We start from the raw sequence: 144,179 nt of genomic DNA on the forward strand, positions 1-144,179 counted from the left end.
AGTCTCCTCTTCAGGAAGTGAAATGCATGCTCAATTGAGTTGATTGACTTGGCCAGTCTAAAACTTTCCACTTTTTCCCCTGATAAAGTCATTTCTCCCAATTAGATTGGATGCATTTCTCTGTAAATTGACAGACAAAATGTTCCTGCAAACTTCTGAATTCATTCTGCTGCTGCCATCATGAGTTACATCATCTATAAACATTAGTGAACCTGTTTCACTAGCCCAAGCCATGACACTACCTCCACCATGCTTGACCATGCAATGAGCTTGTATGTTTTGGATCATGAGCAGATCCTTTCTTTCTCCACACTTTGGCCTTTCCATCACTTTGTTAGAGGTTCATCTTGGTTCCAGAACTTTTGTGGTTCATCTCTGTATTTCTTTGTGAATTCCAATCTGGTTTCTGATTCTTACTGCTGATGAGTGGTTTGTGTCTTGTGGTATGGCCTCTACATTTCTGCTCTTAAAGTCTTAAATGGTAGATTATTATACCTTCACCCTTGCCCCATGGAAGATGTTGGTGATGTCATTGATTGTTCTTTTTGGATGGAGATGTTTGGATGTTTTGTTTGGATCTCTCACAAAGTTTCTGTCATCAACTGCTGTCGTTTCTCTTGGCTGACCTGTTCCATGTCTGGTTGTTAGTACACCAGTGGTTTCTTTCTTGTGTAGGACATTCCGGGGGGGGGTTCTTGCCAGTAAAAACTGCCTTAATATGCTTATGCTTCTTGCCAGTAAAAACTGCCTTATGTATGTTCCCTTTCGCTTACTCATGACATCACCAGTGTTAAATGAAATCTGAGTGCAAAAAAAATCCTGTTATTTATATGTGAAAAGGTCACTGCATTAAGTTTAAATTTATTACCAACCCAAACTATACACTGATAAAACAGACATTTGTGAGCCGTGATTCAAAGGCTGCTTCTTACACAATGGTATGGTATTGGTACTGAACAATTTAGAAACGAAGAACAAAAACAATATGTTTAGAAACATCACAGTTTTTGTATGAAACACCATCTCAGTATATCAAAATTGTATTAAAGTGATTCCTAACCATTCCTACCCATGAATGAATGATCATGAGTGAACGAGCACGTGCACATAGCTTACTGTTACTATAGTAAAGGATGTAACTTCCATGTGCGAGAATAAGCACCGTTAAAATACACGTTGTGTAACGTATATGTCTAATTTACATTTATGTGATCGTAAGTTATTTGGTCAAATTCAAAGTCGTATGCTATTTTAATTAACAGTATTTTATCAGCTTGCTTCATTCACACTCAAGCCTTAAAGTGACTTAAAAACCACAGGTAAACTCTTAATCTTAATCATTTCACCATAAACATTTCATTTTGATGAACTGTGTGGTAAAAATTTATGCTTGAGATACAACTATATTTAGATTACGACATTTATTTGACAAGAAAAGATGTCTTTCAAACACTTATGGCATCTCCCATGCTATCTTCATTGCATTCGGTTGATTGAGTGCACGACTACGTGGTATTTCCTGCATTTAGCATACTGTGCGCTTATGCATTGATAATAGCATGACCCATTTTAGGGGTGGTCAAATTTATATTGACATTTTCTTTTCAGATAGACTGAGCAATGCAAATTATTTTTCACTATTAAAACTTAGCAGTATGTGAAAATTTCAAGACCAACCCTATGTCTTGTTTTGACTTCCTTCAGTGGGGATCAAGCCTTATATAGGGGGGTCAACCACCCCCAAACCCCCCTGGTAATTTGCGCCCTGCTTGCTCCCATACACAGTTCTCTGATCTTCATGGTGGTTTATCCTTTTAAACAACAAATGCAGTCTTCACATGTGAATCCCAGGGCTCAAACTAAGAGTCGACATCCAGAGCTGTTAATTATTTAAACAATCAATCTAAGAGTGCACACCTGTGCAGCAAGAAACAGCTGTCTGTCACATGTTTCAATATTTTTGATCACTTGAAAAATGGATGGGTTCAAACAAAAGGTGCCAAGAGATTCCAATATTTTTAGAGGGGACTGTATACATTCATGTGAAAAAATAAGTACACCCGAGGGAAATTGTTGGCTTTTTGGGCATATTTGGACAAGCAAACATTTGAACATATTTGAAACAGTGCCTATTAATGAAGTTAATATACTTGAACAAAACCACAAAGAAAATTAGCTTTTTCAATCAGTTATTCAACAGAAATATGAATAGATGTGATGTTCTTCTGTAAAAAAAAAAAGTAAGTGCACCCTTGGTCTTAGAAGCTAGCATTGCCCCCTTTAGCAGAAATAATTTCCTGTAGGCGTTTTGTATAATTGTCCACCAGTCTCTGACATCGGTTTGCTAGAATTTTTGACAACACGCCTAAGCAATATTCTTTCAGTTGCAAGATGTTTGGGGTTTTTCTTGCATGTACTTCCCGTTTCAAATCACCCCGCAACGTTCCAATGGGATACAAATCCAGGCTTTGACTAGCCCATTCCATAACCCTCCATTTCTTCTTCTTGAGCCATTCCTTGGTGGATTTGCCAGTGTGCTTAGGATCATTATCCTGCTGAAAGGTTCACTTTCAGTTCAACTTAAACTTTTAGACAGATGGCCTCACATGATATTCAAGTACTCTTTGATATGATGCAGAACTCATAGTTGAATCAATGGATGCAAGCTCTCCAGTCCCTGAGGAACCCCAAACCATAACATTTCCACCACCGTGCTTCACAGTTGGTATGAGGTGCTTCTCCTGAAAAGCTGTCTTTGGCCTACGCCAAACATGTCTGCTGTTACTATGGCCGAACAACTCTTTCTTTGATTCGTCTGTCCAGAGCACATTATTTCAAAAGGCCTGGTCTTTAAATCACATTGTGATTTATTTTTTGATCTTAATTATTACAAATTATTTATATACAGTGACAATAAATATAACATACATTCTTTTCAAATATACAATGCAGTGTTCTTTAATTATTTAAAAAAAAACTGTAATTGTTTTCAAATTGGTATCATGTAAGAGGAATAAAACATTACATGATGTGCTGTTTTTAGAAAATATGGATTTTGAGGTGGTAATGGTAACTCCGCTTCGTGTCAGGCCACATCAAATCACCCCATAACTGATTATTTTCTATAACAGTACACTCTGTTTTTTTTCTTCTTCTTCTTCATTATACAATACATTATAGCTTTTGCTCTTTGTGTAAATTTATTGCAGCGTATCTACGACTCCTCAAAGGTCAGCTCTCATCCTACTGTAAGATTATGTTCTTTGCGTGCTTCATTTTTGTGTGGGTTTGTTTCCACTCTCTTCTAAGGTGGATAAAATGTGTGTTGGAGAAATATATACATCTTGCTGTTCTGACACCAGCAAAGATCTATACTTGAGCTCACATGTGCCGGATTACTTTACTCTAGCTTTAATGATGGATTTGCTAAAAGTTGACAGGGATTCAAGTGCTAAGTTTCCCTGTTTGTGTATCAGGAAATATAAATTCTGACCCATTATACTCATTCAAACAGCTCAAATGACTCCTCACTTTATGAGCTCTATGATATGTGATACCAGTTCACTTCAAATCAATTTGTTTCTGACAGTACAGTTGCAATAATTCTTTTATTTCTATAAATCATTCAGATTCATGCTATCATTCTTCAGTCTAATGCACCCAGAGGTCTAAGTATTTGATTTATCTCACAGTGTTAATGCTGTAATAAACTGAAAACAGTTTATTTGTGGGATAGTGCTGCTATTAGTTCTAAGTTGCTATAAGTGTTAAATGTAAATTGTATGTTATTAGCACTGCTTATGGTAACATGATACAGATTAGGTAAAACATGTGACTGTGCATAGACATACTAGTTGAGCAAGAAGGCACAAATGGAGTAAGATTACTGGGAAAGGAACATTATGTCTTTAATATTATGCTTGATATGATGTGCTGCAAAAGTTTAAAGAGTACCTAAATATCCAGTGGTAGGATTCTTTAAGGAGCTTTAGTTACTAATGACATTTAGACATTGAAGAAAATCTAGTTCCATGAAGCTCAGTGTACAATAAAGTTAGAGGCATACATATAAAATATATATTATTATTATTTTAATCAAATAACATTATTTGATTTAATACTATATGAGGAATTCTGAAGTGTATAACATGGAGGATATTGATGGGTATTTGTCCCAAGATATGGTCACTGAAAACAAAATTAAAACATAATACTTTAATACTTTAAGTACTATACTTTGTCTCCAATCCTCACACATATACTAGCGCATGCTATAAACACAGTTCAATGCAATGAGAAAGAGTGAATAAATATACAAGTACTGTATAGTACTTGAAGAAAAGTATAATATTACTGCGGGGCGCATGGTGGCTTAGTGGTTAGCATGTTCGCCTCACACCTCCAGGGTCCGGGGTTCGATTCCTGCCGGGATGTGTGTGTGGAGTTTGCATGTTCTCCCTGTGCTGTGGGGGTTTCCTCTGGGTACTCCGGTTTCCTCCCCCAGTCCAAAGACATGCATGGTAGGCTGATTGGTGTGTCTAAATTGTCCATAGTGTGTGAATGGGTGTGTGAATGTGGACGTGATTGTGCCCTGCGATGGACTGTCACCCTGTCCAGGGTGTACCCTGCCTAGTGCCTGATGCTCCCTGGGATAGGCTCCAGATTCCCTGTGACCCTGAAAAGGAGTAAGTGGAAATATATTACTGCAGCATCACTACCATTTGTAAAGGAGCAGAAAGAAAAAAGATAAGTAGAATAAAAATAAATAAATTAAGGAGAGAAAACAGAAAGAATATATTAAGTTTAAATTATATATTTTTAAAAATAATAATACATAACAATAATAATATTGTTATTGTTAATAATATTGTTATAATGGATGTAATTTCCATCCATCCATCCATTTTCTTTACCGCTAATCCTACACAGGGTCGTGGGGAGCCTGTCCCAGGAGACCCAGGGCATGAGGCAGTGGACACACTGGATGGGGAAATGCCAATCAGCCTAAAGCGCATGTCTTTGGACGGGGTGAGGAAACACCAGAAACACGAGGAGAACATGCAAACTCCACACACACACAGGGAGGAGACGTGAATCAAACCCCCAAACCCGGAGGTGCGAGGCAAACTTGCTAACCACTAAGTCTATAACTATAAGTAACTATAATGAGTAACTATTAGGAAATTGTGCCACCACGAGAGTGGGGATTGTAGATCTGGACCTATTTATGAGTCCTGGAGTATAAGGGGTTAAGATTTTAAAAAATACAATATAACATTTAAAAGTATCAGAACAGAGAGAGCCACAGTTAAACGTGGGTGTTGGAAAAAGTGCTACAGCGGGATTTTTGTGAACATCAGTCAGAAAGAGTCAGTGAAACAATAATGTGAGTGAAAGAAAGCTAACATGCAATAATCATAGCATTGTACGCTACTAGGTGGGGGATTGTATTTCTGGTTATGGGGGTTTGATTCCCGCCTCCTCCCTGTGTGCGTGGAGTTTGCATGTTCTCCCCATGCTTCGGGGGTTTCCTCTGGTACTCCAGTTTCCTCCCCTGTCCAAAAACCTGTGTTGTAGGCTGACTGACATTTCCAAATTGTCCGTAGTGTGTGAATGTGTGTGTGATTGTGTGTGTGATTGTGCCCTGCCATCCGGGTTGTTCTTGTGCCCGAGTTCTCTGATAGGTTCCAGGCTTCCCTGGGCCTGTGTAGGATAAGCGGTACAGAAAATGGATGGTGGATCGGTGTAAAATAATACAAATAAAATGTACATGGTAAAAGGAAAAAAGACATGTAGCATATTACTTAATAGTATTTATATAAGGTTTTGCACTATACACTGAAACATAAGTAGAAAAAAGTAACAAAGTAGTTAAGCAGGCTTGTCAGTATTGTACAGTAAGTAAGTAAGTAAGAGACAAATGTAAGTGCAGATTAGATTTAATATGAATACAAACAAAACACAAAACATAAAACCAAGACCCTAACCGAGCAACAGAAACAACAGCAAAGTGAGACAAACATAAGACACCAGTGCAGTGCAAACTGTGGCTGTATGCACATAGTGTGCTCATTAACAAGAAATAGATTCAGGTGCAGGTGGTCATGTGACAGTGATGCAGTGTGGTGCAGTAGCTGCTGGGAACTGTAGTCCGGAGTTACTTTCGGCATATCCTTGACAGCCAGCTAAAGCCTAATTTATGCTTAGAGGGCTATGAACAGCTGGATTAACTAAGCCTATTAATTGTCTGTAAAAGATAAGCCATTCTAATTGCATCTTATAATAAAAGCAGCCTAGATTTCTGCAGCTGGCTCACACGTTCACATAACAAAACTATTCAACTAGTAAATTTTTTACTGATTATCAACTGGGTAGTTGCTTTTATACAGTCAGCTAGGTGCGCCCATTGTTTGTTGTATTAGTTGGTTTACACAGTTATTATTATGGAATGACTTCAATAAAAGTATGCATGCATAAGCAACAGCATACATAAGAGCAAAAGTAGGTCAAACAACTTTTCAAGTAATTACGAGGAGAAAGTACTCATGTGGCTTTACTCCTACAAACACTAGCACTGCAGCACACCTATAATTGGTCTGCAGTGGGTTGGCAGAAACAGAATCAGTTTACATTTCATTTATATCCAAGGTTAAGACACATACAGAAGCCTTGACCTAAGTAGAGGAAATTTGATCCTTTGTTACTTCTGTCAATTAAATGAATGCCTAGCCCGCAAACATAAATGTTTCTCAGTTTACTTAAAGCATAGTATGCATTGTTTAATCTCTAATTGTGCTTCGTCTTTATTCTATAATATTGCAATAAATTTAGTCATAGCTAAATCACAGAGTAGTACAGTACATGATTACATGAGTCACAGAATGAAGGAAGTCTATGCTAAAACACTTTTACAATCTATAAATGATACAATTATACAAACAATATAGACTTCTTTGTTGAAGAATGTTACATTTTCATTCAATTCAATAAAATTGTATTGTACAGTGCTATTATCAATGGGCATTGTCACAACGCAGATTTACATCTGCTTACATCTGAAATATGTCAATTCTGCCTATATATTCTAAGTTTATTAATGGATGGTGGTGACAGTGGCAAGTACAAACTCCCTGAGAGGACATGAGGAAGACACCTTGACAGGAACCAGACTCATCTGGGTGACACTGGACACCAAATTGTGATGGCTGGACGTTGTGTCAGAGCATGTGGGGTGTTCACAGTATGCAGTGGTTGGTACCTACCAAAGGTGGTCCAAAAAGGGACTTTTGATGCATGTGGGGAGTGAAGGCTAGCCTGTATCACCCGATTCCACAGAAGAGCTCCTATAACACAAGTTGCTAAAAAAAAAAGTTAATGCTGGCTGTGATAGAAAGGTGTCAGAACACACAGTTTATTGCAGCTTGCTGTGTAAGGGGCTGAGTAATGCCACACCAGTCAAAGTGCCCATGCTGACCCCTGTCCATCGCTGAAAGCACCTACAATGGACACGTGAGTATCAGAACTGGACCATGAAGCAGTGGAAGAAGGGGACCTGGTCTGATGAATCACATTTTCTTTTTACATCGTGTGGACGGCAAAGTGTGTGTACGTCGCTTACCTGGGGAAATGATGGCACCAGGATGCACTATGGGAAGAAGGCAAGCCGGGGGAGGCAGTGTGATGCTCTGTGCAGTGTTCTGCTGGGAAACTTTGGGTCCTGGCATTCATGTGGATGTTTCTTTGACACATATCACTTACCTATTGTAAACATTGCTGCAGACCAAATACACCTGTTCATGGTAGTTGTATTCCCTAATGGCAGTGGCCTCTTTCAGCAGGATAATGTGCCCTGCCACACTGCAAAAATTGTTCAGGAGTGGTTTGAGGAACATGACAAGTTGAGCTTAAGTTGTTGATTTGGCCTCCAAATTCCCCAGATCTCAATCTGACCAAGCATCTGTGGAATGTGCTGAACAAATAAATCCGATCTACGGAAGCCCCACCTCGCAACTTTCAGGACTTAGAGGATCTGCTGCTAACGTCTTGGTGCCAGATACCACAGCACACCTTCAGAAGTCTTGTGGAGTGCGTGCCTCGACGGGTTAGAGCTGTTTTTTTGGGGCCACAATGGGGACCTACACAATATTAGGCAGGTGGTTTAAATGTTATGGCTGATCAGTGTAGTTTTGGGTCTGTGTATGTCATATTTATTATTTCATAGTGCTTTTGTCATTATTACTATTCTAAAATAGTACAAAATAGTAAGAAAATGACTCTACTATAACTAAGTGCGTCCACAATGTTTTAATGGTAGTGTAGCTCAAATTCTATTCACTGTATAAAAACAAAATCAACATAACACTAGAGTTTACTCTGTTATCAGTGACAACCCTCGACATTCCTGCTGATTAAATATTGCATGCTGTCTGACATTGTGCATGTACTGTAACTCTGTGTGGCTTTGACATGGGGGAAAGGACATTTCAAGCTGAATTAAGATGTGCTGAGATAAGTGGGAAAGGCAGCTTTTCTATGAATTATGAAGGGCCTGCCATGCCATTGACATAAAGCTGGTTTAAGGACATTTTCACTGTGGCAGTTGGTGTAAAGGTTGCCTGTCTGAAGTAGGTCACAGAGTTATAATACAATATAACAATATATAAAAATATAACAAGGTATTCACACCCACCCAACACCAATATTTTGTGATAAACCTGTGAATCTTCATATGTGTGGCTATTAACACCTATGGAGTACCCCTATGTGTGGAGGTATTTTGTTGTTTGTAATAGAGTGTAATAGAAATGATTTATACATCTGCAAAACATTTATTCGCTTGGTTACTCTGCTTCCTTTTGTGGGTGATTTTTAACATTTATTCTAAAAACAAACAAACAAACAAACAAACAAAAAAAAACATGCATTTAACCATTCAAAAATGTGTTAAATTTCAACAACAAAGTTCTTTTGGCTGGCTGGCTGGATGGCTACATTCTTCTGTGAAATAATTAATAATAATCATCATACTACCGGCATGAAGACATTACAATAAGGACTTTCTAATGATTTGCTTAGAACTGCATGGTTTATTCATTTATTTTTTAAAAATAATTTACTTATAATTTGGGTAAAAGGTGTGACCTTCAAAACGAAGGTCACTTTGAAGGTCAGTGAAGGTCAGTTAATACAGTAATATCACTGCAAATAAAGAAAAAAGGAATTAGGAAGCTTGGAGGAAAGGAAATTGAAGAAGTATTTAATGCATTCATGTAACAGGGTTGAGTGAATGCTGTGGTACACAGTTAAAATCTACATTTTCAGGGGTGGTATACCCCCATCGATCACAGTGACACAAGCTAATCATAGGCATCTGTGAGCTCATGCATGCATAAGAGGGTGGATAGGGTTTTCCTCTGAGTGTGTTACACTGCCTTGATGCTGCATGAGCAGCAGTTTGAAAAGATACGGTTGGCTGGCTTCATGTGTCTCGGAGAAAGCACAAGACAGTCTTCACCCTCCCCAGTTGGTTGGTGTCATTAGATTGGGGAGACCTTGATTGAAAGATGGAATTGGTCAGTAAATCAAGGAAAAGAGACTCCCCCCCCCCCCCCCCCCAAAAAAAAAAAAAAAAAAAAAACAAACAAACAAAAAAAAAAAAAACAGTAAATTTCTATGATCCATAATCGATGAGCATGCTATGGATTCACACATTAATACTAAGATATTAAGATAATAAGCAGAACTAACAAAATTTTAAAAATATTTTTAAGATTATATTTCAATGTACTGTAGTTATAGTGGACTGGGACAGTTTTCTAAGTTTTCTAAGTTTCCTGTTTTCTAAGCACTGTAGATTAATGTTCATGTTAAATTTTTATGTTTAATTTATCTAAAACATTTACCTAAGTGCAATTTTTATTTTTTTTTTACCTGTACTTTAAATGTCTATTTGTAAACGTAATATTAGTGGGACACGAATGGCACAGCATTTGTGCAATCACCCTTATATCATCCTGTTGAAGCATGGGTCTGAACAACCACACAAGGGGGCAGTATTGAAACGTTTAAGAAATGTGAGGCGACACATCCAATGTTACAGTTTGACAAATGACATGTTGCTGCTGGTGTAGAATAACATACTCCCTTTATAGATGAAGGAGTTGTAGGAAAAACTGATTGTGTCAGAGGACTCGTAGAAGTAAAAGAGTTTACATCTTGAATTGACATTTTCTGGTTCTGGAACAGTAGAAGACATTCAATATCTAAATCCACAATTGCTAACTGCTTGGATGCCAGAAACTATTTTTCATGCAATTATACTTGAGATTTGTATTCATTTGCCTATGAGACATGAGCTCTCCTTGAAGTGTGTTTCTGATGTTATTGTATCCTGCCCCAGTGACTTATTACGTTAATGTCTCTGGCAAGCCATAATTACAGGAACGGAGGGTGGAAAGCAGTGCCAGAACTCTATTGTAGCTCTGGTGAGGCCATCCCTCTGATGTTTAGTGGGGGGGAAAATTCCACTTTGCCATAGCCATACAATCTTTGCAACAGATGTATATTGTACCAAACCACAATGACACATAATGGCACACAAATAATATGCAGCTGAAGTAACACCAGTGCTACTTAGCAGACAGTGTTGTTTATCTGAACTCTTGTATTAACAGGCCATCTACATCTTTTACCATGCAGCTCCCTTTTTATTCACTGAATTCACTGAGTTATTTTGTCTATTCGCAGGACTTTGGATCGCATTGACATCCTGGCTGTTTGCCAACTCCTACAATGTGTGATGCAATTTCTTTTGTTTTAACTGACGTGACTGTCGATTTTTAGGGTTGTTTTTTCTTTCTTTCACCAACATATCTGGTCGATACATGCCCACACAGAGTGGTTCTTTATACCTCATGCCTTTGACTGTAAGATGGTTGATTAAGATGATTTTTCAGTCTCAATTGGTGTAATAGTCAGAAATAGGTTACTGTGCTATGAAACATGTTTATGATTGATGTTAAATATTACAGTGCATCCACAACCACCTATATATAATAATACAGTCTTGTACAGGAAACTACACCTGCAACCAAACAAGTATGCCTTTTATTGTAAAACCTTGATGGTCTTTATATATTTTGTTATATAATTTACTAATATGACATACATGATGTATTTTGTTGTTAAACAAAATACATCATGTATGATGTAAAAAACAAATGAAAGAGAAATGACGTTGGCTTGGACAGAGTTCCTAAACATACCTTGTATCAACAGTGCTGTGACTGTGAGAACCCTAAAATCTGCATAAGCAGTCAGCATGTCACATCCTGGGGCTATGGGAACAATACAGCCGCAAAGGAAAGGGACTGGCAGCACCAGGATATCCCATCCCAGTTACTGCACCCTCTTCCTGATGAGTTTTCCAGCAGCATCCAGTTAGAGGACAAGGAGGTCAGGCTACCATGTCCTTCCAAACTCTTCTATCACCTGTGGTAGAGCACTTTATACGTGACAGTTTAAGCATTGGCACCAACCACAAATCAGTGCAACATAATGTTTTAATAATAATAATATATTAGACAAAACAAAATCAAATCAATGAAAGCAATTTATATACTATACACTGATATGGAAACTGCCACCCCGTCCAGGGTGTACCCTGCCCTGCCGATGCTCCCTGGGATAGGCTCCATGTTCCCAGTGACCCTGTAGGATAAGCGGTATAGAACATCGATGGATGGATGGAAGCTGGCCTCTTAAGGGCTCTTCGGAGAGTTAAGTGTACCTGAAAGGGTTCTGCTTAGAACCCTCTCTAAAAGTTAAACCTTTTGTGGGGTTTTTATGCTGTACCCTCAAGAGACAATACCTAGGTTTAAGATCTTTATCCAACTCAACCATCCTCCCATCTGCTCTTAAAGTTTATTCAAAATTCTACCTTCTAACCTTGTGACTGGTTTTGATTTTATGAGAATAATTTTCCATTTAAATTAGTTTTAAATCTCTCCTTTGCATTGAGTGTGGCTCTTTGTGGCTTGTGTGAACTACCATATAAACTGGTCAAATCCTCTTATTGCCCCAGTTTTCCTGTCCCATGACAAGTCTGATGAACAGCTTTAATAAGAAAAGGTGAATATTTATGACACAATTTTAGACTAACAATTTGTGGCTGCAGTCAACTATGTAACAATTGCGTACTGTACTATATGGCAGTGGCAACTCAGCATGTATCGTTCTGTGTTTGAGACTGCAAGGATGAGAGTTCATATCGCAGGACCAGAGAGAGGCTGCTGAGCAAGTTCTTGAACCTTTGATGCCTTTGCTGTAAACTTGGATTGTACTCTTGAAGAAGCCAGATTTTGCTTCAGTGCAAATTAGAACATCAGTACAAATCAGTTTTGCATCAGTACAAATTAGAAAATTTGTTTTTTTTAAAAAAAAAAAAAACATTTGAAACTATCTAGAATTTTGTTTTGCCATACAACCTGGTGATGCACTGGATTCCCTAAATGTGTTCTCCACGTTATACCTTTGAAATGCTAAAATTATTTTGATTAAATCAACTAATTTAGCACAGCACAGATTTATAGCTAAGAGCATAACTCAGCTTATAGTTGGTTAGATTATGTTCATCAAATAATGGTGATATATTGATCCTCTGACTCATAAATTAAATTAAATCGCTGTAGTATTAACTGCTTTCTGTAGAATTTATAGCCTGTCAGCTTATTTCTAGAGTGTTCTAAATTGCTTTTACCTGACACATAGGCCAAAGTGTGATTGAGTAGCCTGTAATGGACAAGAAGAAACAAGAAGTTTCTGACCAGAGGAGTAACAGGGGGAAAAACATAAATTTGCCAAGACAATAAATTTCATATCATGACTATCTAGGAAGAGGAAGGACACATGTTCAGTCTTGTACCTTTGCCAGTCACCTAGCTGAACAAATCACTTTTACGCACTCTGTAAGGATTTCCTTGGGAAGTTTGTGCTCTGATTCTGTCCTCTACAGTGTCATAGGGCATATATTTCCCATGCAAAAAACATGTGCCTTTTTAATTAATCAATAAGTTCATACAGTGTGTATGTTATTGCCAGCTGGTTCTGCTAACAAACATTCTTGGCCAACTTAGTGAGCTGTGTCGCTTCTATATTTTCATAGATTAGCACTTAAACACTTTCTTAGCGTCATTAAAGTCATTTAGATATATGAGGAGACATACATATGCTGTTAAAAGAACAAGCTCAGAGTTTTAATTTCTTTAGCCTGCCCTTGTAGTCAGGTGTAACTACTTTTTTTTAAGTGTATTGTAAATAATTGAGTGGCAATGTGTGGGACATACATAATCACTGATGTAGCAAGACCTTCTTTATGTTATCATGGTATAGATGTTTTCCAAGGAACATTAGAAACATATGACACATTTGGAACCATTGAGGAGAAAGTGCTTATATTCATAATTGCAAAATGCAGCATTGCCTCCTCAAAGCTCCAGGGTCCACAGTACATTTCTGAGTCCAGGTTACTGTCTGTGTGGGTTTCCTCTGGGTCCTCCAAAAACATGCAGGTGGATTGGCAACACTAAATTGCCCTGTAGATATGAATGAATGTGTGTGTGTGTGCACATGGTGCCCAAAGATGGTCCCACACCCAGTGTTAAGATCCTGGCAGCGAATTCACACGGCCCTGACCAAGAAAAGTGGTAAGTGAGGATGAATGAATGAATATCCATAATTATCTTGGTGAAAAGATTTTAATCAGTGATCCTCCGTCATAGCTTATAGTATATTCTGTTAAAGTGACATCTTACCATTTCCTTTCCTGAAATAAACTGTGCACTGATTTGAAATCAACAAGCAGTCAGCAAGTCGCCTCAGACAGAGAAGCTCAGTGGGAGAGGATGAATGACTCAACCATGCTGCTGGAAGCATGAAAAATGGAAGCTTTGAATAGGTAAATAATGCTTCACATGCACATAGGCTACTCCTGCACTTTTAGAAGGAGTAACTAAAATGAACAAGCTGAAAAATTCATGAGTCCTATCATATGTGTGTGCAGGCAAAATGATTTATTCAACAGGGACTGTGTATTGCTGCTGCTAAAAGTTGACCTGTGCCTAACCATTTCATGTAAGGGAAACAGAAGGCTCTACAACATCTCGCATTGCATCTGTGCCTTGTTACACATCAGATATTTTTGACTGATTTTAAATCAATTCCTAAAGATGTTTTCAGTGACATGCTCTCTAGCTGTCACTGTCTGTTAACGTCTCTCAGACAAAAGTCTCTGACTTATTCATTGCGTCCCTTGATTCACACACCTAACTTGAGTTCACATCTTCAGACTAATCCAGCCTGGTCTGCTGTATTTCATTATAGGTGAATAGCACTTTGTAGCTAATGCGTTTGAAATACCTCAATGTACCATTATAATGTCATTATTTATAGTAGTCTGGTAATGAACTGCACTAATAAGGACAATAACAGAAATGATTAATTAGAATTAATAAAGAATTAAATAAATCGAAATGATAGTGTGTGCCCTTAATATACATATTAGTTGTTGTAGTAGTTTAAATGCATACAACAATCAGTCCATACAGGATTTCGGGATACAGGATTGCTGTGGCCAAAAAATGCTTGATTTTGCTCCTTTTTTGAGGGTTTTTTTTTCTTTTTTTGCGGAAAACTACTTGAATTGGCGAAATTTCAATTGCAAATAACTTTTTTGCACGGTCTGTGGCAGTGATGTTTGTTGGTAGATGAGACCTTTTAGCTGTACTCATGTTCGACACGCGTGAATCGAAGAGGGCTGAATGCACGTTGTGGTGATGTCATATGAGGCGTCTTGGCTGCGGTAATTTAGAAAAATTGCACGGTTGACTGAACTGAACAATGGGACAAATCTAAGTTTTTCCAACTGAAATGTTGCCGAGATGAATCCTGTATTTATATATTTTGCTCATTTAATATTCTCAAAGGGGGTACACAGTGGCTTAGTGGTTAGCACATTCGCCTCACACCTCCAGGGTTGGGGGTTCGATTCCCACCGTGGCCCTGTGTGTGCGGAGTTTGCATGTTCTCCCTGTGCTGCGGGGGTTTCCTCCGGGTACTCCAGTTTCCTCCCCCAGTCCAAAGACATGCATGGTAGGCTGATTAGCAGTCCAAAGTGTCCATAGTGTATGATTGGATGTGTGAATGTGCCCTGCGATGGATTGGCATCCTGTCCAAGGTGTACCCCGCCTTGTGCCCGATGCTCCCTGGGATAGGCTCCAGGTCTCCCCATGAGCCTGAAGGAAGGATAAGCGGTATAGAAGATGGATGGATGGAATATTCTCAAAGGGTGACAAAAGAGAGGGAGAGAACAATGTGGGGGGAAAGCCTTAAACTAACGAATAGCAGGAAATCAGAACGTAGAACCAACAGGACCGGTTGGCATTATTAGTAGTAATCACTAAATAAATAGTGTAAATAGTGGCAGTTTTTGCCCTTCACATCTCACTAAGTAATGGAAGCAGTATGCCAGTCAAACCATATTTAGAACACAACTACTTACAATAATAATAGCACCTTTTATGAACTGAACACAACTTAGTGTAGACCACAACAGAATACACTACACTTTAATCCGATATATTTAATCAAATAGGTCTATTTTGCCAGTGGACTCCCTGGGGCGCCAACCTGTCCAGAGCCATGACAACTTCCCAAGCTTCTGCTTGTGAAGGTGGGGCTTCTTTTTTTTAAAAATCCGCTTCTCTTTTTTTTTCATCCCACAGCTACCAACCAGGGTGGGTGAAGGCGTTAAGGATGTTAGCATGTGCTCCCTCCGAAACATGCTAAGCCAGTCACCCCATCTTTTCAAACTGCTGCTCATGCTACATCACAAAATAGTTGAACACACTTGAAGAAATTCATGAGCTCACAGGCACCCAAGATACTGGCTACAGTGTTGGACTGATTGACAGGGTGAGGGTTATACCATCCATCCCATTCAGAGAACATGGCCAATTCTGCTCTCTTGGAATCTGGAATGGCTGCAGCAGCCCTGATCTCCTGACAATCTCCCGAATGCTTTTCTGTCACACCACTAAGAGCCATGGGGTTGCTGCTGTTTTTATTATTATTATTATTATTATTATTATTATTATTACAATACATTTTATCTCAAAGCAGTTTTACAGACATAAGTGGCTTGCTAATCTTTGGAAGGTATATGTAGCGCTGCACTGAAGAAAACTATAGCTTTGTTGCTAGGCCACACTAATGCGCCTTTAAATAAGTTCTTTTCTGGAGGGTTGAAATAAAGTGAGCCCCACATATGGTTAAGGGACGTCTTTAATCACCACAGAGGGACTGTTACAGATGAATTAGCCGAGCCCTGAAAGAACGAAAAGAAAATGGCAATAAGCGTGCAATTTGCGCTGTAGTAAATGTAATAACATATAATAACAGTGTAACGCATGATAAGTTCCAGGTGGGAACTACAACTGCTGTTTAAACTGACGGATTGTTAACAGGAAAATCCCCCCCCCCCCTCCCCCCCAACTGTGGAGCACGTGAGAACCGCATCCCTTGAAAGCCGTCGGTTTGGGTGAAGATGAGTGTGAATGGCGATTAGAGAACAAGTGTCGGGAGATGACGAGACCACCGGAGTGGGTTTTTCTTTCTCAGTTTTATGAGACAAAGACAGAGAGGCCTCGGTTTTCGTCTCCGTCTCGGTGGGGTCATCTGGACAGCCTTTTTTCATTCAGGACACCGCCTCTATTGTCGCGCGCGCTCACCCATCTTTGCCCCCCCCCCCCCCCCCCCCCCCCCCAACAACAACAACAACAACAACAACACACTTTAGATACGCGTGACAAGTGACGGCTACATTTTTCAGCTACACGTCGAACGAGTAGCTACACGACTTGACGTCGAGAGGAACAGTTTATCAGGCGTACTAAATAAAACAAAAGCTCCTGTTCCATGTAGCGGCTCCAGTTAGCAGCTTAGCGCCTCCCTATGTGTGGAGAGAGTGACAGCTGCGAGTGTGTTTGAGCGCGCGTGTGTGCGTGCGTGTGTGTGAGTGTGTGCGCGCGCTAGAGAAGGAGGCTTCATCTCCCAAATAGGATGAGCAGCCGATTTGCTGGAGGCACCGTGGATGGTCCGGACCGATTCGCTGTTAGTTTTTGTTTTTTTTTGTGTGTGGCGCTTTTCTTTTGTTCAGTTTCGGCTGGTGTTCGCGGACTGTTTCCACACTAGACGGATTTCCAATGGATATTCCCGTGTGAAGACGGAGCGCGCGCGTTAACACGGTACTGTAACCTTATGTTTATATATTTAAAAAAAAAAACAGAGACGGACTGGGAAAAGTAGCGCACGTTATTCGGGGTAATCATGTGCTGTGTGAATTCGTGCTTGAGGAATCGGATCGGAACCGTGGCCATCATCAGTGGGGTGGTGCGTTCTACCGAGCGAGTCGTTCAATTTAATGAAAACTTGCTCTGGTATTAAGTTGGCTTTGTGTGTGTGGCAGATTAGACACAAGTGCGCGTCTGTCGTGAGCTATAGCCTCAGCTGACGTCACTCCTGTAAAACTTCTATGCTGATTATTTTTTATCTTGTTTGTTTGTTTGTTTGTTTCATTTTCGTAATAAGTGAATTTAGTGCAGTTGTCACTTAGTAGTGTGATTCCTCTCATTTAACACCTCGTGTGTGTGTGTGTGTGTGTGTGTGTGTGTGTGTAGGGGGTGTTATAAGGCTGGAATCACAACACTGTCTGATTCGGACGTCAGTGCACATATGGACATATTTCCCTTATGTCCTTTATGAGCCCCATGTCTCACTGAATCAACCTGTAAAGATTGTCAATCCGTGGCCCCAAATATTGGCCCCAAATATCTACTAGACAGCATGAACGATTTTACTTGATGGATGATTATGAATGAGTGTGCAAGTTGTTATTATAGTAACCTGGCATGTCTTTGTTTCTCAAATGAATGGCACTTGTTAATAAACCAGCGGAAGGCCATGAGTTTTATTAATCAATATGAGAATTAAGTAATGCCCGGATATAGCCTAAACCAGTCTCATAATCTCTTAAGTGTTTTACATTACCTTCATCAATGTTGATTATCGTAGCCTATCGGCAAAATGCTCTTTTTATTCAGCCTACTGTGTGTATATATATATATATATATATATATATATATATATATATATATATATATATATATATGTGTGTGTGTGTGTGTGTGTGTGTGTATATATATATATATATATATATATATATATATATATATATATATAGCTACACTACAGTAACGAGGCTCTTGAATAATGACAGTTCCGTGGAGATGAATGTTGCTTCCCATTTCAGTATTTCTGCTCAAAACAAAGGGTTTAGACAAACCCCAAAGTGCTGAATTACACATACGGTAGGCATATAAGTCGAGGACACACATGAACACTGTGAGGTGATTAAGTGTTAATTATGCATTGTTGAATCAATCGACAGCAGAGATCTGACCACGCTGATTTCATGAGATATTAGTCCTAGGAATTTGATCGAACGATGACAGTGTGGTTAAGGTAAAGGTATGACCGCTAACCCCGCCTCCAACCTCATGCTTTTTGTATCTTTCCGTGCGACTTGATAGTTACCAGTTTGTGAGTTTGAGACCATTTTTGTTTCATCCACGTATGTGAGCTTCTGTGCTATAAAAGCGCAAGAATGCAGCTATGTGGCCTGGAACAAATCTGGAAACCCCACCACTTTAGACCCCTTGCTCTTGACCCCTAAGGTCAAGTAGGGTGTGACTGTGTCAGCTGTGTCTCTACGTGCTTGTCACCACACACAACAATACAGAGCATCTGTTTCTAGACAGTGGACAGACTGACAAAGCCGATCCAGACCGTTCAATCTCTCATGATTCTCCATGTCTCAGTGCTCTCTTATGACATGAATGGTTCTTGTTAAGACCACTGTCGACTGTTCCTCTGATGAAAAACGCACCCTTGGACCATACTAATATTCTAAGACTACTTTATATTCATATGACTTCAAGGAGACTTCATTATTTTTCTGATTGGCTCTAATTTCTCACACATTAGATTTGTTCCTAGGTAAGTTGCTCTTGGTAAGACTCCTGTGTCTGTTCGATCATAAATAAGAGAAGCTCATACAGTAGCTCGCTGAGATTAGCCTACATGTACGGCTCATCAGTGCTGATGGGGGCAGTTTATTGTGATATATATGTATTGTTTTCTACCTATTTATAAAGATCCAGTTGAATGTTTATTTTTTACTACACCACAATGGCTGTTTTGAGAGGCTTTAATTGCAGATATTAGATTGAGTGGTTTATGTTTCATCCCTGCATTTGTTATTGCTGTTGAGTGTGTATTCATTGCGGCACAGCATTTCACAATCTGTGATATTGATTTGTTTGGGGGACTGGAATCAATTTTTTGGGGAAAAAAAGTGGGTTCTTGGTCATAACCTGCAGTGATGATGCATCCCACCTATCAGCTTGCCAGATGGCTTTCAGCATCGCCACCTACCAACGTGGTTATGCTGCAAGTATGAAAAGGGCGTACTGTGTGAGCTCAGAATCTTATGATGCTCTGTGAACATGCGGTACATGTGACCAGGCTGTGTGTTTCAAATAGCTTGAAAAAGGGTGGGTTGCGAGGGACAATAATCTGTAAAACAGTGGAATTATATATATATTTATAAGTGATTTTTTTTATATTGATCTGAAACAAACAAAAAAAAAACATGAAAGATTTAAATAGACAAAATCTAGTCAATTTCAATACATTCCAAAAAGCACAAGAATAAAGCACTCTAATTTATGTACGCTTCCTTTTTTCTTATCTTTAGCAGCATTGGGGTTTTTTTTGTGCTTCTAAATTTCAGCTTTTCCAATTGACCCAATACTCCAGCAAATCTCACAAGGCAGTAATAAAAAAAATGTATTTTTACAAGCCGCAACACACTGGGAGGCATTTGGTCTTCCCACCCCTACAATGGCAGTAAAGGCTCCATTGTGTGTGACTGATGTGGATTTGTCACACCGGTGGGCTTGAATCGCTTGTGGTGTAGTGTGTTTAGATTTTCATTGTCAAGAACAGGTAGATTTGCTCAGCTTGAATAATTGATGTAGGTTTATGATTTGTGCTCAATCACAATACACTATGGATGTGTCGCATGGACGGCGGACTTCGTGTGCTTTCCATGATCATGTATTATTCATGAACACATGAAGGGTGTGATAGTAGGGCTCAGTTGCCTTATAACTGGGGCAGATTCAGATAATTTTATATACTGCCTAAGCAAAATTACTGATGTTTTTGAGTATAAAATATCGGTTCAGATTTTTGATGCCGATATTTGGTCACTGTGTGTCTACACTGCTAATAATGATGATATGAGCAGAAATAATTATTTGTCTGTCTCCGTACTCTCAATACTTGACTTCTTAATATGATTATACCGTAACATGATTATGTCGTACTAACCCCCTCGCTATAAGTCTGCCTATGGACTCTTCTGGACCTGGTGATTTTCTAGCTCATTAATGTTAATGCTAATATTGCTTTTGAAATAGAGCTGGCCCAAATGAAGGAGCTAAAACCATGTCCAAAGACATTTTCAAAATTGAGGCGCATTCTTGATCCTCAGTATCCTCAAAGGTTTCATTCAAGGTGTGTGTCCAGGTCCTTGTCCTTAATGTTTTCTTCGTAACTTCCTAATGTATATTTCAATCGATATTTTCTCTATGCCACTGGTTCTGCACTGGCGTCATATGGCTATCTGATGTTTATTAGTTTATTGCCCTTTTTATTGGTTTGTGTGCTTCTGAACGATTGCTACTTCTATAAAACTGAAAGTATCTTTCCCTCCCTCAACACCTACATGTTGTAAACATCATTTACAAGGTAGGGACTGATTTATTACAGCTCAATTTACTTGTTTCCTTGGCAAGATGTCAGTTGGTAAGAAAATATGCTTGTATTAAATCACTGAGGCACTGAGGTAAAACACAGCCACGGATAACTGATAGCATCAGGCTTTGTTTTTATTTTCTTGTTTGTACTGGATGTTTTGCCGGGATTGATTAGAAGCCGTTGCTTATGCAAGAGTGTGTGGCATTTTTCCCCCGAGATCTTCACTGGTGATCAGTGGTTGCGCGTTCCACCAGGTTTTCACATGCCGTGGTGGTGTGTGACGCCGAGGACAGCATGTACATCTGTCCCGTCCCCAGACCCAGCGTGACTGGCACGGCTTTGCTCATCTATTAATCATGGAGAGCGCCTTCTTATTCCGTTGCCATAGTTTCAGGGCCTGAGACGGCGCCGGGGCTGGAGGGGAGATGGCAGGGGCCAGCAATTTCAAACAGCCTCTCAAGGAAAGAGTATGCTTAAAGGGGCCACTATGGCCTGTGCTGGCACTGAGCAGAGACTTATTGTGTATGCATACCACAGATGGGCTGAATGAAATATTGGGGATGTGACAGTGAAGACACCGAAAGGGTGCTCGTTTTTTTTAATCACACTAAGGCCCTTTGGGTGGAAGATGACCCAAAGGTGTTGATATGTGCAAATGAAACTGCTTTCCAGAAATCACATAGGAGAATGATTATACCATTGGTTGAGATGATAGTGGTATATTGAGAAGCTCCATCTCAGAGTGTGACACAAATGCACAGCATTCGCTGGTAAGATTGGCTCATTGTCTGGGACATTTTAGCTAAGTAGTTTATTCTATGGTGGAGAGATAATGAAACTACTCCAACGGAGCCGATAGGCTTCTTTTTAAAATCTCATTGATGGGGTGATGAGGCTTATATTTCCTTTTCTGAATGCACAGTGTGCGTAACTTTACAGAGAACTGAGCCTGCTGATTAGACACCAGAGCCTGAAGTGTAAATAGTAAATAATTAAAGCTATACAGTGCAACATCTGGAGCTGAGCATGCACCATTTTTTTCAGTGGATAAGGTTGTCATAGATAGTCATAGTCATTGTTTATACACTGTATGATGCACTCTTTTCAGCCAAATACCTACGTCAGTTTACGATTCTCAAATTCAAAAGCAAATTGAATAGCTAATTATGGCACATATGCATTGGTTGTAATCTTGCCGTGTTCTTGCCATGTTTTAACGGTCATGCCACCACTGTAACTCCTCATCATGTTGCTTTTCCAGCGAGTATTTTAGGGCACAGAACAAGCAGAGACAGAAGCACTGTAATCATGAGTCTTTCTCCTGTGCCTTTCATGTGGCTTTAGTTCTGAGTAAAGAACCTTGTCATTGTCAGGACCGTTGGGCTGCAGTCCAAGCCAGCATGATTTCCACTCTGCTTCTCATATCTATGACCTTTCTTGGATGGGCCACCCATAACAGTTACAAAATAAGGGCTGTGGTGTTTTTTTTTCTTTCCCTTGGGCTGTTGGAGATTTCCTGGTGGTTTTGAAGTTCTACAGTTGTGTTACATCACCATCTGCCTTCAGCAGGTGGTGTTGGAAAGAACGATGTGGCTCTTGGAGGATTGTCAGGTTTTTTAAGGTATTGCATCACATTAAAGGACATCTGCTGTAACTGTTCAAGCAGACTTGGTCACCACCTTTAATATCTATCTTTGCATATCATTCTCCTCAACTTTCAGCAAACTTACAAATGAGTTGGTTTTGTCTGCGGGATCACTGTACGTAAATCACACGAGCAATAACCTTCGGAATTACTAGATGTTCATTTTGGGTGTTTGCTTTAAAGTTTTACTCTTCAGGTATTCCAGATTTTCCTGGAGCTGGCTGACTGAGAGCAGGGGAGGTTTTAACTTTCTGAGCCTCGTCAGAGAAAGTTTAACAATAAAGGTCCTTTGTGTACATTTATTACATATCTAATGAACAAATTGCAGCCATGTGGCGTCGTGTGCCTGGTAACATAAGCACGACCACAAGGCCTCCAGTGTTCAGCCCCTGCACGTCCATCAGCCCGGCGTTGAGAAACGAGACAGGCACACTTATCATCACTCTCAGAGGACCTGCTCAACAACCCCAACATTGTTTCCTTCCTCTGCCGCAACAGGAACCACACGTGAAAAATCAGGAGTAGATCTAAAACAAGCTGAGCTTTGTTGAACATTTTCGTGTTTATTTTTCTTTACTTTTATTTAATAATCTTGGGGGTCTGTCTTGCGTATAAGGATCCCTGTATAAACACTGTTTACGATGAATGACAGCCAGAGCAAATATACATAGTTTTTCTTTCAAACGTACCAAAGGGAAAGATGTTTGAGGTCTAATTGGATTTGTTGGGCACAGTGTATGGAAATAATTTGTCACCACTACTGAATTAAACATAGAGCGATATTATTTGGATAGCTGGTGCCTTATTTGCTTTGTGTAAATTAATATGTTATTTGGAGGATTCTGCTTGCCTCATACCATTCATAACATTCAAACTGTTTGGCCAAGCAGACAATTTGGAACACTCGTCTTCTTTTCAGCGGCATTGCTGATAGGAGAAGCACGAACAACTCCTTCGTCTTAAGTTTCTCTAGGCTTGTTTCGACTGCAGGATAGCATATATCAGCTAATGCAAGGTAACTGGATAGAGACGAATGAAACGCTATCCAGATGCATTGCTCCTGTGTAACAACTGACCTATATAAGAGAGCGTGAGCGATCCAGGTGTATTATCGCCGGAGCATTTCCTCCTCGTCTCACTTTGATCTTTGTAGCTCGGGGCCGTATGGATTTTTACCCCTCCCACGTACGGAGGTGCACTTGTCCAGGGCTTGTTTCATGTTCAGATGACCAAGAGCTTATCTAAAACAAACATTGTATCCTGTGCTCAAGCTAGTAAGATGGTTCATTTGAGTTGAAAGTTGGCGCCATGGGGCAGACCCGTCTCCTTGACATCATCTATAATCTTTGCCAAGTTAGTTGCAAACTGTGAACGCGAGGTGCTTTAGTGTGGCAAAGGCACAATTTTTGGCGTGTAACATCAGTATCTGCGAAGGCTTTACAGTGTTTCTTTATTATGTGAAACGTCTTTGATTGGCACAACAGCTACTTTAACTTGTTAGCTTTCCACATGTCATATTTTCATTACAATGCTTGTCAAAAACACAGGCATAAATATGAGTTCTATTATGTGCCTTCATTCAAATGAGGAGGATGATGCACAGCACCCGATTAGATTGAATTGATGTCACACCAGGAGAGATTTTATTGCTAGTTTGACAGTGTAGTGTGAGGGAAATTAGGCATGAAGCTCCTCTACTTTATTACTCATGTCTGATCTGTCAGGCTTCATTGACGGTTGTAGCCATGTCTTTACCTACATAACGGCCATGGCTATTCACTAATATGTTGTATTTTCTCTCCATAGTTCGTAATACACCCTCTTATTAGTAGGCTTTTACCCTGTGCTGCTTTTTTGTCTTCATTCCTGACTACATGTGCTGAAGCTGAAGGAGACTCTGTGGCTTGGCAGTATTGATCTTCTGCAGCTGACTATGAAGGGTTTTTATATAGCCATTGGTGATGGTTATTTATTCACACAGATGCATTGTATTACGTTTTGGAGGTTATTGAGTGTGAACTGCGATTCAAATCAATGAAACCATTAATACTTTGTTTGTCCTGTTTTGTTTCCATTTAATAGCTCATTTCTCATTGAAATGTCCAGAAAGGTTATTTTGGAAAATGGCCACCATAAGCAAAGAGAATACATTATTCTAATACTTTAAAACAGACTGCAGTTTGGACACTGACCCAGCAGAGTATTTCAGTAGACAGAACTGAATACATAATAAACATTTAGGGGGAAAAAAACTGGCTGTTGTTCAGTGATACTAGTCTTCAAACCATGAACTATAATGACTTCTTTAACAGATTGTATGTTATGCAAATTATTTCACTGAAGAAAGCTCATAGGACGAGAGACTAGCTACAGGGTTAGAGCCGAAGCTCAGCAAGGGGAGAGTTTTCGTAGACGTCCTTACAGTTTTCATTTTGTTTGCCATCTCTGGTAATCATGATATGGCTTGTTTAAAGTAGATGACAAAAACATAATTTCCACAGAAGTATGTGCATCAAATTCAAAACACATGTCTGTTGAGTCTGTGCTACTACTTAAAAGTGGTAATGTAAAGCGACACGGCAAAGCAAAACATAACCACTTAAAAACTTATGGACATAGATTAATCCGTAATGGTTAAGCTTAAAAGGTAATTGTTGTTGCCATTCAGTAATGTTACAAAAAATTGACCTTTAAAATATTTTTGTTGAATACCTCTACTTTAGAGCTTGGACTTTGTCTTTACATAGCAATGATACAATGCATTCGAGATGTCAGGGTGGTAGAAGCCTAAGGCACACACAATAGCTGGACAGCTGCTTGACTTTACTTGCATGCCATGCTGGGTGGGACGTGGCATCAGTTGCAAGTCTGGCATCTTAATGCTGCTTTAACAGATCATATGACGCTTGAGCATGTGTGAAAGGTCCAGTGTCTCCTTGAACCAGTGGGTGTCTGATTCAGGGACCTTGGGCTGATCAGATTTCTTGGGTTTTTCTGGTCAGGTGTTGCGGTAGGGACGTAATGAGCACTTTTAGAGGTTTTATGGCATACTGGAAGTCTAAAAATACCAAAGGCTGTGAGCATTTGGAAAAAAAAAACATTCAAACCAACTAACTGAATATTTATATTGCCATTGAAATGTTAAACATCATTTTAGTGTTATCCTGGATATAACAGATACTGTATGGAAAACTGACATTAGGTTCTACTGTGAATTCTTCATACTGATTAATTTGTATGTGCTTTCCAATGGTCACACTGAACTGTAATCATTATTCTGTTTATTCAGGAGTTTTGATTTTAGATGCACTACTGTGAATCACATGAACAAGATGAGTCAGAGGAAAGAGCTCTAAACCCTTCTCAATCCTGAGTAAGAAGGACGTTCAATAGATTTGCCTCAAAAGAACTGAACTACTGAATGCAGTAACTCAAGCGAGCAACCATGAAACATCCCGTATCTGTGTAATAGAGATTGCACTGCCGTATTTTGTTCTCTGTATGGAATTTTAAAAGCAGGCTTTTGAATAAGATACATCACACAATCCCAAACCCCCGTATTAACGAAGCTGAGAATGTAGCAGCATTTTAAAAAGTCAGGAGAAAAGGATTTTCATTCTGCCAGTGGGACCAAGCCACAGTTGCCTTAGCATAAAAAAGAGCGACAGAGTCCTCTGACACTGTGATCCTGAGGCCCTGTACTCTGCTTACTGGCTATGAGTAAAGAGTTTACTGTACTTTTCAGACTAATAGGGGCTGAATGAAGGCCGCCAGAGTCCAGGGAAGGCCTGTCGAGTTTGTTAAACATTCAGTGGTTTTCATATGGTAATTGTTCCTGAACTCTGTTTCTTCTAGTTGCTTTAATGAAAGTAGTCATTCAATGCGTGGTCCCCCCACCTCATATGGAATGTGACAGGGTGTAGTATTTAGCTGGCTTAATTGACCCTGCAAAGAAAGAGTATAGAAGAGAGAAAGAGGAGCGAGGAGGGCTTTTTATAGTGAGAGACTGTCCGCTTTGCTGCCATATCTAGTTAATATAAAAGCCATTGTCTAATGGTTAGGCAGATAACAAGAGGTAGATTCATTTTGAACGGCTCTTTTTCTATTTAATGGATGACATGTCAAGAACAATTATTACTTTGCAATGAAATATTGTCAATAAGAAAAGAGGAAAAACAGTCCAAATGCTTCTGCTAGGGAAATATGCAAGCGAAACGCAGCTCTTAATGGATTTTTCATTGATGTGTTTAGATTGTGTTAATCTAGATTAATTAAGTGAGTTGAAAGAAATGGCCTCGGTGGAGAAAAAGCATGAGAATGTTTGCCCATGCTCCAGAGTTTCCAGAATACTACTAGGCTTTTGTACAATGATGAATTAGTGGCTTAATTTGTTAGTTTGTTAGCTGGCTAGTTGGTTTGTGTTTTTTTTTTTTTTTTTTTTTTTTTTTTTTTAAACAGTTTTCATAGCTATTTGACTGGTTCCTTTAATTGAATGAGTTTAATCCAGACCCCAAGAACTAAAAAATAAGCAGGCCAGTAAATAATGTCAACATGTATCTATTGTGTTCTGTACGTGAAAAATTCAGATATAGAAAACTCTTTGGTTCTAATATCTACACACACATATATATTGTATACATTTCAATAATGTTCATGAAATAAACTTTGAGCACATGAAAAAAAGTTTCAGAACACCTGAGCTAGACAACATCTAATTTGTTGAAGTCATATAAGATGTGTGTATATGTTAAAGCCGGGGGGGGGGGGGGGGGGGGGGGGGGGGGGTTCACAGGAAACAGAGAAGACTGGTGTCGTCAGAACAACAGTTTAATCAGTATCAAGACCTTCAGGGACCTTGCTTCCTGTTATTTGGACTACAAAGTCTCGCTGTCTTAAGCTCCCTTCATTCTGCTAACTTGGAGTCATTAATCTCTCTCAAGCAAGTTGAAGACCAAACATATTGTGACTGTGATTTGGATAACAGTGTGTTTGAACTTTCCTACAGCTTAAGTGAGTCATATTGGATGTTCTCTGCATCCTTCATTTTGCAGGACCTGCAAATTCTACATTGAAGCTCCACTGTACAGCTCAATTACTCAACCAGCTGAGCCAAAACTGCCTTCTTCGTAAGTGCATAGCCAGAAGGAAAAAAAAAAACTTGGACCATAAACCATCATATGTTTTTCATTATTGTATATACACATAGGATTGACTTGTCTTTAAAGGGATTGACTTGTCTTTTAAAGGATTTTATCCTGACATTCACTTTTCAGTGAAACCCAGTAACATTCATCCACTTAGTACTTCGTCTTAATTGCTGTCTTCATCATATAATGGACTTGCAGTCTGTTTTCCTGTCTCATACACAAGGACAAGATCAACCAAGAGACCTGTTCAGACTTTGAGGCAGTAACCTCATGTTAAGCTTCATTCCGGTTCAGCTCACATTTAAAAATGAACAAGCAGTTGAAAGGGCAGAAAGATCCAAGTCAGTATGCAACAGTGTCCATACTGAGCTTTCTGCCCTTTCAACTGCTCCTTCTTGACAATGTGATTTAATAAACATGTGTGCTAAGATCCCCTTCTTCTTTATTATAAAAATGCAGGATAAAGTGAGATTAACACTGTTTCAGGATGTGTGAAACATTTGCTTGTAAGGTGTAAGCTATTGCTGATGCCTGAAAGGAAAGCTGTATGCAGTGTGTTTGTGAAAATGTGAATCGCAGGTTCATATGAATGATACCAAATCTGGTAGAATCATTTAAGATATGTGTGTAATATTGGCCAAAATGCCACCAGTTTTCTTACACATCCGAGTCAGGGGTGGACTGAGAACAAAAAAAGATCAGCCTGGGAATTTACTTTAACGTGGCCCAGTACATTTGTTCAATATTACGTAAATGAAAGTGCATCAACTGCTATAATGACATCAGATACATTAGACCTACAAACTACTGTATAATGCCTAATAAAGAGCATATTTTGTAATCATTGCAGTGCACACAAGTATTCACCAATATTCCCGAACCGGAACATAATTACACATTGCTATTCTATAACGCTGCTTAAAGTAATGCATTGTCTTTTTGTGCTGAACTCTGCAGAGTCTTCTTCCATCGTTCAGCCGTTTTAAGTATCTGCGTAACAGCAATAAACAGCAAACAAACAATATGCTAAAGCTGAAGCCAGATCTATTCAGCTCATTTGTGCGAAGGTGAAGTGTTACAAATGTAGCCTAGTTGACTAATATTTAAGCTTGATTTTTCACTGTTGTATCAAAGGACTTCTGTACCAGGCTATATAGCTTGTACATAGCCTTGCATTTTTTCTACTACTTGAGCTTCTGCTATTCAATAATACTGTGTGTAAAAGTACGTGCTGCTTGTGTCATACAATGCTCATACGCTTTTATTGTTGTTGTTGTTGTTGTTGTCGATGATGATGAGCAAATCCAACCGCAAATCTCTCATGCTCCAGATGACAGAAACAGTCGTGTAAAACTGTGACATGTGGGTCAGCTGAACTTATTTCCTCTTTGTGTTTGCAGTTCCTGTTTTGTTAGTGTTCATTCAGAGATTAAGCATCTCATGAAGCCGAAACCAGGTCTAAAATTTGTCTTATGGTGTACTGCTTAGCAAGCTGTTGATGGATGCTGTCTGCTGGTGCTTTCATTCAGTTGGTTTAGCAGCACTGGCTCTTGACCATGACAGATAACTTGGAGCTGGTTGTGCAAATCCTGGAGGATGTTGTAGGTGCAGGTCCGTTGTGGCCGTTCTATTCATGTGGCTTACCACCCGATGGGGATCGGCTAATTGGTGGCCCTGGCTAGGGCCCTTTTTCTAAGGCTTTCTCACAAAAGATCACATGGTGGTGGTAGCAGAAGGGGAGGGGGGGATTCGAAGAGGAGAGGTTTCCCCTCAAAGAATGTCTCTGTGGAAAGAGTCCTATTGCTGTCTGCGGGAGCGAATCGTCCCTCAACAAGTTATCTGTGACCCACTTGCCCATCCGTGTGTGAAGGCCTCCTTTTATTTTCTCTTTTCTCTGGATTGCAACACTTCTTGTTGCTTTTCGCATTGGGGAACTGTTGTTCATGGCAGAACACAAAGTGAGGCTTGTCATGTAGGTCCCGTGTCCTGTCTCTTACATTCTCACATCCATACAAGGACAGTGACATTGTCTGAACTGCTCCAGGAGCTTGATATTGATTCTTGGAGTGTGAGTTTCTATTGCTCAGAAACAGTGAAGAGAGAGGTCATTATTTCGCTTTAATCTTGTACTCTTGAATTGTAGAGGATCTTTAACATACTGCCTGTTGATTTTTCTTCCCCTGATTTAAATGTTTTAGCTAAGGACTAATGTTTTTGAAATAATTAACATTTGCCATTCAGAGTCACATCCAGGATTAAACAGGCAGCCTACAGTAAAGAGGTGAGAAGGAGAAGGGATTTGAAGCAGGTTCATTTTCAGCCAACTCTTTCACTTTGTGTGTGGTTGAGAGCCAAAGCAGCTTTGAGTGGGCCTGGTTGAAAAGGTGTTATGACTTCTAATGATCACAATCTGCCAATCAGCCTGGTCTGCACTTGTATAGTGCTTTTTAACCCTAATGGTTCTACAAAGCATTTTTTCTCATTCACCCATTCACACACCAATGGTAGCAGAGTTGTCATGCAAGGCGCTAACTTGCCATCGGGAGCAACTTGGGGTTCAGTGTCTTGTCCAAGGACACTTCGGCATGTGGAGTCATGTGGGCCAGGAATCGAACTGCCAACCCTGCGATTAGTGAACAACCCGCTCTACCACCTGAGCCACAGCCGCCCAAACATAATATGGTCATGTAATGGTTCAAATACTACATTTTTAAAGAAATGATCACTTCACATAAAATACATGGTTTAATTTCTACAATTTATGATGCATTTATAAGAATTAAACTGCCCCAGCAAGCGCTATAACCGAAACTGATATAGATTCAGTTTATTAAAAATTCCCTCGTGTCTACTCTTGAGATATTAATGCCGTCAGTGCAGCACACCGTCCTCTTTTTTTATTGTTTTATTTAACGAACAGTAATATCTCCTACAAATTGTTCCCTACAGAGTCATAAGTTGCCTAGAATCCTATTATAAGTGGCATCTGGTTTAGAGAAAGTTCCCCACCGATGTGTTTTACTATGTCGAAGGCAACCCAATACACACACAGGCTATGAGAGACCACTTTAGTTAGATGTTGGTGAGTCATTACTTCAACAGAGATCAATGCTTTTGTGGATCAGAAGTACACATGCAAATTTTCATGATCAGAGGGAAACCCAGGAGAGGGATATAATATCTTGCCAGCTCAAGAACAGTGTAGTTCTGAGAGTGCTCTATTTTCAAAGCTGACAGTCTGACACAAATAGCCAAATCAGCGGCACTGTAACTGAGCTTAATCAATTTGGAGCATACCTGCTCAAGATACACAATATGCTTGACTCTTTTGACTTGTCCCCTAATTAGAAAGGGCAACTCGATGAGTCCTTTTTCTGTAAAGCATTACACTGAGTAGTTAAAGGGAATATCGAGTAGCATTTACGTAAGTGGTATTCATAAGTCAGCAGTTAAAAATATTCACTCATTCTCAGGTGTACTTGCCTCAGTGCAATTCCAAAGATTTAGTCATATTCGGTGTGGGCATTTTCATGCTATGTAAAACAATCCAGCACAGATGGAAATAGGGTATGATTTACGTCATGTCTTGTGCAGTCAGCATTAATGAAAATCAGTTGTAACTCGTGATTAAAAAAAGTAGATGTTCAAATGTTGTCACTACATTTCCTGAAGCTGTGTAACATACAATACGCCATGCTGTGTGTCATTAGGTAGCTAACTTTATCATAAGACTTGCTGTGATTATTTTTGGCCACAGAAATGATTGTATCACCTGACTGGTTTGTGGAAGCCTGCTACACTGGTATTGGTCTGTGTGGGGGGTTGAAAGGGATGCCTTGTAAAGCTCAATAGGGTTTTCCCTCTGGACCTGCTACTGAGTAGTACGGCTCCAGTGACAAACCCAGGAGAGCCATAAACCCAATGAGGGCCTCCCCTTCAATACTTCCCTGTTTTATAGCAGAGTCAAGTAGGATGTCAGCCATTTCACAGGGATCATGTCAGTTCAACAAAAGATTTCCTTTGAACATAAGACAATCATGACAACACACACGACAACAGCTGTTGAACTGGCGATTTCTTTCAGTTTAAAGCAGGTCTTTAACTGCCTGCTTTCTACGTCTTGATTTCAATGTGTTCTCTCAGATTATTCATTGTCTCAGGCCGTGCACATGGGGATTCGATGGAAATGTGGTATCAAAGCATTAAATCCAGTGTGTCCCCTGCCCTCTTAGTCATTATATGGAATGGCGTAATGAGTCTTAATCAGTGGCAGGGCTGCTGCTGGTGTTGTGTTACAGTTTGGCTCATGCGTAGCGAGTGGTTTGATTGTGCTGCGGAACAGCCCTCAGTGAGTTTGAAGGTGGCCTTGATTAGAGCCGGAGCTCTTTCAGGGAGCAGGCCATGTCACCTCATTTTGAAACGGTTTAATCTGGCACTGAGGACAATGATGCCTTTAACTTTGCACACACACTCACGCAAACACACACTTACACACACACACACACACACTCGACTGGCTTTGCTCAGCCACAGACTTCTGTCTCCCATCAGGATCAGTTGCTAAAACCACTATTCCTTTGATTTACCCTCTGGATGCCAACCGAAATTGCGTGGTTTCAACTTGAAAAGATTTGACTTCCTCCACCCCATGGACTCAATTATTTCTCCTTGCTTGAGTCGGAAAAATGTCAAGATGTGTACGATCTTCTCACATGTGGTGCTGCTACATGGTAGCTGGCTTCTGTATGGACAGAACACAAGAAACCTCCAAAGTAGAGCGCAATCTGGCTACGGTCACAACAGAGGTGGCCCTAATCGCGTCGGAGGAGTAAAGAAAAGGCACTGGGATTTGCAGTGTTGGCTGGAGGGAGGCTCTGTTCTCAACAGATAAAGCTGTTTTTGAAGGGCCCCCCGAGCGCAAAAGCCGTTTTAAATCCTTAACGAGTCACTCAAATGAGTATTTACCTGAAATATTCCCTAATCTACCCTACAGTCATTTCTAGTTTGGCACTGTACTCCCCGATTTTAATTATTATTATTATTTTTAATTCTTCCTCTGTGATTTACTGGCAGCTCTGTTTTTACTGATGATTGATGTACTAACTGTGTTCTATGGTCACGCCCTGGGGGGAGAAAAAGAGTTCTCTGGAAAAAGAAAAATGATTATATTTTAAATTATATTTACATATATACACACTGATGAAAATCTACTCCTGTTTCCACTGGATTTTTCCCTGACAGATACTTGAAGTGGTCTTCAGCTTCACTTTAAATATTGCATATTATTTATATTGAAATGGGCAATATGCTGTCAGAACAGTTGTCCGTCCAGTACAGTCTGATGTCCATGGTTGCATTCATTGTTCTTGTACTTTTTTCATCATTTGATTAAAAAAAAAAATTGAGACGTTCATTTCCTCCTCGCAACCATCCTCATCTTAAAACATGTTTGGATATTTAGGTACACTTTTCAAAGTTTAAGTTTAATTAGTTTTAAAACAATAAAAGGTTATAAAAAATAAAAGGTTATAAAAAAAATAAAACACAGAAAAGACTCATTATTACCCTTTTATCAGCGATCATGGGAAAGAAACAACTGTTAGAGTTTGCCTCGGCCAACTTTTTTGTACATAAAATGTAGCTTTATGAAAAACGCTGTCTGGATAACTGCTTTAAGTTAAGACGAAGTAGGAAATGAATAAGACAGGCAGCATTAATCTTTTCCTGACTTGAGTTTACTGCTGGTTGCCATGATTTCACTATTCAGTTAAAACCTTCAGTGTTTTTCAGTCAAAATATTCTGCCCCAAAATAATTATTTTAATGAATAATTCCCAGTACTGGTGTTCACATGGATAGTTAAATGAACTAGTTTTCATAACCTTACAAACCAAAAAGCTCACCTGGGATCTCCGCAGTGTTTCTTTAGACATACTTTCTAAAATAATAATAATAATAATAATAATAATAATAAAAGATTGCATAATTACATGCTGATACTATGTATACTATGTATAATATAGATAATGGCCTGAAACACTGGATTGACATGAGATTGTATTTGACATATTATATGATTCGTTGCCACTGGCAGATTTTATGATGTGAATGCATGTGATGTTGGCTCCCATGACATGGATTATATGAGAACAAAGGGCCGAAATTGTGTTAAAGCACATCAAGTGGCTTGTGGACAGTTGGAAGTCAGTATCAGATCAGTATCAGCTCTCAGTCAGTAAAAGAGCTCGGATGTTGGCATTTGAATTGAAGAAAAAAAGTGAGATTGGTGCATTCATACATACATTTGAAGCAAAAATATCCGATAAAAAACTCCCAAAAATGACTCATTTTGGGAAAAATAAACCATTATAAAGTCCACTGTATTCATTACTATTAGTACTGGCCACACTGTGTTGTCTTATTTGCATAAAGCTAAACTTCGCTCAACTTTATTGGATCACCCAACCCTCTAACTTCACTGTGCCAACAGCTGCTTCACCTCCTGTTGCTGTTAATTGCCAACTCTCAATGAAAATTAATGACTTCTAGCTGCTTTGTCACATCGCATTGGTGCCAGGGTGAAGGCAGGATAAGGGTCTGACACCAGTAACAACACAGATTCAGCTTTAACTGTTGCATTAAGAGGTTGCTAACTGCCAGTCAGAAGAAGTTCAATTCTTTTTCCTGCGTTAAAAGCTTGGTGGCAGTGTAAGTTTTATGGGTGGGATATTCATTACGCTAGAGAACAGAAATTGGAAGGCAAAGGAAAAAGGAGAGAGTCTCTTTCTTACCTAGGCCAGTATGGCAGGAGAGAGCAGCTGATGCTCTCCGGCTGGACTCATTAGTTGAGTGGATATTTGAACCTAAGTACTCTCTAAGAGACAGTCGCTCTTCAATTCCATTAAGGCACTGTACATTATTCACCTGTTTCATTAATCAAATTTCCTCCTAAATTTACAGCACTTGAGATCCTAAAACAAACAGAAAAAGAGACGAAAATTAGCGGAGGGAAAGCTTTCGATTCAGCCTTTGTGAAAATGACAGAGGGCACTACAGTTCATTGCAGCTGAGCTCATCTTTGAGGACATTGTGTCTGCTCGAGCTGTTTCAAAGACAGTCTGCTTATCTGAAGGCTGAGATAGGGAATGAAGTCACTGATGACAAATTGCCTTGACAGAACGAATAGAAACAAAATGTTTTGGGGGGAGTCACTTATAGCTGTGGATCATTCGGGGCCTACTGTGGTGGCGTTTGTTTAGGAAGATACATTTTTAGCTGCATGTTGTCTCATACACTGTCACATAAACTATAAAATTGGGTTGGAAAGTGAGAGTGACCCAGGTGACTTAACAGAAACTAGTTTTCATGGTGTTTTTATTCAGAAGTGTTGATCGTTGTAATGTTTCTCTCTTTTTTCTTTCTTTTTTTTTTAACTTTAGGTACGTATGCCGTATTATATTGTGAAATATCTGCAAAGCTGAGCTATCCAACCTCTTATATAGCGATAGTAGTTGTTCTGAATTTTCTGTTCTGTGCTACTGTAATACACGCTTAAGCATGTTAATGCTTAAATAATTATAGCAACTTAAACCTCTGGCTCATGTGTCTTATAGCATATTGCTCTGTAACTACAATCAGACCAGGTAATGATATTTAGTTATGGATTCTGGGAGGATTAGAAATCCTAATGGAGAAACTGAAATCATTTCAGACATTTAAACCGTAGGAAATGAGTCTATCTGAGGCAGAATTATTGGCGAGTTCTTTAAAAGAGACAAAGACGGTTTAGGAACTCTCCCAATCCCTTCAAAGTGAAAACTTCCACTTTGCAAATATCAGGATATAGCTGGTGGTGTCTGCAGTATAAGCTCTTTTACTAGTGTTGTTTATTTTGCACCCGTGAAGTTTTTAGTCGAAAGGATCCCGTAATCCGCATGCCACGCAATCTACACTGAGTTGTTGCTGACAGTTCTGAGTTTCCTTTGTGCGTGAGGAGTTGTGCCTGGGAGAGATAGGTTCCTCGTCAGGGCATAGCTGCCGGTTTATACCATACTCTATTTCTCCCACATAACCTCAGTCAGCTTTGTTTTCATCCATACAGGCTTTTTTCTTTTTTTTCTTTCTTTTTTGGTGAGCCTCAAGGAACCGACTGCCATTAGCACCCTGAAAATGTTTGCATGACCGAAAGCTAATAACACAACCACTGATTTGCACGTTGGCACATCGGAAATATCCGGAGCATGTGACTGAGCAGCATGAGGCACATAGTTTAGTGTTACTCACTTCCTAACTTGAATTTATAGAGAACAATCATTAACACTCTTTTATTTGCAATGAATTCTTTTGGAGAGAAGAATATAAATGAGCCTGCTCGTATCATGTATTTACTATTCTCTTCAATGAGCACAAGGCTTTCAAATTAGTGCCAATTACTCAAAGGCTAAAATTGAATTACAGGGTCTAATAAATGGGCTGCGGCGGCTTCCTTTAACTTTGGCTTTCTGCTCACGTAATCCCCTACTGATTCAATTTACATGCTTGTTTCTACTTTGTGTTTTTCCTTGCAGTGAGACAATAACTTTACCCCTAACCTTTGAAAGGAATAGAGACCAGTGATCTATAGCTCCCCCAACTAAATTAATGAGCAATTTCCATTAGAAAAATTACACGACACAACTAATCTAAGGATTGGGGAATCAAAAATGTCCTCTGACGCAGCGCTGAAAATTAGATATTGAAGAAACGTCATGTGTCCTTAGGTGGAGTTACTCCAGGGAGAAAGAGATATATTGAGACTCCCAAGCTCCCAATGGGATGTTGTGAAGCAAGATTTCATGTGGATACCAAATCATCTTCCTGCTAGCAAGCTTAAAATGAGCCTTTGTGTTCTTCAATTGCGGTTGAAGATCTTGGTTTTATGTTGCATGCATGTGATTTGGTGATAGCATGTGTAATTAGTGTTCTGGGTTCTGTAGTTACAGCCAGAGTGTGTACAGTTATTGTGTGTAATAGGTTCTTAGAGTGCGGTCAAGCATGCACATGTGCAGTACAGAAAACCCTGGTGTACACTAACAGCCAAAGGTTTGGACACAGTGGATTAAATATGTTTCATATATGTTTCATAATGTATGTTTAATTGTCTTAAGGACATTTTAATAAAGGCCTATGTTTGAAATGGAAATAGTGAAGGACGTTTATGTATACATTTAGTTCTGAAAATGTCATTTTTAATAAGTAGTTGTTTTTTTTACACTTAAAACTAGTTTTATGTAAGTACTTTTCATTTAGAACATAGGAGAAGCAGCGGGGAGCTCAGCCTATTTGAGATGTTTAAGAAAATACTCCTTAGTGAAGCTCCTCATGAAGCTAATTGAGAAGAGTGTGCAAAGCTTCATCAGGAATACTGTGTCAGAATTTTAAATATAAAATAGCGAGATGTCTTTATTATTATTATTATTATTATTATTATTATTATTATAAAATAGTATAAAATAGTAGAAATTGGTAAAAATGAAAAACAACTTTCTATGAGCATCTGTGTCCAAAATCTTTGACGGTTATTAACATTTGGGCATCTTCAGTGCTAAGATGTTTGTATAAAAGATTATCAGCAGCCATTCCCAACTGTATTATGGTTTAGAACTCTCACCAGGAAACCCGAACGTAATTTGTGTAGGTTTGGGATTTGGCTGTGGAATTTATCGATTGACTCAGACTTAATCAGTTGATGGGCAGTAGTAGAGATCTTACAGGACTCTATCCTATTAGGCGAAGCTCTGTCTAGGCCACGTTTCTGCTGTTGTCTTTACAGGATCAAGAAAACTACAGCACTACGCATGTGCTAGATTCATCTGTATGAATACATTGCCAAGAGCAAATTTCTGAAAGGATTCAGCAATTTGACTTGAGGCTTTGCAGAAGGCCATTAACTATTTGAACATTGTCCCACATACAGGAGTAGTGGATTGAATGTTTATTGGAGGATCAGGAACCGTTTGGATTCCAATTACCATTCAGCTGAGAGGAGTGACACAAGAACTCACTCACAGCCCATCAGAGGATTAGCATTCGCCTTGGATTTGGCTAGCATGCAACCTAGCAGTTCATTTGAGCGGGCTACTCACCAAAGAACAAAGCCAAGAAACAGATGTAAAGCCAAAAAACACAAGCAGTCGAAACGCCAACAAATCAAAAACAATGATGCTTTTTGAAAAGAAGAAGCTTGGAGTTCATTCATACATGCTGTACAGCTCATCTATACATCTGTAATCTATTGTTGTTCTTACATGCACCGATATCGAAGAAGATTGTTCCTTGTAGCATTGCTCTTTTGGCAATATCCACTCCCAGAATGTGAAGTGTTAGAAATGCGTGGGGTGTTTTTTTGTACAAAGATAGTAGTGCCATTAGACTAGAGGAAGTTGCAGAGGGGCTCTAGCGCTGCCGGGTTTGTATGATGGTGTTTTATTTATACACTCTTTTGTCTGTTCCACTAAAATACAGCTAAATACAGCATCTCTGTTCTGTTGAATGGGCTTCATGTTTTTGGTAGCCATAAACGGTTGAAAATATGACAAACAATACAATCCTTAGTCATTATCATAGTCACTTTGACATGTTGATGACATATTGCCCTGCACCATGATATTGCAAGCATGTGCAATTTACTTAGTAAGCAATTATATATGACAGTAATTATATAGCTGAAATTATATTTCAGTGATTTCATTGTAAAAAAATAATTTTTTTTTAATGCCTGTCACAGGTATTAAAGCTGAACGAAGTTAATCAGTAGATTTCACAACATTCATTCTCAAAAAGATTTTTGCTGTAGTTAAATTGCATGAACGTAATATTTATTGATTCTTAGTCAAAAGATTTGCTCTGTCACCTACTGTGGAATCTACTGATCATCTGTGGTCAGCTGCAATAATTGTGTGGCTTAAAATTTTGTATAATAATAATAATAATAATAATAATAATAATAATAATAATAATTGTTATTATTATTATTATTATTATTATTATTATTATTAGTATTTCTTTTTAAAAAATATTTATTTATTTATTTATTTATTTTTACAAATCTTGTTATCCCTGCACATTACAAAATTATTAAAGTATAGTAAATGATTTATTTACATATTTGCGTATTTTTTTGCTGTAGTAAATAGTGCAGAAACAGAAATTTAGTGTACTGAAAATAGTTCAGTGCTGCATAGACGCCATTGCACTACTGTAGTGCTTATTTTAGAAATGTGCCAAAAAGTCAGAAATATAGAAATCAGAAATATAACAGGCCTAGTGCCAACAAGAATTTGCTTAAAGTGGCTTAAAAGTATTCTACAATTGAGATACAGCCCACATTTTGCAGCTGCTATATTTTTATACCTTCTTTGTGTGTGTATGTATGGAAATGAGAGCTGATATAAAGGAGCTCCCGTCTCCTTTCTCAGCTCATGTTAACAGGAAATTGAACGGACAAGCCACTCGGCCAGCTGCATTTGCATGCGTGTTATAATATTTGATTTTGTCGTCCATTACTTCGTGCTGAACTATCGAAAGCAGATGAATAGCGGTAGCATGAATGGAGTATGAGATATGATAAACGGATCAAAGTGAGGCAGGATATGATTGCCAGCCTCCTTCTTATCTTTAATAAATTTCTGTTCTGCTCAGTCTGTCAGTGGCACTTGGCTCAGTTTTGGGTTGTCTCCATCTGGCCCCTGCTTGATTAACAGAAATGAAAAAGGTTCCAACGTATGACTTTATTCTTTTCTCCGACTGCTATTGGAAGCAGCAGTTGGGGGTCTTCACGTATATTCTGCGCACAAAAGCTCAGTAGTGGCTGGTTTTTGGCATGCTGAAATCGCTGCTTGGCTTAGTTTTTGTGCTTCAGTGAAAGCTGCTTCACCTTAATTAAGAGCGTGGGTAGTGTGAGCTACATTTTATTTTACATATCATTTCCTTCACTGCACCGGTATCGCCTTAAGGCATTATTATCAAGCGTGGCCTCTTGGGAAAGGGGCAGAAAACTTCAATTATATTGCATTTCACTTACAGGTTATGTTGTCAAGAGTTGGTTTAATTCATTCTGGCCATTGTAACGTCTCACGTTGGTGAAGGTCTGATTAAAATCATTAGGCTGCTTTGACATTTGTTTCAAGATATACCGCTACTAGGTTGATGTGAAGCTCGTGTCACACTGAAGAGTGCTAAATTACTCCTCTGACACTCAGAAAAAGGCTATTTATCCAGGTTGGCCCTCAACATGCTGTGTTAAGGAGCATACCGTGTTGTCTCGCTGTATGGCTGTAGCTTGATTGCGGGTTGTGCCTCTTTAATTCAGTGTTTGGCGATCATTGCGATGTTTGCTGTGTCTGATAGCGATCATTCCACCACTGTGCGAGTGTAAACCTGCATCGGCATGTGGTCTCCAGTGGATGAACAGGCAGCTGGAGGTGCGAAAGCACTGCACCCGACTACGTTGCAGACGCAGACTCATTTCCGCTAAGCTTTATTGCCTGCCACAAATTTCCTTTCAGCATCTGGGGTAATAAAGGTGTTGGCTTAATTTCTTACCGAAACACTGAGGTTCCTGTCTCAAGCTGCTTATTCAGTGTGCTGAATGAAAAAAAACCTGACATTAATTTAATCTTTGGTTCATGCATTTGAAATAACATTTAAAAAAAAAAAAAAAAACATTTAAAAACTGCTTTAGGAGAAAATCCATGCTCTTTTTTTTTACATCCTAAACCCCCAACCCCCCACCACAACACACCCATGCTTATGCTTACACGTAGGAGCTGTGCTGATTCAGACATTCAGAGAGCTATCACGGTTTAATCGTTAATCTTTTGAGCAAATAGTAAGCAACAGAATGGCATTACATCCAAGGCATTTTACACACATTGGAGCTGTTTGCACCCACAATGCTAGCTTTTTAGTAAAACGTATCTAATTTACATAATTACTGTGTTTTGTGGCTGAAAATCATAGCTAGGTTAGCTAAGACTAATTACTTTGCGTAAGTGTGAAATATTTTCTAAAACTCACTACTGTGTACGCCTCATAGTTATAAACTCATGTCATTAGTTGATGAAAAAACCAACCAGCATTTTGTCTAGGGATTTGGTGTATATGGTTAAATGAGCATAACCCATGGCGTAGGAAATAGTAAGTCTCTGATTAAATAAACAGCCATGAAGGGTGCAATTGCTTAAAGAACATGGCTGTATTCTCAGTGACAGGCTGTCATGTCAGATTGAGACCATATTAGTCATGTCAGCCTACGCTGACGACGCTGATTTTATTTACAGTGGACAGTCTTGCCTGAGGTCTTGGATTTCGTTCAGGTCATCCATCAAGCAGTCAGCAGACGCGAAACGATCCCAGCCACCGTGCTTTTTGCTCAACGGTGTATAAAGTGCTGCGATCAGCCCGGGTTAATCACGGAGCACAGTTTGACAACCCTTTTGAGTGTATATAGTCGAGATGCACACACTCGGGGATGGAGGTCATAGAGAGCATGTTTAGGAGAGCCAGCGCCTCTTCCATCAAGGTTGTTTCCTAGGATTTCAGTTGCATGCCCTATGCTATTAAGGGAATCTGAGTGGAGAATAGTGTTTTCACAGTGCTCTGAATGCTCTGTCGCTTACCCTCCCTCCATCCCTCTGGCACCACTGTGTCGGAGAGATGGCTAGCAAGCGTGGCGGGGAGTTAGGAGTTGCATCGAAGACCTTAAAAGTCTTACTAAAAACGCTTACTTAAACCCCGCAGTGCGATTCCGTTTAAGATAATTAACCAGTCACTTCTGATTGCACTCCCGACCTTGCAGCCATGATTTGAGTCGGAGGGGTGATTTGTTGCTACAATTCACTAGCATAAACAGAGGAATAAAAACGCCAGTAGGGCTGTAGGTTGTCGTAAATCTCCTCTGTACGAAAGAGAGCAGGTTTCAGTCCAAGTAAGTAATGGAAGGCAGAGCAATTGGGGAATAATTTCTTCCATCGATCTAATCATATGAGCTTCTCCAATTAATGAATCATATTGAATGGGATGTACGCTGGTAAAAAAAAAAAAAGAAAAAGAAAAGGGTCCACCTCAGGCTCAGCCATCGATCTGTGACGCATATTACTGAGCTAATCCAATTAATTTGTTTCGCTGGCAAGGCAAGATTGTAAAATCATGGCCTGCCCTGCATATCTGTACCGTGTTTGTGCAGGTGCCTATGATGCAACTAGTGAAGGAACTAAAGGACAAAACGGCTGTCTTCCTCTTTCTTGCAGGCTGAAGTGAAGACATAGTGAGGAGCCAGTGCAAAAATGAGGTCAGAGGCCTTGTTGCTGTATTTCACCCTGCTGCAGATGGCTGGGGCCGCCTTCCCAGAGGACTCGGAGCCAATCACTATTTCACATGGCAACTGTGAGTAACCAGGAGCTTCTGAGAGCAACGTCTACACCTCTTTGTTCTTCACTCCTCTTTCTTCTTTTTCTTCACTGTCCATCTTTCATACACATTCCTCATTCCCTCAGTCTCTCACATTTACTTCCCGCTCTGTCGCCCTCTCTTTTTCTTTTTCTTTTTTCTTGTCTTTCGCTCATTCTCATGCACATTCCACCCTCACTTTTTTCTCTTCCTCTCATTTCAGTCATTTTGCCAGAAATGCTTCTCTCTCATGCTAAGAAGACAGCGATTTATTCATAACCTTTCTCTTCTCTTTCATTTCTTTCACAACTTTCTTTCTTTTCTTTCGCTAATATCCTTTGCCTTTGTCTACTTCTCACCCATTCTCACTGATTCATTCTCCTGTCTTGCACTCTCACCTTTTATCTCTCTCCTCTCTTCAGCCCTTTATTTGTTCTTTCTCTCTCTCTCTCTCTCTCTCTCTCTCTTTCTTGCACTTTGAAACATGACTCGATGGCGAAGGAAGCACACAAGAAAATGTGAACTTTAAATGCTATTTGAAATGGAGTCTTTCTAACATCAAAGGATAATCCTTTATTTTCCCCCGTCAAAGCTTAAAGCCTTATGTTGAGGTCTAACTGCTATGTGGGGGCCCAGAGATTTAGGGTGAATTTTATCTCCTTTTTTCTTTCGCTCTGTCAGAGAAAGCAACTAGCCTACAATATTATTCGTTTATGTGCTTGGAATGATTTTGCCTGTATTTAATTTCCACCTCGTTGCAGATACAAAACATTATCCAGTGTTTGTTGGACACAGACCAGGAAGGAACAACACACAACGGCACAAATTGGATATTCAGCTGATCGTCATAACGAATCGGACTCTTTATATAGCCGCAAGGTCAGTTTGCTTACTGTCTACATGCATTGGGGCAAAGGATTTGTGTTGGAATGCAAACCACAAGACTTTAAGAGTGCCTCATTCTCACGCGACCATAGCGGCTTCTGCCATTCACCGAAATACACATCATCTCCGGCATTTCGAGGGAGTAGCATTTCCATATAAGTGGCATATACGCACACAACATAACCATAATGGCTCAAGCAGACTAACATGATTCATATGGTCTGTTGTCGACTCACAAAGTTCTTAAGAAGGGCACGAACTTTTCTCATGATATCTAGTTTTTCTAGTAGAGCAAATGATTTCTTATTAAATATTATATAATTGTTGCCAATATGCAGTAATATTATGGTAAACATAATATTTAGGAAATAACAGAGGTATGAAATGGTAATCGATTTTAAAAAAAACCCTGAGACCACAGAAACTGCTACCTTAACTGGAAGAGTTCATCATTTTCATGTGTGAAACCAACTATTGACGTGAAGCAGTTTGCTGGAAAAACAAAAAAATACACAAAGTTCATCAACAAAAAAAAATCAACATAGTTAATCTCCTAGAAATAATTACATGGTAGGATCACACAAATAGCTTGCAACTTATTAGAAAAACAATGAAAAGCAATAAAGAAATCCAAACTGAAGGGATGGATGGCACTACTGGCAGTTGTGAGAGTGAACAACGCTGGTGTGTGGTAGATATCTGGTGTGCGCAGAATTGGAAATAAATCATCTTTCCCCCTTTTTTGTGCTTCATGGGGCTTGTGCAAATGAAACTCTAGCCAGCAGTGCCAGTATCACCTTTGGAATATATGAGCGAACTGGAGACTGATGAGAGCGGTACTATGCACACAGCACACACTCCAATTCGCATTTCCTGAGCCAGCTAGGTAGGAGATAAGGGTCCTGTGGACTGGCGAGCCTTCACAAACTGCCTGGATGTTGTTTGGTGTATGTCCAGGCATTGCGGCTCTGCGGCTGTCATGCGTAAACGTTGTAAATACTCTTCTACCTAGTGTGCGAGAATAGTTATTGTAAGCTGTGCTAGTGTTTTGGATTTCTATTTTAAAATGCTAATTAGTCATGTAGTGTGCGGTTTTAGACACGGCTCTGCTGAGGCACGTGAGATTTCATTCAGTTTGGTTTCATTCAGTTTGATGTATCTTGGCCCACAGATGGCCGACAGAGATGCGGTCCAAAAGCTGATGTTACTTGTGAATGGCTTCACATCATTTGGCTCATCATGAGGTCCAGTGATTAAAAGGTTAGCCAGCTCGATAGTGTAGCACACAGCACAGTTTTAGAAAAGTGGATTTGGATTTTTTTTTATCATTATTGGCAGTCTGGATGCACCAGCAGATGCTGTAAATAGCATGTAGTGGGAGGGCGGAAATATTTACCCACAAAGAATTAAATGAGGTTGTGATTACATAATTGTGGAAGTGTTTATATAAATTTTTCATGTATTCCATGAGTTGGTTTGAAATACCTCAAGGTATTGTTCTCTTTTTAGCTAGCCCTCAGGTAGTCCTTGAACCAGAACATACTATTTGGTTTTTAAAGCAAAAATTCCATAAGGATTTAAATGATTTTGGGCTTTGTATTTGGGCTTAGAAGCACCCCCAAATCATCTGAGCTGTAGGTTGCCTTTCTAAAAGCAATATATGAATCAGTTTGCTGTGATGGCTAGCAGGGAGTGATCACTGAATGGTGGTAAAACCCTATGGCAACGGTTATCATGCTTTTTTTAGTCTAAGCCCTATTTCGTGAATAGTAAGTAAATAAGTAAGTGTGTCACTGTAGCCATCCCAGAACTCCACAGCTATTGTTGGCTTGCACATTCAAGAGACGTAGTGCTTTTCTGATGACATTACAGATAACTGTGTAGAATGGTCATGGATTGTAATTGGTTAGCACGTATTTTATTTGAACAATGTTTCATAATGTGCTATTATTAAACACATACCACACTTTGCTAGGAAGCTAGTTAACATTAGACAAACTATTGTGGCATTAAAAACATAAGTCAGGTGGGAACTGGATGCAAATCATGAATTTTTCTTTCTTTCTTCTTCTTTTTTTTAATGTTTAGGGGTAAATGTTTCCCTGCTGAAAAATCTAGTCTGTCCAGCTACCAGCTGCCAAGCTGGTCAAGCTTGTAGATCATCTTTGTTAGCTCGTCAGTGCTGGTAGAAAAGAAACAGTTCCTGAATGATTTTTTAAGACAAGAACACAACGGGAAGGCAATTCATACATCTCATTTCTTGATCAATTCGATCACGTAATAAAGAAGCTGGAAAATAACTTTCCAGCAGACACAGATGGTCTACCAGCTTAATCAGCTTGATCTGTGTTCTGAGAGCTGAAAATAAAAATAAACACTGAAATATTCACTAGACTCACAAGCAAGCACTGAGGTAAACCTGCTTTACATTATGACCTGTAGACCATTATCCAGGACAGCTTAAACGGAGGTGGTCTAATTGATAAATTAGTGCTAAATTAGCCTTAAATTCTTTATAATTGACCTAACTGATTAGTAGAATTGGCTGGAAGTAGCATCTTTCTCAGTCTAGAAGGAATCTAGGGAGAAGCAGCAATTTTGTGACCCTTAATGCTGCTGAGAAGTTTGTGCAGATTCATTGTTCACATTCCCTGTTCCCTGTCTGCTGTTTGCCAGGGCAACTGTTCTCATTATTCTTTTGGGAGCCCCTTTGGCATGCTATGGGAATGGTCTAGTGGTCCATGAGGTATTCAGGTTCATCCCTTTCAAAACAGGTCAGCAAATGAGGTCCAGGAGTCTTGGATTCATCCAGTGTTTTCAAATCCCATTAAAGGTCCACTAATGATGAGGATTGGGCTTTCTCCTGTGTGCTTTTTCAGCTGGACTTAGAGACCCCAAACATACAATTCACACCGCCCACCACCACCCCCATCGGTGAATACAACGATACGGATATATCCAGTGGAACTGTGCTTGAGCCGTCTTCGCTTTATCTACGCCACTTGGTTCCTGGTGTTGTTGTGCATTTGTGAATGTCATATCTAAGGTCGAACCAGACAATATACAATGTTGCCCCAGCCATCTACGATGTGGTTATGAAGGAGGCGGGTTGTAACTGGGGGTACGTTACTAGGTGTGGGGTGCATACTAACGAAGCCACCCATCCCTCCTGTCAGAGAGTGAGATTGTTTTACAAAAGGCCACCAGATGGACCACAGTGGCCCTCAGTCACCCCTGAAAAAAAACTGGGGTGTTATGAAAACGACATTCCTCAGCACAAAGACTCTCTGTTCTCCTGGTGGGCGGCCAAGTCCCCCCCCACCCCGTGCCCAAGCACAACACACCCCGATATCAGATCTTTAAGAAAACGGATACACTTGCAGTTTTGTGACACCTCAGGCACTGCGAATAAAAGAAGGCGCCCGACTCATGAAGCCAAATGTTGGGTTTTGTTTGTTTACTTGTGGTGAGCTCCAGAGGTCTTTGTTTGCTTGGCTAGCCCAGCACTTGCACAGCATGAAAGGAACTCAGCACTTGTTACACTCACTTCTTTTGCAGCTGGATGAAGAGCCGAATTGTTCAAAAGCTCTTCGGCTGTCATAATAGGAAGCCTGGGGAGCTTCATCCAGCAGGTAGCAAGTGTGGAGTCAGTGATGTGTCCACAGGTGCAGCTGGAGTTTGAACTGGTCATGTTTGCACAGTGACCGCTGCAGTATTCAGCTGGCAGGATGCATGCCTACCTCATTATCTATTGACTTATCTATTGCTTTGTGGCTGTAATAAACATAGAATGTGCTGTTAAGTGTTGAAGAATGTGGAAAGGTTGGGTTTCGAAAGCAGATCAGGATCAAGCCATGTTATGTTCTTGGAAAAGTGTTCCATTTAGTTGATTTGGGGGAAACCCTTAATTTTTTTATTTAATTCTACAAGAGAGGCCCCTCCCATACTGAATGGCTTCTAAGTAGAAACCTAGTGTTGGAACTCATAATTATCCTTTTTTTTTATCTACGACATTAGCTAAATGGCATGTGTATTGAACTTTGTTTTCATCATGCATTGTAATATACTGTAAGAATACAGAATATGTGCCCAATAATGTTTAATGGCCCACTGTGTAGATTTTAATGTTGAACTTTACGATGTAACGACATACGTTTCATTCAGTTAATGATCCTCAGTAGTTGTAATTATTCGGTAGAATAGAGTTTCATTAACGGAGTGTGTGACAGTCAGTTGAGATGACACCTTACCCATGCTAATTGAAATGCGTTAGGAGTGGAGCTCAATTACTCCTCAGAAGTAATGGTATAGGATCACCTAGGGTTTAGCTTTCTGTAATCTAGAAGTGTGTCAGTGATCTTGAAGCTAAGAAGTACAGACTTTGAAACCAATAGAGATATTGGGAGTTTGTAGTTTGTTTGTAAGCACAGGTATGATTCTTCTTCATAAGCTTTAGACTTGGTGGTGCACAGAGAATAAGCAACTATTAGGAGCTGCAGAGAAAACACTGACCGTCATAGCTGTATCGGCGTCAGCAGCCCAAATCATTTTGAGCACCGTGTAATGAAGCTGTTTCAAACTAGATCATTTCTTGGCTCAGAATCATGCAGGACTCGCCATTTATCCAAGGCAACTAAGAGTGAGAATATCTTACCTTTTTTCAAACAAAAGCTGCTACCCCATTCAATAGAGTCTGAGGACTGTGAACTATTTGAAATTCGACACAAGTATGATTAATTACCAGCTTCTGACGGAGACTTTGGATAACATAATTGGAAAGAAGTTTATCCAGCTGGAGATTGCCAAGCCCCAGGAAACTTGTATAAGTGGATTCATTTCAGAAATGGCTTCTCTTCCAGACTTTATTAAATTTGTATAATGAGAACGCAAGCCACTGTGCAGGTTGTTAGATATAATTAAACTGAACTCGGCGGATGTTGACGAGGCACTCTGATTAAACACACATTTACAAGTAGTCTCAAACAAATTAAATAGTTTACCGCCCAGCCAGTCCCACCTATCCAAAATGGACACTACAGTATATTCTGCAAATTTTTTACATACAAATTGTGTGGGCTTTCGAATGGGTTATTTAACCTGAGTTTATCAGCACCACATGCCAGTGGAGATTTTGTTATAACCAGTCGAAACACATAACTTCTGTCTCGTATTTTAATGGGTGTTGGTATCGATTTCCTGTGGTTGAGTACTGAACTTAATTGACCTGAACAGCGCAGAATGACTTGGCACTCTCCCAACGAGCAGCCTTGCACCAGAACAAAGGCAGCTTTGTGGGTGCCGAAGCACTTTAAAACCTTTGTTACTTGTGCCTATTCCCTGAAGTGGTGTTCGTTTTTAAATGGAAAGCACACTGGACATTGACAGTAATGACGGTCTCTAATTCCACGTCCAAATGAATTCTTCTTGTCATGTTTCCAGGGATCACATATATACAGTGGACATTGACACAGCCAACACAGAGGAGATCTTTTTCAACAAGGTAAGCGCTTTGTATCAGTCTGTCTTCACTCGTCACTCGGTCTACTCCATCGTAATTTCCTGGCAGCACTGAAAACCAAGCATGAGACACTCCAGCACTGTGACGCTGCTAAGCACATTATCCTATCAAGAGTCGTCGCTATGCGTCATCTATCCTAAAAAGAGGGACCCGGGAGGCTGGAGATTTATGCGTATATGTAACTGCTCCCGATTATGCCAATGCTCTGAGCTGTGCAGTGGAATACCAACGCAACATGATTGATCCTGGGTCTGAGAGCGCGAGAGAGGTTGATTAATGAAAGGGTGTAATTTAGCATCAGTGATTTAATCAATTAGCAGTTTGTAAATGCTTCTTAGAGCTTACATCGTATGTTAGAATGACTGCTGATTTGACCTCAAGGGGAATAAGAGGCAGACATAATCTAGTCTAATGTGTTGCATCCGTTGCACAAGCCTGTCTTCAGTGTAAAGCCTAAGCAGATCAGCACTGATTCACCATTGATTTTCTCTCCCCAGAAACTCACATGGAAGTCCAGACAACCTGATGTGGATACCTGTAGAATGAAAGGAAAGCACAAAGTATATGGATCATTTCTTTATATTTTTTTTATCATGTCATCATAACACAGGGAATGTTTCTACTCATCTAGATAATGTAATATTTTTGAAATCTAATAAATGCTTTTAGGACCAGACTAACATCATTTTGTAACAGGAGACATCATTATGTATTTGAAAATGGCATAATTGGCAACCTAATGGACCGAAATAAAAGTTGATAAAGTGGCATGATGGGCACGTTTGACTTTTTAGCAACACAGTAAACATGTAGACTAGTAATTTAATACGGTTACACAAGTCATGCTTAATTTTTTTTTTGTACACCTGTTCTCATCTCCAGGACGAATGCCACAATTTTATCAAGGTCCTTCTCCAGCAAAATGAAGACACCTTGTTTGTGTGTGGGACCAACGCGTTCAACCCTTCTTGTCAAACCTACAAGGTATCACTATCTTCCCTATGGCGTCTCTTCACACAACAGGATATGCTGTAGATTTGGCATGCAGACAGCGCAATAAGAGATGACATACTATAGCAGGAAAGCCAAGGAGCTATGCACAGTGATGGATTATGTCTGCATGAGTGATTTGCAGGTGTGCGCTCACAGTGTTGATAAAAAGCAGGGGTAACCAGCTGTGCATGGATGGTTTGCTTTAGTCCCATGTGAATGCAACAAGTAGTTAGATGTAAGCAGGTTGACTTTATGCTGTGACATATTTATCAGTGAGTAATGACTCTGGCTAGATAAGTGTGAGAGCCCGCACTGTCTTGTGCAAGAACGTTTCAAATGTCTTTAAAAGGGCACACCGTATTGAGAAATAGACCCAGTGTAGAATAGACCAGTGTACAAGAGGATTCCTTGGGTGTTTTTTTTTCTTTCTACCTGGTTTCTGAGGTATTAGTTACTGATGACATTTAATTAGTTATAGTTAACTGACATAATATGCTACATGGCCAAAAGTTTGTGGACACCTGACCATCACAACCATATGTGCCTTTTGAACATCCCTTTTCAGATTTAGTCTGCCCTTTGCTGTTATAATAGCGTCCACTCATATGGGAAGCTTTCCACTAGATTTTGGAGCTTGTTTGTGAGGATTTGTACTCATTCAGCCAGTGAGGTCAAGCACTGATTTCGGATAAGGAGGTACTGTGTGGGGCTCAGTCAGCATTCCAGTTCATCGCAAAGCTGTTCAGTGGGGTTGAGGTGAAGGCCATTGGATTCTTTCACACCAACTTTGGCAAACCATGTCATCACGGAGCTTGCTTTGTGCACCGGGGCATTGTCATGCTGGAAGAGTTTTGGGGCCCTTAGTTGCAGTGAAGCGAAATCCTATAAGACATCTTATACAATTGTGTGCTTCTACCCTTTGTGGCAAGTTTGGGGAAGACTCACATGTGGGTGTGATATTCAGGTGTCCACAAAATGTTCATATAATGTACCTCCATTTGTTAGGCTCTTAAGCAAATGGTTTATCAAAGATAATACACTTTGAGATGTTTCTCTTAATGAATCATATTAATTGACATGTTTTAAATAATTCAGCATTAATTAATTCTGTGTAATAACTGGCACAACAAAAAGTCCCAGTCTTTTAAAAAAAGAGACTGAATTCCTTTTGCCAAGAACTGTAGTATGTGCTCACAGATTTCCCACCCCGAGGGATATTTGGCCCTCGCTGGGTTGTGTGACTGCGGAGTCAGACGGTGCATGTGTGCGTCCACCTTGGCCACTTTTTCACCTTTCCATCCTCGCAGCCTGAGGACTCTGAAAAAGGGGCCACTGTTTCAAGTCCAAACTCAGCCCACATTAATCAGAGAGAGCAAAGAGAGAAAGAGAGAGAATCGAGGAGGGGGGTGGGCACTGTACAAATGTTCAACTGAAAGAACGACAGCTCTGCTCCGTGCACTCACACACACGCCTCTCACTCCCAAGGGCCCATCTGTAGCCCACTCAGCACTTGTGCACCCTGGGATCACTCAGACACATACCTCGAACTCGGACAAGCAAGTAGTTCTTTGTGTATTGATACCTCCCTCAGCCTTCTGATATACAGGTGGTGTGGATTATGTCATCTGTTGCTGGATGGAGCTGTAGGGAAATAAGGGGTGGTGAGGTGATGCCCCTTACCATGTAATTACCAACGACGTACAAAAAAACTTCCCATAACCATTTCAAAGAGGGGCCCTGCCTAGTGCCTTACGGAAACCATAAGTCCATATGTGAATGATGGGTCTCTTGGGTGTAATGTGATACACCTCCTACTGTTGACTACTGAATTGTCAGTGGCTGCGCTCGGATTCCTGGCAAAAGTTGAACCTTTGATGGAATTAATGAAAATATCCATCAAAGTCATTCTTAAAGGGAACTCTACAGGATGTTCTAGAGAAACAAATCTGTCAGGACCTTTTTATGATTCGTCTGGTCTATAAGATAGGGGTTGACCTCATATACCAGACTACTGTTTAGGAGTCTCTTCCTCCCATTGAAAAGCAGGAAAAGCTTTTCATATACACACATATATATATATATATATATATACACACACACACACACACATATATATATATATATATATATATATATATATATATATATATGTTTTTGAAGTATTATGTCCAGATTAATGAGGTTTACTATCTAATATTACTAATTCCAGTGGTGTTCTTCTTTGGTGTAACACATTTTGTAGGAAATGTTCATTAGGCTTCTGGTGTTGGCTTCTGATATTTCATATCCTCCAGCAGAAATTCTAAATGCGCCGAGACTTCAGCGTGACCTTTTTCACTCGGTAGATAATAGCTCTTTCCGCCAAGAAAAAATAGAATATGAAATAACCTGTTTGGAAGCTAGACAGGGTGGCGTAAGCAGTTAAATTTTTTGGCAAGCTCCGTCTATTGTCAAGAGTAAGAAAGGCTGTTAAAAATAACTCCTTGAGAGAATATCTCTGTATGTACTCTGAATCATATCTCTAGATATGATTTTAACACAATATTTAATACGTTTTTTGTTGTTGTTGTCACATTATATTTTCCCCCTCACATTCCTTATATTTATTTTGTTTGCATTAGAGCTTTTGGAACTGAACAGAACAGCATTGTTGTACAGAGTTTAGGGGCTCCCTTACTGCTCCCTTGAGTGTAGTTGACCTCTGACCTTTGGCTTCCTTTCTCTAGACGGACACACTGGATGCGCTTGGGGAGGAGATTAGTGGAATGGCCCGGTGCCCATATGATGCCAAGCATGCCAACGTTGCCCTGTTTGCTGGTGAGGCATCTAATGAACTGTTTTTATACGAACACTCCTAAAACACTTGCTAATTTGCTCATTATAGAAGATTGGTTTTACTTGGATCATTTTATTTCTAGACTGTTGATACTCAGTAATAGCTGCAAGACATGCCCTAGCTTTAAAATAGTGACGCAGATCGTCATCATTAGATGGCCTATAAAAAGACATGTGAGGAATACAGGGAACTCCGAGGCAGGCTGAGCTGGTGGCAGCCATTCTGCGACAGTTGTTCTCTGTTTCTGGGAAGAGCATGTTGCTTGGCAAGATTTTGCCTGTGGTCAGTTTGGAAACACATGAAACTATTGTGGTACTAGAGGGAAAAAATGCAGAGTCTTCCCTGAAATATGGGGATTAAAAATAACTCCCAATACGGAAAACCCAGATGAGTCATCTCTTCATTAGTGGCTTGAAAAAGCTGTCCAATTTGAGGTCTGCTAAAGTGATTCATGTGATTGTCATAGTTACACTAATTACATTATTGCCATCATATTTTATTTGTTTTGCCAATGAAGAGCAAACTTTTGACTATGAGTCATTAACCTTTACTTGCATTGCAAGCCTCATCTCTGGTGATGATGTCTTGGGTTTTGGTTTGGGTTTCTCTGGGCTGGTCTCTATGCATGCTTGTGTAGCAAATTTCACAGAGTGGAACCTTATTGCATGATGTTTGTTTTGTAGATGGAAAGTTGTACTCTGCTACAGTCACTGACTTCCTGGCCATCGATGCCGTTATTTATCGTAGCCTGGGAGACAGTCCGACTCTGCGCACAGTTAAACACGATTCAAAATGGCTGAAAGGTGAGTAAACAGAGAAACTGTGTGGGATTTGGGTTTCATACACAAAGAGCATGTCTCTAAATGCAATTAAGCCAGGTTAAATAACATTTCCCTTTCATTTTCTGCCTTGCTGAGGTAAACTTCAAATTCAATTCAATTTTGTATAGCACTTTTAAAAACTTTCACTGTCCCAAAGCAGTTTTACAGAAATATATAAATTCAGGATATAGATTTTAAATGTATGAATTTATCCCTAATGTGCAAGCCAGAGGTGACGGTGGCAAGGAAAAACTCCCTGAGATGATATGAGGAAGAAACCTTGAGAGGAACCAGACTCAAAAGGGAACCCATCCTCATCTGGGTGACAACGTATAGTATAATTATAAATAAATCCCTTCTATAAATGCGCTAATACTAAATGTTCAAATAGTGCCGTTGTGCAACCAGGAAAATTCATTACAGTTTTACATGAAGTCTATTTTGTTGAACTTCTCCACTGTTTACTGACGGAGACTTGAGCGCAAAACTGTTTGTGGCAATTGCAGTGCTAAGCCTATAATAGCAATTTGTAGTCCTGGCCATCATAGCATAACTGTTCACATGAGTTGGGCTCGAAAGCCATCCCCATGGTCTTCAAATGGCACCATCCTCGGCAATCTCAATGATCTTTAGGCTGCACCATGTGGGGCCATCCTCAGCAGCAGCATGTAACCTCCAATTGATGAAAACTCCAACCAGAAGTAGGGCATCAGGATGGATCAGGCAGGTCTGGAGTGCAGAAGGGGTCAGGATCACTGACATCTCAGGAGTGTCATTTGTAGCTCCACAGAAAGAGAGAGGGAACGAGAGGGAGAGATTATTAGGTATGCTTATTGTCCTGTAATGGTTAAGGACAATGTACTTTGTGTGAGTGCAACCAGTGACTCCGGCAAGACCAGCTATGACAGCAGGGTGAAGAGACCAGGGTGAACACATGAAAGCTATGCCTTACTTAAGAAAAAAACTATTCACAAAAAGCTTGACTAAACAAATATGTTTTCAGCCTGGACTTAAACACTGAGACTGTGTCTGAGTCCTGAACACTAATTGGAAGGCTGTGGGGCTTTGTAGGAGAAAGCTCTTTGCCCTGCTGCAGCCTTCACTATTCGAGGTACCAACAAATAGCCTGCACCTTTTGATCCCAGTAGGCTTGGCGGATCATAAAAGACCAAAATTTCGCACAGGTACTGTGGTGTGTGACCATTCAGTGCTTTATAGGTCAGTAGTAGTATTTTATAATGAATGCGAAATTTTACTGGGAGCCAATGCAGTGTGGATAAGATAGGGGTGATGTGGACATATCTTCTGGTTCTAGTAAGGACTCTTTCAGCTGCATTCTGAACTAACTGGATCTTGTTTATGCACCTACTGGAACATCCAGACAGTAAGGCATTACAATAATCCAGCCTAGAGATGCGTGGCAAGGTGCTTATATTATGATCAATACGCAATTTAAACGAGATGAGATAATGGACTGAGATAGCTTCTAACTGCGGAAGTCTTACTATATTTCCTATATTACATATGTTAATATCAGGTCAAGAGTGTGACCACCATTATGAGTGGGTCCTATTACATTTTGATTGAAGCCTACTGAATCTAGAATAGACACAACCGCTGTTCTCAAAGGGTCTTCCGGGTTACCAAATGAATTTTAAAGTCACCTACAATTAAAGATTTGTCTAGAGAAGCAACCAAGTTTGAGATGAAATTTTGCAAATTCACCAAGGAATTCAGAATATGGCCCTGGGGGTCTGTAAATGATAATTAGCAGAACTGACTTGGTAGAATTACTGTATTTTTGTGGCTACATATGTTAAACTAGTATAAAGAACTTCAAAAGAGTTGAATTCATGACTTGGCTTTTGTGTGACGCCTAGGTTATGATTATAAATACGTGCGACACCTCCTCCTCTCCCAGTTAGACGGGGCTGATGTGTATAACTGTATCCAGGAGGACTGATTTCATTTAGTGCTATGTACTCATTTGGTTTAATCCATATTTTTATTTAAACACATTATATTAAACTCCTGATCAGTAATGGTTTCGTTAACAATAAGTGCTTTTGACATAAGAGATCTAATATTTAACAGTCCTAGCTTCAAAGGTGCTGGCTGTGCATTCAGGATGATCTAATTTTATGTTAAGTAGGTTACTAAAACACACTTTCTGAAAATGTCTACGTTTCTGTTTAGCAGAAGAGTTCGGGGAGCAGACACAGTCTCTATAGGATGGACTTCAAATGATGTATTATTATTTAAGTGTTTTGAACATTGACTATCATAACTGTTATTGACGTTTGTACGTGCTTGTAGTTTAGTTTTATTCTTTAGTATAGCCTTTTACTATAGTATTATAATACTGTGATGTACAGTCTTATTCTAATATTGTGTCACTGTTCAGTAACTGTTGGTTGAATGTAGGGATGAGCCCTGACAAAGTGTGTATGTGCTGTGTGTGTGTGTGTGTGTGTGTGTGTGTGGCTTCTCTTATTTTGCAGAGCCCTACTTTGTTCAGGCAGTGGATTATGGGGACTTCATTTACTTTTTCTTTCGAGAAATCGCTATGGAATACAACAGCATGGGAAAGGTGAGAGCCCCATTCATGAAATGGCTTTTGATTGAAAAAAAAACTCGTCATGTGCAGCTTTTCCTCCTTGAGCGCCACTGGCAAAAATCAAAGGTCTTAGGAAGCAAACAGGAAGCGGGGTGGGTCTCTGATATTGGAGAGGGTTTTCAGGAAGGGTCAGCCATTTTCAAAATAGGAAAACGCACTCAGGATGGAGGAACTAAGAATAAACGAAAGCGCCCCAGACATTGTTTGAATTGTTTGAAGTCCTAAAATAGTTTGCTATTTCTGCCTTAGCATCTGCTGCATATTGAACCCTAAGTCAAGAACTCAAGAGTTAAAATGGATTCATTTAATTCATCCTTTGTCATTCTTTGTTCAGGGCATTTTACATGGTGCTGTTTGCATGCACAGTGCTCTGTGGCTGATAGTTGGTTGTAGTGCGAGCACCATCTGTGAATGAAGCGCTCTGTGTTTACAGTATGAATGCATTTGAAAGAGTACTCTAATTACACTTGCTGGTAGTGCGGAGCCTATTGCTGCCAGCCTCAAAATCACTGACAGGTGGTAAAATTATATCTACGAATAATTTCGTTTTCATTCACTGTATATTTCTATATAAGATGAGGTTTAAAACTCAAAATGGGAAGCCCTTGTTTGTACAGCTATAGACATAGCCCCCAGAGGCTCAAACGAGAATACGCTCAGAGGTGCTAGATGAAGACTTTTTTGCTAAAATTGTATTAAACATTGTTATTGGAATAGTAATTGATATATCAATAATAATAAAGATTTAAAATAGGATGTGGTGCTCACAGGCACAAGATCACGAAAAAGCCTGAACTCAATCTTTATATATTATTCTATGGCAATACATAGTACATTGGTATATATTTAGATTTTCAGAGGTACTAGGTACTTAGAAGTTCAGTAACAACGCTATTAAATACTACTGTATTATAAATGTGAATGATATATCCTAAAAAAACACAATTCATTAGTTATGTGCTCAAAAATAACCGGACTGTCTGAGGCTTCATCAACCCACATGACCCATTTTTTCCCCAGGTGGTCTTCCCACGAGTAGCCCGCGTGTGTAAGAACGACCGCGGCGGCTCACAGCGCGTACTGGAGAAACAGTGGACATCGTTCCTGAAGGCTCGCCTCAACTGTTCCATCCCAGGAGATTCGCACTTCTACTTCAACATCCTGCAGGCTGTCACTGACGTCATCCGCATCAACGGCCGTGATGTTGTCATGGCCACCTTCTCCACGCCGTTTAACAGGTATGTGCGTTTTTTACTCAGAGGTAAATCTAATCGAGTGCGAAAGTTTGATCCGTCAGTAACGAATAGAAAATAGACTTGGCATCTAATGTCTTTATCTAAATTAGAATCACAGAGCTGGCATAGTGCTCATAGTATTTGACAATTCCCATGTTGTGGCAGTTTTTGTGGCAGGGCAATTGAACTTGCGTAACTGGCCAAGCAACTACAAAATTTCAATAAGGGTTTCAGTAAGAACCATATTCAAAGTTAAACCAAGCATGGAGAATGAACTGCTATTGACTGGAAGTTCCAGCCATACAGAGGGGACGCATTAGTCATTGTTTCTGGGCAACTGCTTCGACAATGTGCCAGTTCATATTTTGGATTTATTGCTCAGATTTACAGTTTCGGCCACAGAGGTTAACAGAATCCCATCTCTGTAATTATCACAATTCTGTCCTTGTGTGCTCTGTATTCCGCTGAAACGGACTCGCTGAACAGACAAACGAGGAGGAATGATTCAGAGTTTTGTTATGTACACAGTAGCGGGTATCCGCAGGCGAATTACTGCATGTCTCTTGGCTCCTCTGTAGCATTCCCGGCTCAGCCGTGTGCGCCTACGACATGGCGGACATCGCCACAGCTTTCACTGGCCGTTTCAAGGAGCAGAAGTCGCCAGAGTCGACCTGGACACCCGTACCCGAAGAGAAAGTTCCCAAGCCCAGGTAATCACCAGTGTTTCTTCTGTTATTGTTTGTTCTGCCTCTCTCAAACTTCCCAAAAACATGTGGGAAGCTCCTCGCTTTCAGCAAGTAGATAACGGTGCATTGAACAACAATGCCAGTGTGCTCTTTCATCAGAGAAGATGTTTGGGATTCTGTGATATGGTGCCAAGTGTAGTCATGAATATTTACAATTTACTTAGGGAGATATTATGTAGGTCTTATAAATAAATCAGGGCCGCACTGGGCAATTCTCTTTGAATAACATTGCTACCATAAAAAAAAAATGTCAAAGAAAAAAAAGAGAAGCGCATATCAACAAATGAGCCATGAGCTCATTTTCCAGATGGCTGACTAATTTTCCAAAACACCAGCCAGCCTGGTCAATCTTTGTTCTCCATCCCTCTAATTATCACACCAAGCGCGAGCTGCATTTCCCCTGAAATAGCATTCTACAAGAAGTTAAGATCTGGGGAACACAATTGAGAGCTTCTTCTAGCATCCATATGGTGTGTCGCCATGTCAAGTGCAACAGGCGTACGGCTGACGCTGATTAGCATCAAATTATGTGTTTGTGGGAAACAAGGTCAGGTGTTAATGAGCACGAAAGCACTTACACTTCTTTATGTCATTCTCATTTTATCATTACATGGTGCAAGGGTGCTAACAGATGTGGGTTTTTTTCTCTCTTGCGTTTCATGTGGTGTTAGCGTATTTAAAGCTACACTTACACCAATGATTTGACTCATACAATGTATTTACATTTAACCAGAGAGAAGTGGTTTATTAGATCTAAACTTTAGCAGTTGCTTTTGTAAACTGATATATGACTTTCTCATGTTTCCTTCAGGCCGGGTTGCTGTGCCACAACACCATCAGCAGAGAAGTACAAGGTGTCCAACGAGTTTCCAGACGACACACTGAACTTCATTAAGATGCACCCGTTGATGGATGAGGCCGTACCATCCATCGCCAACCGGCCCTGGTTTCTCAAGACAATGGTTCGGTGAGCACTCCCATCGGCTCAGCCTCCGTGTGCTAATGAAGCCTAGTTGTTGTTTTCTAGCACACATGTATCTTTAATAGCACACTCAGTACCACAGCGGCAGATAAGGAAGGCTTATGAGAAAGGATTTAGACGAAGCTCACAGTCCTGTTGCCTGAAATCCCATTCCATAATGGTGCTTCTTTAATGATATGTGTGAATTAATGGTTTGGAATGGGCATGGTAATTGTTTCTCAATTGACCATTTGATCTAGGCATTTGCAATGCAGAACGATGGCCAGGTCAAATTCAGACTCTAATAGATTAATTCTAGTATCTAGAGCAGGGGGTTGGAATATCTACTTCAGCTGCAGGAAGTGAGCTAGAAACTCAATCCAGAATAAGATTCTATCTCCTCTCTAGCCTGAAGGAAATACATTTGAATTCATGTGGGTTTTTTTTTTTTTTCCAACAAATTAGAACAGTCGGGGTCATTTTGAAACAGCAAAAGAGGATGTTCCTGTTAGGCAGGATTCTCTCAGGTCAGGAATCACAGTTTGGCATGGAGTTGATGACCAATTCAGTTTATTTAGACAAGTTAAAGAGTCTCACATTTGCAATCTTTTACATTAACACTGTTTTTTAAGGGCTGTATACGTTTGTATAAATAACGCTGCACTCGGGCAGCACCGTGGCACAGTGGGTCATGTCGCTGCCTCACTGCTCCAGGGTGCCCAGTTCAATCCCGGGCTCAGGTTACTATATGCACAGAGTTTAGACATGTTCTCCCTGTGTCCACCTGGGTTTACTCCTGGTTTTCCGGTTTCCTCCCAAAAACATTCCAGGAGGTGGATTGGTGACTCTAAATTGCCCTTAGGTGTAAATGAGTGTGTGAATGTGTGTGTGTTGTGCGATGGACTCGGCATCACATTCAGGGTGCATTCCAATGTTGTACCAAGTGCTGCTGGGATAAGCTCTGGATCCACTGTGACCCTAACAAGAATCAAATAGTTACTGAATAAATACGGTAATGCTGCACTATTGAAAACTCAATCCTGTAGTCTCTAATCATTTCCTTCCACACCCTACCCCTTTAGGACTCTAGACTTGAAAATATGACAGAAAATTCCATGATAATTTATTTGTCTTAACATTTCCATCTCACCAGCCATAATTACCTTGAAATTGTATTTGCATACTGATTTGAATATTAACATGGAGGTCAGCAGAGTAATTGGAGCAGCAGACAACAGTCTCATTTTTATATCAAGAACAGAACCGAATGTTATTAAGGCAGAGAATCATGGAGCGATTTCATTATCTCAACCCTGCAACGTCACACATTTCTCTCTCTCTCTCTCTCTGTCTCTCTCTCATTTTTTCACTCGTCCAGATATCGGCTCACTCGCATTGCAGTGGATAACGCCGCCGGGCCCTATCGCAACTACACCATTGTTTTCCTGGGCTCCGAGAGGGGCATCATCCTTAAGTTCCTGGCTAAAGTAAGCAGCGGCTTTCTGAACGACAGCTTATTTCTGGAGGAGCTGAGCATCTACAGCCCGGAGAAGTACGTATTCCATTAGAAACTCACCACTACCCTGCAGATCATTTCAAACTGATCTATCGAGTTACAGCCCCTTCGAATGTGGTGAGCAAAATTAAAGGGAGCAGAGTGGAACTTTTGCAGCTGGGCCATTGCCGCGAAGCCCTGCTGAACATATGGCAAATGATTAAAGAATTCAGAGCGGTTTAAAAAAGGGGGAATTGGATGAATGTCTCAAAGCATAACTGAGATCTCCTCCCTTTCTAAGATGTGATAGAGGTTTGGATCATACTTCTGTGGAATAAACAGAGAAACATAGGCCAAAGCAAATTTTCTGATGAAAACTGGAGTTAGTTACTGGTGATGAGAGATTACAAAGGACTACTGAGCTGTGTCATGTGACTAAGTGGGGATTGTGGAGAGCGAGCAACGCAACCTCCCAACATACAATATGGCACCATGCATTCTCTGGCCGAGAGCCATGTGGCTTAGGTTTAGCAGTTAACGTAATGGACTTTACAAGGAAAGATCAGAGTAAAGAGCCTCACTGCAGATTGCATAAGGAATATAGACTGCTTGCCTTAATTGACGAAACCTGTGCATAAAGCCCAGCTGTCATAAGGTTGCATTCAAATGTCGCCTTTAGATATAGGGAACTGGGGATTAGTCTTAGGTCTATGTTCATCTAGGCAACCATACAGTGCTCTTCACGGCTAATTGCTAAATGATGTATTATTGTTACGGTATGCACATATACTAAAGTAGTCTGCTTGGTTGTACCAGATTGCCACATTGACATGGCACAGCCTATAAGAACTGAATATACAGTGGGTTCCAAAAGTCTGAGACCACTAGTGAAAATGCTTCTGTTTGCCATTCTTGTTCAACTGATCACAAAGGTTTTCATTATAAATGATATTATCAGCGATAACCTGAGTGAAAAGTAGAATCTTAGAAATATTTACATGAATTTCAGCGTTTCTTAATATTTGGCATGTTGCTTTAATGACAGTATGCACTCAACCTGACACAGACTACACATGTTTGTGTAAAACCTGATGATCCATATCAGATCAAATCCCTCAGGGCTTCATCTGACCACGTGCTTCAACAGAAGGGTTAAGACTCACAGAACATCTGATCTTTTATATACAACAAAGTTAACATGGTGACTATCACAAATTTGTTTAAATTGCAGTAGTGATCTTGAAATTTTGCAAAATCTTGAAAACTGAAAAGTCACGATCTTGCACATTTGCTTTTTCTTTGGTTTTAGTATTTCTAAAACTTTGTTTATTTCCAAAAAAAAAAAAAAATCCCAGATTTCCATTATGGTCTCAAACCTTTACACCCCACTGTATGTGAAGAAAGAGTGTTGAGCCCTTTTTTGCATTCTTTCAGGTGCAGTATTGATGGCGTGGATGACAAGCGCATTATCAGCATGCAGATCGACAGCAAGAGTCACTCACTCTTCGTGGCATTCACATCTTGTGTGGTTAAGGTGCCACTGTCGCGCTGTGAGCGACATGGGAAGTGCAAAAAGTGAGTCTTGCATGATAAGGTTATCAGCATTAAGAACAATAGGGTTTTATATGTGGGGAAAGAGAGATGTGAGGTGTGAAGAGTATGAGAAGAGGTTAGAGAGCATGTTACTGAGCTCACTAATCCTGGTTAAAGACATCAGAATAGAGCAGTTGTGTGTTCCCCTCTCACAGGTCCTGTATCGCCTCCAGGGATCCGTACTGCGGCTGGGTGTCAGAAGGCACGTGCCGGGAAATCACAAGCACAAAGTATGTTATTCTTAACGATACACCAACTTTATGAGCTGATATTGTGTTCGCCTGAGTCCTCCCACCTCTTTCTTAAGTATACAAGTACCACTTTTTATATTTTTCTAACTATTTCTAAATATTGTGGACTTGGGAATATCTGTATAGAAAAAGAGATGGAGGGTGAGAAATCTAAAAGTAGAGCCTTTGCCTTGCGATCTTCTCTTCCATTTTTTGTTCTATTCTGTTGAAGAAAGAGCAAAGATGAACAAACTTGGTAAATGTCACCTGGTCTTTTTCCAATCTTCAACTGCCCACTTTAGATAAAACTGGGCCCACTGTAGACTCAGATTCCTGCTCTTGCCTGACAACAGTAGAACTGTCTTTTGCTGTATCCCTTCTTCCTCGAGGTTCAGCGTGCTGTGCATTCTGAAATGCTTTTCTGCTCACCACAGTAGTAAAGAATAGGTAGTTGAATTACCATAAGCTTGAACCAGTCTGGCCAATCTCATACGAGCTCTGCTCTGTGGATGTTTTTTGTTTTTCGCACCATTCCATGTAAACCCTAGAGACTGTTTTGTGTGAAATTCTCAGTTCAGCACTTTCTGAACGTATCGAACCAGCTTATTCAGCACCAACAACCATGACACAGTCAGTCACATTTTTTCCTCATTCTGATGTCTGAGGTGAGCATGAACTGAAGCATTTGCCCTGTATCCGCATGATTTTATGCATTGTGCTGCTGCACCATGATTGGCTGATAATTGCATGAATGTGCCGGTGTACAGGTGATCCTAATAAAGTGGCCAGTGAGTGTATATTGAACCTGTTTAATCATTTATAGCTTGTTTACTATGCTGTGCTGGTTTCTTCCTGAACAATCACACAACATTTCTACAGTCAGAAATATATCATTCTGCAGATGAACTCATTATACCAGTAGCGGGTCTTGCCCTGTGGAAAATGATCAGTCATCGCACACTATTTTATTCTATCCTGTTATTATTTTCAAAGGCTTGTCTGCTATGATTGAGCTTTTCACTTTGGAAATTGAGTAGAGAGAGGCATTAAGAGGTTAGATGACCTCATTCTGGCTGAACAGTGCTTCTGAAGTGACTGAGTAGAGGATTACACGGTTATGATCTGTTGGCTTTTGTGGTTAGCGATTGAAAGGCATTTGGCTCAACACTTTTACACCATTTAATGAAAGTGTCAATATAAAATGGGCCCAAGAGAGTAACAGCTGAAAGTTCACACTTTCATACTTTGTCACTACTTACTGCAGTGACTTAGAATTACATGTCTTGTTGTTTGTAGTTTATTACACTTAGAGAGCGAGAGAGAGAGAGAGAGAGAGAACTGATTCTTCACACTTTATTGTCTCTTTGTAAAACAAGCTGTAATAACATAGAAAGACCCTTATCTCTATTGCCTAGACGCTGCTGTGTGTACAGTCGGATACACTTGGTCCGGATGAGTCAGTGTGATATTATATATACTACAACTCTATTCACAGTGTGCGTGTGAATTGAAAACCTAGTATATAAAAATCTATATTCCTGCTGGAAAAAAATTAGGTTAATTCTAGTCAAATGAATACTTTCCCAGAATGTAGCGTGTGTGACGGTGGATCTGTCTCCTCTGATTGCATGACTGAGCGTCCTTCAGGAATAACAGGCTCAACTTGACATAAAAACAATAAGTCCCTGTATGAGAGCAGAATACTCAATTCCTCAGTGACATGTCTGTTTTTCCTTTTTTGATGCATTTGGGCTGTTCGATGAGAAAATATCTTTGTACCTTTAAAAAGGAACCAAAGAAACTTCCAGAATTACATTACAAATAAGCCTGAGGAATCTTCAGCTATATTAAAATTAACCAAAATTTTCTAAACCCTCTGAGTAGACTTGGACAATAACATGCTTTTAATTGAAGGATTTCCATAATAATATAATTGTATATTGTACATCATGTCTGAGTGTCACACATGCTTACACTATAGCCTGTATTTTCTCTGATGCTAATGTACACTACCAGTCAAGGTTTGGACTCACCTGCAAATAGACAGGTTTTCTTTTAGATATCTGTATAGTTTTTAAAAATACTAATAATAAAAATAATCCATCCTTGAGGGTCCCAGGGAGCATGGGGTACAAGGGTACACCCTGGACAGGGTACCAATCCATCACAGGGCACAATCACATAGACATTCACACACCCATTCATACACTACGGACACTTTTGGACTGCCAATCAGGCTACCATGCATGTCTTTGGACTGGGGAAGGAAACCAGAGTACCCGGAGGAAACCCCCGCAGCACGGGGAGAACATGCAAACTCCGCACACACAGGGAAGCGACGGGAATCAAACCCCCAATCCTGCAGGTGTGAGATGAACGTGCTAACCACTAAGCCACCATGCACCCAATAATAGTAATAATAATAATAATAATAATAATAATAATAATAATAATAATAATGATGAATACATGAAAACTAAAACATGCCACTAAGAAATAAGACATATGAAATTATACAGTGATCAAGAAAACTAATTCAAAATGTTTCATATTTCTGATTCTTAAGAGCATTCGTGATAAAGCATTGCACACTCCTGGTACCTTCTCAGCTTCATGGGGAGGTTCGCCCTGGAGGCTTTTCTTAAGGTTCCCAATGTGAAACAAGCAAGTCTCTATCAAAATTCTCATTAAACTTTTAACTCGTATGGTAATTAAATCTGTATTAGCTTTCAATATTAGTTGCTAACGTAAAAGGATAATGATTTAAAATGAAATAATGATGGGTTATAATTAATAATTGCTGTAATTATACACCTTTCATTTGCACATTACTGAATGATATGATGATTTGACTGATCTCTTGGCACACCAGCTTAAACTAAAATGTACAGTGATTTTTAAAAAATTATTTATTTAATGGGAAGAGCTTTCTGGTATATATAAATGTATTTATGAAATATATTTTTCATTTACAGTGGGGGAAATAAGTATTGAACACGTAAACATTTTTTTCAGTAAATATATTTCCAATGATGCTATTCACATGAAATTTTCACCAGACTTTGGTATTAACTCAAGAAATCTGCACATATAAAGAAATCAAAACATTAAAGTCCATAAATAAAGTTATGTAATAAACAGGGATGACACAGGAAAGAAGTATTGAACATGCTAACTGAAATTTATTTAATACTTAGTGGAGAAGCCTTTGTTTGTAATGACAGCTTCAAGACGCTTCCTGTATGAAGAAATTAATCAGCCGCAGTATTCAGGTGTGATTTCGGCCCATTCTTATAAACATATCTTATTTCTTTCCCCCACTGTATGTGAGCGTTAAATTTGAGAAATCCTCAATAAATGACCCATTTTCAAGCTTAGAATTGAAAAAGTGCGCCAACGGTGCTACGAAAGACTGCCTGCAGCACAGAAACAAGTGGAATATGCCATTGAGGGCAGGTGTTTGTGTTTGGACACTACTACTTTAATGTAAAAGTTTAATACACAGGTAGCTCGTGGCACTTTGCTTTTAAAGACCTTTCTTGTTTTTGCTTGGGACAAATTCTTGGCTCTTCTCTTGTTGAAAGCTCTACAAACAAATCTGAACTTCCTGGTAGAGGCAACCAGAATTCCTGATGCCGCTATACATGACCCACTGAGGATGAGTCAGCATTACACTCAGATATTATAAATACTATATCTCTATTCACAAAGTGTGCAAGTGAATTGAACACCTAGTATATTAAATACTCTATTCCTGATGAAAAAAAAAGGTTTAATTCTGGACAAATCGATCTTTGCCCAGAATGCAATGTGTGTGACAATTGACCTATCTCCTCTGACTTGTACCCAGGTCTTGGCCTTTAGGTATAAGTCAACAAGCCCCAGTGGAAAAAGGAGTGTGTACCCCAGGGTTCGAGCTGTGCTCTTCCTCGTATGGGCTTGTTTAGGGCAGCAGGGCTGCAGCAGCTCACCACCATGTGTCTTGTCTCTGTTGATTATGCAGATGGCCGTTCGAGCAGGACGTGGAGCAGGGCAACACAGATGGACTGGGAGACTGCCAAAGTAAGCAAGGGCCTCTTCCCTCTCACGCTGCCTCTCCCTATCTTTCTCTTCTCTCTCTTTCTCCCTCCTGTTTATCTGGGCTCAGCCTTGACCCTGTCCTTCAGCTGCAGACACACACTGAACACAAGGACCCCAAGGACCTGTTTTAGACACACACACACACACACACACACACACACACACACACACACACATCATTAACAGAAGCTTTCATTGTGACCTATTCACTCAGCAACACTAAGCCTTAAAGAAGGCTGTTTTCAGTGGGCTGCATTCATTTATTACATCATTTTATTTGTTGTGAATAGTGAAACGCTGTTACCTTTTATGCTGTGATCATTTACAATGTCATTAAATGTTTAGTTACTGTGACACTGACATTGATGTTATTCATAAGGTTGTACTATTTTCATATTCAGCCCAAACATTAAATTAGTACAACATGCGTAATTGACCAAAACTAAGTGTAATACATTAACACATTTTTTCACTTGCTTTTTTCAGACTCCTTTGTGGCTCTCAATGGTAAGTGGTGTCAGTCAGAATCAACTTGCATGAAGCCAGACTTCCTTAATTCTCACAAGCATTCGAACTGTACTCTCAGCTCACTCCACTAATTTCAAAGTCTTTCCCTTTTCTTTTATCTGACTCTCCGTGCGTGTAAAAAATATATAATCTAATTCCTTTATAGACCTTCAGCCAAGTCTTAAAATACCTTGAAATTCATTACCTGCTCAATTTTTTAATTACAATATTTCCTTTTTTTCCCTCTGCCTAGTGCAGTGATCTATAGCAGCTCAGCGACTCTCACTCAATTTCTCTCCAGTTAGCTAGATTCGAGAGATGCTCCTCCTCCCTCTGCCATAACTCTCCCCCTTCTCTATTCTCTGCAAGCCTTCACTGGTCCCATTGATTCGCTCTGACCTTTGATTTCCTAATTGGATGGATCTAGCTGCTTAATAGAAGGCGGCTTTGTGGGTTAGAGATGCGTCCAAATGCAAATGGTGGAAGCTGTTTACAGAGGCTGAACAACAGCATGTTCTCCGAAGCTCCTTTAGAAATTATTCATGAAATACAATCCGGCAAAAGCGGGCCGCATCGGCGGTGCACACACACACACACAAGCACCCATAAACCCACATGCTGACACACACCCTCACACTCACTGCTTGGTGCTGTACGATCATACCGTTCGTTCTGGCGCAGAAAGGAATGTTAACCATTCAGTTGGAGGGAGGTGGTGAAAATGTCTACCTTCCTGACCTACATATCGCGTTATTACTCACCCTGAGTGGAAAAGGTCTGATTATCCTTAGCATTTATGACAAAAATAGGAATCATAAATCTCTTCTTTGACATCTCTCTGCTTTCGTTCCTGCTGTTTTTGTCCTCTTATTGTTGGCATCACACTGCAAACCAAAGGTACAGAGAAATAAATAAAGAATTATGTTATGTTAGCAGGCTATAGAGCTAATGCGTGCTTGCTTCATCTATATTATCAATATGATTTTAGATTTCCCAGCATTCGAAATATAATAAATTCAACGTACCTCATGCAAGCTGATGAGATGAACGTGCGACGTGTGATACCATGGCGAAATATTACCGCAGATGTGATAGCAGTATACCTGAAACAGCATCAATTTCACACACGTTATATCAGAGTACATTTAACACTTTAAAATGTGGTCCCTTTCCAGCACAGCCTTTTTTCTTTTTTTTTTCTTTTTTTTGGATTTTTTTCAACCAGTAAAAAAATTTTCAAGTTGGAATTAAAATATTTTTCCCTCCATCTCAAGCTTTCACTAGTGCATGTGTGCCTTCTGCCTCCGTCCCACTTCCCCTGGCCGTGGAAAATGAATTATAAAATAGCTCTGTCACACTAATCACTCAGCCTCCAGCACATTTTTAAATGAATCATTTTAATGATTGCTACTGGGAGACCATGAAGCTGTTGCACATGACAGTCCAGTGGCAAGCAACTACAGATTCAGACCATTCCGACCACAGCATGCAGGCATGAACCAGGGGGTTTTGTTTATCACATAATTAAGATATAAGATACAATACGGAGCTCACTCTGATCAAACGACTGCTTTCAGGATTGAATGTTTTGGGTGACTGGTTTACCAGTAAAATGTGTAGAGAATAGAACGAGAATAATTGAAAAAAAGAGAATATAATTGATTTAAATCCTGTCTTTTGTCTATCATGTGATTTGTTGTTCACATTGTCAGAGGCTTCATAAAAGCCTAATTTTAATTGATTGAATATGTGTGAATATAAGCAGTTTCTGGAGAAAATCCAGAGCCACACATATGAGCAAGGCCATTCATGTCCTGTATGCTAAGGTAAAGGAAGATTCACAAAAAGAGCTAATTTGTCAGGCCCTTAATTGGATGTGGGTACAATGAATATGTCCTGCAAGGTCACAAGCCTCACAAGGCTACAGTGGAGCCATGCTCGAGTGACACATGGACAATGCTCAGCGCATAATTCAATTCATGCATCAGGAGCTGTAGCAATGCTCAAAAGGTCAAAAGCTTAATTCAGCTCTTATGTTCTTTATGACTCGAAATGACGCAATTATAAAAAAAATGGAACAATATTAAAAGGATTTTCCCATTAAATATGTCTTTCTTTTTAGACCTGAAAATGTCACGATGAGTGATAATGGTTTGTTTTGGTAAATACGGAATGGAAATTGCAGAAGAGTTTAGTTTCTGTCCCATTTGACTCAAAGCTGTGTGCACACATACTATCAGGAGGATGTCTAGGCATGTGAATGGCTGTCGCATTGTTTATATTGCTACAATTGACATGAAGATTTATTAGGTATTATAAAACGTTACAATTGTGTTGCTGTAGGTTCAATTAGACTTTATGGATAACAACATGCAGTCTTAGGAAAAATAGACTACTAAACTTTACCTTTCCTTGTCAATGGGGAACTACACTAAAGGGTATACCTTTGGTACTTTTGGTATATATATATATATATTTTTTAACCTACTGTAGAAAGATGCAGCTAGTGTCTCTGTAGAGCAGGGGTGTCCAGACTTTTTTCAACAGAGGCCAGATTAGACCACATCAAAATATTATTGATGAATTATTTAAAATATTAAATATTTATGACATGAAAATGTTGATTATATTCATTTGTTGAATTACTTTTAGTCCTTTAAATGTATCTATTAAAGGGACCAAAAGTAATTGGACAAACTAATATAATAATGAATTTTTAATACTCATTTGCAAATCCATTTTAGTTAAGTGTTCTTTCAAGAATTCACGAAAGGTTTTCCGTGCCTAGTGATTGTCGGAAACGTTGCCATTGCATAATTAGTTCTAGTAATGTTCTGTGTCCTGTTTGCTTTGATCAAAAGTTCCTTCTGCCAGCATAGCTTCCTCCTGCTTCAGTTTCTCTAACCCTCTCATTTTCTGAATATTTTTGTTTAGCATTGTCCATGATTTGTTTCATAATGTCTCATGATTAAATTCCTTAATTACTGATTACTGCAACCGTCTCTTGACAGGCGCACATATTTGCTATGGCTCTCAATGAAAATGTATTCCTGTTTACAGCTCATTTAACTTTTTACTGTTAACTGTGCGTTTTTGTTTTTTTTGTCTGTAGCCATGACTAAATATCATTCAGTAAATTCATTTGCAGGTGTAGACAGAGAAATAGAGAGGCTCTTGCAGTTTAGCTAACTGTGTTAACACAGTCTGATTATTCTGTAAAGAAAAATTGCATCATATTGGCATTTTTTTCTATGAGAGATGTTAACATCTGAGCCCGGGCCGCATTTGGCCCCGAGGCCGGACTTTGATCACCCCTGCTTAAAAGCTTTACTTTAATAACTAATTACATTCCATTTATATATGTTAAAAACGATGCGTAATAGAGTTACAAAAGATGTACTCTTGATTGAAGCTACCACTCCAGCAACAAGAAAAGGTACAGTTTAGTGCTATTATTTTCTGACAGTGTGGACAGTGGTGATCGAGACCTATGGCAGGAAGTATATTTCTGGTTTTTAACAGATGATTGTGTATTAATCTTTGTTGTGCTCTGGCAGGCCACTCCACCTCTTCTCTCAGCACTGTGCAGCCCAAAGATCCCCCTGAACCCAACGATAAGAGGGACCCTTATATCGCAGTGCCCTCACTAACCCAGCACGAGTCCACCGGTAAGCCTTGGAATGGGAATGGGAGACTCCATTTTTGTCCTGTGGGGTGAGGAGAGGATTGCTACAGTTTCATGCTGCTTCTAGTCGACCAGCACACAAAGCGAGAGATGCGGTTATACTTGTAATAAATTATTGTGTTCCTGGAAGAGAGAGAATTATTAAACAAAAACTGTAATGGCCCATGAGGAGGGAGGCAATATCCAGGCTATTGCAGTTTAAAGGAGAAGATTGCACTCTGTTTATTTGCCCATCCACATGATGACTCAGTCTTTATCTTGTCCTCATGACATGACATTGAACACTCTTTCTTGGCAAGACGAATTCACAGAGTTGTTCAAGGTCACCCTGGAAGCGCCGCTTATAGTGAAGCTAGTGACAAAAGCAGCACAAGCAGAATGCTATGCTCACCAAATCGATATTAATGTGTTACACAGCAAGGACAGTCATGACAAATTTTATTACTCTAAGCCTGGGTAATGGTTTTGGTAAAAGTATCATGAGCAAATTGGATTGTTTCACGTTATTTATCAATGATAGCTATAATTAGTAAATCTCTGCTTCCCTCCTGAGCCATAACACTTCTAACCTTTACACACTTCTGTGGAGCTCTTGCTTAATATCTCTCTGTTTTGGGATTCTTCCCCAGAAACCTTTATAAAAGCAGGCTTATTAGGTTTTAATGAACTTAATTTATACAAATGTATTTGGTACAGCTCGTATGAGTTACATTATGTTAGAAAACGAACTTAAATGGTTCCATGAGGTATTTGCCTAACCTCAGCTTGAAACATATAGTGTCTTAGGACATTAAGAATTTGAAAGTAAAATACACGCTTCCATCCAAACCTTACTGCTTCAAGGTCTTACTCCTTCAAGGTCTTACTACTAGGTCAAATGAATGATTTTAGCTTTCTCCTGAAAGGTCATCCTTTCTGCACGTTTCACAGTGTTCAGCATTTGTATTTGTGTTTTTTATCAAGTATGTGCTACTGAAGTAAATTTTGCCACAAATTTCCCTCCAATAAGCCTTTACAGGGCAAACACTGACTATGTTTACATGGATAGCAATAATCCACTTATCGACCTAAACACAATATTGTGATTAAGGTGTTTACATGAGTTGCTTTTAGAATACTCCTTTCATTTATCCGTTTTACATGTTACAGTACGTAGATCGATTAACGGCACACGTCATTACGTCTCCACGCCACGCCGTCTGATGTTCCCTCCATAATTTGACGTATAAACATACAGTTCGTCGTCGTTATGGTGCCATATACAGTTTCAGGTGTTTCATTTTTAATTTTACAAAAGCTTCAAGTGCCCTTAATTATTTGTCATGTCATACGTGCAAATAGACGACTGCTTTTAGCCGTGGGCTTCGTCCAAAACCATGTACTTGCCTACTATATAATAGCCGAGATACATGTCTTTCGCCTACTACACAGTAGCTAAGTACGCGGTTTCGGACGCAGCCATGCTCACTTGTTTACAGACAAGCGGTTGAGCACTGCCGTGTGTGTTTACTTCGAGTATGACTTTAGCCGGATTAAAGTAATCAATAATCGCTGTTTACATGGTAGTTTCTTAATCAGAGTATCGTCTTAATCGGGTTAATATCGGATTATTGTTGTCCATGTAAACGTACTGACTGAGAGCGTCAACTCACAGACAAGTACTCAAATACTCCGCTTGTGCACTGTGTAGCAATTTTCCAACTATTATATTATTTTGCTACAATTTATGTCTTATAGTAAGACTTGATCAAACAGGATGTAATCTGTTGGCACTCGCCTGGCAGTATTTTACTGCTCCACGTTTGTTTGAATGTGGGTAGTGATGAGCTGTACAGACCTGCTGAATGTTAAATCATTATCATTTATTTCATTGGGTATATAACTTGTAAATGGCAGGATATGTGCAGTGTGCCATCAAGATTCTGTAGACAATACCTAAATTACATTCTCACTCTTAGGCATACTGTAGGAACACATAAAAGCCAGGATAGCCGGAATCAAGTCAAAAGGCAAGCAACGATCCGTGCTAAAAATATAATGTTACATGACGATTACGTGTAGTAGTGATACATGATTTGTTTTGGTGCTCCTGTAACAGACTCCCACTTTTAAAACTGTGAAAGGTGCAGAACTTTACGCAAACATTTTAAAATACACTTTTACAAACAGAGTAGAGCTGGGTGGTATGACAATATATTATCAATATTGTGATGAATTATATCATAAGATTTTCAGAATATCACGGGTCATCAGAACTTTTTTATTACCAATCATCAGTTACTCTTATTGACAATAGCTGACATATTTTCTTACTGAATGTTTATGTTATTATTATTGTTATTTTTTAATATTCATTTTTGGGCCATTATTTTTAGATGGTACTCAGTGTATCACTAGATGATTATTTTACTTGGCATGCTTATATTGGCATATCGCCCACCCTCACCAGAGAATAGGTTAGTCTCAAGGACATTTCCTACATTTGCATGGTCACTGGAAGCAGCACACCTGTTGAACTTACTCAATGGTGGCAGAGAAGTGGCATGTTTATTTGGCATCACTGCAATGTCGCTGCCTCTTTTGCCAAACCCCAGTGCTGCCATCCAGAACACTGTGGCGCTGTGGCATAGGCAAGAGGTCCACATCTAAATGCTTCTTTTTCTTTTCTTTTATTGCATTATTATTATTATTATTATTATTATTATTATTATTATTATATACAGCCTATTGTATTGTAATCAGTTACACATAAGCTGCTTTCATTATATTCAAAATGAGTGATGATGTTTACTGGCATTCACGCTGCTTTCTTGATGTTTGCTTCTTGGTCTTGCATGACTTTGGCTTTGGGACTTCTTTTGTAATAAGGGCTCTTTCCTCCACTGCAATATTATTTCTGCTTCACATGTTATAAGCACTTTCGTTCATGTCCTCGCTTCCATGACCTCTTGCCTCCTGTGGACACCTTTATGCTGGGCTTGATCAGTTCCAAAGTGACCAAGTGTACTCTGAAAAGAAAAAAAGGATGTCTGTACTTTGATGTAAGTTTTGTAAAATGTTCATGAAAAGATTTTTTTGTTTGATACATGCAAAAAATCTGTAGCGTTTTTAGAGTGCATATATTGCACAATAAGAGCATGTAAGCATTAGTTAATTTCCACAGCCGCATTTCTGCCTTTTCTTAGGCTTGCGATGTCGCTGCACTCTGGTACATTAGTACAACACAGGCGAAATTTGAATTTGATGAATATTCAAAAAGTGGTATTTATGAGTTCACCCCAGTCCCTCAGTGCCAAAGCTGGCTGGTGGCAACATTTTTCGCAGTACATTTGAGCACTCTGTGTCTGGTCTCATTTGTGTGTGTGCGTGTGTGCACGCTCCCACACAATCCTACCCACCCTATCTGCACCTCCACCATCTGCTGCCATTGTAAGTAGTCTCCCTTCCCCAGGACCTTTCATCTCCCCGGATGGAATGTTCCAAGGCTGGACCTTAATGTAGCCACCACCAATTACTAACCTTAATCTACTGTACAGCGCATCCCCTCTCTTGCCAAATGGAGATGTATCTCTCTTTCCCTCATCTGGGAAATGGCTTCTGTTAGCCCCTCCCTCTCCCTCTGCCCTCTCTCTCTCTCTCTCTCTCTCTCTCTCTCTCTGTCTCTTCGCACCCCCACCCCACAACCTGTGGCTGTCTCTCTGGGCCTCTCAAATTTATAGGTCAATTATAAAAGCTATATAGATACTGAGATAGAAAGCAGTCTCTCTGGAGTTTTCTCGGCCTATATTCCATGTAGAATAATCTTTGCTGCAACAGCGTGAAATATACGATCATCATTAATGCCTACCTAGCATAGTGCTCGGAGCCAGGAGGGGCTCAGTAGCTGTGAACCGAGACCTGACACGTGATAGCTGTGTGCAGATCAAGTGTGAAGCGCGCACTTGATTACACCTTCCCTTTAATGATAAATGCCATGCAGTGCACTAGTTTCTTTGTTTTATGGTTGAAATCCTCTTTTTTTCCCCCTCTAGAGATTGGATTTCAGCCAGTGTGTACATTTGCTAATGGGGTTTCCCTGGGCTGCCATGGTTAAAGACGTTAAATCTGCAAAGTGAGCTTTCATTACGGAATGCTCACAATTTTATAGCACATTTGACACTGTTTTACAACTAGGTCTTCCATCACGCTGACAGTTATGGAGAGAGGAGGGTTTAGACTAGATCACTATTTTCAGCTACTCGTATCCTAATGATGTTCATATTAGTGGCTTTCACCTCCACTGCAATTTAAGGCTGCATTGATTCAGGGTAGAATTCGACTTTAGATTTAACCCAGTTCTGCTTCTCCTCGACCCCATTAAACCAGAGACATTTACTTTTAACATTTATGCCCTGATTCCTTACCGATTTCTTTTTCATGTAGACTTTGCATGATTAGAATGTTAGAAGTGCAGATGTATTCATGTAGACAGGAGGCAATATAAATGCCAGCTTGACATTTTCTGAAAGGGGAACGTGCACTTGTAAACAAAGTGACGTGTGCATCAGAGATGTAAACAAAAGATTGCTCACCGTGGCATATGCCAGGCTTAAACTTTAACTATTATCCCCCAGCATGTGCACTGAACCAGCATTTGATGGCCTTAATCAGAAGATTTAGAATGCAAAGCTTTTTACATCACTCCATAGACATAGAGATCTAGAGCATACACATAATCAGCCATTCAGGACACTGACAGTAAATGCACCATTAAACCTTCCACAGCATTCAGTTTAATGTTGACGTTAAAGGTTTAGACTGTAACTTTATGTTGCAGAAAGTGACTGAAGTTAGTGGAAGGTATAAGAAATGAATTACAACTGAATTGAATGAACTGCCGTCAGTGCTCCCAAAAAACATGTAAAGCATATTAAAGGATTTATCAACTGCATTAAACATTAATATAGTGTAATGTAATTTATTGAGGGAAATATGGAAGATGTTTATTTTATGATGGACCTGAGGCATTGTAGCTTTGGAACACAATATCACTCTTTTGCAGCATACAGCACATATGCCAGCGATGGGAACAAGTCTTTTGTCTTGACACTCAAGTCCAAGTCAAGTCCCAAATAAAAACATATGAGTCCAAAGTGAAGGGCTATGAACAAGTCAGAATGAATTCCTCACCTAAATTAACGCCATGGCAAATTTTAACATCAGCCAAGTAACTGCAGTGTTTACATAAATAATGAACCCTTGTTTATTACTGAGTGACCATAAACACATCACTTCATGGATTGAAAACATTTATATCTTGCATTAAGAAAATGAAATGATGTAGAGTTTGTCACAGCTATTCTGCTACTTAGAACATTGAAGAATTGACTATTTACAAGTTATTTTATTCCAAAAGCAATAAATAAACTGACTTTTAAATAGTTGGAGGCCCTGACTACTGAAAATGAAACTAAAGTTAAACGAATAGCTTCGGCTGCTTTTGTGACTAGTGGTGAATGAAGTACACAGCATTTATATGTAATGTGCTCAAGTAAAAGTAAAAAAAAAAGAAAAAAAAAGTTGCTACTTTTAACTTTACTCATGTTGCTTAGGAGCTTAGAATTGCTTTAGAAGCCTTGGAGGCTAACTCAAAGGGCATTACATTTCCAACACACGCTTGAGGTTTTTGGCCAATCACAACTAAACGGCTCAGCTGGCCAATCAGAGCACTCTGGGCTTTTCGGAAGGAGGGGCTTTGGAGAAATCAGAGCGTTTCAGGCAGCCTGGGAATAGAGGTACTGCAATGATGTACAGTATGTGACAAATAATGTGTTTTTTGAACATTAAAGCATGTTAACTGATTTTATTACACCCAATAAACAAAATAATGAAAGTGTAAATAAAAATGATGATATAACTCCTTTAAAAAGTAAAGACTTGCCAGGTCTCAAAGACAGTGGCAGTTAATGCTTTTATTGAAGTTGGCAAACAGCAAACAAATCCGAAAAACTCTTGACTTAAACATGGTATAGATTTGACTACACTAGATACAGTCATGTGAAAAAAATAAATGCTCCCCATGGTGTCTAAATGTCAAAAAAGCCACTTACTTTTTTGATGTAGCTGATCTGTTTTGTTTTGTTTTTTTGTTAATTTAAATTGTGAAAATGACTACAAAATGTCAGTTTTATGTGTCATTTGATAGAGTGTGTCAACTATTTTAATAAGCACTGTTTCAAAGAGGATCAAATGTTTACTTGTCCAAATATGTAAAAAAAAAAAATAAATAAAAAAAAAAAAGCCACAATTTCCATGGGATGTACGTATTTTTTTCACAGTACTGTAACTAGGACAGCAGTATTGTTTCTCTGCAAAAAAAATAATGGAGGATTACTGCATTTTGTGCTAATACAACATTCAACATTAGAAAGCTCTTATAGAGTGCTATAGCAAACATGGAGGATGTTAAAACAGAGCTCCTGTTCACTGTGCAAACAGAGAGAGAGAGAGAGAGAGAGAGAGAGAGAGAGAAATTTTGCAGAGAAGTACACATTAGAGATGCAATGGCAGAAAAATTTTCCGTGCTGGTTGCTTGGCTAGGATGTCACTTTTCTCACATGAGAATCTGAACAGAATCAACAGGAACATTTGTCACTTGAACTGGAGCCCTCAGTGGAGCTTCACACACCATCATCAGTCAACACACATGTTCATGCTTCTGCAAGTCATTCCAAATCCTCTGCAAGCCATTCACTGACCTGTGTGTCTGACTGTGAGGTTAAACTGTCTTCTCTTTCACATCAGACATCACCATTAACAATTGTCAAACTGTCTCTCGTCTTTTGAAACAGACCTCGCGTACCTTTGAAGCCTCTTTAGAAAAAATTAATACTCCCATAGGAATTGACTTATTTTCTGTGTGAACATTCATCACTTCTTTACACACGATAGAGCCTAGTGAGAGGCTTTGGATTTGATTTAACTCACTCGAATGCAGCGAAGCATTTTCCAAGATACCTAATTTATCTGCAATTGGAGCCTCATGAAATTCAGATATGAGGATTCTCAGCTTGAGCTTTGCTTTTGTAACTACTTTTTATGTCAACAACCCGTGCCGGAAAAGATTGCATGAATAAGTTTTAGTTGGTGTGCATGAATTTTTTATAAGAGTAGACTATTCAAGTATAATTAGTCATCGTGATTACTTTTGCACTCAAAGCTATTTAGAGCATCCAGAAGGAATCAAAAGAAATTGTTAAAAGTGAAATAAGGTCTTAAAAGTAAGCGAGACCTTGCAATCATGTGCCTTTAACTAATAGACCTCCACTTGTCTGAGACCGGCGCTTCTTTATGGTTGCAGGTCCTTTGAAGTCAATTCAAGAAACAATTTTGTTCATACATGAAAGTTGGGTATCTTCAAAGGTTTGATGAAGCCCGGGGGCTCTGTTTAAGTGGGGCCCTTCATATCCTAGTAGCCCAGTGTCAAGGTCAGAGCAAGCGGCCCATAGAGGCACAGGAAGAGCACTTTAACTTCTCGTCGTCTGGGGGACTGAGTGAGCTTCTGTCCCTGTGCCTAGTGTTCAATGAAAAGCCTGTTTTTTCCACTCCACTTCAAACAAGCTTCACTGGCTAGACAATATAGATTTAAGGCTCAGTGTTCTTCCTGCAGGTGACTTGCTGCATCTCCTTTCATCATGTAGTTTAGTTCAAGGTGATTCTTATAGGGCACTCTGGCCAGGATTACAAAGTTAACCATCAAAACAGTAGATATAAAAAGGTCTACAGGGCAGGTTTTTGTGATGTAAAAAAAAAAAATTAAACCAATATAAATCAGGTCAGATCCCTTTTCACCTTTATTGTAAAATTGCAATATATAAATATCAAGTGTAAAACACCATGAAATGCTTTTGGGGAAAAAAGGAAAACAAAAAACGTCCAATACACAGCTTGTGTAAGATAAAGGGGTAGGGCGGCAAGACAGAAACCTTTTTTAAACCAAAAAAATATCTATATTTTTAATACATCCAATCTCCCAAAACCATGTGGAATAACGTGTTATGGTCTGATGAGACCAAAGTTAAACATTTTGGGCCATAATACTAAAGGAATACCAAAGAAACACAGCACATCATCAAAAGAACCCCATCCCCACGGGGAAGCATGGCGGCGGCATCATCATACTTTGGGACTGTTTTTCTTCAGCTGGAACTAGGGCTTTAATAAGTGTGGAGGGAAAAATGAATAGCTCCAAATACCAATCAGTTTTGGTGCAAAACCTTAAGGCTTCTGCTAAAACGCTTAAGATGAAGAGGAATTTCACCTTTCAGCATGAAAAAGGCCCAGCGCAAACCTCCAGATCAACAAAGTAATGACTTCACAAGTTTTTGGAATGCCCAATGTTTTGGAGTGCAGACCTAAATCCAATCAAATATCTGCGGGGTGACCTGAAGAAGGCCATGCAAGAAGATGCCCCAAAATTCTGACAATCTGAGTTAGAATGCTTTTACAAGGAAGAATAACAAAATATAGTTAAGTCAAGATGCACCAAACTGATTGACTCTTATCCAAAAAGATTGAATGCTGTGAATAAATCTAATATCATCATATTAATCATCAATCATTGTTTTTCACTTTAATTAACAGGTTAAAATTGCACCATAAATGCAAAAAAGTTCTGACATGATTGATCTTGATTTCATTTTCATTTCATTTTTTACATCACAAAAACCTGCCATTTTATTAGGGGTGTGTAGACTTTTTTTTTTTTAATATCCATTGTACATTTGTTGTAAACATGCCTACTTACCTTTTAGAGAGATGCTGCATTAAAATTAGAGCTTTAGAGCAAGAATTCTAAGTATAAAGAATTGGTGGTGGAAGTAAATTTGGAAAGACTACAGTTGCTCTGGAGGTGAGATATTTGTGAGGGGCTCATGGATTTTTTATTTTTTTTATCCCCTAGCTCCCTTACTAGCTAATGTAGAAGGCAGCCAGAGATTAATGGTACAAAAAACTAAGAAGCTGAATAGCAGAATTTAAATTGTAGGCTATAATTTTGCTAGCAAAACAGCAAGCAGGGGCAAGGAGAGCACATATTGAACCCTAAGTTGATTTAAAAGCTAGCACAACTAAAGTACATGTTTTTGTCATAACAGGAAATATTTAATAAATACAAATATTACCAGCTAAACTCTACCTTTAGCATGATAGCTATCCACCTTATCTCTTTATGCGGTCTGGTGAAAAAGAACACTTTTTTTTCACATTTCATACAGTGCTGTGAAAAAGTATTTGCCTCATCCTGATTTCTTCTGTTTTTGTGTGTATCTCATAAAAAGTTTTAGATCTTCAAATGAAATACAACATAAAACAAAGGCAAACTGAGTAAACAGTTTTCATTTGTATTTTTTTTAATGAAGCAAAAATAGTTTTCCAAAACCTATCACCAATGTGAAAAAATTAATTGCCCCTTTAAACATAAAATCTAGTTGTGCAAACTTTAGCAGCAATAATTGCAACCAAATGCTTCCGATAACTGGAGATCAGTCTTTCACTTACTTCTAGGACTAGGATTTACTCCTACACTTTTGATCATTGTCTTGCTGCATAATACAGTTGCGCTTCAGTTTCAAATTACGGACTGAAGACCGGATATTCTCCTTTAGGATTTTCTGGTAGAGAGCAGAATTCATGTTTCCCTCAATTATTGCAAGTTGCCCAGGCCCTGAAGCAGCAAAGCATCCCACCACCATCACACTTCCACCACCATGCTTGACCGTAGGTATGATGTTCTTTTTGTGGAATTCTGTGTTTGGTTTATGCCAGATGTAAAGGGACCCCTGTCTTCCAAACAGTTCCACTTTCGACTGTTCAATCCACAGAACTTTCTCCTAAAAAGGTTCATCAAGGATCACCAAGGTGTGTTTTGGCAAAATTCAGACGAGCCTTAATGGTCTTCTGGTTTAGCAGTAGTTTTTGCCTCGCCACACTTCCATGGATGCCAATTTTGCCCAGTGTCTTTCTGATAGTGGAGTCATGAACAGTGATCTTTATTGATGCAAGAGAGGCCTGTAGTTCCTGTGATGTTGTCCTTGGCTCTTTTGTTACTTGCTGGATGAGTAGTGGCTGTGCTCTTGGAGGAATTTTGGAAGGTCTGCTGCTTCTGGGAAGGTTCACTACTGTGCGGAGTTTTTCCATTTGGAGATAATGGCTCTCACTGTGGTTCTTTGGAGTCCCAGAGCCTTTGAAATAGCTTTGTAACCTTTCTCAGACTGATGTACTTCAATCACCTTCTCCCTCACCATTTTTGGAATCTCTTTCAACTTAGTTATAGTGTGTTACTGGGTAAGGCCTTTTAACCAATTTCATGCTGTTGAAAAAGGTCTATTTAAGTCTTGATTTGATTGAACAGGGTTTGCAGTAATCAGGCCTGATTGTGACTAGTCCAGCTGAACCATATTATGAATGCAGGTTCATATATGCGGGGGAATTAGTAACTATGGATGCAAATACGTTTTCACACAGGCCCAGTTTCGTGTTGGATAACATTTTTGCTTCAATAAATAACATTATCATTTAAACACTGTATTTTGTGTTTACTCAGGTAGCCTTTGTTTAATCTTACACAAAACAGAAGAAATCAAATAAAAAGCAAATACTTTTTCACAGCACTGTGCTTCGCATACCAGTGAGCTGCACTCTGCAAGCATTGTTCAAATCAGTTGTTAGCTTTGATTAGAAATAAAGTTGCATTGTTGCATGACCAGTTATTTTTTTCCCCCACTTGTTTCCCACAAATCCGGATCTGTATGACCAGACGCCTTTTTTTTGCACTATGCTGTTATTGATTGAATTTTCACATGGAGGAATCCCATTGATTGTGTGACTCATTTGCTTAATGTAATGCATACTGAGTATTGTAGGGGCCAAACAATGCTGTCCAAAATATTTTAACGCTGAAGTAGCTTATGGCTAATAAAGCTAGCAATAAACTATAAACCAAAAGTTAGGGTTAATACAATAGGCTTCCAAAGATTGTTAAACATGCTAGCACTATTCTTTTAATTAACCTGCTAAACTGCACTACTAGATCATCACAATCAGGTTTATTTTATTTTAACAAATGTTATTCAACAGGACCATAACTCACAGATAGCTTTATAGGCTGTAATAGTCTGTATTAACACTTGCTTCATACATTCTAAATCTAGGTTCTCAGTCCTCAGGCAGATATATCTTGCTGTAGGCAGTATGGTGTTATGAATGGGAAATCCATCAAAACATCAAATACAGAGCTGTGAGGAGGGAAAATGGTTCACTTAAGCAGAAAAAACTCACAGACTACAGTAGTTTGAAAGGAAAAGCTTTTCAGAGCTCTCCATTAGCAGAGACGAAGCAGATGTGTACTGTATAACCGGGTCACCTTGTCATCCAGGGTCTCAGAACATATGTCATCAATTCATCTACTTGCCACAAGATAAAACCTGGTAATCCACAGAAGTCTAGGGTGAGGGGGGAAACAAGACACTTTGTCTGATAAGGGAATTGCATAGCTAGAGACATTGAAGTTTAACACCAGCACTGGTGTTGAGGATCAGAGCGACACCAGGCTGCGCGGGTGGATTTCATGAGGGCACTGCAACTTGAATCACAGTCTGTTCTAGACATGACTTCTTGCACCTTTGTGTGTGTGTGTGTGTGTGTGTGTGTGTGTGTGTGTGTATGTGTGTGTGGATGATGGAAACCATTTGCCTCAATCCCTACAGAAAACAGATGAGTCTGTGCCGAGTGTTGTCAGTGCTAACGTTCTGTTTTACCAAAGATTTATGCCCCTTTTTTCTTTTTTCCTTCAACCCAATTTATTGCTGCTGCTTCTTCTTCTTCTTCATCATCTTTTACTTCCCATTTTTTCTACTCTCAATGGATATCAAAAAAAAAAAATAGTTTGCACACCCCTCTTAAAATGGCAACTTTTTTCCATACAATGACCTAGCTGCATGAGTGTGCACACCTAAACTAATACTTTCTCGAAGCACCTTTTGATTTTATTACACCACTCAGTGAGAGTCTATCAGCATACATCTTGACTTGCCAATATTTTCCAACTCTTTCTTCCAAAAACATTCTAGTTCCATCAAATTGTAATCATGCACAGCGTGCTTCAGGTCACCCCACAGATTTTAGTTGGATTCAGGTCTGGGCTCTGGCTAGATAATTTAAATAAATTGATCTTCTTTTGGTTAAGTCATTCCTTTGTTGATTTATGTTTTGTTGATGTATGTTTTGGGTCATTGTTGTGCTGAAAGTTCAAATTCCTTTCCTTCTTCAGTTTACTAGAAGATACTTGAAGGTTTTACACTAAAATCGACTGGTATTTGTAGCTATTCGTGAGTCCATCTATCTTGATTAAAGCCCCAGTTCTGGCTGAAGAAAAGCAGACCTAAAGCATGATGCTGCCACCAGCATGCTGGTCTTCTTTTGGTGATGTGCTTTGGGGTTTTTTTGCTCCAAACATACCTTTTGGAATTATGTAATTATTGTAACTTTTGAAATTGGTCTCATCAGACCATAACACATTTTGCCACATGGTTTGGGATGATTTAGTTGAGCTTAGATGTTTTTTGTGAGAAAGAGCTGCTGTCTAGCCACCCTACCCCATGGCCCAGACATGTGAAGAATATGAGAGATTATTGTCACATGCAGAGAGTAATCAGTACTTGTCAGATATTCCTGTAGTTCTTTTATTGTTGCTGTAGGTCTCTTGGCAGCCTCCCTGGTATGTTTTTGTCTTGTCCATTTGTACATTTTGGAGGGACGTCCTGTTCTTGGTGATGTCACTGTGGTGCTTCATTTTCTCTATTTGTTGATGATGGCCTTTACTTTCCATGGTACAGCTAATGTTTTGGAAATTCTTTTATACCCCTCTCCTGATTGTTATCTTTAAACAAGTCAGATACCATGCATGCTTTCTAAGCTCTTTGTGGACCATGGCTTCAGCAGTCAGATGAAACCAAGACGATGTGAAGAAAATCCTACAGAAACAGCTTGGTCTTTATTTGGGTTTAATCAGAATAATTTCATTGATGACAGTTGTATGATAATTACTTTTAAAAATTAGACGTGTGATTGGTCCATTCTGAACCCAGCCACATCCCCAATTATAATACATTGTGCACACCTAAGCAACCACCTTATTGTAACTTTCCTATTTTTCTCTAAAATGTTCCTGATTTGTTTTTCATTTAATTTTACATTGAGGGTGAAAAAAGTTCTGACATGACTTATCTTGGTTTAATGTTTTTTTTTTTTTTACATCCTGCCATTTTAACAGGGGTGTGTAGACTTTTTATATCCATTGTAAGTACAAACTTTCAAACTGTTCTTATGGTTTTCAAGTACATGATACATGATAAAAACACGATAATCGGTTTTACAAAGTGACTGCAGCTAATGATGTCATAACACCTTATCCACTAGGAAAGGAATCAAATATTTTGGGACGTGCTGTTATACAATGGATGATGTTTTACCTCACCAAAGTTGATTCTTTTACTATAACAGCATGTCCCAAAATGTTTGAATCCTCTTATACCACAGCAAAGTGTCAATTATTTATTTAGTAAAGAACGATATATTCTCCTTTTTTTATATAGTTACGAATAGTAGTATAGTTATAGGAACGTCAGCAATCTTACGTTAAAGGAGCTATAAAAAGTTGTTCCCTCAATAGCTGTTCTTTTTTTTCCCCTCAAGAAGTTATGTCCTCCATCCTGAAGACTTTCCCATGTCATAAAACATGTGTTGGTTACAGTTTTATCTCTGACTGTTACAAAGTGCTGACATTGGAGATTCCTTCTTTAAATTCTATATAAATGTCTCCACACAGAAAACTTCACAATATTAACAATTACACAGTTTGTCACTACAGAAATGATAACACATTAGAATGAGTGCACTAATATAAACCCGTGAATTGCCTTTCAGATGGAACTATTGTCAGAGCTGCTGTCATAGAAAATTAATCAACACCTTCTGACCAGTCAGAATTGAGAATTCATCAGCACCGTGGTATAAGGTGTACTAACAGGTTTAAACTAACCTCTGCTTTCTCAGTCCTACATTTTCATCGCTTTATTCCAACCTTGGGCTTCTCTTGCTTGCTCAATTATTCTTCCTTTTCAGCTCCCTTCAGCTTCAGTTTCATGTACTATTTTCAACTGCTTACAAAGATTTCCACTCTTCAGTCCATTGTTCCATCACTTCTATATTATTAACATATATATTACTATATATACTATATATTATTATAGTTACCAAAGTGAAAACGTTTTAACAGCTATTATTTATGCTAGTTCTACAAACGACATTTTTCCATCCACATTACTTTTTTACATCCAAATTTTTTTTAAAATATATATTATATACATATTTCTCCATTGTTACTATGGTTCTTAGTGCATTGTCCAATTAGAACAATTTTCTAGCTGCTGAAATGTTCTGCTCTGACTACATTGGCAGTCACAGAAATACCTTGCTTCTATCTAAGTTTTCCACAAACAACTGGACCCCTGCTACAGTTTGTTTTTTTGTTTGTTTGTTTGTTTTTGACATTTCAGATATTTCTCATTGTTAGAAACTCACAAAACATCAAGATTTTAAAATTCTTGTGATTGATTCTTACTATCCTGATCATTCTCCTCACATGTAAATGCTGAATATTATTTCCATTATAGTGGACTATAGCTAGTGGATAGCATGTTCCATTTAAATTTTTCATGGCAAATCTTTATTATAATTTACACTAAGTGTAGGAATTCTGAAAGGTATGTCCACCTTTTTTTAGTTTAAAATCAATTTAAAATCAGCATGGATAATACACTGTCGGTCTTCCGCAAAGTGTTGCCACAAAGTTGGTAGCACACAATTTTCTTAGAATATCTAGAATATGCAGTATGTATGTTGTAGAATTACAATTTCCATTCACTGGAACTAAGGGGCCCAACCAAGCTGCAGCATGACAGCCCCAAGGCTGAGGTGAAGAACTTTAGTTGCATGCATAGAACCATGACCTCAACCCCACTGAACACCTTTGGAATGAACTGTTAAAACTGACTACGTGCCATGCATCCTCAGCCAACATCAGTGCCTGACCTCACATATGCTCGTGTGGCTGAATGGGCAAATTCACACAACCATACTCCAAAATAGTAGAAAGCCTTCCCAGAAAAGTGGAGGTTATTATAGCAGCAAAGGGGGACTAAATCTGGAATGGGATGCTCAAAAAGTACATATTGGAGTGATTGGTGAGATAGTCACCTACTTTTGGCCATATAGTGTATCAGTGGTACAAATACAGCATATTCTCTTGTGTTTTCATATGATTAACAATAATGTATGTTATTATTCTAAACATTAGATGGCATCTCCTGTATCAAGAGTAGGGTTCTTTGGTTTGTTCCTATGGAGAAAGGGTTGTGGTTTTGGTCTGAACCATATTTGTTAGAGTGCATTGATTTAGTACTCTGAAAGGTTCCCGACTCACACTTGGTTCTTAGATACCGTCATTGCAGCTATCAGCTAGATAGAGATAGAGAGTACTTGATTGATACCCAAGGGGAAATTTGGTATCGTGAATGTGTAGTTTTGCTTTGTCGAGCCGGACTTTAAATCCATGGCATTTTTTTTTTTACTGAATCCCTGAAAAAAATGCAGACTATAAAGTCCTTATTTAGAGTTTATTTTCATGGTCCACTGTTAAAGCAACACTAAACCAGTGAGAAAACTTTACAAATGACTTAATTGAAGATATTTATTTATAACGTTGCACTCTATCTATTACGAAAAGTGGCATAACCAATTAATAATAATAATAAAAAGAAGAAGTTTTATGAATAAAGCGCCTTTCCCAAGCTCAAGCTCTTTCCCACTGTACAAGGAGATAATACATAAACATAGCATCAAATATAAATACATGCATCATACAGTACATACATACATATACACATGCATACATACACACTGTAACCAAACAGCAAAATACTATCCAGAAGAGGGCTGGAAATACTGTAAGAACAGATAGGATTTTCGTTGTGATTTGAATGAGGATATGATAGAGGTGTCACAAAGAGTTAGTGGAAGAGAATTCCACAGCACTGAAGGATCTACCACCCATTGATGAAAGATGAAAATTATGTACTTTCTGCCGTTTTAAGTCAGATGACTGACAAGAGCGAGGCAGTGAGTAATAGTGCAGCAGTTCAGATAAATAATGGGGAGCAAGTCCATGAAGACATTTAAAAGTTAACAAGAGAATTTTATACAGACAGAAACAGGTAACCAATGTAGATTATAGAGCAAAGGGGTAATGTGATCAGATTTCTTGACTTGATTGATGTCTTTGGCAGCAGAATTTTGAACATATTGTAATCTAGTGATCTAGTGTTTTAGCAGGCAGCCCAATAAGAGGTGAGTTACAGTAGACGAGATGAGAGGTTATCAAGGCATGAATTAGAGTTTCAGTTTCTTTAGTGCTGAGAGCAGGTATGGAGTCAGGCAATACAGCGAAGGTGGTAAAATGCAGTCTTGGCAATAGATCTTATTTGAGATTGAAATGTAAGTGATGAATCATATGTTACAACTACATTTTTAATATTATGGTGGAATTAATGTAGCCTCATCAATAGATCAATAGATAAACTCAGTACATTTTTTTTAAAGGGATGGTGGACCAAAAACAATAAGTTTTATCATTATTAAATTTTAGGAAGTTGCTATGTAACCAGATTTTCATGTCAGCAATACAGGCATTCAATGAGTCCAGAGGAAGTGCAGAGACAGAGCGAGCTGATATGTAAATTTGCAAGTCATCGGCATAACTGGTAGCTGGGACCAGTGGTTTTCAAAGTGGGGGCCGCCAGGGGGCCTCAACAGTTTGGTGTGAAAAATAAATAAATGTATGTTTTCTCTTTCTCACTCTCAGACAACCATACACACACACACACACACACACACACACACACACACACACAATCAATTCCTAATGTAATGTAATGTAAAGATGTAAGATGTAATTATTAAGAAAAAAAGGGGGGGGGGGATATATTCAGAAGTCTGTATTTTTAAAGACATCTTGCAAAAGGGGGGCCTCAGTCAAATTTTAATGCCATTTGGGGGGCCTTGCCCTGGAAAAGTTTGGGAACCCCTGGCTGAGACCATGACTACATATAATGTGACCAAGAGGTAACAAATAAATATTGAACAGAAGTGTTCCAAGAACAGAGCCTTGAGGGACACCTTGAGAGAGAGAACACAAAGAAGATTTGAAGTTATGGATAGTAGTGAAAAATTGTCTATCAGTGAGATTTGATATAAACCAAGACATAGCACTACCCGTGATGCCGATAGCTGATAGCCAAGAGGTAAGTATGTGATGAAATACAGTGTCAAAGGCTGCTGTTAAATCAAGCATGATGAGAACAGTAAGACAGCCAGAATCAGCAGATATTAGGAGGTCATTAGTCATTTTTAACAGTGCTGTTTCAGGGCTGTGGCCTGATCGAAAACCAGATTGATAGGGATCAAGAAGATTATTAGCAGAGAGATGAGCTTGTAGCAGCGAGGCAACTACTTTTTCAAACAGCTTAGAAATGAAAGGAAGATTAGATACAGGTCTGAAATTATTCATAACAGAAGAATCTAACCCTAGTTTCTTTAAAATAGGAGTGACCGCAGCCGTTTTTAATAATCGTGGCACAGAGACAAAAGAAATAGAACAGTTGATCAAGAAAGCAGTAGGAGATAAGATTACAGATAGGCACCTTTTAAGAAGTGAGGTAGGTGTTGGATCTAACTGCAAAGTAGATGAGCTAGTTTGAGCAATTAGGTCACTAACAGAGGATGGACTGGTGAGAGGAAAGTTAGAGGGGACGTGTTTTATGGGCTGAGGACCAGTTAGAGGAAACATCTGATGAGTTTAATGAAAATGTTTCATAAATACATTTTATTTTATTTTCAAAAAGTGAAGGAAGGAGTTGCAGAGGTCAATTGAGCCAATAATATGATGCGTTGAAGGTTTAATAAGTTCATTAGCAGTGGAAAATAATGTCTTAGGTCTACTTTTAGCAGTGTTAATTATGGAGGAGTAGTATGCTGTACGTGTGGCATTAAAAGCAGACTTGGTAATGGACCTCCAGGCCAATTTTTCTATACCAGCACTCAAGACGTCTGGCAATTTATTTATGCAGTTGGAGCTCAGGTGTATACAAAAGGAGGCACATGAGATGAAGTTACCAGCTTAGTTATCATAGGGGCATGTAAATTAGATGATCCCTGCTTGTTGCTGATAATTAGTGCTATTTACACCATGTTTGTTATGAAGCTGTAGCACTGAATCTATTTGATGTGTGCAGTTTCAACTCATGTAAACAATTTCTCAATTCTCACCTGCAGGCGTGATTCGTGAGAGCTTCCAGAAGGGCCGTGATCAGATGGTGCCCATCACTCTACTGGCCGTGGCTGTGGTCCTGGCATTTATCATGGGTGCTGTCTTCTCTGGTATTGTGGTCTACTGTGTGTGTGACCATCGCCGGCGTCATCTCGAGCTCTCCGCGCGCAAAAAAACCAAGGAGGCTGTGAACTCCAGGCGCGGCTCCATGAACAGCGTCACCAAGCTGACAGGCCTGTTTGAGACGCAAGCCAAAGATGGCCGGCCCGAGGCCATCCTCGCTCCTCTGATGCACAATGGTAAGACACTTATCAAAGCCGAGGAGCAGCAGCACCTGGACCTGGTGGCACTTCCCACACCCGAATCAACACCCATGCAGCTGCGCCGCAAGCCCAGCCGTGCCAGCCGGGATTGGGAGAGGAACCAGAACCTAATTAATGCCTGCGCCAAAGAGTTGGTTTCCATGGGCTCGCCTAATGTCCTGATAGGCACTGACCTGCCACTGAGGGCGTCTCCAGGCCACATCCCCAGTGTGGTGGTGCTACCTTTACAACAGCACCAGCACCAGCAGGTCTACCAGCACCAGCATGAGTATGTAGAGCAGCCGCATCGCACAGATTTGCCTGACGATCAAGCAGCCACGCTGGAGTACAAAACAATGAAGAGCCCATGCCACAATGTGATGGTGGATTCAGATGGGGTGCCACCCCGCGTGCCCCAGAGGGAAGCCTCATTAGCAGCTGTGGTACCTCCAGCTGTTCCTCAGATGGGCAAGAGGCTAGATATGTACTGTCGTGGATACCCAATGGGAATGAAAAAGCAGCAGCACAATACCAATTCGTCCAACTCGTCTCACCTGTCAAGGAAGCGTAGCTTTAGCCGTGCCGAGACACCACCCCCGGCTCCACAGAGGCTTGACTCCATGCACGTTTCTTCTCCTTCAGGCCTTTCACGTCACTCCAGTTTGAGCTCATACGGCTCGTTGCCTCGCTGCAGCTCCAGGCACCGCAAACCAGACGTCCCACCCAAACCTTCACAGTTCGCCCTCTCTGGGAAAGTTAAGTGCAGCGACTCAGGGACATAATCAGCGTAACTTGGACAGAGGAACATGAAATCTGTGTTGTACAGCTGTGTACAGGAAATGCTCACTGTTCTTTTAAGAAAACACACACACAAAAAAAACAAACATTTTTCACATAAATGTACGTGTTTAACTCAGGCTGTTGATTCCTCATGGTGAAAGATGTAACCACCTGCTACCGAAAAGAGAGGGACTCTCAAATCTCTTGTCACTGAGCCAGATTTAGCTATTTTGCTCAGTTTTTTTTAAGACGACAGTATGCCAGGCTGGGGACGCGACCACAACAGCCTGCCAAAAGCACATTGTGGATCACAGAGAGGAGTGTAATTGCATAGTTCTAAAGCTGGGACATACCCTGGTAAGAAACAAACACATGGAGAACAGCGGTCTCAGCCTGGAACAGCAGCTGGTTTACAAAGGAAAACTGTGAAGTAAGATTTAGAAAAAAAAAGAAAAAAAAAAACGATGAAATGCCTCTCTCAGTGTTGCAGCTAATGGACACAGCAATCAAGTTCTGCCTTTAGCGAGGTCTGAAAAATTGTCTACTGTAACAGGTGACTGAATAACCCGTGACTGTTAGTACTAATAGCTGGTTGTATTTATTTTTTAATAAAGTGCTTTCGAAGAAAGACGGACTCTTTTTAGATTAGAGAGAGAGAGAGAGAGAGAGAGAGAGTTTTTTTAATTTTTAATTAATTATGTAAAATTATTTAAAGTCATTCAACTGGAGCCAGTACAACTCATTGAAGCAAAGTCCTCTTAACTTTTTTGGATGTTTCTAAGCGAGCTATGGAGGGAATTAAGGCCTCTGCACCGAGGAGCTATTTATTGAACCTGGCCAGAGTAGTTCAAGAACGGTTAAGATCAAGCATCACACCAAGATGAATCTCCCTTTGTGAAAAATACATTGAAGAGGAAAGAAATTTTTTTTAAAAATCTCAAACTGGAACTCCTTCAACACACCTTCACTTCTCCATGTGCATCCTCATTCAGCACTGTGGATTGTGTCAGCAACCTCTAATCCTAATGGCCATAGCTTCACTGAGTGCCATTCTGGTTCACTGTTTGCATGAGAGCGTGCAAAGACTGAGCCAAGGAAGAACAAAAAATATCCCCATATTATTTGCAGCACAAATGGATTGATGCTGGCGCACAGCTAGCAGGGTGGAAATGCTTTTTTTTTTTCGTCAGGTATTAAAAGGTATCATTTCCTGGTCTCATCTTCACACAGACCCTCTTACTGAATTACATGTTTAATAGCCTGGTTTTTATTTTTTGTTGTTGTTTGTTTCTTCCATGTGTAAATTTGTGCCTTACACCCCTGAGTAGTGAAGAGTTTGTTAGCTGTTAACTGTTACCTAGTAGTCCTTATGATTATGTATTTTCTTTGTTTGATGAAAAAAAAAAGCAACTAAAGAATGTAGGTATTCTTGTTGTTCATTCTGGTCACTTTGGAAATATCGGGTGGGTGGGGCTAACCACACAGCATATTTTGTGTTTGATTTCTAATTGTGCCAATGAAACACTTGAAAGCAGCCCTTTTGTTGTGCTAGCAGTGCTGTCAGTGTTGCTGTTTTTGTTTTGGGTTTTTCTGTTGTTGTTGTTGTTGTTGTTGTTGTTGTTGTTTGTTTTGTTTTTTTTCCAGGGGCTGATGTTGTTCTTACTTTTGTTTCACGATTTGAAGAGTAACTGCATATTCCTGGGAAAGTCTCCTTAGTTCTGGCTGGTACAATGTAATTAAACGGCTAATTGGCTAAATAGCTCAAATTCAGCTTCTTAACGTTTAATGTCTCTCCCACCAAATGACACTAAGCTCTTAATATACACGTTGACATCGAGTTTCTAGGCAGGAAATACAGGCTGGCTCCTGTGTAAAGAAAAGCACTTGAATTATATTAGGGAACAATTTAATGCTTTTGATGTTTATGACAGATGCCAACTAATATAATTTCCTAACTATAGCATTAGTATGTACAATGAGGGTTTTAATCATCTGATTTGTGTAGTTAACTACTTCCCTGAAAGAATTTTTAGCTCAAAATTTCCACAAATGATCAAAAGCACTCGCCTAGTCTAGTCTCTGTAGACTGGCATAGATTGGAGATTGTTACATTTCCTGTAAAGAGTTCCTTCCGATATGGAAGTCACTCATCGGTCAGAGTGAAGAGTAGCAGGATTTGCTCCTTCCTCTCCTCTACTCTTATGTTACTTTGACTAACATGTACCTAGGTTCAGGCTGCACTGGCCGTTTCGGATCAGATTAGGAGTAGTGAAAGGCCACTCAGATTCACTCACTCATTTCCTGAGTAATGCCTCTTGGCCTGTGGTTTTTGATGCTGATTGTGGACAGTGGGCTCTTTGGAGTGCCTTTTGTTATTCACCCCGTCTGCTACACACTGCTAGAGGTGAACAGAGCTGGACATTCCAAAATCGCTTGAAGTTTATATGCCTGTAAGATATTGTTCTGTCACAAGGGTTTTTTCCTTGTCCTTCTCCAACCTCCTTAACATCTGATTCATAAGTAAATGTATGTTGTAAAGACATTCTCTTTAATAAATGAAAAAAGCTAATAAAAACAAATTCTTGTCACAAAAAAGCTTTCCTGTTTGTTTGTTTTTTTATTTTATTTGTTAATTCCATATTCGCACTCACTGTACACCCACTTTAATAGGAACATACATAAACCTGTTCATTCATGCATCAGCCAATCGTGTGGCAGCAGTGCAATGCATGCAGTAACAGGTCTAGAGCTTTAGTTAGTGTTCACGTCAAACATCAGAATGATGAAAAACTTTTGATCTCATGGTGTGTCTCAATCAGCTCGCTTGGTGGTGGATCAGTGTATGGTATACGTGAGTTCGGGCACTGGTAAGGACCCTGTCTCATTACACATTGGGACACTGATAACTCAATTTCCAGCGACAGGACTACGTACTTGCGTTGTAAAACATCACCAAAAATTTCAAATATTTAAGTTTTATGTGTCATATAAGTTTTTCTGTCAAGGTACGTCAAGCAGGATCGTACACTAGCTAGTGGATTTAAAAAATAAATAATTTAAAAGGCGTTAAAAACACTTAAAAGTCTTTAGACTCAAACAAACCATATATAGAACGTCAAATAAAGTTAAAAAATAGCTCATGTAAGTAATCATTTGTGAGCTACAACAACGATAACAAGCTGCTTACATTTGTAGATGAAGTTAGCTGAGAGTTTGCCCCCCCCCCCTTTTTTTTTTTTTTTTTTTTTTAGCTGAGAGGCTTCCTGTAAGGTTATTTCCTGTAAGGAAACATAGTGAGCATCGATGCACTCTGGATTTTATGGTGCACTGTGGGATTGAAACAGCCCTTACAATGGTTTCATTAATGAACTACAGTAGGGAGCTGATTGAGATGCACCCTCAGTTATTTTAACCATTGCATGGTTGTTAGTGCCAGATAGGCTGGCTTGATTATTTCAAAAACTGTTGAGCTCTTGGTACTTTCATGCACAGTAATCTTTAGAGTTTACACAGAATGGCGAGAAGAACAAAAGAACACACAGCAGGTCAGAACAAGGTGGAAGAGCTACAACAGCAGAACATATTAGGTTCCACTCTTGTCAGCGAAGAACAGGAATCTGAGGCTACAATGAGCTCCCTGACACTGGAAAGTTGATGAAAAGTTTGAAAAATGTTGCCTGTGCTTGAGCCTGTATTCCATGAGCCTGTACGTGAAAATCTCAGTAGATCAGCAGTTTAGCAAACGCGTAAACCAGCCCACCAGGCACCAGCAACCATGTCACAGTTAAAGTCACTGAGATCACTGAGATGTTTCCCAGTTCTGATGTTTGATATGAACATTAACTGAAGTTCTTGACCTGTATGGTGCCTGCATGTATTGCCACATGATTGGCTGATTGGATAATTGCATGATTGATAATTGCAGGTTCCTAATAAAGTGGACAAAGAGTGCAAGGCAAGGCAAGGCAAGGCAAATTTATTTGTATAGCAGATTTTCAACAACACTTCAGTTCAAAGTGCTTTACATAAAACATAAAAGCAACACAAAGCAACATTTAAAAGAAAAGACATTTCAAAAGAGTTCATTAAAAATATATAAAATATATAAAAACAGGTTAAAACAACAAAAAAGTTTACAGTGCAGCATAAGATATTAATTAAAATACCTTGGTGATTTAATTACAAGCAGCAGCAAAAAGAAAAGCCTTCAGTCTTGAATTAAAAGAACTGAGAGTTTCGGCAGATCTGCAGTTTTCTGGGAGTTTGTTCCAGATATGTAGAGCATAGAAACTAAATGCTGCTTCTCCATGTTTAGTTTTGACTCTGGGAACAGAAAGCAGACCTGTCCCAGACGACCTCAGAGGTCTGGATGGTTCATAATGTACCAGTAGATCAAAAATATATATTGAACCCAAATCATTCAGTGCTTTATAAACCAACAGCAGTATTTTAAAATCAATTCTTTGACAGACAGGAAGCCAGTGCAACGATCTCAAGACTGGAGTTATATGATCCACTTTTTTCGTCTTAGTGAGGACCCGAGCAGCAGCGTTCTGAATCAACTGCAGCTGTCTAATTGATTTCTTATTGAGACCCGTAAAAACACCGTTACAGTAGTCGAGTCGAATGAAGACAAATGCTTGGACAAGTTTTTCTAAGTCTTGCTGAGACATTAGTCCTCTAACCCTTCAAATATTTTTCAGGTGGTAGTAGGCTGACTTTGTAACTGTCTTAATATGGCTGTTGAAGGTCAAGTCCGAGTCCATGACTACACCAAGATTTCTGACTTGGTCTGTTGTCTTCAACATTACAGATTGAAGCTGAGCGCTGACCTCTAATCGTTTCTTCTTAGCTCCAAAAACAATAACTTCAATTTTTGGCACATCTAATCATTGATTTGTTCAATGCAATTCCTCAGCGCCTGTATGGGATCATATTTCCCTGGCGAAATGGTTATGTAAATCTGTGTATCATCTGCATAACTATGGTAACATATTTTGTTGTTTTTCATAATCTGAGCCAGTGGAAGCATGTAGATGTTAAACAAAAGAGGCCCCAAAATGGAGCCTTGGGGAACTCCGCAGGTCATTTTTGTAATGTCAGATGTGTAATTGCCTATAGACACGAAGTAGTCCCTGTCCCTTAAGTTGGATTCAAACCAGTTTAGTACAGTGCCAGAAAGTCCCACCCAGGTTTTTAGTCGGTCTAGTAATATATTGTGGTCGACTGTGTGAAATGCAGCACTGAGATCCAATAATACTAAGACTAAAATTCTGCTACTGTCTGTGTTTAAATGCAGTTGAATTTAAGACTTTAACAAGAGCAGTCTCAGTGCTCTGATTTGGTCGGAACCCTGACTGGAAGACATCAAAACAGTCATTTAGTTCTAAGTAATTGTTCAGCTGTTGAAAAACATATTTTTCAATAATTTTACTTAAGAACGGGAGGTTTGATATGGGCCTATAATTGCTCATTAGTGACATGTCTAGATTGTTCTTTTTTAGGAGTGGCTTGATGACTGAAATTTTCAGGGCCTGTGGGAAGAAACCTGAGAGAAGAGATGCGTTGACAATTTCTAAAAGTTCTGAGGCCATGCAATTAGAAACCTAACTGTTTGCAAGAGCAAACAGGAAGTACGTCATCACATTTGTTCCATACTTATAAATACTGGTAATGTGTTTATGACATAATCATTCAGAAATATTCATAAATGATATGTCTAAAGGATATGCAAAATTTTGCCTTAAATGTTAATTTGATGTCTTCTGGTTTAGAAGGTCAGCAGAAAAGAACAAATTTTAGATTTGAGAGAGAAAATTTTCTGACAGGCCACATGAACAAAAAAAAGTTGTCTGGGACCTGCAGAAAGAAGCAAGCGTGATGGTCTGCAGAAGAACCATGGAAAATTCTCCACGCAGTTCAAATTGTGGTCACTAAATATTCATTTCATTTAGTTTTTGCTGTTTATTGATCATTGTAGGTTTTTTTTTTCCATTTCACTATTTTTGCTTTACAGAACTTCTTTACCTGTGCATAAGAGTTACCACATTGTACATGTTCATTTAAAAATATGATGGAACCACCCTGGAACCAATGGCCAAAAAATGAATGAAGGTCACAGTTATGTTCTACTTGTAATCCACTGATAATAGCTTGCTTTGGCAGATTTCTGGAATGATAAACATTTGAGCTGTAGATAAAAAAGCTCACATGCTTATCTAAGCACATGAATACAAACACCTTTACACAAAAGCTTGCTTCACAACATTCATTACTAATTTGTCATGTCTTCTGCCATGAATAAGCAAGACGATAAGGATCAGTCTGGAGCCTTCAGCAGACATGGTGAAGTGAGTCGTCGGAGACAGTGCTAACACACAGCAGTGTGGATATAGAGTTTCAGGAGAAATAAACTACCCGTGCTCTTCATGTCAGTTCATGCAACTGCTGTGTTTGTTCCTTTGTCTTTTTTGTTCATTAGTGATAAAACCACAGCTTTCGAATAAATTATGTCTATAGCAGGCTGATACAATGGCATACATGTTATTGCTTATGAAACTCCAGTGGAAGTAACCAGAAGCGTTAATAAATACATTTAAGAATTAAATGCTCTGTTAAAAGCTCAAACACTGCTTCAAAATATTTACTCAATTTAAAGTAGATACGTAGAAACCCCTTAAATTTCTGAAAAGTACGGAAGTAAATGTACATTCTCAAAAGAAAGGCTAACTAACAACAGCTTTATTCCTAATTTCTCAAATGTTAGCAAGCATGATAAGAGCTCTGATGAAACAAACTAGTTGGAAGCTAATAGCTAACAGCATCACAATACACACAGCCATGACAAATACAATACATACTTTTAAGGTTAGATTTGTTAGGAATTTAGAGCAATTCATTGAAACTGTCTGATGCTAACAAGTTAGCGTTGTGAGGAGTAGAAAGTGAAAGAGATTTTCTTTCTATTTTTGTACCATAAACCAGACATAAATACAGTAACAAAGCAGCTCTACCTTGTAGCTGTACAAAGTGCCACCTCTGCTGCTAAGGCTTACAAACCCTTAGTAGAAAGGAGACTAATGATACCCAAGGTTCTGAAAATTGCCTAGGATAACAAATTCCATGTCATTAAAATGTAGATAAAATTTACACTTGCACCCAGGACAATTTTTGGACCCTAAAACCCCTTTGCATTTATTTAAGGCATTGCAAGCCAAGAAAGGATTTATGTTGTTTACATTTCATTACAATTCCTTTTTATGTTCCTTACCGGACAAATGCTGCAAAGCCTTTGCCTTATATTTTTCTTCTCTAAGTCCCATAATCCCCCAACCTTATTCCAGCAATTCAGTCTAGCATCAGATATCCTCTAACGGCTGTCAGTCTTTTCCTGCTTCTGTCTGTTCAGGCTTGTTCCAGTCGTGCAGCTTAATTTAATCATTCTCATTGTGGAATAATATTGCAGTTGGTTGATAGTGAGTCAGAATGGTGGTCGAGTTCATTAAAATGTCAGATGGCCAGCAATGAGCTGCCACTTTGATCTGAGGCACAAGAATATGCAGTGGAAGAGCCAGTAATAAATGTTAATAAATTCAACATAACACACAAATAGCATGTGAAACCTTCCAAGAAATGTTGTATTCTGAGATGTGTTTAGAATATTAGATTATTTAGAGACTATAATAGGGGGCGCAGTGGCTTAGTGGCTCATGGCTTAGTGGCACATTTGCCTCGCACCTATAGGATTGGAGGTTCGATTCCTGCCTCCACTCTGTGTGTGGAGTTTGCATGTTCTCCCCATGCTTCGGGGGTTTCCTCCAGGTTTCCTCCACCAGTACAACGACATGCGTTGCAGGCTGATTGGCATGTCCAAATTGTCCATAGTGTGTGTCATTGTGCCCTGCAATGGCACCCTGTCCAGGGTGTCCCCTGCTTTGTGCCCTGTGTTCCCTGGGAAAGGCTCCAGACTCCCTGTGTAGGATAAGCAATGCAGAAAATAGATGGATGGATGGAGACGACATTAATACCTACAGTAAAATGATTCAAACAGAAAAAGCATACGGTCAGTCACCCAACCTGTGTCAATAAAAACATTTTTTACACATCTAAGTAAGATGTGGCTATAATGGAACTGAAAATGTATCTAAATTGTAAATTTAAATTTATATACTAAATTTATTAACAGAGATGGTAGACAAACCAAATCTACATAACAAATGGTAGCACAAGCAATTCACCAGGCATCTGGTCAGAAGATCCTTTTAAAAATACATTTTTCTGTCAGTTTGTTGAAAAACTGACATTCACTAATTATGTGTGTAGTTCAGATTATTGCAGAACTGTGTTCAATTATATATATATATATATATATATATATATATATATATATATATATATATATATATATATATATATATATCCTCACTGTAATTAATTTCTATCTTCTCCATATTGTTTTACGTGATTGTTATATTTAAAATGATGAGGCCAAGACCACCAGGACTGTTTAAATCCCAAGGGAGCAGCACTGGGATAAAGGAAAGTGGTGTAAGCTGCAGGGCATGACGGTAAAGAAGAGTAGATTGGCATGGCAGGGGCTTTGCCTGAGCTTGTAAACTCTTGGAAAGCTTCAACACTCTTGAGAGTGTCTGTCTTCGAAATGCACACTGTACAGATAACAAGATACGGCCACCATGAGCCCCTAGAACAGCTTGAATGCACATTGGCATAGAGTCTACATGCCTCTGGAACTGTACTGAAGGGAGAAAGAACATCTTTACAAAATATATTCCCTCGGCTGGTGTTTGGATGATGGTGATAGCGAGCGTTGTCTAACATTTCAGTCCATAGTTGTTCAGCTGGATTGAGATCTAGTGACTGTGAAGGCCATAGCTTATGATTTACATAATTTTCATACTCATCAGTAAACCCTCGTGCACATGGGAACATTGTTATCCTGGAAGAGACGACTTCAATCAGGATTGAAATGTTTCTAAATAGGATAAGGACAACCTTGTATTGATTTGCAGTTCTAAGGGGACAACTTGACCCAAGCCATGCCAGTAAAATAGCATACAGAATGCTGAAGCCACTGGATTTTCCTTTGCCACCTGACCATACATCAGGCTCAAAATCACAGGCTTATCTACATCCTGTGAGATATGTATTTGAATAAGCCACTGTGATTGGTCTATTGCAGAAATTAACATACAGTGCAAGAGAGCGCATCACACAAGATACATTTGAATAAGACAACCGACACACAGGGCGTGTCCCAAACTGCATATTATAGTTATAGGTACAGTCATGGGAAAAAGAAAGCACAATATTCTTCAATTCTTCAAAGTTTTTATTTATCAGGGGTTAAATAACTATTATGTGGTCCTCACAAACTTCTATAAACAAACAAATAACCTCAAGTGACCAAAAAAAAACAACAGAACAGATTTCAATATGTTGTCATTTTCTTTTCAAGAAGTAAACAGTAACCACTTACAAATCTGTATAAAAGGTAAATAATTAGAGTGCTTATTTTGACATTCAAATAGGTTATTCCTTCAATGAGCATGCTTGTAATTTGTAGCTGATTTAGCCAAGGTAAGCTAACACTATCTCAGTGGCTGTTTATGATAAGCTGTAGTATAAACTCACTGTTCAACTCATGAATATTAACGCACACTTGGGATCTGCTTTATGAACATTCATTACTAGTGGGCAGACTCAGTGAAAACAAGCGGTTAGTTGGAGGGAAAAAGGCACACTATAATAATTTATTTAAAAATATATACAGTGCCTTCCACTAAGATTGTCACCGTTGGTAAATTTGAGCAAAGCAGCCTGTGAAATATTGTATGCATTGCTTAATCTTTTGTTAAAAGAATTCACAAAAATACTCTGCTGTCATGGATATCAAACAATTGCAAACAAACACAGGCTTCTCAAAAAGAATGTTTGTTAAAACGAGGTGTGCAAGAATTTTCCACAGCCATCTTTGCTCATATTTACCAAGGGTGTCAGTATTAGTGGAGGGTATTATAGCTAAAAAAAATACATACAGTGCTGCTTGAACATTTGTGAACCCTTTAGAATTTTCGATATTTCTGTATAAATATGACCTAAAACATCATCAGAGTTTCACAAAGTCCTAAAAGTAGATGAAGAGAACCCAATTAAACAAATGGGACAAAATATTTTACTTGGTCATTTATTTATTGAGGAAAATGATCCAATCATATATCTGTGACTTTTAAAAGTACGTGACCCTTTACTTTCAGTATCTGCTCTGACCGCCTTGTGCTTGTACTTTCAAGCACCACTGTAGGTTTCGGGGGAAAAAATCCCTTGAAATCTGTTTTATAGACACTCTATAATGCAAATATAGACACTCTGAATAATGCAAAAATTTCTCAAAATAATGCCATAGGATTTAATGTGCTATGTTTGTACCTGTTATTTAGAACAATCATTTATCTTTTATACATGTAGTGACATGAAATACTAACATGAAAATTTTATATTCATAAAACCCTAGTTACTAAGATGTTTGTTACAGATACAAAGTAAAAGCTCACAAAATTAACCCTTATATCAGATATAACACATTTCTAATGCAGTTGGAATTAAACAGGTTTACTCAGTGTGAAATGCTGTGTACATCATAATCTAACAGTTCACTGGAATATGATGCATGTGTGACTTTCCTGATCCGTCTGTGTAGATTCATGAACCATCTGTGTAGTTGTGTGTTCCAGCTGTGAAGTTCCAGTTTGTGCACACAAAGATTCATTGTCTATGTTGATAAAATGTTAGTAATTGCTTTATTGAGATCTTTACTGCAACCGTTGTGTGCTTACTCATTGCTTGTATCTTTCTGTGTCTTGAACTGACCATGATCTCTCTCTAATGGTCCATGGTCATGTAGGAATTGTGATGTTGCAATCATGTCGCATTGTGAGCTGCAGCTCTCAGCACCTGTCCTCAAGGTGATGTCTATAATAGATATATTTATCTTAGATACGATGAAGAAAGCTTACTCTTGAGTTAGTTAAGCTTTTGCCCCAGCAGCAGAGAACTTCAGCTGGGATAAATACATTTATCTTTCTTTTCCTTTCCTGCCAGAAAAATTGTCCAGATGCACAGCAGATCAAAACAACATATTGGACATTTCTATTTGCCAGGCCCTTTTTTTTCCTCTAGTAAATACTTGGCCATTATTTACTCAAACCAAACCAGCCAAGAACAATTTTGTAGTCTGTAGATACATAGGAAGACTGAATGTATGTATGTATGTACGGATGTATGTACGGATGTATGTATGTATGTATGTATGTATGTATGTATGTATGGAGGGATGTATGTATGTACGGATGTATGGATGTATGGATGGATGGATGAATGTATGGATGGATGGATGAATGTATGTATGTATGTATGTATGGATGGATGTATGGATGGATGAATGAATGTATGTATGTATGTATGTATGGATGAATGTATGTATGGATGGATGAATGTATGTATGTATGTATGTATGTATGTATGTATGTATGTATGTATGTATGTATGGATGGATGGATGAATGTATGTATGTATGTATGTATGTATGTATGTATGTATGTATGTATGGATGGATGGATGGATGAATGTATGTATGTATGTATGTATGGATGGATGAATGTATGTATGTATGGATGAACGTATGTATGGATGTATGTATGGATGGATGGATGGATGGAGGTCAGTCAGTAAGTCAGTCAATGAATTAATGAATGGATTTACCAAAAAAGAAAAGAAAAACATGCATGTGACAAATGTTTCATTGTCTCAACCTATCCCACGGCTGTCCGGTTCTTCCATTTGTCATCATTTCCCTGCCTTTCTATCCATCTAATATAAGCAGGGCCCAGGTGGCTCACGCCCAGCAGGGTACTGGAGATGGCCTCTGCTAAATGACAATTTTGTTGCAGTGCTGAAGGTCTGCCCTTGCAAACAAGCTGCCTGGGCCCATTGGATTGATTTTTCTGTCTGCTTACAAATTATTTTCACTGTTCGTGGCATATCATGGTAATAACAGTAGTTTAGATCAATAATATTGTCATTAAAAATGGTAGAGGACAGTAACGTAATGACTTACATTCATTTCTCCTACTGTAATGCAGTGAGATTCAAAAGCAATCGGAATTATTTATTGTAGAAGAGTAAATCAATGACTGTGAAATAGTATTCATACTCATTCATACTACTATACAATCCTTAAGATAACCAATGTGTAAATGGTAACCTTTTTCATTTTTCTGATGCTGAAGTTCAAGCTGCATTCAGGATGTAGATAATTTGTTTCATTTCACCTCATTATGGCAAAAGGTCAAAATTCCAGACACATTAGCCATTCATCAATCACATTTGTCATTCAGTATTGAATATCTCTGGAGACCCGAGAAGGACATATGAGGAGGAGGAGGAGGAGGAGGAGGATGATGATGAGGAGGAGGAGGAGGCTGCTGTAGTCTCAGGTGATGGTACCAAATAACACAACCCATTCAATTATGTTCAGTCATGAATGTGACAGAAAACTACACAGATTTAGCTACACATACTGTATACACATGGGCCCGGTTGCATTGTGAACTTGTCAGCCTGCAAGTTAAAACTGATGGATGTAGGATTTGTGGATTTGAAAACCTCTCTGGTGGAAGAATGCGATTGCATTAAGTTACTTAAGGAAGGTCATTTCATAATGTGCTAGTCAATACATGCTTAAAGACTGTTCAATGCTGTCTCCCAAACGACATACTTCACAGTAAATTTACATTTACAAAAGTACATTTAGATAATAACATGACATATTTCTTTTGTACATTGGTCTATTGTTTGGGATGCCCCAAGTATTTGCAACTAAGAGGATATCTGCTGCTTTTATAATTATCTCCTCAGTGTTATGGAGAAATCATAAAATATTATGTATGTAATATATTGGGACACTTACTATGGAGAAATATTTGGAGCTATATTAAATCATAGATAGATGCAAAAATGATTTGTTTGTTTGTTTGTTTGGGTTTAACTGTCCGTTTTAACCATCCAGCACAGAGAGCTTAATGATTAGTTCAGTGTTTATGGCACTATTACTTCTTGTGCAGTCTACAACAATCAAAGAAATGAGCGATTGGACTACCGAGGCAAGCAGTCATCACCATGGCAACACTCCGAGCGTTTAACCACACATAAAGACAGGCAGTTGTTCATATTACATGCAGGAAATCTCATTTGTGACGAAAACAATTCAAGAGATCATGAGAGATATATTTGATGGCTTGCATTACTGTACCATAATTATTACTGTAATTTATCTCTATAGAATTTACAGCAATAAAAAACAAATTTACTTTGCTTTATATATATATATATATATATATATATATATATATATATATATATATATATATATATATATATATATATATATATATATAAATAAAAAGCTAATGTTTGTTATTCCCTGAGCTAAATAGACATAAATTGTATGCTATAAATAAGCATAGAAAATACATTTAGCAAAGAAAATGTGCATGTGTCTACCAACCAAGCAGACACAAATAAAAAGAATGCCTTTAATTAACTTTTACTATTATCAATAATATTTACATTCTATGGGTATAACTGCAAACACACAAAAAAGGTCTATTGAAGTTTTTCTTTTTACAGTGCAGCTTGTTAAAAATGAGCAGGGTCTTTGTGTCTGGTGAATAGATATCTGCTTCTAGATATTAGTTTCCATATGATACAACCTCAACTATTTTTAAATGCTTTAACCCTCGTATTATGTTATGGGTCAATTTGACCAATTTCCACATTTGAGATGTCTGAAATACTGCTTAATCTCTCTTTTTCTCTTTGAAATTCTTTGACTTTTCCTCATTTAGGGTCATGAACTTATATGCAAATATTTCTTCTTGTCTCAGCCAAGCTATAATAAAGGTTTACTCTTTTAAGCTGTTCTATGCTGTTTTTGTGTGTGTGTATTTAAACAGTTGAAATCATTTTGACCCATAACATAATGGACATAACTTTCTTTCCAACATAATAGGAGGGTTAAAATGTGGCATGTGCTTTGTCTCCCCACGGGACTGTTTTACACTATCAGCCCATCAGCGTCTCATGACTCAAAAGATTATGTGTAGATTCAGATAAACTTTTACATGACAATTATTCTTCACTTTAACAGATTATATCAGATTGAATAGAAATTTTATTCAAATGGGCTCAATTGGTGTACAATCCTCACACAGTATGCAGATCTATCTAGCTAGCTAGCTAGCTAGCTAACACTGTTCAAACATTCCTCCATGTTAGATTTACCAAGTAGCTAGTGAGCTAAGCTTAGCTATTAGCTTCCTCTGTTCTGTTCCGAGTTGACCAAAGTTGTGAGCTAGTCAGGTATTATTTTTTAGCTATCTACCACAAACCACAACAAATCTCACATGCTTAATCCAGTGTGTTAGCTAAAAAAAACTAGCATAGTAAAATTTTATGCTGTAAGCATGATGATGCTGGAGTATGATATACACTTCTGCAAATCTCTGCCAAATTGTACACAATAGCCCTGACTGTAACTATTACAGTACCTCAAGAACAAGTTTTAGACTAACACCAACCTCCCCAGACTTATTAATTTGCTTTCTTATTTTTTTGTTATTAATAAAAAAAAAAATGTAGCACTGCAGCCACAGAAAATACAAAGATCATTGCCCAATTGAAAATGGGAACAGTGTATATTTTTAATTAGATGAACATAGATGAACATAGATCCCTCCAGCCATAAATAAGGCTCACAGAACATGAACAGTGCTGTTCCCAACTGCACCACCATCCATTATAGATGAGTGACGGAGGTAAAGCAGTCCCATGGGCCGTCCCCCAGCTGTGTTCCAGCAGTGCCACCATTTGCATGTGTCCCCACCCACTTTTCATAATCATGCTGACAAAGCGAGGCGGCTTCATCCGGCTGCGGTGCACACAGATCCCATCCTCTTTCATCAGGCTTTTCTTTATCACACACAGCACTGAGCTGCCGTCCTCTTCAATAAGTGAAGAAGCTCATTTCCAGAGGGGCGGCCATTTTCCTAATGGAGCTGCCACCATCCGTTTTGAGCCACTCTTTAAAGTGCGTCTCCAGACACATCCCCCATTACTGAGCCATTTTTTTTTGTTCGCTTCTGATGTTTAATGATGCAGCGTGGCTCAGCTACTGACCCGGTTATAATCTAAAGGAAAACGCTATCATTAATGTGATTTCTGTTCTGTGTTGTGTCCAGGCTGTGTGAATAAACGAGTTGTACCTCCCCAGACAGGGCCAGAGCTCCTTCGAGGATAGCTCACACTCACAACTGGCAAGATGAAAGAAATCCCTCCAAATACAACTAAATAAATGAAACCATTTCAATTTAAGCATTAATAATGCATGTACAGTACAGTATGTGTGGAATCCAGTTGCATTCTGCAAGTAATTAAAGGCAATATGGCTTAAGATAATTAAACATTATCTTTAATATAATCTAAAATACTTCCCTAGACTGTTTTGTTGTTTTTTCTAACCTAAATTGCTTGTAACACTATTGAGAGTCTCTGGCTCTTAGTCGCGTGTAACTAAAATAAATTAAGTGGGTATCTCAAACATCATGGGATGATATTTAGAAATGTTCAGACTGTGCGCTGATGGTGCGTGCGTGCAAGATCTCAGCGTTGTATGTACAAATTAAACAGACCCCCCCCCCCCCCCCCCCCATTTTTTGTCAAAGCACAGAATTTAAATCTATTTTTATAAGTAGAAACAAATGGAAAATGATTAGAATTTATTAGGATAACTAACAATTTAAATATACTAACACTTACACAGCAGATTCAACAACTTGTGTACATGCTCAAAAGTTGTAATTATCACACTCACAAAAGTACTCATAAGGAATAACCAAACAATAAGTGAATTGCTGAATAACTAAGCTGCAATTCTTAATATTAATTAAATACACACTTCCGCATTATAGTGTTAATGTTAATTTATCTTGTTTCTGAATGTAACTATTTTGATACAATGACACACCCAGTAGAATATCACAGTCAATGATACCACTTTCAATCTGGAGCTCAGGTTACTGAGTTCCACATGTTCTCCATGAGAATGTGTGTGTTTGTGTTCTATATACCTGAAGAAGTTTCAGATCCTAATCAGGATTAAGTAGTTAATGAGGAAGAATTAATTGAATAAATAAAAATTATGGGCTCCAATAGGAGGCATCGAATGGACAATATCCAGAAGTTCATTGGTGAGCATAAACGGCAAATACATTGTCATGAGACATTGTCAGGTGTCTCTGATTTCAGCATTACATTAGTTAAATGTAAAGCTGCTACTCTGGATAAGTCTGTTAAACTGAACAAGATTTCTTAATATCCAGAAATTACTTTGACAATCTGTTGGGACTAAATGGTGAATAAGAATTTCATTTTAATCAGTGCAGAAGCCAAACCCGAACTAAACAAACTGAAGAAAATGGAAGTAGTTCATTATCCTGTACACTGCACTTCAATCACTAATATTCTCTTACTGGACTATTAAAAGACATTATAGAGGTGTGTGCACCAATTGGAGCTTCCAAAGTAAAAGCTACGATTATTGAAGTGGTAGATACAAATCAAATGAAATGTACAGTCGGGTTGGGAGGGAATCAGAGTTATTCATTGGGGAGGTGTTCAGAGAGGAGTTGCCATGTGCGTCAGGGAGTGTGAGCAGCATGACTCTTAACCAATCTCATTATCGAGCACGCACACGCACACACGCGCGCACACACACACACACACACACACACACACACACACACACACACACACACACACAAACACACCCACGCACCTCCTTAATCTGCTCATCATATTTCTCCCGCACTCCTCCCCCCACTGTTAACGGTTACTCACAGATACACACCCATCCACATAATTGTAATCTGCTGTCGTGGTAACAGCTGTGTTCAGAAACAGTATCATCTGTTTTGAATAAGCTGAATGAGAAAAAGGGTACCATAAATGCAACAGTTTATGGTGCTTTTTCAGCTGTTGTAACAGTTCTCTCTCTCTCTCTCTCTCTCTCTCTCACACACACACACACACAAATATATATATATATATATATATATATATATATATATATATATATATATATATATATATATATATATATATATATATATATATATATATATACACATATACATATATATATATATATATGTATATACACATATACATATATATATATATATATATATGTATACATACAAACATACATACATACATACATAATCTCACAAAAGTGAGTACACCCCTCACATTTTTGTAAATATTTGATTATATCTTTTAATGTGACAACACTGAAGAAATGACACTTTGCTACAATGTAAAGTAGTGAGTGTTGCCAGTAGTTTAGACATTAATGGCTATGTGTTGAGTTATTTTGAGGGGACAGCAAATTTACACTGTTACACAAGCTGTACACTCACTACTTTATATTGTAGCAAAGTGTCATTTCTTCAGTGTTGTCACATGAAAAGATATAATCAAATATTTACAAAAATGTGAGGGGTGTACTCACTTTTGTGAGATACTGTGTGTGTATATATATATATATATATATATATATATATATATATATATATACACATAAACACACACACACACACGCGATTTTAATATCTTGTGCGCCGACTACCGGTCCGTCACGACAGTACCTCCTCCTCAGCTCCGAGCCTACTGGTGCTGCGTGTCGGGCCCACAAGTGCGTCTCGTCGCGAGAGCCCATCTGCATTCCCATGGTGGGCCCCTGCTCGGTGCTGGACCTGGAATGAGAAGTCTTGTAATGCCAGGAACCATCGGGTTACCCTGGCGTTAGTGTCTTTGGCCTTGGCCATCCACTGCAGTGGGGCGTGGTCTGTCACCAGGACAAAGTGCCGACCGGCCAGGTAATATCGGAGCTCCTCTATGGCCCACTTTATCGCCAGGGCCTCTTTTTCCACGGCTGCATATTTCTTCTCAGCGGGGAACAGCTTCTGACTAATGTAGAGGACCGGGTGTTCCTCTCCGTCGAAAGTCTGGGAGAGAACTGTGCCCAGCCCGGTTTCGGACGCATCGGTGTGCACAGTAAATGGAAGGGTGAAGTATGGGTTGTGTAGTACTGAAGCGCTGGTGAGAGCGTCTTTCAGGGCTTGGAAGGTCCTCTCCACTTCAGCTGACCACTTCACCCAGTCCGGCTGGCCCTTTTTACGTGAGGTCTGAGAGGGGGGAGGCTACAGAGGAGAAGCTAGGCATGAATCGGCGATAGTACCCCGCCAACCCCAAAAAGGCACGTACCTGTTTCTTTGATGTGGGCTGGGGATAGGTTTTTACGGCCTCAATTTTCTTCATCTGGGGCTTTAGCAGGCCCCGGCCGATACGGTACTGAGGTACTGTGCCTCCGTTATCCCCAAGTGGCACTTTTTGGGGTTGGCCGTCAGCCCAGCCTTCCGGAGCTCCTTCGGGACCTCCCCCAAGTGGAACAAGTGGTCCGACCAAGTGGAGGAGTGGATAACCACATCGTCTAGGTAGGCTGCTGCGAAGAGGCGTTGTGGGCGCAGGACAATGTCTGTTAAACGCTGGAACGTTGCTGGCGCACCATGGAGCCTGAAGGGGAGAACTTGGTACTGCCAGTGGCCGTTTGCTGTGCTGAATGCCGTCTTCGGCCATGCCTCTGGGGCTAGGGCCACTTGCCAGTACTCCTTGGTGAGATCCAGGGTGGATATGAACCGGACTCTCCCCAGTTGCTCCACCAGGTCGTCCACTCGGGGGAGGGGATAGCCGTCAAATTCTGAGACCAGGTTCAGCTTCTGGAAGTCGTTGCATAGCCGCATACTTCCGTCGGGTTTTGGCATGACGACAATGGGGCTGGACCAGGGGCTATTGGACTCCTCGATGATATTATCTCGCAACATTCGGCTAACCTCCTCCTTGATAGCCTGGCCGGGTCTATGCTAGGGCCGCTGTCGCACCACCACTCCCGGCTGGGTCTTGATTTCGTGGTGGACCAGTTGTGTCATCCCTGGGGAGGTAGAGAACACATCTGTAAATTCGCCCACCAACTCTGATAACTCCTGTTTTTGCCCGGGAGTGAGATCTTCACCCAGCTGGACCACTGTACCCTCATCCTGGCTTGTCTCCAAGGTCACGAAGGCAGACACTATTGGGGCTGGCTCTACCCACTTCTTCAACAGGTTTATGTGGTACGTTTGGGTGTCGGCTTGCTTACCGGGCTGTTGCAGGTGATAGTTCACAGGCCCCTTCCTCTCAAGAACAGTGTAGGGCCCTTGCCATCAGGCTAGGAACTTGCAGGAACTGTTCAGTACTAGCAGGACCACCCAGTCGCCAGGTCAGAACTCTCGGGGTTGCACTGGCCGGTCGTACACTCGCTTCTGCTCCTCCTGGGCGGCTTTCATGTGCTCCTGGACGATCGGGGCCACTCGGTCAATCCTCTCCTGCATTTCCTGCACATATTCAATGACCGAGCAGAATGGGGAGGGCTGTTCCTCCCAGGCTTCCCGAGCCACATCCAGCCGTCCTCGAGGTCGCCGTCCGAAGAGGAGTTCAAAGGGAGTGAAGCCCGTGGAGGCTTGGGGGCACTCCCGGACAGCGAAAAGTACATAGGGCAGGAGGACGATCCAGTTTCTTCCTTCCTCGTTTACCACCCTCGTAGCATTTGCTGACACAGATCAGACATTAGCTTGGATACAAAAGGCGTACCTTTTGGAATCTTCTTCCTTCTGCTCCTGCCCTGTTGGAACACAGACAACATGGGGTTAGTGTGTGTTTGTGCGGCTTACCTTTGGCTGTGGTGTCCCCCTCGTCTTACGCCAAGCAGGCCTGCTGGGCTCGGGTCTCCTTCGGGCGCTGACGTGCCCTGCCGGGTTTTGTTGCTGGGCCCGTCGGGAACCCTGGCCAGTCTCTCCCAAAGAGCAGAGGCACCGGGAGGTCGGGGATAACGCCAACTAGGAGCGGCCAGGTGCCTGCTTTACCCCGGATATAGACCTCAGTTGCTGGGACTTCCCTGGTATCCCCATGGACACAGGTCATGGTGATTGTCCCATCCTGGCCAAGTTCTTTTGGCAGGACTGTCGGCCGGGCGAGGGTCACAGGACGCCCAGAGTCAAGCAAGGCGGTGACTGGGCTCCCTTTGACCCATACTGACAGGGTAGGGGCTCTTGGTGGCCTCGGCGTGTGGAGTGCACATCCCGCCAACCAGGGTTTTTGGGCCTTCTTGGGTGGCCCCAGGTCCGGCTCCGTTGGCATGGGCTCGTCTCTGGGCATCCCATAGGCGGTTGGGCTTCGGAGGGCCCTCCCGCTCTCAGGGTAGTGCTGGCGGTTGGGCCAGTGGGGCAGGAATACTCGGGGCGGACTACGGGACCGCCGTCCTTCCCGGCCGAGTTCCAGGGTAGCCAAAGCGCGCTCCAGGGTGGCTATGAGTTCCTTAGGCATCCCTGGCACGTGCACTCCCACGACCTTCCGCTCGGTTGGTGGTAGGGCCCTCAAAAACCGGTCCATGGCTACTTTTTTATATATATATATATATATATTGTATGTGTATTTTTTTACATTATTTTTTTTTATTTTTATGGGTGGTTCTGTGGTCGTGCCCGCATCCTCTACCAGTGTAAAGATATTAGCCCGCGGTGGGTGGAGCACAGACACAAAGGAGGCCGTTGTAACTGCGAAACGACAGCTTTCTTTATTTAGGAGGTTCTGGGGGTGTGCGTGAGTGCGAGGGTGTACGTGCGTGCTCTCGTGTGCTTGCGTGTGGACGTGGCAGCGTGTGGTGCGGGATCAGTGGGCTGCAGGGCTTCCGACGTCGCGCCGATGCTTTCCAGAGGAATCGAGGCTCTTCTCGGCGATCAGGCAGCGCCGCGTGCGGCCACCTTCGTTCGGGCCGAATCTTCTGCAAGGGAGAAACAAACACACACACACAATGCAGATTAGACAACACGCGTAGTGACACCAATGCTAAGAGCTCGCAGGAAGCCACGCGCACTTCTCATGTGAGCAGAATCTCTCGCCTCGAGCGGAAGAGCGGCCTTTTATACTCTCCCCTCATCCGCTGGATGGTGGAATTCTCCTACGCGGCGCCTCAGTCATCGGCCGGGGGCGTGTCGGTGGCCCCGCCCCACCGCCACGTGCTTCCTGGTTGTCCACAACATTGCAGCGGGGGCATCTCTTCAGCGCCAGCGCGGCCGTCGGGGAAGGAGCAATTTTAATTTCTTGTGCGCCGGCTACCAGTGCAATATATACACAATACACACACACACACACACACACACACACACACACACACACACACACATAGTGCCTTCCACTAATATTGGCACCTTTGGTAAATATGAGCAAAGAAGGCTGTGAAAAATTGTCGTCATTGCTTAAGCTTTTGACCTCTTGTTAAAAAACAACAACAAACAAACAAACAAAAAAAACCCACAAAAATACTCTGCTCTCATGGAAATAAACTATTGCCAACATAACATGGGTGTATCCCCCCCAAAAAATCTTTGTTAAATATAGGTGTGCAACAATTATTGGCACCCTTTTAGTCAATGCTTTGTGCTACCTCCCTTTGCCAAGATAACAGTCTTCTCCTATAATGCCTGACGAGGTTGGCGAATACATGGCAAGGGATTGGAGATCATTCCTCCATACAGAATCTCTCCAGGCCCACGCTGGTGGACTCTCCTCTTCAGTTCACCCCACAGGTTTCCTATGGGTTTCAAGTCAGGGGACTGGGATGGCCATGGCAGATCCTTGAGTTTGTGGTCAGTAAACCATTTTTGTGTTGATTTTGATGTGTGTGTTGGATCATTGACCTGCTGGAAAATCCAGCCATGGCCCATTTTAAGCTTTCTGGCAGAGGCAGTCAGGTTTTCATTTAATATCTGTTGATATTTGATAGAAATTTGCTAGAAAGCAGTTGAATGTGAAAGGACATTTATTTTTTGTTGATATAGAGATAGATAGAGATATCGTGTGCATGTATGGGTTCTCATATAAAATAATGATCACTGCCTCACAATGGAGTCATCGCATCAAGGTACAAGAGGCTGGAATAAAAAGCTAAGCAGATGGAGAAATGTGCATCAGCAATGGGATTTTCTCCCCAGAGCCGTAGGTACCTGGATTTGGCAAACAGGATTAGCCAGTGTGTAATTATTCGGGTGGGTATGCCTGCCATGCATTGTGTCTGTGTGGGGGAGTGAAGAGGCTGTGGGTATTATGAGGACATCTAGAAATTAAATTGTTTCTTAACAACTGAATTGAATCGGAATTTTCAAACTGAATTTTTCAAAGAAATATGCATGATGTTTCTTAATCCATGTCCTGAGCACTCAAAAGCTTAAAAAAAAGAAGCTTAATTCAAGAAAAGATGCAACAGTTGACAGCAGGGAAATCCCTTTTTAATTCATTTGATTTAGCAAAATGGCTTCAGACTGGCACTATAGAGTGCTCCCATTCGTTAAGAGTAGAATAAAAATAACTACTAAATGCTGAGTTAATTGACAGCCTGAGGAATAAAAAGTTCCATATGCCTCTATATAGCTCCTCATATGGTCTTCTATCTATCGCCATAGTAATATCAGATAATCCACAATGAAAAATCCAGTCTGGTGCCACAGTGAGGTCACAGACTTGCCAAGACAGTATAGCAACACAAGCTTCATTCGAGAATTTATCAACCAGAACAGACTTGTCTTTGGGGCAACAGTTGCAAGAAGAAGCCTCAAGACAAGACAGAGTGAGAAGAGCCAAGAAAGCTAGAAGAGAAAAGAGACAGTGTTTCGCTAAAAATAGTGGCGCACCCGCATGCACTTCCAAGAAGACAGAGACCTCCTCTCTAGACGCAGGCCAGACTTAAAGAGTCCTCGTTGAAGTCTCAACAATACTCATTCTTCCCCATTGGTGTTTTTCTTGATTTGATTTGATTTGATTTGATTTGATGAGTTATGGCGATAGCAGGTGCAAATGTGCTCAGCAATCCCTGAGCTGTGTGATGTGAAAAGACACACTCATCTTGACTGTAGGGGACAGAATGGAGTGATGACAGAATGGGAGTGTGTGTGTGTGTGTGTGAGCAGGCTGATGAGTCTGGCTCCACAGACGGGTCGAGATTGTAGGGACCCAGTGGCACCCACCACGTCAAAACTGTCTTGGCACCTCTTTCCATTTCACAATCCACACACACACACACACACACACACACACACACACACACACACACACACACACACACAGGAAATGCGTTGGAACAGGTTGGCTACAGACTATACGCTGATCCTGGATTAACAGATGAATCAAATATAGCCGTCCAAAATCTCAGCTATATGAAGAAAAAAAAAAAAAAAGCATGGGTGGCATTAATAGCACGCACACAAATGCTATTTCTGTTCTGTTATGCTAATGCTCAAAACACACATTTTACCAGAATGAATAACACATTTTAAGTGTCTAAAATATGCTTGACTGCTTTGATTTCTGTGTATATTGCAGAAAACATAAGAGCACAATAACGGTAATATTGAGCTCGGTATGTGGTCACATTCAAAAATAACAATTTATACCACAGTGCTGTTGAATTCTCAAATTCTGATTGGCCATAAGTTATAGTAATGTGCTAGTTCTAACGTGTTATTCAGCTCATTCGCAGGGACTCGAACGGTAAAAGCTCCACACGATTTAAAGCTAATAATATGGGAGAGAATTCTGTGATTAAGCAAAGAAAACACAGAAAGCTTTAATAATTACGCACCATTTAATGAAGGAGGGTTGGGAGCACATTGTAATGGTTTGTACGTTTTCTGCCGTAAAGGAAAGTCTACGGGACAGTAGTGTTTGCATCTTCTGGTTTCCAGGTTACATGACTAGCTGCGTTTTTTTGTTTCATTATCTTCAAGAGAGGTGAAGAGAGAGACTGGTGAGGGAATGACTTTTTATAGTTGCTATAACAAAAGCGATGACGAGAACTAACTTGTTCTGTAGGTGTTCCACAAAAATAAATGTAACTGTAAACGGATAAAAGGTATAGCATGTCGTTCGTTAGTAAAGCAATCATTGGCGAAACTGTTTTGCTTTAAGCGTTTGAAACACGTTGGGATTACGATTATAGAAAAATAATCCACGTCAGGGTGGCAAAGGCCCGCCATTTCATCACCCCGTGATGGATTATCCTCCTACAACAGCACGCTCCATAATGTTTTACTCCTTACTTGCCAATGCCATAGAATTTTTTTAATGTCCCGTTTGTTTATTTATTTTACAGCAGCCTAGCTGACATGATCCCAACCATGTTATTGAGGCTTATTAGTCCCAAAACTCTGTCATTTTCCATTTACTATTTAGGACAAATTACTACCATACATCCTGCTCCTCTGGATGCAGTCCTCCGTAGGTTAATCTCCTTTTTACGTGGGACAACTGCAGGAGCCAGTGTTTAAATGCCTCTTAGGACCAAGCCCTCATGTCAGTGTTTATGGTCCAGAAGGCCTCTGAAACAACTCCCTATTACAGAACTCAGTGTTCTGTATTTTGCTGATTCGCTGCTGGAGTCATTCAGCACCAACCGCTTTCACCATCGTGAGGCACCGAGCTGCCATCTGTTCTCCGTGCTGCGGGACGCAGTTCTTCCTCCGGCACTGGCTCTGATGCTTTTTTTGTATTGCAGAGAAAAAGCATAAATTGGGTACAATGGAAACTCACAGTGAGCACATGAATGGATGTTGCACAAAGTACTCGAAAGGTGCCTGGCTGGACTTCAAACAGGGGAGGGCACATTTTGTGAACAGCCAGGAGGATGTTCCATTATGCTGATCTTAAATAGAGGACGAACTCATGCGTTTTACAGCATGTCATTATCCTATTAGCAGCAGTGGAAGGTTAAGGGGTACATCATTAGACAAGGAGCTGCTTTAAAAAAATCGGCACTTTGGGAATGCTGTTTCTGGTCACTTTACATTTTATCCTGTTTTACTGTATTAAAGCTCCTACAATAAGAGTGCACTGTTACAGAAGCTAATAGTGACTAAGAAATGAAACTGCAGCGATATCCAGGCAAGAGAGCTTACAGGGTACAAGTTTACGCTCACTGGGCATTACCTATGAATATCGAAGCTTTTTGTAAACCCAGAACCTATTAACTGGGTGCTGAAAATGTAATTCTGTTAATACTGTGAAAGAAGTAAAACAATGTAGTATTTTTCCTAGCAGGCTATTAATACAAACCACTTGTTTTTGAACACTGGAAAGACCATTAAAAAAAACAACCAAAAAACCATAGATCAATTAGCACTTCTGTGAATTCTGAAGCTGAAATGAAACAGGAGTGAAAATTATTGTGAAATGACCTTTCACTGCAGGGGATCATTACACATTTATTAGCTATACACCACCGTTAGCGATTCCATTACAAATTGAATGAAAATTTAGGTCGCTGTTGCAGAACAGAAATGTATGAAAATATATATATAAAAAAGGTACAGCTCACAGAATATCATTGTCTTTTTTGGGGTTTTTTTTTAGGACAGTCATCCGTTTCATATTAAAACATCACACGCTTTAGAGACTGGCACAAAGAACTTGAGTGAACATTTGTTTCAGGAAATCTCAATTAGTTAGTTAGTTACATTTATATAGCACTTTTTCTAGTCATTAAATAGCTTTACATAGTATGGGGTAGGGTGGGGTGGATCTGCTCAACCACCACTAGTATAGTGTAGCATCCACCTGGATGATGTGATGGCAGCCATAGCGCACCAGAACACCCACCACAAACCAGCTATTAGTGGAGAGGAGAGTGTGATGTAGCCAATGTTAGCACATATTGAACACACTGCCACATTTTATGACAGATTTATGAAAGTTAAATCTGTAAAGCCATCTGACACAGGCCCTTGAGTACACTTAGTGATTTGATCAAGAGTGTGACTTTCCACTCACACTTTTAAATGTTTAAACCTCTAGCTAGATGTACTGAGAGGGAGCTTAAGATAACTACTTTCTTCAGAGTTTTTTTTTTTTTTTTCCTTCCAATTTCATTTTCTTCACCACGTTATACAATAAAATTTGACAATCCAACCAGCAGGGACATTATTTATAATAACAATAACCTTGTACTGGGTACAATAAGAATGACATTAATGCTTTGAGTTCATCCTCATTCACGGTATCGGACTCACACAAACGGTAATGCACACAGATGACAAATTAGACATAGACTTTTAAACCATGATGCAGTAATTAAACAGAAATGAACAAACTGAGGATACCAATCCTTCTTCACTACAGTGTGTACCAAAAGTCTCCATATATAGGGGATTATGTTTGCCAGTACCATGTCGGTTGTGCCTTCATCAGTGGATATTCATGGATGTCTAGTTCTCAGTTGATCCACAACACTTCCAGTCTTTTTGAATTTGTTAATAAGTTTGGCAAGTGTCGTGTGTGATGTGTTTGCCATGTTTCCTTTTTAAAGTCCATCGCAACCTTGTGACAGGTTCCTGATCCAGCCATGAGAATGATTTCAATACGTTCTTCTTTTGTCAAAGGCGTTCTTAAAGGATATCTGAAAAATATATATTATATAATATAAACTATGTATAAGGTTAATTCCTCCTATGCATTGAGACTTTTGGGACATCTTGTAGACATATGGACCCTGGCCTCAAGGGAAATGTGGCTGATACACTGCACACTTGCCCTTATGAACTGTGCCATCAGCATCAAGTCAGTGAATCCAGCTGGGTTTGAATCATCTCTAGCTGCAAAAGAAATAAAAAAACAATGTTTGACAGTTTCAACAGCAGTACTATGAACTTATTGGCTAGGCAGTCAAGTGGAAAACCTTATGAAATAGGCTGACCTTGTTATAGAACTCCAACAGTTCCTGGTGGCTGAATTCCACATGAACCTTCTGTAGATGCTGGAAGCAATTGGAGGAGAGCAGAAAAAACAAAAAAACAACAACAGTGAGAAACAGACCCACTCAGCTGTCTACATAAAAGCGTCTCATGAATTATTAGTGCACATCTGTCTAGATAAAGTCAGTTCCATCAGAAGGCATACACACTGACCTAGTTTTGCCTGTAAAATTGCTTTATTAATAAAACAAAAACAAGCAAACTTGCTTCAACAAATACTAATCACAAAATGATTTTATATATATATATATATATATATATATATATATATATATATATATATATATATATATATATATATATATATATATATATATATATATATATATATCGTTAAAATATTGTTTCCTTTATAAAATAATAGCTGCAAAATGTGTCAAAGAACATAAAATTCCTTTTGAGTTTATAAGCAATAGTATCAAGGTACCAGATACCTGAACAACAAAATAACAAGGTACAAGTATGTTAATATTCTATAATAATAATAATAATAATAATAATAAGATTCCTCTCGCTTGTGTAATGTGGGAAGTTGCTGTCACTGAACCAGGAGACAGAGAGCTGTTCTGTACATGTGATGCTCTTTGAACACCATGAACGAACGCAAACGTGCATCAGAAAGGAAGGGTTAAACCCACTCTGGAGTTGCAGCACAAAAAAGCCAGGCTTCATTTGACAGATCTAGGTTAACAATAACGCACCACCAAATCACAGAGGTGGTCCTCAGAACTCAGATGATAAGCACTAAAACTAAAACAACCGACGTCCTCTTATCTTTAGCCCCATTTTGACAACACTGTGCTGAAATATACAAAAATGCTGATGGCTTTGGAGAAACCACAGACAGTTATTTCTAATTTCTGAATGAAACTTTAATGACTAATGGTGATTCATGAGCTGTTCGAGTATGACATTTCTCATGGCTGAGCAAGTGAGGAATGGCTGACACAAAAAGGCACTTCTCATGAATCATTTGGTTATGTGAAATGCTTTTTTTGCTTCCTGTCAGTGAAATTCAGCATTTTCGTCAGAAAAAAAAAAAGCATTTTGAGGTGACACCTTCTTATTAAAAAGTTTTCTACTTTCCACAACCCTGAGTTAACAAATTGTCGGGGGTGTAGACAGCTTACAGGGGCATCTCATAAAACTACAATATCGTGGAAAAGTAATTTAATTAAAAAGTAGAACTTTCATATAGTCCAGATTCATTACACTTGAAGTGAAATATTTCAAGCATTTTTTTGGTTTGGTCTTGATTATGGCTTACAGCTCATGGAAATAAAAAAAAATACACTCAAAATATTAGAATAAAGAATTTATAATACAGAAATGACGACCTTATGAAAAGTATGTTCATTTATACACTCAATACTTGGTCGAGGCTCCTTTTGCACGAATTACTGCATCAATGCGGCGTGGCATTGAGGCAATCAGCCTGTGGCACTGCTGATGTGTTATAGAAGCCCAGGTTGCTTTGATAGCGGCCTTCTGCTCGTCTGTATTGTTGGGTCTGGAGCCTCAGAGATTCTCTATGGGGTTCAGATGAGACGAGTTGGCTGGTCAATCAAACACAGTAATATCAGGGTCAGCAAACTAGTTACTAGTAGTTTTGGCACTGTGGGCAGGTGCCAAGTCCTGTTGGAAAAGGAAATCAGCATCTCCATAAAGCTCGTCAGCAGATGGAAGCATGAAGTGCTCTAAAATCTCCTGGTAGACGCTGCATTGACTCTCAACTTGAGAAAACACAGTGGACCAACACCAGCAGATGACCTGGCACCCCAAATCATCAATGACTGTGGAAACTCCACACTGGACTTCAAGCAACTTGGATTCTGTTCCTCTCCACTCTTCCTCCAGACTCTGGGACCTTGATTTCCAAATGAAATGCAAAATTGACTTTCATCTGAAAAATGTGTGTACTAAAGCAGAGATTAAAGGCCCAGGAAACCTTTGCAGGTGCTCTGAGTTAATTAATTAATTAATTAATTAATTAATTAATTAATTAATTAATTAATTAATTAATTAATTAATTAATTAATTGATTGATTAATTAATTAATTATCTGATTAGACCTCATCTCTGGTTGACATTTCTGTATTATAAATTCTTTATTCTAATATTTTGAGATACTGGATTTTTGATTTCCATGAGCTGTAAGCTGTAGTCATCAAGATTAAAACAAAAAAAAAAGGCTTGAAATATTTCACTGTATGTGTAATGAATGTAGAATATATGAAAGTTTCACTTTTTAATTAAATTTTGGAGAAAAAAAAACAAAAAACTTTTCCACAATATTCAAATTTTTTGAGCTGCGCCTGTACTAGAAGCAATGGGTCTTTTCTAATTTATTCTGAATTATTTTATTGACTACAAAACATCTACACTCGTTTATCATTTTTATCATTGTTTATCAAACGTTTACACTCGTATATACAGAGTAAAATAAAACTGACTTGTAAATAAACAAATTAGAAAGAGACATACAGTATATTATTAGTCATAGATGTGGCAAGATGCTAGCAGATGTGCTGTACTATTACAGTTAAGTTACAGTAGTGTTCTCACTTTGCTTGAGTGCATTCTGGAATAAGGGGAAAGAAGCAGGGAGATGTTTCTTATTATTAAATCTGCATGTTACCATTATATTTAACGCCTAGAAAAATAAGATTTAAATCAGGGGTGTCAAACTCAATTTCTGCCTGGGCCAAAGCAGCATTTCTGTGAGCCCATGGAAGGCCTTAAACGATGGTTATTGTGGGGGGTTTTCTTAAACGCAAAAGTACATCTATTTTCTAATCTGATTACATTCAAATTCAATACAATATGGTGGTGTCTTGACGGTACATTTCTGATAAAGCACCAATAAGCATCGCCCGAATCTGTGCCTCAGATTTCCAGTTTAAAATGATTAAAACATTCAACTTAATAAAAGTACAATAATTGAAACCTAATGACTGTGTGATCCCTTCAGACTCTTAGCAGCATATAAAGAAAAGCTGTGCATTAGAATTTAACAAATTAAACATGGCTAAGCTTACACCAGTGTCAATCTTGGTGGCAGAATAAGAAAAGCCCTGTTCATGTGATGCTTATTTGTGCTGTATCAGAAATGTACCGTCGAGACACATGTTAGTTGTGCTGTCAGTCACGTAGCTCTCTGTAACCACTGATTTGTTTTTTAGAACTCTGCTCTCTACACTATTGAATATGAACGTCCCAATCTCCACAGTGATTTTGTAGCTCAGATTCAATAAGCATGTGTGCAGTGTTCGTGGTATTAGCACAGATGTATTGTACACATATTGGGGGGGATTCGGTGCACTTGAATGTTTCGATCCACCACTAACTGGCCATCAATGTCGTGACTTAAAAGGAAGCCGAAGTGCTTTCATATACCAGACCCTAAAGACATGGGGGAATCTTCCAACTCCTGCTTGCTGCTCAACACTGACGCTAATATGATAGTATGCTAGTATGCCAACATTTTTATTTTTTTTTTGGTACAGGAGTGTGGGCTTAATTACATTTAAATGGCTAATAGACTTCAGATAAATAATGAGTGGTATTTTATGACAAATAGCCTGGTTTATTATGCAATCTGTTGAATGTATTGTTTCGATACAATGACATTTTTATATGCACGCGTGTAGCAGATTTGTTTCCACTTAACCAGCATTTCAATCCACAAAATATGTGTGATCTATTCGCTGTGTCTCTGTACTAAGTCATGGTTTTAAGTGAACTATACAGCTGAACCATTGACGATTATGCCCAAAATGTTGGATATTAGGGTACTATAGACTGTTTCAAAATACTTTGTTTTGGTACGCTCCAGTGGACCATAACTGCCCAATGGGTCTTGAGTTTGCCACCGTGTGTATTATATTGCGCACACTAACAATTTTATAATTTTATTCATGAAATCCAAACAAAAGAAAACTCAGGATATAAAAGTCAGGGTCAATCTAAGAAATTCCAGCTGCAGTAACAGAAAAAATGACCAGCTATTTCTGGGAAATCATCACAAAAAAAATGCAAGAAAGCTGGGAGTTAATTTGAAAAATGACAAATACTCAGTTGCAGTGAGACAGAACAAATTTGTCCTAAACAACTGTTTTATATTAGGTACTCAATATTAAATTCCAGGAGGCACAGTGGTATAGAGGGTAGCATTGCTGCTACACAGCTCCAGGGTCCCAGGTTTTACCCTGAGCTCAGATTATTGTTTGTTTCTGTACAAAGTCAGTCATTCTCAAGTGGTCCAATAATTTTAAAGTTGGTTCCTTGACCATTTAATTATGTTTTTTCTTTGAGTGATTACCCCAAAAATCTGCTTTGCAAAAAACTGTTTTTTAAATTTATTTTATTTTATTTGGTTTAACTACGATGGCCATCTTTGTGTCATGGCACACAACAGATTTTGATTATACAGCTGTTTACGGAAACCTCATTATCTCAGCTCAGGATGGTCCTAGCTTCTTGGAACAAAAACTGATCTCTAGAGCACATTACAACGTACAATGTATAAACATTTTGCACATTCTTGTTCCTTAGACTTAGAACTTAAGTCCAAAAGTAATGCTCAAGATTGCTCACAGTTCCACGTTTTGGGTCGATTTATAATGGGAAGGGTTCGAGTCTCAGTCTTAATTTTTTTAGGGGACACCTAGGCAAATATAGTGTGCATGAACATTTCAGCTTTGAGACTTCTCTTTTTTTTAATGGGGGTGAGAAAGTGCTTTTTTTAATATTGCACATTCAGGTTGAATATCTCTGGTGAGGGAGCAGATACAGAAATAAGTCCTCTATAGTAGCATTTGTAGAGTTTGAGATTCCGCTGGTTACAGTGTTAGGGCTTGTAGAAATCTCTCGAAAAGCCTATTTTATTCATGCATTTTGAGAAATGAACAGATGTAATATAGGCATAACAAATAATAAAAATAAACAGTACTTTACAGTAACTATGTTTATGACTGACATACAACGGCTTATGCTTGTCAGTGAGGTCTATAACGTTACTATATTTGATATTGGCTACAATAAAGCATGATCTCTCACAGGGTTCTTCAAATATGTACCAACATGATAGATCAGGGTTCTTCAAATCTGGTCCTCTAGGTCTACTGTCCTGCAGAATTTAGCTCCAACACTAATCAAACACACCTAAACAAGCTAAACTATGTCTTCAGGATTACTAGAAAATTACAGGCAGGCGAGTTTGGAAGTTGGAGCTAAACTCTGCAGATTTGAAGAACCCTGTGAGAGATCATAGATAATTGATGAATGATAATCGTTATCCATCAATTTAGTATAATGAGTTAGAGAGAGTATTTGTTAAACTCTTGTCTGCATTTGAATGAATCCTTTCCTGACACATTTGTATTCCAAAAAACTGCTATTTATTATAAAACATGAATCAATTTAGGGTGCCTAGAACAGTGCGTCTTCACGGAGTTAACAGGAAATCAGCAATATTAAATAATTTGTTGTCGTTTCAGTTCTTTTGCCAAGAGTAACTAATACGCCATTTGTACGTGAAAATCTTGTCTTGATAAAGGCATTCTAATGCACATTGCGATGACTCAGTTGCCCCATTCATTAATTTCATTTCATACATCTAGTCATCATTTGCATAGGTATTTGTAATTTAATAGTAATTTATTAATTCAATCAACTGCTTGATCCTGATCAGGCTCATGGTGGATCACATTGCATGTGAGGCAGGAATACACCCTAGATGGGACGGCAGGGGCAATTTAGACTATCCATTCCACCTACCAGCATGTATTGGGATGTGGAAGGAAGCCATAGAACCCGGAGGAAACTCACACAGACAAGAAAAACATGTACAGGTCATTTCACCTCAAGTGGTCCAATTCAGGTTGCTTGACCATTTTTAATTTTCTTAATTGTTCTTTTTGTGATTACCTCTATGTATTGGTTATCAATTCAAGCCAATTCTTTAAGAATTGTGCACCTTGAGGGTAAAGTCCAAACTTTTTTTACCAAGAAATATTATAAGCCTAGTAGATCTATTCTAGCATGAAACCATATATTTTAGGGTTTCCTCAAACTAGTAGTTGATATTTACAAATGTGGTTGCATTAATCCCAATCAGAAATATTAAAAATTTCTGATCCATCTCCATCCACCTTAAAAAACAAAACAAAAACAGAAACAAACAAACAAACAAACAAACAAACAAAAACCCCTAGCATCATGTCTCAAATCGTATACCTATGTACTATTCTAGACAGTTACTGTGTACTAACACTAACCGGTTTTCCTATTTTAGTTAATGTTTGAATTTTAAAAACCTCTCATGTAGCCTTCAAACCTACCGAAATGCTTTGTATGACAGTCATCTGAATTTTCTAGATTAGTAAATATTTTTGAATGTAAGGTCAGAGTTTTCGATTTGAGATGCAGCCCATGACAATAATCACAACGACAGCAGAAAGATTTAAAGTGAGACAGAGCTTGTCAGAATGTTTAACATTGCAGTGCATAAGATCACTAAGTTTGAATAATGGACAGGGATGTTTTGGCTCCGATTTCCCATCTAGTGACTTAAACTTTTTGGATTGACATACAGCTGCAATCAAAATTATTCACCCCCCCATTGCAAAACAGGTTTACTGTCAAAAATTTACAGACTTTCAGCTGTTTGCAATGAACAAATCAAACAAAATCAATTGAAATAGTTCAAAACAACGAATGCTTCAAGTGGTTTCACCAAATTCAACAGAAAATGCAACTTATAATGACTTCTCCACTCTCCAAATTATTCAACCCCTGAATAGAATCCCTCACAACAGCACAAATATACAAAACAGGTGTTGTCTCAAGCACACCTGATGCAACTAATCAAGGGCTTCATTAGTTGCACCAGGTGTGCTTGAGCTGGAACACATGAAATACCTGAACTGGCTAGGGGCAGAAAATTTATGAAATACCTGCCTACTTTTTATTTTCCTATAACACACCACACCACTTCTGAATAGACTGGTAAGTCTTTGGTTTTAGGCACTTACATTACACATACATATGCTACTGACATAAGTTTAATGTCAAATTAAATGTTGACATGTTACAATCCTGGTCCTATATTATATATCGGGGGGGGGGGGGGGGGGGGGGGGGTTGTGGTTGTAAAATATTACATTATTAACAATGGCAATTTCTCAATGTACTCAATAGGATCTCTAAATAAATCAAGAAAAAGAATAGAAGGCAAATTCATGTCCCTGACTGTTTGATTAACTCCTAAAGCATAAGTAATTTTACATCCCAATACTGAAAGCTTTCATCACCAACTTGGGTTGCCAGATGCAGCAACAGCTTCAGACTGAAATAGATCCATAATTGGAGTTTGGCTTCACAGCATTGTTAGGGCATGCTAAAACTGGAAAATGGACTAATCAATAAAAGCAGGAGAAATAGCAGACAGTAAATGGTGTGCGATATTTTTAAATATACTAGAAAAAGAGTAATTTACAGTTTAATAATTTACTGTTTCAAAAAGGCAATGGAAAATCTAATTGGGCTCTTTATTTAATCATAAACCAGTATTAATGCATATATATACATATGCAGAAATAGATGTGAACCATCACCAAGGGTTCTAGGGGTTCAAAAAAAGAAGCCTATATGTTCTTTGTTCTATTTTAAATTGACATATATTGACCATGTGAATCTCAAACTCAAGTACTGACCAGAGTAGAGCTCTCCCCCAAACATCCTTAATTATGGATAAACCCCCTCCCCAATTCCTAGGTTAACTGGTTGCCATGGCCACCGAGCTCTCGGAAAGGCTTTTCCGCTGTACCGTGCTGTCTGTCTCCACACAAAATGTCAGTCTTCCTTTGTGCACTCGTAGCACTGCTCCGAGGAATACATTGTAAAGTTTTGTGTCTGTGTCAGTCATTTCAAGATGGTGGGAGTTTCTCAGGGATAATGGTGAAAACTGGGACGCCATACTGGCCAAAGCGACATGTAAACAACTCCACTTAAATGCAATTTTCCATAATGTGTGGCCTGATTTTTCCTTATATTTTCAGACGGATAGGATGAATATGAAATATGTGTGTGAATAACTTAATTGAAGAGCACTGCTACGAAATGCCAATGAAACCTGCTGACAAATTTATCGAACATACTGTGTCGGTTTAGAGACGTGCTATTTACATGTGTTCTACATCTAAAATGTGTTCTGCATCCTGTCTAGATGGAATTCGTTTCAAATATTTGGCCATGCAGCCTGATGTTAACAAGAAACAAACAGTATTCAAATGTGAATTCAAACAATAACTTCAATCCAAAAGACAAACAAGAAGTACAACAAACGTCACAAGTGTTCATTGTGTGTTGTAAGCCGACGCCAGTGGTGGAGTCATGTCTAACCCAGACAGTGTTCGAAGGGAACAATATTAAATCTTCTCTTTGTCTCGTCTCAAACTGTAAACATATTGAAGAACCAGAGCGAAAAGATGGTGGATGAAAGATGGTAAAGCTGCTAAAGAATAGGGGATCAGACGCATAGCAGCCAGCAGGATGCACCAAGTGACGTTATAGCAACACTGCATGCGCACAGTGTGAAAGAACTAGGAGCATAAACAGGAACGGGGTGGGTGGTATGTCTTTCTTTCCTGTTGATTTTATACAGACTCCAACTTCAATCCCATTTGTGTGGACTGAAAAGTCATTTATTTTAAAAAGAAAATACATGCTGCTGAAAATCAAGCTCAGTTGTTGCTCACGCGGCAGGAACACTAAAGTAAACAGAGCCCAGATGTGATATAAAAAATATCCAATAGATGATGCGGCAGCAGTGACTGCGATCCCCTCTGTTTTTCACACTTTCGTCCTGTGCTGCTGAAGCACCCTAGAGGCAGCAAGTGTGGTTTCATCTGTTTTCAGCACTCAAACAAAGAGAAAGCCTAAGTGCAGACAAGCTATCAGAGAGGCATCCATCCACAGTGGCACACAGATTGGCATTTATGGAAAGCAAGATCGAGTCAGGCCCCAGGTGAATAGCATGATCCAATTAAGGTGAAGAACAGTGCATGTCGACATGCCCGGCCAGAGGCTCAGGTCGCCAAAGACAGAAAACAAAATGGCAACCATAATTGGAAAAAGCATTGAAAAATACGGATGACTACACAACACATGGGCTTGATTCATAGTGGAGAATTTTCATTTCAATAATACATTCTCTTATGGCCCTCTCTAGGATTTGTTATCTCATAAATCAGGCCTCCTCATATTTAGTATTGATGATTTCTCCGTTGTAATTAGATTTCCTCATTTCCTTTTAGGTTTATATCCCATACGAGCCTAATGAACACGGAATGAAAAGTGCAAGTTTATATAAAGGCACACAAAGCAAACGCCATGCACTGACATTTACACAAATGAGAATGCAATGAGTAAATGAAACCAACGCTGTAACTTTTGATTTGTTTAATAAAGATGAGGTCACCTAGGACATTTTTCTCGTCCGTCATTACAATAAACCACATCCTCTGTTGTGGCTTTGGGTGGGTGGGTGGAGCTGGAACCAGAGCTCTGCCCCAACAAAAACAAGCAGCGCACATCCGACTCATGACCCACACAGTACGCATCACCAAACAACACAAAACAGCAACCCCAGAACGTCGTATTAGTCTGAGCTTGAAGCCTTTGGGGCATTAGTCTGGGCATTTTCTTTTTGCTTGGGAGAAACAAGAATAGGAAAAATGCCTCATTGTTCCAGTGAGGGCCCAGTTCCCCCAAAGCTGGCTGAATTCATCCAGGCCTGGGGGGATTTTCACATGGTTTTCACACTGCCATTCAGTACAGTACACAGCCAGAGTGCAATAACACTGCAGAACAAAGGCTGGGATTGTCCCCCAGCGGCCTGATGCTCAAAGGCGCATAATGACGGGGCTGGATGTACAGAGCACTCTTTCAGCACTCGTCACATCTCTAATCGTGGGTAGACCTCACCTTCCCTATTGCTTAGCGTGGAAAAATGAGGAATGGCAACAGTTCTCCACTCAGTCGAATAAGTCTGAATAATATGGAGAGAGAGGCTCCCTCACTTTAGCTGGCATGAATGGTATGAAGCAAGAATGGAGTGTTAAGCTCTGGTTTAGCATAACATAATGACAAAGGGCAGAATCAGAATCGCTGTCTGTGTGCTTCATTTACATCGTATGCATCATGAGGTTTATAGTTTCTTGAGAAAAAGGCAGTGGCATTTGTAATAATATTTCTGTACTCTAAAACGGTTAATGTGAACATACCTGTATAATTTATACTGTTTGCTCACTGGGGTTTTGGGCTCCTACATAAAATTACAAGTGTTGAATCCACCTCTAGCAGGACACTGTAATAGGAGTCTGTACTGAGCTGAATATATAGCTAAATGTTTTGCAGTTGCTCAAACTGAAGAGTTTTCATAAACGGTCAAGGAGCGATGCCGTTCTGTATTTTCTACTTTAATACAGACCATAAACCAGAAACCATATGCTTTCAAGCATAGCTTTTTGCATTCCTACAGCACAGGACTTTTGCTAAACCCTTTCCTCGCTCTTCCATAAGCCTGTGTGGTCAGCACTCATTCTCAAGTGTTTGCTCATCCAGGCAATTACTGTTCCACCACATCAAAACCAGGCCAAGCAGAGACGCAACGGTCTCAGGCTGCTTTTCATTTGCCGTGTACCCGGCTGCACTTACCAAGCGTTGTGGCATTTTAAACAGGGCCTTAAGGGGGTTCAGAGGCATGTCACGTTCAGGAGGACAGAGTAAATCTCAAACTAGATAACTGGCTTGGGGCCTTCTCACAATTTATACAGCAAAGATTTATATACAGTAGACATGCAGTTTTATCATATCTGCCGAGTTTAATTTGTGAGATTCACTCTGTTATGCCCCTTTGGCAATGTAAGATGGGCACAAATAAGGCAAATATTAAAGCATTTGATAATGGAGTTTTAAATAATCAAATCAATTATCAGTCAAATACTGGGTTCAGTACATGTTCCACATATGGCTTGGTTTGTGGAAATATTAGCTGTTCAAAGCAGCAGCATACAGTATTAAACCACTTAAAGTCCCCGTGAAATGGCTTGAGAGCTGCAATTTGATTCCATATGTTGATGTATTCCACCGTCTTTAAAATATATAAACTCTAACCATTTTCCCTCAAACTTCTAGCACACTGCTTTTTGTTGCAGTCAGGTCCAAATAAAGTTAGTTATTTACGCTATCTACCACAGTATGTTCTAGTTGAAATTTAATAATGAATATGAGCTCAAATGCAGATTGAGGGGTACAACCAAATTAGGTGAATTATGTAATAAAGTACACATTTTATTTGGGTTCCCATTTTTTTTTTTTTTAAAAAAGGGACAAAAAGTAATTTGCCAATTGGCTGCTCAGCTGTTCCATGCTCGGGTGTGTGTTATTCTCTTATTATTTTACATACATGTAAGCAAATAAAAGGTCTAGCGTTGATTTCATGTATGGCATTTGCATTTGGAATCTGTTGCTGTTACCTCTCAATGAAGTCCCAAGAGCTGTCTCTGCCAGTGAAGCAAGCCATCAATAGGCTGAAAAATCAAACATTAGGTCCAGCCAAATCAATCACCTGGTACATGCTTTAAAAAAAAAAAAAATAATAATACAGTGGTGAACAATGGCAAAGCACAATGAATGTTCTGCAATGGCCATGTCAGTCACCTGACCTGAATCCAATTGAGCATGAATTCAATTTGCTAAAGGCAAAACTGGTGTCCAAATGCCCCCAGGAACAAGCGAGAACTGAAGACAGCTGAAGTAAAGGCCTGATATAGCATAACCGAGGAAGAAACCCAACATCTGGTGATGTCTATAGTTATAGACATCAACATCAAGAAGACTTCCACCCTTCTTTGCCCTTTGAGACACTTTATTTACTCACATACCCAAAGATATCTTCCAGTGCCCTACTTCCCTGAACCTCTATGAGTGAAGGTTCTTCGCTGTAACTCATTAGTGCTTGTTTACAATCCAAGGGTGGCCTCAGAGGACAACGAGCTTGGTTTGAAAAGATTCAAAATATGTAAAGGCGTTCTGCTCGCCCATCTTATGATGTGACTTATTTCCATACCGCAGCTCTCACTAAGGATAATCCGCTCTCATTAAGCCCTGCACTCAGGAGGAGATTAGCAAATCATTAGCATATAGGATGGCTCAAGCCTAATTATTTGTGAAGCCAATCCAAGCACTGCTGAAATGCAAGGTCTGTTGTGGTGAAAAGATAGCTGTGTATGTGAACTTTTAAGTGCATAGATGTCCTGATTTCATGTTTAATTAAATGAAACTCTTTCAATTGTATTGCTTTTTTGGTATAAAAACACATCATAGGGTTGAGATAAAAGTGTTGGGGGAAATGCATGATCTGATGGAGAATGGCGCTTTGCAGCCAGTACCCACCTCCATCTTGTGACTCCTATGATTCCAGTGTCATATTTAATATGAATCAGTGCTGCAAGGTTTCAACATTTGGAATACTGCAAGCATGAATCTTAAAACATGTGAACCAGTCCATTACTTTAATCCAATCAGTGCACTGCTTATGTGCTTCACATTTACAGAAATTATAGAAGGTATGCATACTGCCTGGTCACAGACTGAATCCAGATTTGTTTATTTGAAAGTAGGTCAGCGCGTGTCTTATAGGATACTGACAGAAACCTACTGTTAATAATTTAGTGTTGCTTGTCGCATGGCAGAATTTAAACATGTCTGCAGTGTGCATTAAATCCAGCTGCTGACTGACTGAACACATCAGTTTGGCATGAATTATAGAGTCCAATGATACAGTGCTGCACTACCAATCAACCCGAGCACCCCTGTCAGCTTGCCAAGTGCTATTTTTTGTAGCTAGCTTATTTATTTAATGCGTGAAGAGCTTTAGGCTCAAAATGGAGACGCTACATCAAACCAAAACTTGAAGGAAAGTTAAGACTCAAAATGGGAGTAGAAGAAGCAGACACCCTAAATAAGGTGATTTTCCTCAAACAAAACTGTGACTAAATGGATTGCAACCGTTTTCTTGTAACGCTTTGAGGACTTCTGGTCTAGGTAATTACAAAGAGTAAGGATTTCTTAAATCCAGTATATCTTTCATTTTGCCCTACATCAGAAGGTTTTTTTTTTTTTTTTTTTTTTTTTTTTTTAAAGTTTCTGAGGGCTTGGCATATGATCAATTGTTCACCAGTTCTCTGCTGTTCTCTGCTATTCAGAGTTGACAAGCCCTGTCAAATTACTGCCCAATATATGTCAACTCCATTGTGATGGTGTGCAGGAATAAGTATATTTCCTCAATAAATAGCATGTCCAACAAAGACACATCTCCAGAGTGTGAAATATACTTGAAATGGCTTGAGGGAAGCCACTGTGGGCAAATGACAGACTGCCACTCAATCACTAAATCTGGATCTCATTTTCCAATGATCATTATAACAATAATAAAAATAAACAAATTAATCTGCAGAGCTCCTTTCACAGAAGGTCAAGGGGTTTCTTTAAATCAAGTTTAAAAAAATACATACAGATCAGTTTCTGTGACAAAATATATTACAGACAAAACTTTCAGACAAGAATACAGACATTTGAACTATTTATCATTTGTACTAGATAAAAACGTGATAAAATGGTACATTGTTCAACAGTAAGTTCTGGTCCACTAATTTGATGGGTTGAGCTCCATTCCAAGAGTGCCTACCTGTGTTGCAGGAATGAGTCCTAACACCCAAAAATGGGTCAATGGGGTTTTTGAATGGGTTTTTAGTTAAATGCCTGAAATAAGGTCTGTGGTTAACAGGAGCTCAAGTTAGTTTCATGTTTTATTCTACAACATAAAATACATCAGTAATACCTCGTGATTTTGTTCAGCTTTTATGCGTTTTGAAAAAGGCGGTTGCTAACAAGTGGCTAAATGGTACTACAGAGGTTGGCGGGGACATTAAACGTCATGGCACCGAAGAGGAAAACTGATCTATTACACCCTCGTTGCAGACTATACCAAATCAAACTTTCCAACTTGTAGATTTGTCAATTTATAGTATTTTCCATCTGAAGTGGTTTTTGCAAATTGTAGTGCTATAAATTATATCAATTGTAGGATAACCAATTAATAGTTTTTTTTCCCCCAATTTTGTCCAAGTTCTTCTGTAGCTAGGCAATGGGGGGTTTTTTTGCCCCATGAAGCAACCACGAGTCGTCGGATGGAAGTTGCTCATTTTATTGTTTCCCGACCGATGCTGCCCAGCTCTGGGAGACTCTGGGTCTGTGCCAAGAAATTGAAAGAGTTGTGGGAAGTTTAGTGGTGGTGACGTTGAAATCATGTGACCATTGTACAGTTCGTTTATAGCCTAACTTGAGCTTTTGTTGTTTTTTTTTGTTTTGTTTTTTAAACTTCTGCCATTTGTATTTAGGCTTCAAAATTCATAGAAGTTGTGTTCATTTGTGAAGATCTTGATGAACAAAAATGTGTAAGAATAATAAACTTTTGTTGGTCAGAGATGATTTTCTGCAATAATCCAAAAGCCAACTGAAAAAAACTTAGCTTTTTGTCGATGGAACCAGGGTGATGCTAACTTCCGGGCTGGCCTACAAAAATACATCATCCCTAGAGCACTCTATATTTCCTATAACAGTACAGTGACGTTTCACTATGTTCATCACTCCGTGGTGTTTGTGCTCGCCATGTAAAATTCCACTTCCTCATTCGAAACCGTTACTACAGTAGTGTCAGTGACCTCAGAGTACGTGGTAAACAATACTTTTCAGGAATATAACTTTTAACTTAAAATATGAAAGCTCATCAGTTGAAGATGCCAATTTTCCCCAGAAGCACCTTTTACCAGAATGTACAAATCAATGTTAGCTAGCTAGCATTTCTCTTTAATACTTGTTTATAGAACTGTTGTATAAAACCAATATCACACTCGTAATTCTGCAGTTATACTGAATATTGTTCCAATATTCTGTATAACCACATTCATGCTAGTGAAATATTGTTTAAACAATGAACAGTAGCTGAATTATAATGAAACTATATTCTGGTGTTAGGAATACAGTGTGATAAGTGTTTTAGAACATTGTGCAAGTAGTTGTGTTTTCAGTAGTCTATGGCTCCTGTATAGTTTGATAGATGTTTATATACTAAGAATATAGCAAATTATTCAAATATAAAACCAGTACTGATAAATTAATTTGTTGACCCCCAACAATTTGAGGTATAAATATATCATTCAAAATGGAAATGAATGCAAATGTGATTTACATTTACAAAACCATAACCAAATTATAATCTGGTAGGGACTTGAAGAGGACGCTGAACTCCAACTGCCATGTCCATGCTCAGAATATGGACTACTGTAACATGGTGCTTAAGGTTACAGCACCGAATTAAAGCCTCTAAAAACAATAATAAAAATTATTAATGTGGCAAGCAGCATTTTCAGGCACCAGGCACCCAGACTCAGTGAGCCACACATTCACAGACGCACTACAATTGTTGCCTACGCAATCACAGGAAAGCAGAGCCACAACTTTACAAGGGATTCAGGAGTGATTTGTAGTTTCCCCTCATGATGTGTTTGCGGAAAGGTCTACATGAACAGATGGGCAGCAGGAAATCCAAGGATGTCTGGCTTTTAAAATTTGGACGATTTAAATGTTGTTGACGATTTAAAAGTTATGACCATAAACGTACTTCCAAAGAAGGCCCAAAACTGGCCCAATGGTGGCACTACAGCATTGGCAGCACTTGGCCCAAATTTGGTCAGATTGTTCCTTAGACCCTCCCCAATCAGTGTGCCAAATTTCACAACTTTTTAACAGACAGTTCTATGGACTGCCACAGACAACCTAAACAGAAGATGCATAATAATGATAAGAAGAAGAAGAAGAAGAAGAAGAAGAAGAAGAAGAAGAAGAAGAAGAAGAAGAAAAAGAAAAGGTTGAATAACAATAAGGTGCCAATGCACTTCAGTGCTTGGGCCCCTAAGAATTCTCATTTCTATAGCACTTTTAAAAAACAGAATTGATGTTTTAAAAGGAAGACATTTAAACCAATACATATACAAAATTATACAGTTAATAAGAGAGACACTTCGAGAAATGAGTAAGAGAAATACAAGTTCAAGTACTTGTGATATAGCTCACTGGGCAAAAAATTAAAGAAGGAATCCACCCTGAACATCCTGCATAACAATCTTTATAAATAACATGTCATCTATACTGGTGGCCAAGATTTTACATGTAATGAAATTCCAAGTAGACCTTTTAAGTTTAAACATCTGTGATCAACATGCTAGTCTATGCTGCCTTCAGTAAACAGTTTCCTAAATTACCCACAATGCCATTCGACTACTTACTGATAGCAGTGCCAGTGGTAATTACCCCTCGCTTCATCTCAACCTAAAGAGGTGCTTTAGTCCATCTGTTCTAAAAGATCAGGTTCCGAACTTTAACACCAACACCTGTCAACACCATTGTGCTTGTCACCTGGTAGATCGCCAACTAGCCAAGCCTAGTCTCTGCTGTAACACAGTGTAACCGTGTCATATACAGTAGTTGCACTGTATTCTGGAACATTTGCTGTCTCCACTGATTCTACATTGGATATCTCATTGGATACATAGGACCAACCCAACAAATTAGCATCAGAATGACTAAACACAAATTTGAGTATAAACACATTTTATTCAGACTTTCAATGCTGAGTTTACTTTTAAACGGTGTGCTTGTCTATGAAAGCTGGCTATGAAGGTGTAAACAGCGGGACCTCTGCACCCACAATCAGGTAAAAAGCCTCAATGCAACTTTAAACATCTGGCTGAATTGTTAGAGAGAGCTCAGCAGGCCATGTTGGGGAGTAAAAAAAAATGTCACATTTATCTAGAGTAGTAATAAGAAGGAAAAGCAGTAAGCCATGCTACATCCACAACATCGTTATCCACTAAAACAGCTCCTGCTGCTGTTCTCCCTGACATGACAGCTTGACAAATGTATACACCCTTAACAAGATTTTCACTCTAGATGTTTCATTAGTCTAGCTTCTATCTCTGGGATCTGACATGTTCCACAGCATGTGAGTCAGTACCATCTTGTGTCAATGCTAAAATAAGCTAGACGTTTAAAACAAACACCATAGTTCTCAGGCAGTTTAGAAAGAAAACAAGTTTTCTCTAGACCCGGGGTTGTTTGCACCAAGAGTTCATTTTGGTCAAGCATAAAAAGTTGTCGAACTCAGGTGTGGTGCAGAAAATTAAGCTCTGGTACACCTGAAAACAGTGGTCTAGGGTTCATTTCAAGTGAACTTCGTGGTCAGTGCACATCACTCATGAATGCTATCTGCACCTGGAACTGGGTGCAGAATAACGTGATTGGTTCAACTGAGATGATAGAGTTACTGAGATTCATGGTGGTTGTGCTGGCAATGACAGAAGTGCATTTTGTGCAATCACTTTAACTAATATATATATATATATATATATATATATATATATATATATATATATATATATATATATATATATATATATATATATATATATATATATATATATATATAAAAGGCATGCACAATGGAAATGATTATAAGGCAATTATAATGATAATCCTTGCACAATAGACTGCTCATAAGTGTATAACTGTTACAGCTTTTAGAATTTTTTTTCTGCTTGAAAACAAAGCTGTAAAATGATGTCACCCATCACCAAACAGAACCCACAATCAAACCTGCATGCAGACAGGCTGAAAACCAGTTTGAAAACCCACTTGGTATTTACTTACACCTGGGAATCTGGAATGCTGGAAAGAAATCTGGAAGATTTTAAATCACATGCATTTAACGCACTTAGTCAAATGTGTCTCTGGTTGAACAGACTGAAAAGCTGTATTGTCAGTTAATATGCATTTTAGGCCATTACATTTTCCAGTGGTGTGCCTCATTTTAAGTGCTTATGAGCAAGATGGCTGCTGCATCAAACACTGATTTCTTGTGCCATTGTTAATCTTGTTTTAATTTTTGTATTAAACAATTTTAAAGTCCCCCATGAAATGCCTACAAACGCCCAGAGTTATTCGATGTGTTGATGCAATTTCCACTGGAACAAGAAGTCTGGTGGGACATATAGAGTGGCCCCTCCCCTTTTAAATAGCCAATAGTGTTTAGCTTACCTCACAGCCCGGGCTAAGCTGTACTCGACAATTGGTACCATGGATTTTTATAATGTTGGGGGCAGGACACTTCAGATTCTAGAGAGTATTTGATTGGACAGAAAATCTGATGAAAAGCTTAAGTGCAGACTGTTGTCTTCGAAATTCTTGTTTTATATTGGTGGCAGAGAGAGACGCAAGTTTGTAATGACTACATCTTCTAAATGCGAATTTTGTCACTGTTTTAGAGCACACTAGCTTATAGAAAACCTTAAGGTTAACATATTCATACTAAAAGCCATAAAACCATAAAAATGTTAATTTTATGGGGACTTTAAAGGTGAAACATGTATGTCCCTTGTAATGTGGCTTGGAGAAACAGATGGCATTTAAACTTGGCTAAAATGTGCCCCAGACCACCTCTTGAAGTCTGAGTGATCAAATTTAAATGCATCTTTGGGTGTATTTACACTTTCTTATCTGGATCCAATCCTGATACTCAGGATGCATGAAATGACCCAGTGTAAATGTAGTGTAGAATAAGACAGGGATGTTTTATAGGAATTTGTCATTTGCCTCGTCTCATACACCAACCCGAAAGCAGTGGTAATTACAGTAGTTACGGTGGGTTAAAATCTGTAATGCTGCACTACTCAATCAGCCGGACACCTTGGAGTAATAAAGTGAATATGGTGGTTAGTGAAATGGATAAGACCTAAGGCTGCTATAAATATTTCATAACTTTTCGATAACAGAAACGTCCGGAGATCGAAAGTACAAATCGGGACGATGCCAAGAGCAACCTCTTTCACTATATGGGTATTTCAAATCATACAAAGGTTGCAGGCATTAATGTTGGTAGACAGATTTCAGTCTTCAAAGATGGATGTGAGAGGACATTTAAAAGATGGTATGCTGCAAAGAATTTATTTTGATTTAATGGGGTAACATCCCATAGAAGAATCTTTCAGATGGTTTTTATGTTACTGCTGGTGTTCTTTTATTGAATTCTTCAATTTAAGCTTTTAGGATAGCTTATCCATATAGAAAATAATCAAATATTTCAGACGGTGTTTGGCAAAATATAAAAAAAACAAAATAATTAAGGGTAGCAGCCTTGCACTGAACCAAACCGAGGTTTTATTGCTTATTTCAAATACACAGATGCGCAGACAAAGACAACAAGCCACACAGCGGACCACCACTGGGGAAAAAAAACAGACACACACACACACACACACACACACACACACACACACACACACACACACACACACACACACAGAGGAGTAGAGGTCAAATACAAGATAAAATACACAAACCTGACATGCAGCTGGATGTTCTCTCATAATTAAATTCACTTCCCGTTCCATTAATGGAACCCATTTGACAAATTTAATTTTGGTTTTTGCAGAGTTCTCCTGGTTTTCAATCTTCCAGCACCACCTGCACATATTTAGTATTTGATCCCTGCTTCAATTCTGCTTCACTCATGTGAGGAGATAAGGTTTTGTCGGCAGTCCTTGCCTTAAAGAAAACATGGAAAAATCTGATCAGGCATCGATGCCACCCTGATAGCTGAGTGATTCAGGCTTTGTTTATTTTGCCTTCCTGGGACACTGTCTCTGATCTCTCAAGCAAGCAGACTTGGCCAGGGCTTGATTTACTTTGGTGATAATTCACAGGCTATGCTTGGACAAACTACAGACAGAACCACCAAAAGATATGACATGGAGAGGTAAGTGAAGCGCTTACTCAGTCATTCCTTTGTGCACTTCCTTTTCATTGAGATGACAGAGAACCACTTACGCTTTTGCTAAGGTAAGCATCAATACCATTACATCGCTTTGATTATGAGGACACAAAGGAGGTGTAGGGCAAGTTGGCACAATCATATGATCGAGGGGAAGAGCACCTAATGGCACCCACCTCTGAGAGTAAAGTAAACGCACACCCTTCTGGTGACTTCATCACCACAGGGGGCCACTGACCACACAAAAAGCAAGCCCGATCTCAGAGATCACAAGTCTGTACGTATTGAAAAGAAATTGAATAAAAGCACCCTTTTCACATCAAAATTTGTCACAGTGATGGTGTAGTTTAATTCTCTGGAATGTTTATATTAAAAAAAAAAAAAAAAAAAAAAAAAAAAAAAAAACCCACACCACTAGAGCAGGAAAGTAAGAGCGTCAAGGAAAAAGTCATTCAATGTGTCAAAATGACAGCAGTGACAAATTTGACAAGTACCTGATTAATATTCTATTCATCAGAAAACTGAAGAGGAAAAAAAAAAAATCTCAACATTCTTGTGGTCAGTGGGTATCCATCATAGCTCAACAGGGCATCCAATATGTAAAAGAGAATAAAAGCTTCCATATTATTGCTCGATGCATTGCTCCACGTATAGCCAAAGTTCGGAAATTTTATATACAGGATAGTAATAGTAGCAATTAGTCTGATGCAGCTTCAGCTTCAAGCGACCATGGAGCAACTCTGTTGAATAGAGTTGGGTAGTATGAGAACGTCATGGCATGACAAACATAGAACCCATTATCACGAGTTCAGTATTTCATGATGTAAATAAAGAACAGCGCAAATAAAAGTAGATACAAACAAATTTAGCTAGGAAAAACAGTCTCTCTTACCGTCTCCCGTTACATGATCATATGCAAGAACGACAAAAATTGGGAGTGTTCACTGTTGTTAGTAAGCTTCTTTTTGAAGAAGAAGAAGAAGAAGAAGAAGAAGAAGAAGAATTCAATTTATATAGCACCTTTTGTAAACTTAAGGTTGCTTTATGGAGGAAGAAGACAGGTTTACAACAGACAGAAAAAGTCGGAACATTTTTTTCCCCCTCCACACTTTGTTTTTTTCTGAACAGAAAGGTTTTCAACTTAACTTTAAAAGTGGAAATTGAAGGGCAGCCTCAGAGATTCCAATGTTTGGGTGCTAAGACCTGCCTTAAATACTGGAAAATCTAAAAGAAGACCTGAGAAAATGCACTGGGGTATAGAAATGGAGGAACTCAGAAAGTTAGGATGAAATAAGGCCATGTAAGGCTTTATATGTCAGACACAGAAGTTTGTATTTGATGTGGGCCGAAACCAATAGCCACTGAGGTTCATGAAGCACATCAGTGATGTGAAGAGATTGTGCAGAATGCGTGAAGACTCTGGAGGCTCAGTGCTGAACACACACTGAAGTTGCTGTATTGCTTTTAGCCGAGAGACCAAAGAAAAGGGAATTGCAGTAGTCAAGATGAGTGGTGATAAAAGCATAGACCAAAGTTTCAGCATCTTTTGTGTTCAGCAAGTGGTGGAGTGAGCAATACTGCGAAAGAAGAAAAAAAGCACTTTTAGAGAGTGGGGCTCTGAACTAAGAGAGGAGTCAAAAGTAATGCAGAGGTTTAGGGCTGCAACAACTAATCGATCAAATCGAAAATAATCAGTGATTAAAATAATCAACAAATTTCATTATCGATTAGTCGGTCTGTGACTTCACTACACAATGGTGAACATCTTAGTATATAAACGTCTATCAAACTATACAGGAACCATAGACTACTGAAAACACAACTACTTGAACAATATTCTAAAACACTTCACACACTGTATTCCTAACACCGGAATATAGTTTCATTATAATTCAGCTACTGTTCATTGTTTAAGCAACACATCTGAAAAACCCCGGAGGTCACAGAGTGAGCTGCTGCTGCGGGAAAAGTGCACGGTCCAGGTTGCCCAAAACATGAGAATGTTTTATATTAAGCTCTTCAAACAAACTCATAAGTGTATTACGTGGCTCGTCATGTCAGATGCTGCGACAGATGCGTGTGCTGTTTAATGTGTTCCAGACATGTTTTCTTCAGCACAGAAATGACATTTTTACCTTTATATCCTTATCTGTAAATGTTAGAAATTCATGTCAGTGTTTCCATTTTACATAAAGGCTCGTCCTAGGAATATAAATAAGCTCCAATTAGTCCAGAATGCAGCTGCTAGAGTCCTAACTAGAACTAGAAGATACGACCATATCACACCGATATTATCAATACTGCATTGGCTCCCAGTAAAATCTCGCATTAATTATAAAATACTCTTATTAACCTATAAAGCACTAAATGGTCTCGCGCCACAGTATCTAAGCGACCTTTTGGTTTTATATGATCCGCCACGCCTACTTAGATCAAAAGATGCAGGCTATCTGACGGTACCTCGAATAGTGAAGGCTACAGCAGGGGGAAGAGCTTTCTCTTATAGGGCCCCACAGTTATGGAACAGTCTTCCTATTAGTGTTCGGGACTCAGACACAGTCTCAGTGTTTAAGTCTAAGCTTAAAACGTATTTGTTTACTCAAGTCTACCCTGACTAGATTCTGTTCTACTTTCTCCCTCTCTCCTTTCGCCGAGCCCTTAACACCATACAGACTTCATATAAATCCATAATGAACTTTTTCACAATATCTGTTGTTACCCAGATGAGGATGGGTTCCCTTCTGAGTCGGGTTCCTCTCAAGGTTTCTTCCTCTTAAAACATCTTAGGGAGTTTTTCCTTGCCACCGTCGCCACTCAGTGGCTTGCTCAGTTGGGATAAATTCACACCTTTAATATCTGTATACCGTGTTGATATTTCTGTAAAGCTGCTTTGAGACAATGTCTATTGTAAAAAGCGCTATACAAATAAAATTGAATTGAATTGAATTGAAGTCCTGACCGCGAGTGAGTCTCCATTAAACGTTACTGAATAAGTTCTCACATACACGTCAAACAGCATGTAATAGAAAGGAAGCGCAATAGCTCTGACTAAAATATTCATTTTGATTAAATATGTTGTTTGAAGCTATATTTAGAAATAAAAGTAATTGTGTTTTTTATGAGAGCAGTAACTGTAATGGGGTTATAACATGTGATTGTATATAAATGATAAGACATGTAATACATTTACAGAATAAAGGAACATGTTACTGTGTTCAGATGAGTCAATGTGTGTGTTACTGCAGAACATTCAACCTCTTAACAGTTAACACTTAGTTTATGCTTTTGTTTTTCCTTTTCTTTTTTTTTAGCATTTTTATTATAGTGATTTAACCTCTGCTTTAAAGCTTGTGGACAATGAAAACTTTGTTTTGTTTTCCAAAATATATTTTTAAATATCCTTTGCACAATGTATAGCATAGCCCACATAGATACATTTAATACCTTTTTCATAGCCTTCAATCTGCACAATGTTTGAAGGACAGCATTGGGCAGAATGTGAAATAATGTCTTTTTAATGAAAAAAATACAGAAGATTGGCCTTTTAATCCAACTAATCGATTAATCAAAGAAATAATCAACAGATTAATCGATTATCAAAATAATCAAAATAATCACTAGTTGCAGCCCTACATGGTGGCATGGATGTGGTGTAGTCCTGCAACAACCAATCGACAAAATAGATCAACTTTGATAATAAAAAATGTTGGCAAATGTGTCATTATCAATTAGTTGGACTGCGCATGAAGCAGTGGCATGCACTACATCAGTGTTGGGTAAGTTACTCAAAAAAAGTAATCCACTAATGATTACTAAGTACTACATTAAAATTGTAATCTGATTACATTACTGATTACTGCATGCAAAAAGTGATCAGATTACTAATTACTTTACTTTCACGTTATGTTCAAAACCTATCAAACCTACAAAAATACACTACAAAGTGAAACTCGTAATTGTTTCAGTAACTGTAGCGCATGTCAATGTGTAACATGATCAGAAAACGTCGAATTTATCATAAAACTTGCCTCGGGTGTTTTTATGGTTTGTAGGATTACCAGACTGATAAAATATAAAACTTTTCTAACTAGGCTAGTTTGTGTCGCTAGCAAAGGGGAGGCACCGCTAAGCTATCATTGTCTGGGTTTAGCTGCTACAGCGCCCAGCAAAGTACATTATCTTTCCTTATGCTCTGCGTACATCATGTTCACGTAAACTGGAACTCATATAGACATTTACACACCTTGTTTTCCTGCTCAGCATCACAGGATGTTTCAGTTTCAACCCCTTTACAGGTTTAAAAATTCATTTATTTATTTATTTATTTTTTAAAAACGGTGTATATCCATTTTTCCCCCTCACACGGACTGTGTGAGCTGGCATTTGGCAGAATTGAGAGATGTCGGCCAATAAGACACGAGTATTTCCATGTATTTTCCTGTAAACCCTGTCTGACTGGTCTCACCTCTGTTCACTGAAGATATAAAATTGCAGGCTGTCTTCTTTTACTGACGTTCAGTTACGTAGTGACAAACCGCTCCAACTGGATAAATATTCACGGCTAAAGATAAAATCTTCGGGGTTACAGACCCGAATGCCTAGGGCAGGCTACAGACCGTGAAATAAACATGATTTATTTTAAAAATAAATTTTACTTAATCTTGTTTTCTTAACAATAAATTTGTAATGGAAGTTATGTAATTTTATTAACACCAGTAACTGTAATCAAATTATATTAATTTAAAACGTATTGCGTTACATTACTGCGTTATCAGAAAAAATAACTAGATTACAGTAACGACTTACTTTGTGACGTGTTATACCAAACTCTGCTCACTTCACTTCATCTAACACTTTACATTAAAACTATGATGTTGGCCTCAAAACATATCTTGCGTTTCCATTTAAGCTTTTACATTTTTTAATTTGTAATCAATTGTTTGTGGGAATGTAAGAAACAGCAGTTGATGTACCGGGTCGAATCTGGTTTTCTGGCTATATTGCAAAGCTAAATGTATTAATTATCTTGTAACAAGTTTAACTATGTTTTGATAAATGGTACAATGTTTAATGAGACTGATAACAGACTGATTATCTGATAAATGTGGCAGTGGTTAAGATGTTGGACTACTGATCGGAAGGTCATGATTTCAAATCCCACTGCCAAGCTGCCACTGTTGAGCTCTTGAACAAGGCCCTTAACCCTCAACTGCTCAGGTGTATAAATGTGAAATCTATCAACTGGTCAATCAAAATTATTCATCAAAATAATTGTTAGTTGCAGCCCTAATGAGGTGGATGATGAGATGACAACTCAGATTCCACTTGAGAGCTGTTTATTCCCTAGGACTGGGAAACGGTTTTGGTTAACACATGGTGTTACCACTGACATCAACTTAGAGCTTTTTTTTTTTTTTTGCTTTTTAAAAAAAAAAAAAAAAATCCAACTGGTAATTACAGGTTTCACAAAGACATAAATGGTTTTACAAGTTGAAAACGTGTAATTACCGTAATTCCGACATCACGTCATGAGTCCATACATATGGAATCATTTGGTGGTTTGTAGTTCACTCTCAGCAGATACAGTACTACAGTGCCCTCCAGTAATATTGGCACCCTTGGTAAATAATATATAAGTCTTTGCAATTATTTTATTTTTTTTTAAACAAAGTATCAAAAGGTTAAACAGCAAACACCACAGGTTTATCAAAAACCTCCCCAAAAAAAACACTGTTAAATATGTGTGCAATTATTGGCACCCCTATAAATTCATATCAGAAAAATGTATTCCCCCTGATATTTAACCCCTTTTTTTTTTTTTTTTTTTTTTTTTTAAAGTACACCTGGGTGACTAGGAACAGGAAATTATTCAACCATGTCTTCCTGTTTGACAGGGATATAAATATGAGGTAACACTTATGCCCAATTCCCTTAGTCATTCATAACAATCGGTAAGACCAAGGAATATGGCCGTGATGTGCAGCAAAAGGTTGCTCCCATTCACAAACTGGAAAGTGGTTATAAGAAAATAGCACAAGAATTGAAAATGCCCATTTCCCCCATCAGGGCAGTAATTAAGAAGTTCCAGTCAACTGGAAATGTTATGAATCAACCTGGAATCTGACGTGTGTCTATTACGGTCTCAACGCACTGTGAAGAGGATGGTTCGAGTGGCCAAAGAATCTCCAAGGATCACAGCTGGAGAATTGCAGAGGTTTTGCATCTTGGGGTCAGAAAGTCTCCAAAACTACAATCCGAAGACACCTACATCACAACAAAAACAAACTCAAGCATCTTCAGTTTGCCAGACACTAATGGGATCGGGTTCTATGGTCCGATGAAACCAAAATAGAGCTTTTTGGCAATAAACACCAAAGGTGGTTTTGGAGCACACAGAGAGGTAGCCATATGGAAAAGTACCTCATGTCCACGGTTAAATATGGTGGTGGCTCTTTAATGTTTTGGGTCTGTTTTTCTGCCAGAGGACCTGGACATATTGTTAGGATACATGGCATCATGGACTATCAAATCTTGGATCTTCCAGCAAGACAATGATCCAAAACATGCATCAACACAAAAATGGTTTACTGACCACAAAATCAATGTCCTGCCATGGTCGTCCCAGTCCACTGACTTGAAACCCATAAAAGGCCTGAGGGATGAACTGAAGAGGAGATTCCACCAGCGTGGACCTGGAAATTTCAAGGATCTGTAAAAAGATTCTGTATGGAGGAATGGTCTCAGATCCCTTGCCATGTATTCTCCAACCTCATCAGGCATTATAGGAGAAGACTCCGAGCCGTTACCTTGGCAAAGGGAGGTAGCAAAAAGTATTGACTAAATGGGTGCAAATAATTGTTGCACACCTATATTTAACAATGATATATATTTTTGGATAAACCTGTGTTGTGTTTGCAATTGTTTGATATCCGTGAGAGCAGAGTATTTTTGTGAATTTTTTTAACAAAAGATCAAACGGTTAAACAATAAAGACAATTTTTCACAGCCTTCTACCTATTTACCAAGGGTGCCAATTAGTGCAGGGAACTTTAGGTGTACACTGTACACGATTGTCAAGTGGTAGTTTGCAGTGTAGTATGCAGCATGGAAGAATTATTTGGTATAGAAAACTTTATTCTAAAAATAAAACACTGAAAAAAGCCAAAGTAATACATCATCTGGGTATCTTTGGTGGAATCATTTATATTGCTCAAATACTGCAGCCTTTTGGGCAAGGATTAGTACGAGAAGTGTGCATACAGTATTATGCTCTTTCAAACACAGCCACTGTATTAAAACAGAGCTAATGCTGTTAATTGCTGGGATACCATTAGGAAAGTGT

General features: G+C 39.2%; 2 protein-coding genes across 3 annotated transcripts in view; one reads left to right on the plus strand and one right to left on the minus strand.

The window, feature by feature from the left end:
* The first annotated feature begins 16,827 nt into the window (after window positions 1–16,827).
* sema6a (sema domain, transmembrane domain (TM), and cytoplasmic domain, (semaphorin) 6A) lies at window positions 16,828–92,469 on the plus strand. Of its 2 annotated transcripts, XM_017468495.3 has the most exons (19): window positions 16,828–17,300; window positions 42,017–42,152; window positions 42,917–43,034; window positions 48,480–48,540; window positions 49,056–49,118; window positions 49,441–49,542; window positions 52,278–52,368; window positions 53,071–53,190; window positions 55,710–55,798; window positions 56,846–57,063; window positions 57,639–57,770; window positions 58,618–58,773; window positions 60,146–60,319; window positions 61,697–61,837; window positions 62,011–62,085; window positions 66,089–66,147; window positions 66,652–66,672; window positions 70,230–70,340; window positions 88,784–92,468. In XM_017468495.3, exons 2-19 carry the CDS (start codon window positions 42,053–42,055, stop codon window positions 89,860–89,862), a joined length of 2,910 nt encoding a protein of 969 aa, XP_017323984.1. In that variant the 5' UTR covers window positions 16,828–17,300; window positions 42,017–42,052; the 3' UTR covers window positions 89,863–92,468. The 2 variants fall into 2 exon arrangements, with proteins under 2 accessions (XP_017323984.1, XP_017323985.1); XM_017468496.3 differs by lacking the exon at window positions 70,230–70,340 and having other exon boundaries at window positions 88,784–92,469.
* Window positions 92,470–115,321: 22,852 nt separating this feature from the next.
* The window catches only part of commd10 (COMM domain containing 10), a 58,484-nt gene continuing 29,626 nt past the window's right edge, over window positions 115,322–144,179 (minus strand). Inside the window, exons 6-7 of the mRNA XM_017468862.3 lie at window positions 116,829–116,888; window positions 115,322–116,727 (exon numbers count right to left, since the gene is read on the minus strand). Coding sequence (XP_017324351.1) covers window positions 116,689–116,727; window positions 116,829–116,888 — 99 coding nt within the window. The 3' untranslated portion in view covers window positions 115,322–116,688. The remainder of the gene's footprint in view (window positions 116,728–116,828; window positions 116,889–144,179) is intronic.

This window comes from Ictalurus punctatus, chromosome 5, assembly GCF_001660625.3.
Source record: "Ictalurus punctatus breed USDA103 chromosome 5, Coco_2.0, whole genome shotgun sequence".
Lineage (NCBI taxonomy): Eukaryota > Metazoa > Chordata > Actinopteri > Siluriformes > Ictaluridae > Ictalurus > Ictalurus punctatus.

Excerpts from the sequence above, each read along its gene's own strand:
- sema6a (XM_017468495.3), top strand. The coding sequence starts at position 42,053 with ATGAGGTCAGAGGCCTTGTTGCTGTATTTCACCCTGCTGCAGATGGCT. Across the intron at positions 57,771-58,617 it reads GAGAAAGTTCCCAAGCCCAG|GCCGGGTTGCTGTGCCACAA; the intron begins GTAATCACCAGT and ends TGTTTCCTTCAG. Across the intron at positions 66,673-70,229 it reads CTCCTTTGTGGCTCTCAATG|GCCACTCCACCTCTTCTCTC; the intron begins GTAAGTGGTGTC and ends GTGCTCTGGCAG.